At 48.5% G+C, this 140,526-nt stretch overlaps 6 protein-coding genes across 9 annotated transcripts in view; 3 read left to right on the top strand and 3 right to left on the bottom strand.

The window, feature by feature from the left end:
• The window catches only part of TMEM119 (transmembrane protein 119), an 8,850-nt gene extending 2,800 nt beyond the window's left edge, over nt 1-6,050 (top strand). For both annotated transcript variants that reach the window (XM_089490000.1, XM_089490001.1), the window contains exon 2: nt 1,635-6,050. In XM_089490000.1, the coding sequence (XP_089346126.1) occupies nt 1,663-2,571 (909 nt within the window). In that variant the 5' untranslated portion in view covers nt 1,635-1,662 and the 3' untranslated portion in view covers nt 2,572-6,050. The remainder of the gene's footprint in view (nt 1-1,634) is intronic.
• A 2,714-nt stretch (nt 6,051-8,764) lies between these two features.
• On the bottom strand, nt 8,765-11,836 carry ISCU (iron-sulfur cluster assembly enzyme). The gene is made up of 5 exons (XM_089489894.1): nt 11,681-11,836; nt 10,671-10,784; nt 10,435-10,545; nt 10,065-10,143; nt 8,765-9,646 (listed from the first exon to the last, which is right to left on the bottom strand). Exons 1-5 carry the CDS (start codon nt 11,786-11,788, stop codon nt 9,549-9,551), a joined length of 510 nt encoding a protein of 169 aa, XP_089346020.1. The 5' UTR covers nt 11,789-11,836; the 3' UTR covers nt 8,765-9,548.
• A 453-nt stretch (nt 11,837-12,289) lies between these two features.
• Nucleotides 12,290-28,456, top strand: SART3 (spliceosome associated factor 3, U4/U6 recycling protein). The gene is made up of 19 exons (XM_089490058.1): nt 12,290-12,469; nt 12,574-12,700; nt 14,815-14,919; nt 15,787-15,971; nt 16,782-16,887; nt 17,444-17,568; nt 17,991-18,146; nt 19,520-19,658; nt 20,233-20,340; nt 21,901-21,978; nt 22,770-22,828; nt 22,943-23,052; nt 23,931-24,043; nt 24,220-24,296; nt 24,730-24,871; nt 25,524-26,014; nt 26,464-26,616; nt 26,756-26,943; nt 27,324-28,456. Exons 1-19 carry the CDS (start codon nt 12,290-12,292, stop codon nt 27,502-27,504), a joined length of 2,823 nt encoding a protein of 940 aa, XP_089346184.1. The 3' UTR covers nt 27,505-28,456.
• An 800-nt stretch (nt 28,457-29,256) lies between these two features.
• FICD (FIC domain protein adenylyltransferase) lies at nt 29,257-34,721 on the bottom strand. The gene is made up of 2 exons (XM_089490059.1): nt 33,594-34,721; nt 29,257-32,161 (listed from the first exon to the last, which is right to left on the bottom strand). Exons 1-2 carry the CDS (start codon nt 34,045-34,047, stop codon nt 31,077-31,079), a joined length of 1,539 nt encoding a protein of 512 aa, XP_089346185.1. The 5' UTR covers nt 34,048-34,721; the 3' UTR covers nt 29,257-31,076.
• Nucleotides 34,722-77,723: 43,002 nt separating this feature from the next.
• CMKLR1 (chemerin chemokine-like receptor 1) lies at nt 77,724-79,051 on the top strand. The gene has a single exon (XM_089489981.1). It carries the CDS (start codon nt 77,724-77,726, stop codon nt 78,798-78,800), a length of 1,077 nt encoding a protein of 358 aa, XP_089346107.1. The 3' UTR covers nt 78,801-79,051.
• A 17,246-nt stretch (nt 79,052-96,297) lies between these two features.
• WSCD2 (WSC domain sialate O sulfotransferase 2) lies at nt 96,298-139,441 on the bottom strand. Of its 3 annotated transcripts, XM_089489821.1 has the most exons (9): nt 138,841-139,439; nt 123,982-125,013; nt 112,107-112,221; nt 110,106-110,290; nt 104,532-104,653; nt 101,250-101,424; nt 100,996-101,160; nt 98,108-98,308; nt 96,298-97,877 (listed from the first exon to the last, which is right to left on the bottom strand). In XM_089489821.1, the coding sequence occupies exons 2-9, from the start codon at nt 124,361-124,363 to the stop codon at nt 97,525-97,527; spliced, it is 1,698 nt and encodes a 565-aa protein (XP_089345947.1). In that variant the 5' UTR covers nt 124,364-125,013; nt 138,841-139,439; the 3' UTR covers nt 96,298-97,524. The 3 variants fall into 3 exon arrangements, with proteins under 3 accessions (XP_089345947.1, XP_089345949.1, XP_089345948.1); XM_089489823.1 differs by lacking the exons at nt 123,982-125,013; nt 138,841-139,439 and adding an exon at nt 123,515-123,972; XM_089489822.1 differs by lacking the exons at nt 110,106-110,290; nt 112,107-112,221 and having other exon boundaries at nt 138,841-139,441.
• Between the last annotated feature and the right edge of the window lie 1,085 nt (nt 139,442-140,526).

Raw genomic sequence — 140,526 nt, 5'->3', positions numbered from 1 at the left:
GCGCATGAGAAAGGCAGCCTGACTCACTTCCCTGTCTTGCTGATGGAAACAGTAGGCTTGGGTTCGATCCAGCGAGGTTGAGCGCTTGACAGTTTTAGACCGGCCAAGGCTTGGTCCAGACATCTCCGGCTGCTCCAGTTTCGGGGAAATCCAGATGTCAAACCACATCCTGGATTGGTATTTGTAGTTTTGCAGGAGCCATCAAGCATGAGCCCTGTTGCAAGCGTGAAAGAATTGCTGCAAATCTAGCCATTTGCAGCAAAAAAGACTGTTGAGTAAGCTTTGGAAAGAGGTACAAAGAAAATTCAGGAGGGACAGGTGGAGAATTCACATCTTTGTCTCCTGACTGGAGATGGCCCAGGTGCACTGGGAGACTCAGGCCCAGGCCAGTCAAGCTGGCAACGCTACTTTGAGGGCAGACGGTTGGACTTCGGAGAAGGCCTAAAAAAAGGGCTTCTTTGTTTCCTGAGGTATCAGTTGGATGCCTATTGTCCTCCAGCCAAAGGAAGAGCAGTCTCTTTTTGCTATCCAAGCAAACCAACAGTTGTCGAAAGTCAACTGTGAGCTGGATCAGCCGGGGTTGTGGGCTGGCGCCTGCCTTACTTTAGCTGAGGACATTTTCCCAGTCTCAACCTCAAAGCCTTGGAATTTCTCGGTCAGCCAGCTGGGTTGCTTCAGGACGGCATCTGGGTGCTGAAAACTAAGCAGCCCCAGCAGCTTGGAAACGTATGCAGCAAAGGCTCTGTGCCCTGAGAAATGGGGCCCTCGGGGTCTGCGGGGCCAAATTTGTTATGGCTTTTAGTCTGAAAAGGGACTGGAGATCAGCTCCTGCAGAAAGAAGTGTCTTCTGAGACCCGGACTTGGGGAATATTCCCTTTGGGGACTACAATACCCAGTTTTTTCCTCCTGCTGCTGGTGGAGAAAATGAATATTTTCATGCAGTGCTCATCTTGGAGAAGGATAAAGCAGAAGTGAGAATTGTGTGCACTGTTGGCCTGGCATATCCCCAAGTGTTTTGGGAAATTGTTAATTGTACCTTTTAATGTGTTTTATTGATGTTTTTATTATGACATTGTATTCTTGTGCAATTGTGTATTTTGCATATTGTAACCCGCCTTGATCTGTGGAAAGGCGGGCTATAAATAAAGATTTTATTATTTTATTATTATTATTAAATAATTCCACGCAGAAATGCATGAGGGTTTTTTTTTCATTTGCAGAAAATATATATGTCTCTGGAAACAGTGTTTTTTGCATGAGAATTTTGGCCCCATACAGACAGGCCAAAATAAAGATCACTTTGGAGTTATGCTGTTTAAATGATGCATGCGTACTAAGAGTCCGGAAGCCGCGCCAAAGCCACGATCCAATACTAAGGATTGGAGCGCAGCTTTGGTGCAACTTTTGGACTCTAAGTATGCATGAATCATTTAAACAGCATACCTCCAAAGTGACCCAAAGCAGCTTTATTTTGGCCTGTCTGTATGTCTATAGTTTTCCCATATAGAAACAGACATTTTGCAGCTGGGAAAGGAATAGGAACAAATATTGTTCCCATCCCGACGTTGCTGAGTTTGCTCCAAGTGCTGTAGACTGAAGAATAATAAGCCTGTGTCTGTTTTCTTTTTTCGCAGAGACCTCCTTGCACACCCAACTGGCAAAATGGCCACCACGACAAACATCTGCCTTTGGCTCCTCCTGATGGCTCCCTTGTGTGCCTTAATGTCCATTCAGAAACCAGTAATGGAAGACAACGGGGGCAGTGGGGAGAGTGAGGGGGCCTCCTCCATCCCACCCCCTGCAAGCGTGACTTTGGGCCCAAATCCCACTGAGGACGACCTCCTCGTGAGCTCTGTCAATGGCACGTCCACCTCCTTCAACATCCTGGATGGAATCATGGACTTCTTCCAGAAGTACATGCTGCTCATCATCGTCGTTGGCTCCTTGGTCTTCATCTTCCTCTTTATTGTGTGCGCCGCTGTCATTGTCCGCCAGAAACACAAGGCCTCGGCCTACTACCCATCCTCTTTCCCCAAAAAGAAGTACGTGGACCAGAACGACAAGTCGGGTGGTGGCAAATCCTTCAGCGAAGTCCCCGAGAAGCCCGCCGACACCAAACAAGAAGAACCTGTTGACTCCACCAAGCAGTTGCAGGCGGACATCTTAGCAGCTGCTCAGAACCTCAAGTCTCCCAACAAGGCTGTGATGGTGAATGGAGAGAATACCAAAGGAGAGGACAGGCCAACCACAGAGAAAGAGGAAGCAGTGAAGGCAAATGAGAGTAAGGAAAAGGAAGAGGAGGATGAGCTTCCTAAAGTACAGGATGGTCCACCAGAGGAGTCCGAGAAGCCTCCAGAGATATCTCCACAGAACTCAGGGCACGTTGAGATCAAAGGAGAAGAGGCATCATCTTCTATGGAAGGTCAACAAGTGGAGGAGACCAGTCCTCCTTCTCCAGAAGAGCCTGAGGGGTCACCAGGGACTGAGGAGTCCTCTGCACAGGTCTCGGAAACTGAGAAGGATGAGGGTTTTCTTCCACTGTCTCCTGAAGCTGGTGTGTCCGGTGAATGAAAGTTGACCTTGCTTGACTGACCCTCCTCTTGGCCCTTGGGTGGAAAGCTGACAATGTTTGAGCTGTGCTGGACATTTTTTCTTTTTTAAGCAGCGGAGGACACACTGGCCAGCGGAGAAGCCAAACTGCACACCTCCCCCATAAGGAAGCCCCCTTAGAAGTAGCGTGCCATGGTCTTACTTTTCAGGTCCTACATTGAAATTACTTCGCTCTTCTGCCAAACATCTCTTGGGAGAGGAGGATGACGTTGAAGGAGAGCGAGCATTGAGCATCCCATGAGGGGACTGAACACCTCTGAGGAGAATCCAAACCTGGCTTGGCTTGACACATGGGCCAAAACAATGTCCTCTCCTACTGACCTCTCTGGGCAAGCTTCTTTGGCAGTGCCATCCCCACCAGCCACAACCACTTTTCCCATGAACCCATGGCTGCATATGTATTTTAGAGGTGAGTTGGCTGTTTGGACACAAACACCCCATTGTCTCTCCAGCCCCATTCACCTCAGGGGCCCCAGTGGTGTCCCCAAAGCATGGGGCTGGCTGGCCCAAGCCTTGCATCCGTCCCCTTGCCACCTGGGACGCATGGCTCTGATGGCCCCCTTTTGGGGCTGCCATGAGTCAACCTGAGACTTGAAGGCACATACACACATATTACTCAGGGCATGGTCTTCCCACTCAGGAGAGGCCTTGTTATAAATAATAAGCCAGTGAGAATTTTGTGCCATATTCTCCCAGAACTCAAAAGTCCTGAAGTGTTGTGGAGGAATTCTTCTGCATCGAAAAGTGCATGGGCTGAGATTGTAGACCAGCTACTTAGTTATGTATACTTCACTAAGGCTGCATCCACACTGCAGAAATAATTTGGTCTGACCCCACTTTAACTGCCATGGCTCAGTGCTTATGGAATTCTGGGAATGGTAGTTTGTTGGGACACCAGAGCTCTACACTATGGAATATGTAGGGATCATAAATACAAATTGGTTATGACAAATTGGCCGAACTCCAGGTTACGTCTTCATAACTACGACTGAATTTCAGCCAGTGGTTTTCTGTGTATAAGACATCTGTTTTCCACACACAAAAAGGCGCAAGATACCTGGCTGCTGGCTGCAAACAGGAGACCTTTTTTCTCTGCAGAAAACAGGTTTCATGTTTTCGGCCAGCATACGGTTTGATTCTCTTTGCGTTCTTTCTCCCTTCAAGTGGTGGCACACTGAACGGAGGCAGAGTGCGCCATTTGGTCTGTGTGCACTCCCTGAGCACTCTTTGACTGAAGAATTTCATCCTCATTCTGCAACTTTGGACTGTTTGCTCTCAGCCTGTGGGCACCATCAGGAGTTGCGTTTCATATCTCTGAACATCCAGAACTTTGATGGGCTTCCAAGACTCTTTTTGTGCATGTACATGCACATGCATAGACGCACATCTCTTTCTGAATGCTGCCAAAACACAAGTCCTGAAATCTTTACTGAGGACCATACCAACAGTACTGTGGAAACAGAGCTTGGGAAAGTTTCTGGTTTGGACCACAGCTCCCAGAATTGGATCTTACCAGGCTGGCTTGGGGAGTGTGGGAACTGTAGTCCCCCAAAGGTGCTTTGCTCAGCGCTGTGAAGGGCTGCCCCTTGATCTTGCCTTGATATTTCTATTTGAAACCCAATTTTCCCGACAAACCTAACCAAAGAAACCCAATATGTGCCAACCCACATGTTGCCCAAATGTTCTCACACCCGAACTTTGTAACGGATCCCACTGCTAGCACCAGGCGCTAGTCTCCAGATCCCCAAAGGAAAGGATGAATTTATTTTTCTGGACTAGCTCTTGACAGACTCCAGCTTTGAATCCGCGGATGCCTTAGTAGATTGGAAGGCCTGAGAATACTGGGATCCATTTCTGCGGGAATGCACAGGATCTGGAGCTGTGGCACATTTCAAAATCCGGACCTATCCAGCCGTTTATGTTATTCCAAGAAAGTGTGCGTGTGAGTAAACCCTCGAGGACGATGATCTATGAAAGCAGCCTGCTAGGCCTGACCTTTTACATAGCTCAAAGCCCAAAGCCAAGGGAGCGTCTTCATCTGTCAAGATCCTTTGAATTTCCAGTCAATTTTTTTTTGGGGGGGGACACACACTGCTCTTTGGAACACTTGAATCATCTCCCAAATATGCTGACAATGTTCCCAGGACACGTTCTTGTCTTCATATAGGGAATTGGGAGGGAGAAGGGGACGCCCACTGTAAAACCTCATTTTTATACTTGGATGAAGGACTCTGGCAGTGCCTTATTCTAGTCTAGCCCCTGTGCTGCTCTGGGAGAATCCAGAAGGCCATGAATACGTTGGGAAGCCTGGGCAGCTGAACCAGGTCCTCTTCCTTTCTATGGGACAATAAATAATAATAATAATAATAATAATAATAATCCTTGAAGAAGCTGGAAGGGAGAGCTGGGAGGTGTCGGTGGTGGGGAAAAGGAGGCCTCTGCCATTTTGCCTGGCGTCTTCACCAAGGTCCTGTGAATATTTATGACGGTGGCCCTTTGCCATCAGCGCTGTTCTTCTGTGGCGCTGGCAGGAACAGAACCACTGGCAGTAGCCCTGAAGGACCCAAACGTTTCTTGACTCTACCTCCAACCTGGCACCCTCCAAAGGCATTGGACTACAACTCCTCGGGTCAGCCATGTTGTCTAGCCAGGGTGGTGGTGGTGGTAATCCAAACCACCTTGAGGGCACTGGGTTAAGGGAGGTTGTGCTTTATTGCGATCCATCCTTGGAGAATTATTTTGAGGTGGGCTCAGGTGATGCATCCCCTGGGCGAGAGGAACCCACTGTTCTCCCAGCCCACAAACACTCTCATGGGAAGAGGTACTCCCAAAGTTGTATTGAATTGTATTGAATTGTATTGTTCAATGCCCCATGGGTTTCTGGTGGCCACCTAGGGGTGAGAATCATGCAGCCCTCCAGATGTTGGTGGATTGCAACTCCTGCCATTCCTCACCACTGGCAATGCTAGTCAGGGCTACTGGGTGTTGCAGTTCAGCAGCATTTAGGAAAGCAAAAGGCCACAGCAATGTGTCGGTTTGGAAGATATGTGCCCAACTGAAATCAAAACCACTCCCTTGGATGCGCCTATGGAAAAATGGTGGCAAGTTCCATCAAAACCAGTTCAATTTCCAGGCAACCAGTGCAGAGGTCTGTGCGGCCGAGATCCCGTTGTCCAAAGTTGTGGCACAGGGAGGGGAAATGCCACCGGGAACCTTGCAGTCTTCCGAGACTGAAATCTCAGCCATTAATTAAAAATTTGCCCAAATGTTCCAAATGTAACTGCAGCCTGGAATCCTGTCTTTGGCTTTTGACCACTCCTGTTACCCTTCAGTTACTAATAAATATGTATATTTTTATTTCCTACAAAGGTGGCTGTTGTCTTCCCTGATTTTTAGTGCATCTGTGCATCCAAAGTTATTGGTTGTAGTTTTTTTTTAAAGGGAATTCTTAAAAAATGAATAAAATAAAAAAATAAATCTGGGACTGGAGGAGTTTGTTGCAACAAGTGACAACAAGAAAGTTCTTGTTGCTTTGTCTCCAGCGGCAAGGCCTTGGTGAGCGAGATGGGTCCCCTTGACCCACTTTCCTGGCTTTTCTCCCATCTGTGCCAAGGCTCGTGCTTCGGATTCTCCAAAATGGAAAGGCAGGGCCAGGGACACATTCTGTTCCTCCATTGCAAGGCCAGTGCTGAGCAAATAACAAGGGGGAGGGAAGGGATCCAGCTTGGTTGCTGCAACCATCAGGGTCAAGAATGATACTTGCTCAAGTCAGCTTTTCATTGTGAAGGGTGGTGGGAAACCTGAGGCCCTGGGTTTGAATCCGCCCTGTTCCCCCGGCTTCATCCCCATATCATATGTTTGGTGACTTTAACAGCTTTTGTAACCCCGCTGTCATTCCAAAAGGCTGAAAGGCCTCTCCTATGGCTTACTGACCATCATTCCATCCCGCTTCTTTTGCCTCCAGTCAGTAGATGTATGCACCAGGACCTTCTCAGTGGCTGCCTCTTGGCTCTGGAACTCCCTTCCTACAATGTGAAACTTAGGGCTAATGTGCACGGCAGAAATCATGCAGTTTGAAACCACTTTAACTGCCATTCTGGGATTTGTAGTTTGGTGAGTAAGTTAGCTTTCTCTGTCAGAGCGCTCTGGTGCCCCCACAAAGTACAGTTCCCGGAATTGTATTGCATGGCGCCATGGCAGTTAGAGTGGTGTCAAACTGCGTATTTCTGCAGTGCAGATGCAGCCTTAGGCCTGAGCCCTCTTGGTAGCCCCAAGTCCAGCAGACTCCCTGAATCCTATGCTGATCTACCCACCAGGCCACAAGGTGAACCAACGGATTCAAGTGACAAGAAAAGAGATTCCACCTAAACATTAAGGACTTTTCTCCTGTAAGAGCCATTTGACAGGAGGGAGGGTGGGCTCTCCATCTTGGGAGATCTTTAAAGGGAGGCCTGCTTTTGCTGTCAGTTCCTGCAGGGCAGAGGGCTGGACTCAGTGGCCCTTGAGACCCCTTCCAACTCTACGATTCCCAGACTGTTTCCAATCCTAAGCTTCCCTGCTCCCTTTATTTTTAAACATGTCTTAATCTCCTCCATTTGACAGCCCCCCCGTTTGGACACGGGAAGAGCTTTACAAGCAAGGGCCCACCTGCTGCTCAAATCAGTGGCAGTTGGAGGGCCATTTTGGATGGAAATCTGAGCTGCCCATAAATTATTTCAAGTACTCCCTTCCCAGGCTCCTCAGGATGGCAACTGTCCTTTGGCAGCAAGGCAAAAGGGTATGGGCTCCGCCAGTCTCACTGGAGGAAAACCTATTTCTCACTCGCCCTGGAGCAGATGAAGAGCTGAGCCGTCAGAGTATGGACTGGACATGGGCCGAATCTGACATAGCAGCCCCCTTGCCTCAGTCCGCACGACATGCCTTCAGCTGGACCTGCTCTCGCTTACAGCATCTCTCGCCGGCTTGCCTCTTGCATTATGCAGTCTGTAGAAAGCTCCTCTGGGAGGCTGGCAAAGACTCAGTCAAGCAATAAAGCATACCAGCACTGTATTGGATCCTGCCAAAAGGCCATTTGGTTTCTCACGAAGTTTGCCCTCCTCTGACAGGGCCTTAAACCACCCTTGCTGTTGTTGTTCCTATGGTACACTGCCCCTGGACAGAGAGGTACTGTTAAGTGGCCAGTGCTGTTACCAGGCTCTCCCCTTCCCCCAGAGCAGCCTGCCTTTTTCCCTTGCTGAACAGAGTGGGACGGGCTCCCAGTCTGCTGCCCCCCAATGTGGCTTGCAGCTTCCCTCAGACTCTGGAACATGGCTGGAAGCAAGCATTTTAAAGATCACAGCCACATCTGGCTAACAGATGGAGAAGTGGGTGAGCACGGCAGGAGAGGACTGCTCTGCATTCCAGGCCTAAGACCAAGAGGGCCACTTGCACCGAGAAGCCATTCCTTCCAAGGCAGGCACTCCTGTCTTTTCTTTCTCCTATTTTCCTCTTCCCCACTCTCCAAACCCACAGTCTGTCACAACCGTTGTCATCCCTATCCGCCCCCCAAATGGGGATTACCCATTGGGTTTAGGACAAGGGATTCCACATCCAGAAAACCCAATGACAGGGAAGTCAGAAACGACTTGTAGGCACACAATTGTCTTTCACCCTCTATCACTTCAATAAATTCCAAATTTGCTTTGCCACTGAGTGCGCTGTTGCTTCAAAAGCTCATTCTCCCTGCTAATCGGAGCTATAGAGAGCAAGAGTGGCATAGAAAAAAACCCAAAATTTTTCAAGCCTGGCTGCATCTTCTTCTTCTGAATTGCCTTTCCCTCCCCATTGGCAAGGAGTGACGGCAGTGGGTCCTTTCAAACAGACCCTCGGGAGGGAAGGACACTGAACTGTGCAGGCTGAGCATCACCTCCTGCCCTCTTGATCTAGAATTGTGGCTACAGTGTTTCATGTTTCTCAAACCTACGGAAAGAGCTCCTGAAGCACTGGGCTGGGAAGTCTGAAAGATACTGTAGAGACTTTTGTGGACCCAGTTGGGTGCACGTCCCTGTTGAGTTTGGGCAAGAATCCCATGGCACTGCTCTTGGCCAGTGGGTGAAGCAGTATCTCCCTCATTATAGTAAAAACCCAAATATCAAAATAAAGACAACTCAGACCATTGCAACATAATCATATATTATCTCTGTATATATTTATATAGCACACACTGTACATGAAACTAGTCTGAAACTTATGCATCAACAATCTGGTCAAGGCGCTCTTCTTTTAAACCCAAACTTGGAAAACAAAGAGGGAGAGAGTTGCTTATGTCTGGTGCCTGTGTGTGTGTGTGGGGGGGGGGGGGCTTGTTTTGCTTTTGGCTATGAGAAGCTGTCCTGGGGAAATACAGCAGCAAGTCAAGGCTGCTCATGCCAGGCTCTGTTTATTGCTTGGCCCTGAAGAGTCCTGGAGTGTGCTGTGTTTTCTGGGAGAGGACAAGAGGCACTGTACCTTCCTTCTCTCATACTAAAGATGTTGACACTTAAAGGGGTGGGGTGGGGTGGCAGCATTGCCCCTCACAACCCTGACTCTGCTTTAATTTCTCAAAGGCAACTAATCTCCAACAAACCCTCCCTCCACACCCCAGGCTTGAAATGATTACTTGCTAAGGATTACAGAGTAATTCTCACAGCAAAATCACAAGACGGGTTGCTCTTTTCATTCACGCACACAGAGACAAAAACGAGAGATAAAGTGGAAGCAAAAAGCTCAAGGTGTGACAAGCTGAGCCTGCCCTGTCAGACATAATAGAGTTCATGGTTGTGCGTGTTTAACTTGCATGTTTCCAAAATGCACTAAGGTGATGGGTTGGCTCCTTATGGCAAAAAGCACTGTTGAATCACAACTGGAACAAAAGGGGTGGGGTGGGAGAGCAGGCTTCCAGGTGTTGCCATGAAAGGCTTCTATGAACTGGCTGCATTTTTGTCTGGCTCCGTGCTCTTCGGTCCCTGTTTTAGTTTGTAATCTGCTAAGGCAGCCTTGATGGCGTCTTCTGCCAGCACTGCGTGGGGGAAAAAGATGAAATGTTAGACACATTGAACAGTGGAGGAGAAACAAGCAAAACATTTTGACCACCAGAAGGTCAAAGTACTATGGCAAGCACAGAGAATCCCTTTTAGCCCAGGGGATGAATTTGATTTCAGGGCAATTCTCAGGGTGGTCTTCCAGTGGTGGGCAGACACTGAAAGTACCAGGGGATTTTGGCTTAAAACTCCAATTGCCAGTCTGTTAGCTTTCAAAGAGGCATTTTGACTTCTTGGAATGAGGAAAAATCCCTGTACAAAAGCAGGGAAAACCAACAAATGAAGGCATAACAGGGGAGGGGATTTGGCCAGAGGGTTAGATGTGATCCCAGAGCAGATGTGATCCCAAAGACAGAAAGAAATGATCCAAAGCACGAGTCAAAAAACTTAACTTACTGGAGCAGTGCAGTTTTACTGGAGGGAGGCAGAGCTCCTTAGCAATGTCTGCGTTTCTGATCTTCAAGGCTTCATCAACCTGAAACATACCAAAGAGACGATTTAGTGCTTTATTTCCCAGCCAAGGTCTTCTGTAGTACCTTCCTCTAACCCTGCTGCAAGGACACAGCTCCATTTTATATTACCACATTCTCATGCCACATTCTCACTTGTAGGCCAAAATGCTGAACTACAAGCTGAAAAAAAAAAAGACAATGTTGTTCAAAAAAGAAAAAACAATGTTGTTCAAGTCCCTGAGATGGAGGGAAAACAGACTAAAGGTCCCTCCTCTTTAAATAAGGATCAAGAGCCATAAACGGGCCAGACTCACCGTCTTCCCCTTCACCCATTCGGTAGCCAAAGAACTTGAAGCGATTGCCGAGCCACAGCCAAACGTCTTAAACCGGGCATCAATGATTTTGCCATTTTCGTCCACTTGGACCTGAGGGCATTTGGATGACATTAATGATCAAACAGTGCATGAAGGGGGCTGGGAGAACATTCCTCATGACAGGCTGGAGGCCTTTTATGGCTTTGGAGCCCCTGGCGAAAGTTGCGTAAACTTACTTGCAGTTTCATGACGTCGCCACACGCCGGAGCACCCACAAGGCCAGTCCCCACGTTCTTGGCGCTTTTGTCCAGCGAGCCAACGTTCCTCGGGTTCTCGTAATGATCCACAACCTGGCAGGGAAAGAGCAAAGGCAAAGGGTTGGCACAGCCTTGACAAAGAGAAGAGTTCACTCTGCCCACAAGGGCAGAAGGCGGCCTGAAAAGTAACACCGATGGCCATTCTGGGCCTTTCTCATTTGTTGGGGCTGGACTCTGGGGTCATGGACATTTCTGCAATGGATGTTGGAATAGTAAACCCAACCTGGAGGTTTCCCACCGGCTTAGACTGCCTGGTTCCCCCCCCCCCCCCCAGAGACATCCATGAAAGAGCCGTCTGCTAAGAACTATCAGTAGCATTTTCCACAGGAACACAACCTTAAGGTCCTTCTCCAGAGGGACCCAAGAGGGAATGGCGTCAGACTATTCATATGGCACAGTCTATGGCTGCCCCCTGCCGGAGGCCATCCTTGGCTGAAAGATAGATAGATTGATAGATAGATACACATGCACACTGGAGCTGGAGCACTAGATTTCTCAAAGCACACAGGAATGGAATGGACGAGCTGTTTTCCAAAGCGCTTTCCAATGATAGGGTTCCTGACCGCTGAAGGCTGCTGTCCTTTGACCTCACAGCCCTCTCCCTGGCTGCTCAAAACGGCCTTTTGGGGGATCTGCTCCTCTCCGGGCCCACAACAAACTCCAACTCCCAGAATTCCAGGAGGCTGAATAGCGGTGCCAAACCGGGTTATTTCTCCCGTGTGGATGCAGCCACGGTCTGTAGACTCCGACCTCTTGGTGTGGGCACCACCAGATCTCTTCGCCTGGGTCTGCGCCTTGCAAGTCGCCCATATTTACTATTTCCATATACTGACATAGTAGCTGGGGATGCTGGGCCTTGCAGTCCGAGGTGGAGGCTGGGCAAGGCAGCTTCTCCGCCGGCCTACCGCCTCCTCCGGGGCGCCCCTTACCTTCTCGTGGTAGCCCGCGGCGAGGGCCGCCTCCTGCGGGGCCCGGCGAGGCCGCAAAAGGGCCGCCGCCGCTGCTCGCACACCTCCGAGCCGCAAAAGGGTCGCCATCTTGTCTGTTTTGAAAGGACGACGACGCCAGAGCCATCAGGGGGCGGGGAGGAGGCACCCTTGTGACGTCATTCTTGACGCGCCCAGGGAGGGCATGGCCACGCCCCCTCCCGCTCGCCTCGATCCTCCGTTAAGGGCGGGGCATCAGCCCTCTCCGTTCCCTCTGATTGGTCGCTGCGAGAAACCCTGTCCTTGGGGCCTTCTTTGAAGCCCACCCTCACTCCAGGGCTGTTTCAATGACCGCCTGTCTCGAAGAGACGAAACGGCCCAGCCCTCCCTTCAGCCAACGTCGCTTTCGGGCGAGGGTACTTTCGGGCAACCTTTCCAAAGAGGTGAAAGCAGTTTGGCTGTAGGGCAGAGCAGGGGGTAGCCGCCGTGGTCGGGTTTTTCGTCAGGCATTTGCTTAGACAGCCCGAAGGCTTGGCACGCGCGCGGGGGCCTTGCGGCGCGCGGGGCCGGGGGCTTTCCTGAGGCAAGCGAGCGAGCGAAGGAAGGAGGGCGATGGCGCAGGACAGCGGGGCCGAGGCGGCGGTGGCGGAGGGGGAGCTGTGGGGCGGGCGAGGCTCCGGCGACGAGGCCGAGGAGAGCGAAGGCGGCGAGGAGGAGCTGGAGTCGGAGGAGTCCTCCGCGGAGGACGAGGAGAAAGAGAACGAGGCCGAGATCCAGCGCCTGGAGGAGCAGGTGAGCCAGTCGGGGAGGAAGGAAGGCAGCGCACCAATGAAACCCAAACAGTGCGGGCTTCCATTCACTTCATAACTGAGCGCGCTTTTCTCCTTGCCTTGAAGCTGTCGATCAACGCCTTTGACTACAACTGCCACCTGGATCTCATCAAACTGTTGCACCAGGAGGGCGAACTGGTCAAGCTCCGAAGAGCCCGCCAGAAGATGAGCGAACTCTTTCCTCTCACCGAAGGTAGGCCAGGGCTGGGGCGCTTCTTCCCCAAATAGCCCTCCCTCCCGAAAAACCAGGTCCAGAGATGGTTGGTTGAACAGGGCCATAGGCATGAGAGGCGCCCCAACCCCACAACAAACTATGAATCCCAGGATTCAGTGGAATGGAGCCATGGCAGTGGAAGTGGGGTCAAACTGGATTATTTCTGCAGTGCAGATGCAGCCATAGAGTGTATGGTTGGCTTACCCCCTTGAGCTTCAGGGAATCAGTTCTCCATGGTGCTAGTCATCTTTGCTTAGCTTTTGGAAGTGCTGCCTGTTTTAAGTGTGCTATATACCTTATTTTGCTGTTCCCTTCTTGTTAGAAATTATGGCTCCATACAGACAGGCCAAAATAAAGCTACTTTAGGTCACTTTGGAGGTATGCTTTTGAAATGATGCATGCTGCAGACCTAAGGACTGGAGTGCAGCTTTGGCGCAGCTTCTGGCCTCTTCAGATGTGTGTGTCATTTAAACAGCTTACCTCCAAAGTGACCCAAAGCAGCTTTATTTTGGCTGTCTGTTTGGGCCCTATGCTTGCTTTCCTTCCATTTTCAATTAAGGTACACTTCTTACATTGATGCGTGGATAAGTCAACCCAAGTTTTTGGAGGTCAAGTTTTGACTAAAATTTCTAGACGTATACATGAGTATATACAGTAAGCATCAATTCTGCCTCTGGGGTGTTAGGTTGCCTCCAGCAGAGAGATATGGCCAATTTTTTGTTGGTGCTTGGTGGGCATGCAGTCGATGTTGGAGGTGCTTAACCACGCAGCAAAAGCAGCACTTGCACCTGCACTTGACAGGATCAAAATTCAAAATGACCAGAATAGACTTGAAAGCGAGGCCAAAGCTAACTAAATAAACTTCAACAAGGAGAAATGTAAGGTACTGCACTTAGGGCAGAAAAATTAAATGCACAGATAAAGGATTATGGGGGACACCTGGCTGAACGAGATTTATATGTGTGAAAGGGATCTGGGAGTCGAAGTAGACCACAAGTTGAACATGAGTCAACAGTGCGATGCAGCAGCTATCAAGGCCAATGTGATTTTAGGCTGCATCAATAGAAGTATAGTGTCTAGATTGAGGAAAGTAACAGTGCCACTTTATTCTGCTTTTGGTCAGGCCCCACCTGGAATACTGTGTCCTGTTCTGGGTACCACAATTCAAAAAGGACATTGAGAAACTGGAGCCATGTGTCCAAAGGAGGGCAACTAAAATGGTGAAGGGTCTGGAAACCATGCCCTATGAGGAATGACTCAGGGAGCTGGGGATGTTTAGCCTGGAGAAGAGAAGGTTAAGAGGTGATATGATAGCCCTGTTTAAATATTTGAAGGGATGTCATATTGAGGAGGGAGCAAGCTTGTTTTCTGCTGCTCCAGAGAACAGGACCCAATGGAGCAATGGATGCAAGCTACAGGAAAAGAGATTCCAGCTCAACATTAGGAGGAACTTCCTGACAGTAAAGGCTGTTTGACAGTGGAACACACTCCTCCCTCGGAGAGTGGTGGAGTCTCCCTCCTTGGAGGTCTTTAAACAGAGGCTGGATGGACATCTGTCAATGGGGATGCTTTGATAGGGAGTTCTTGTATGGCAGAATGGGGTTGGACTGGATGACCCCTGTGGTCTCTTCCAACTCTATGATTCACCTGTGTAGCACTTTGCCACCTTATGTCTGGCTTGCTGTTGGATGCTGTGAGTGTAAAAATGAAACAGAACTCTAGGGTGGCTTTCTGCCACTGTCTGAAGGTCTAGAAAGATACTTAAAATACCCTTATTTTCAGAAGGCTTTAGCTTCTCCTTGTGTAAGTGGAAAAACAGTCCAGTGGATGCGTCCTGGGAAGGAAATTAACTTAACCTCATTAAGCTTGGTAGTGCTTACCACAAGAGAAGTGTTTGTTGGCTTGCCCTGTTTGTTATGTTTTTTGTGTATTGCAATGTATATTACATGTTCTTCTTTTGACCTGAACATAAAGTAACCATCTGTTAAAATGCACACGTAATAAACAAATTAGACTCTGGTAACACTCTAAACATGCCGTAACATTGTAATTCTAGGAGGTTATACTATGTTGCCTGATGGTATGTTTTTCAGAGATCTGGCTAGACTGGCTGAAGGATGAGATTCGGATGGCTTCAGAAAACTCGGAGCGGGAACAGATCTATGACCTTTTTGAAAGAGCTGTGAAAGACTATATCTGTAAGTGTTTTTCAGCTCTCCTTCAAGTAGAACAAAACTTTGTAGGTTTGCATTCAATCTGGCTTTGCTGATGGAACACCAGCCAAGTCTTTTTGTTGCTTTGCTGGAAAATAGCAACGTTTTTCCCAGCTAAAACAACCTGAAGGTACTGGGAGATCTGCTCTAAAAGTATAGGATTCTGAAATGTTAAACTAGCCCAAGGTAGACAAAGTACAACCCAGGTGTGTGTGTGTGTGCATATGTAGGCTGCAGAATGCTTCCTCCCCCCCCCCCCAAATGCACTCTAGGGGCTTTGCAGGGCATTTCCATGTCATTTGGAGGCCTCCTGCTCCCCCTGAGATCAAAAACGTTTTATATATAAATCCAGGAGATTCTAGGAACACAGGTGAGAGAGAAGAGATGTTCTTTTTTTATGGAGTCCAGAAAGAGTTGTTGTCTCTTCTTTTCCATCCCAACATAATGATCATTTTAGGCCAAAAAAGACCACCTTGCAGATGAGTGTGATTTTTTAACTCTTACGTCTGTTCATGTTTTCCTGGATTGCTGTTTATCTTGAGCAGCAGAAGGCTTCACATGTAACAGGTTGTCAGCTCTTCTTCAAATAAAACTTTCTGTAGGGGTTACATGTGAACATATTAAATAAAAATACAATCCATTATTTAAAAATTAAAAAAGAAGAAGATAGGTGTAAACAGCATCAAACCCCATTGGCTTTCAGGTTCCTTAAGGAAACATCTTTTCTGGTAGGAATAGTAGATTCAGAGGTTCTCTAATGATTGTGCCTTGTAGAAATCTATAAGTGTAAATTTACAGCGCTTTATAAATAAAGGTTAATAATAATAATAATAACTTGGTGGTTTCTTTCAGGTCCTGAAATCTGGCTGGAGTATGCCCAGTACTCCATTGGTGGCATTGGTCAGGAGGGAGGCATTGAGAAAGTTCGTTCAGTATTTGAAAGGGCCCTGACTGCTGTTGGCTTGCATATGACAAAAGGAGCTGCTATTTGGGAGGCCTACCGGGAATTTGAAAACGCCATCCTGGAAACCCTGCAGGTAGTGCCATGGCATGCTTAGCTGCCTTCTTTTGTATTTGTGGGGTGGATTCCTAAGAGTTAGGTTGTATTATGCTGCAGTGGGAAGACAGCTTAACTATCTGGGCTGTTGGTCCTGGAAGCTGGAAGCTCTATGGACAGAAGTGTTGTTCCGAAGCAGACTACTAAGGCCCCATACAGACAGGCCAAAATAAAGCTGCTTCGGGTCACTTTGGAGGTATGCTGTTTAAATGATGCATGCGTCCTAAGAGTCCGGAAGCTGTGCTCCAGTTCTTAGGACTGGATCATGGCTTTGGCGCAGCTTCCGGACTCTTAGGACGCATGCATCATTTAAACAGCATACCTCCAAAGTGACCCGAAGCAGCTTTATTTTGGCCTGTCTGTATGGGGCCTAAGATACACAGCAGGTGGAGGATGAGTCTCCTGAGTGGAAGTTGAGGGAGGAAGACTTCAAAAGACGTGAGAGGGCTTTTTGAGAGGGGGTTCATGACATTATTTTCCCCCTTTCAAAGAGCAGCTCATGGAGCGCAATGCAGATTGCTGCAGTAGTGGGCTGTCTGTAAAACTTATGGTTGAGCTGGGCCTTGGAGTTATTTAAATTGTAGGTGCAGCTCTTTTGGGTGAGGTTGGCAGTGCTTGGGAACATTGCTGTTTTGGACTGTAGCCTGCACAGTCCCCCAGCCAACATGGATGGAGAACTCTGGAAGCTGCAGTCCAAAACAACACCTCAAAGCTCTGGCTTACAAGCTCCTTCTGCAGAAGGCAGCCTACTTGACTCCCATGGGTTTCCCCACCTTCTTTTTCTCTGTAGCCAGCAGCTGGTGGTGTGCCATCTCCTGAACAGAAGCAGGCTGTAAGTGCACAGCTTGAAAAGATCCACACACTCTTTCGGCGCCAGCTGGGAATCCCCCTGATGGGTAAGAACCAGTGGGCTTGGAGGGCTGCTGTCTGATGGTGTGGTGTTTGAACCAACCAGTTGCTCCTGCTAGCCCCAAGATAGGTTCACTTTCTCCTTTGGTTCTCAGCCCTGCTGGAAAGCAACCCTGCATGTGTAAATGCATTAGCTTGTGCTCCCTCGGAGTGTAGTGGAGTCTCCTTCTTTGGAGGTCTTTAAGCAGAGGCTGGATGGCCATCTGTCGGGGATGCTTTGATTTGGATTTCCTGCCTGGCAGGGTGTTGGACTGGATGGCCCTTGTGGTCTCTTCCAACTGTATGATTCCTCCATATTATAATACAGTCTCGGTTTAGTCTGTTTAGAAATAAGGCTGATTTCCAAATCATGACAAAAACAGAAGGTAGTGGTCTCTTGCCACTTATTAGAAAATGTTTCCTGGTTGGTTGCCATCAGAGCACCTCACTCAGCTCTGAACTGCCTCCTTCTCTTGGCTCTGAATTTCTCTGAATGTATGGAATTGAGTTCAGGTTCTGCTGCTGATTCTAATGTTTAAAGCAGTTTTAACTCTTCATGTCAAGATATGGAAACAACTTTTGCTGAATACGAAGAGTGGTCTGAGGAGCCAGTCCCAGAAGCAGTGATAAAAAACTACAGGAAAGCGTTGCAGCAGATGGAGAAATATAAACCCTATGAAGAGGCCCTGGTAAGTTGCTTCCCTTTGGAGTTGCATGTGGAGATTTTGTTTTTCCACTGCCAGGGGCCATCAGGTTCAACCAGCTCATAACATATCTGCTGCTAAAGTACCTCTGAGAGGTGGTCATTCAACCTCAGTTTAGAAACCACCGATGAAGAAGAGTCTCCCACATTCTGAAAAAGGCTGTTCCACTTTCAAATAGCTTTTACTGCCAGGAAGTTTTCCCTAGTGTTCAACAAAATCTGGAGGGCCGCACAAATCCTGCCCCATCCCATCCCAAAGAAGGCCCACTGGGTCATTGTTTAACTGCCCAAGTATATGGTACACCTCTTCCTGAAGCCACTGCCTTCTGGGATACTCAGAATCAGTTCAGATCAGTTAACTTTTGACATTTCTGAAAGTATTTCCTTCCTCTTCTGCTTTCATTCTAGCTGGTAGCTGAGACTCCCAAGTTGGCAGAATACCAAGGCTACATCGACTTTGAAACCAAGGCCGGGGATCCAGCTCGTATTCAGCTGACATACGAACGTGCCCTGGCTGACAATTGCCTTGTGCCAGACCTGTGGGCTCGCTACACTCAGTACCTGGTAAGGATTCTTAACAGGCATAGTTTTGAGCTCAAGGCCTCCTCAGGTGTTGCCTTTCTTGTGGCAAATTTTAACTAGGGCACTTTTCACACTACACTGTTGCAGCATTGTAATTCCACTTTAACTGCCATGGCCACATCTGCTGGAATCCTGGGTTTGTAGTTTAGTGAAGCACTAGAGCTCTCTCAAAAAGAATTTTAAATGACTCTGCCTAAACTACAAATTCCTGGATCCCATAGGATGTTGTCATGCGGTTAAAGTGGAATCATAGTGCTATAACTTAGAAGTGACCCACGTCTATGCCATTTTTTTGTTGAAAGAAATTTAAAATTCCACACTGCCAAGAGACCAAATCCTGTGACACATGGAAATAATGCAGTTTGTATAATTGGTCTTACTTGCCTGTACTGCAGCCATTCACTCAAAACCACAAGGTTGTGAGTTCAAGACCAGCAAAAGGGCCCAAGCTCGACTCAGGCTTGCATCCTTCCGAGGTCGCTAAAATGAGTACCCAGACTGTTTGGGCAAATTAGCTTACTTGCTAATTAGCTTACTTGCTGTTCACCGCTATGATCTTTGGAATAGCGGTATATAAATAAAACAAATTATTAATTATTATAATGGAGCCCTGGTGGCGCAGTGGTTAAATGCCTGTACTGCAGCCATTCACTCGAAACCACAAGGTTGCGAGTTCAAGACCAGCAAAAGGGCCCAAGCTCGACTCAGGCTTGCATCCTTCCGAGGTCACTAAAATGAGTACCCAGACTGTTGGGGGCAAATTAGCTTACTTGCTAATTAGCTTACTTGCTGTTCACCGCTATGATCTTTGGAATAGCGGTATATAAATAAAACAAATTATTATTATTATTATTATTATTATTATTATTATTACTTGATTCAAGTCTTGCTACTTGCAGGGAAGGCCCAAGGGCTTATCTGCATTGCTGCAGATATGCCACGACACACCTGGGCATCTTGTTTAGCTACTTCTCCTATCTTTTGAAACAGTGGCAGATGCTGTTTGCATTTGAGAATATCTTGTTTGTAAGGGCTTGGAACTTTAGGAGGGTTTGCCTTCTAGTGGTGAATCTCACAAATGCCACTGTGTGTGTGTGTGTGTGTGTATTCAAGTCAGCTGTCAACTTATGGCGAGCCCATTTCATAAGGTTTCCTTAGGCAAGGAAGACTCAGAGGTGTTTTTGCCCATTGCTTCCTCTGAAAAAAAGCTTCCAGCACCTAGGAAGTCTCCCTGCTTAGCTTTCAAGTTCAGATGGGATCTGGTGCCTTCGGGGAATTTAGGCCCTCCGCCACATGTATACTCCTGTGGAATTTAGTCCTGGTGCTGAACTTTGGCTTGTATGCTTATCTCCCAGGACAGGCAGCTAAAACTGAAAGAATTGGTGCTCTCTGCACATGAGCGAGCCATCAGGAATTGCCCTTGGACTGTCAAACTGTGGAACCAATATCTGCTGGCCATGGAGAGGCACCAAGTTGAGCATCAGCTTATTTCTGGTAAGGCCAAGATGCTGTAAGATGAAACAGACCTTTTGCTTCCTAGAGCTCAGAGGTGTCTATGTTGTGCTAGACATTCTACAAGCAGTGATGGCTTTGGTTCATTTTGCATTAGTTCCAGGGCTTAGGTAGGCAGCTCATGTTGCTGCATCCATCAGGCATGATGCTGAGTAATCACAGCCAGGACACCCCTGCCCTGTGCTTGGAAGGGGCATAGCTTCTGAGCTAACCTCTGAGCTTTGTGGTTCTTAAATTTAGGGAGTGAATGTGCAATCACATCATATCAATGTGAGATAAGAGGTGAGAGAAAGTTGGTGAATCATCTAAGCCAGTGATGGTGAACCTTTTAGAGGCTGAGTGCCCAAACTGTAACCCAAAACCCACTTATATAAATAAGTGTCATGCCATGTCCCTCTGGCTTTCTCGTAACAAACTCTGGCAAACTCTGTGCTGGGGCGACGGCACATGTGCTCACAGACAGGGCTCTGAGTGCCACCTTTGGCACGTGCGCCATAGGTTCGCTATCACTGATCTAAGCCTACTCAGCCCTGCTGTTTTCTCTCTCTCTTGTTAGAAACCTTTGAGAAAGCCCTGAATGCTGGCTTCATTCAGGCTACGGACTATGTGGAAATCTGGCAGGCGTACTTGGATTACCTGAGGAGACGGGTGGATTTTACTCAAGGTAATTGAGCAGATAGGGGTAAATGTGTTGGTGTTTGAACTACTCTCATCATCATTTGGGACAGCATGTTGCATTCCCAAGTTAACTAGTATAATGAATCTATGAATGAATAGTTAGGCCCGTTACACACGGGCCTAAAAGTACACGCTCTGCGCGTACTAGGGTTAGAAAGAGGCCCCCAACCCTAGCCAACCCTAGCCTGCGCGGAGCATGCACAAAATGACAGCGCCCTATGCACATGGGCGCCACCATTAAGACGTCATGAACGCGCCACCTCCAAACGAGGCAGCGCGGATGTGACATCGTCACGCCGCGCGAGGGTGCCTAGAGCGCCCTTTCTGCAGCACGAAAAGGAGCTCCGAAATGGAGCTCCTTTTGCAGTTTGCATCACTGGCGCAGCCTTCAGATGGCTATGCCAGGGACGCAAGGGAGAAAGGGGCCAAGCGGCCCCTTTCTCATCCTCCCTGCCGCCATTGGGTGTCCTTGGGGCTTGAAGCCCCAAGGACACTCCTTTCCAGGCCGCGGGGAAGTGGCTTTTTGCCGCTTCCCTGCGGCCTGGGAAGTGGCGGATCGGGGCCTCGGAGGCTGCCGTTCTGGCAGCTGAGGCCCCGATACAGCGGGGAAAGGGGCAGGTGCAGGCCGCCCCAAACGGGCGGTCTGTAACCCGCCTTAGTAAGTGAAGCTGTGTGGTTGGGTGGTCTCAAAATGTTTCCAGTATATGGCAGTCATAAGGTAATCCTGTCACAGGGTTTTCTTGAGAAGATTTATTATGTCTTGGCATTTCTCTGAGAGAGTGTGACTTGCCCAGGGTCACCCAGGGGATTTCATGGCTGAGGGGGGATTTTGAACCCTAGTTTCCTGGACTCATTTAGCCATTTAGTCATCATGCTGACCCTATAAAATGAATGTGACTAAATGGCAGACCGCTCCTCCTTTGTGGCCACCAGAGGGGTGTGTGTGTGTGTGTGTGTGTGAGAGAGAGAGAGAGAGAGATTTCTTGCACATAGAAAGCTAGCCTGTCTGACCCAGTATGCACATAGATGACAGAAAGGCAACATGTTTGCCACCTCTTTGGTTGAGTGAAAACAAGGTCCCAGAGTCACCACCTCAACTGTTTGCAGTATTGAGGGGTAGTCCTGAATGGGAGCCCCCTCAGTCCAAGATGGAGGAAAGCTGAGTTCTGTCTTCATTGTCCAATGATTAGTCTGTTGAAGCTCTCTGTTGTGGAGATAAGTGCTCAAAAGGTCAGCTTTCCTGACTTCTTCTATGGCTCTGCTTAATGTGCCATCTAGCATCATTGGGAGAAGGCCCTAGCCTGCCTAAAGTTGGAGAAGGGCAGGAGGGGAAGAGCAAGGGAAGACCTGGAGCTCTAGCAACCGCTATTCTATTCCTCTGCCTTTTCAAAGCCTGATCTTTCAGATAAACATTCTTGGTTCAGATTCTGTGCCTCCTCTTCAGTGACTTGTGTTAAAATGGGGCTCAGTGTGGTTGGGGCTTGATACAACAGCAAACGCCAAGAGAAAAATTCTCCCTGAAGGATGTCTCTCGTCTGTTTTTCAGACTCAAGCAAAGAACTGGAAGAACTTCGATCTGCCTTTGCCCAGGCAGTCGAGTACCTAAAACAAGAAGTGGAAGAGCGTATGTTGTGGGTTCTTTCTTTTGTGGGTGCATGGTGTTGAAAGCTTCGGTCAGGACAGTCAGACTCTTCTTACCGGAAAATGTCTCCTTCAGCTGAGAAAAATCCCTATTTGACTAAGCCTCTTGAATCTAGGTTTCAGTTTAACAAGAGCCCTCTTGGTCTCTGAGAGGCTGTCTCAGCCTTCCCCCCCAACTCGGGTCTTCCAAAGGTGGACTGTGGCTCCTGTCATCCCTGACCTTTGGCTGGGGTGGGTGGGAGTTGTATTCCAAAACACCTCTAGGGAGCCTGGCTAGCATCTGATTCTCAACAGCTGCACCCAGGTTAGTGATGTTGGAGAGGGGCCCACAGAACTGGAGACTGTCATCTCTTTCTGGATACTTCAAGCTATACTTCCTCTGAACTTGGAGGTTCCACTTAAACCAGTTGTATGTTGCCCCTGCTGCCCCATGCAAAGTGTGTACATGGGATGGGTGGGTAAAGGGAAACATGTGAACCGTGTAGAACTCTGGCATTTCAGCTGAACGCCCCTTGGTGAGAGGCGTTTCCCAGCTTCCCATCCTGCAGCCTCTGATGATTTTATTGCATTCTAGAAGATCTGAAAGTAGCCAGTTGCTGGTTTTTATAGCTTCTGCTCCAGTGTTTTGCTGCAGGTAGCTTCAGAGTCCCTGGCCCTTTCATCTGCCCCAAATCTGTCCACCTTGGATTTCTAGAGTTTTGAGCAGAGTTTGACTTTATCTCATGCTGTATCATAGAAACTCTTGACGAATCATTTGTTTGCCCTTGCCCTCAGGGTTTAGTGAGAGCGGGGACCCTTCCTGCATCATCATGCAGACCTGGGCAAGGATTGAGGTAATTTTGGCTCATTCCCCTGCGGTATCCTGTAATGCTCACCTCCATTAGAGAGTGGGGTGTGAGCCAAAGATCATAATGACACCACCTAAATATTGGTCACCTTCTTCTTAGGCTCGCCTGTGTAACAACATGCAGAAGGCAAGAGAGCTCTGGGACAGCATCATGACAAAGGGGAATGCCAAGTATGCCAACATGTGGCTGGAGTACTACAACTTGGAGCGGTGAGACGATGAGCAGTTTCCCCTTTGTCAAGGCTTAAATGAGGGGTTAAACTTAAACCAGGGCTGGGGATCCCATGTGCCCCCAGGCTGTTTCTCTGCTTCCCAGAGGCCTGGGGAACTGGTGCAGCCTGTGGAATGGTGGGGAATGGCCCCTAGATCTTGCAGAGTTGCCTGCCTGTGACTTAGCCCAAGGGTGGGCAACTGTTGGATGCTCGGGGCCTCATTAGTCCTCTAGGAGATTTGGGGTGGGGGATGTATCCTCTAACTGAAAACCCCCTCCCCTCCCACTGTTTGTCCTCAAATGCTCCTCAACCTCTGTAGGGGCATTGGGGCACATTTTCATCATGGCCCAGGAAGCACCAAAACTTGGCAGAAATACCTCTCACTCTTCATAGAAAACATTTTGAGTTCTTTTGGATTCCCCCCAACCCACTTGATACAGTGCGCCTCCGTCATCCACGGCTTTCAGCATACACTGAAAGCCGCAAGGGGAGAAGGGGCAGGGTGCCCCATAGGGACAAATGGGGCGCGCGCCTATGGCATTTAAATGGGGCTCGAGCGTAGGCGGTATTTGTTTTACGCGGGGGAGTCTGGAACGGATCCCCCACATAACGAAAGAGCGAACTGTACTTGGGGGCCCTGAGGGCTACAAAATGGCCCTATGGAGCATATACCAATCCCTGGATTAGACCCTGGTCCTGATCTCTGATTTTGGATCCATTTTGAATCAGAGCGAAATGATTTTGAAACCCTTTATGTCATGGGATTGGCTTTGGGGAAGAACAAGAGCCACCTAGAACAGAAAATGGGTGGTGTCTCCTTGATGTTTGTTACAACCCTAACACGTCGCCTTTTCTCACCTCTTTTGGGGGCTGTAGGGCACATGGCGATACCCAGCACTGTCGAAAGGCCTTGCACCGGGCTGTGCAGTGCACTAGCGACTACCCAGAGCATGTCTGTGAGGTGCTGCTCATGCTGGAAAGAATAGACGGTAAGTAGCTTTGGGTTTCTTTCTAGGATACAGAACTGCCTTTTGATGTCTGTCTGTCTGTCTGTCTGTCTTGTTCTTTATCTGTGGTTATGACACTCTTGGCAGCGTGTTGAGGCTTGAGAGAGGCATGGAGACATTGGGGGCAGAGCTTTTTAACATCTCCTGTTTTCTCATAGGCACTTTAGAAGATTGGGATGCAGCTGTGCAGAAAACAGAAAGCCGCCTTGCTCGAGTCAATGAGCAAAGAGTCAAGGTAAGTACTTGAGAAATAGGGTGGGGAACCCTTCGGCTGAAGCTAAACAGGGCTCCTTTTCCTTTGAAAGCCATGTTTTGGTCTTTCTGGTTAGGCTGCTCCATGAGAGTGTATGGGTGCAAGTTAGCTTTTTGAGTGGAATTTGGCCTTATGTGATTCTCTGCCTGCATTCTCCATAGTGACAGATTTTTGTTGTGGCCAGTTTTTTGGGTCCTGAACTGTATCTTTGCTGTTAGCAATGTTATGCTCCACACTCCGTCTTTCTCTTCTCTTGATTATAGTGGGATCAGGTTTAGAGGGTGCTGGCTTTGAATATAGAAGGCTTGTGACCTGCCATCAGTTGCTGCATTAGTAGGGCAAAAATCAATGTGCACAAGAGCTGTAGAAGATTGTGTTTGCTCTGAACATTCTCTCATGCTCTTTTGCTCTCTAGGCTGCTGAGAAGGAGGCTGCTGTCACTGAGCAGCGGAAGCAATCTCGAGCTGAGAAGCGAGCAGCCAAAAAGGGCAAGAAACCCAAGGCAGGAGACAAGCGCAAAGCAGACGCCGATGGTGAATGGGGGCAAGAGGAGGAAGGTACAGGGCCCCCTTGAACATTGTGCTCCTGGCCTAGGCAGAATAGCAGCACTCATTTTTGTGTTTCGTCCAGTCCTTCTGCTGTTTTAGTTGTAAGAAGCAAACTGGGCTTGAGGTGGATCCTGTGTGCCCTAAGAAGCTTGTATACAGGAGTTTCAGAATAGAATAGAATTGAATCTTTATTATGGTCATAGACCAGCACAAACTTGTACAGAGGAGTCTCAGAGCCTGGGAGCCGCCACTGGGAAGGCCCTCTCCTGGGTTCCTACCACATGTACCTGTTAGGGTGTTGAGATGGAGAGAAGGGCCTCTAAAGCTTTGGCAGGCTTGTATGGGAGAATGTAGTTCTTCAGATAACCTAGACCTGAACATTATAGGTCATAACCAGTACTTTGAGTTGTGCTGGAAAACCTACTGGCAAGGCAGTGGAGTTGTTTGCAACAAGGGAGTTGTGTGCTCCCTGTAGCCAGTCCCAGTTAACAGTAATCTGGCTGCACCTTTTTGGACCGGCTGAAGTTTCTGAGCAGTCTTCACAGGCAGCCCCATGTCAAGCTCATTACAGTAATCCAGACAGGAGGTATCTAAGCACATGTTGCTGATACTCCAGTGTTTTGAAGAAAAAGTCTGAGTTGTCTCCTGTTTCTTTGACCAGATGACCAGCCAATCAAGAGGCGCAAGGGGGATGGCAGTGGTGATACACTGGCAGAGGAACAGGAGGAGGAGGAAGAGGAGGAGGCTGAAGACATGGAGACAGAAACTGGGCTCTTTGGAAGAAACATGCCCCCAAAAGCAGATTCGAAAGCAAAGGAATCAGCAGCAGGAGCAGCCCCTTCCAAGTGGAAAGAGGCGCCCAAAGTCATCCATGACAGCGAGAAGGACAATGTCACAGTCTTTGTCAGCAACCTTTCCTATAGCATGACAGAGCCTGGGGCGATGCTGAAGGAGGTCTTCAGCACCTGTGGGGAGGTGGTTGAAGTCCGCCCCATCTTTAACAACAAAGGGAATTTCCGGGGCTACAGCTATGTGGAGTTTAAGGAGGAGAAGGCGGCCCTGGAGGCCCTCAAGCTTGATCGCCGAAATGTCGATGGGAGGCTGATGTTTGTTTCTCCATGTGTTGATAAGACCAAGCATCCGGGTTTCAAGGTACCCCTTTCCCTGGCGGCATTAGTATGTGGGGGATTGAGGGCCAGATGCTTCAGTTATGGTGTGCATTTGTAGTCCTGACAACTGATAACTAATCCTCAGAAGAGAGCCTGTGTCCTTAGGGAAACAGTCAAATTAGAACCCTACACTGCAGGGACCAAAACAGCCTAAAATAAGTTCACATTCATCATTGGGTACAGTATCTCACTTGGCCCATGCTGTGTAAAAAGTAGATACAGGGCAAGGCTGTTTGAAAACTTCAATCTTGTGTTAAAGGCTAGGCTGGGGAGTACCTCAATTGTGGAAGTCCCTCTCAAAGGAATTCAAGCTGTCTCCATCCTTGCTAAGCTTCTGGTGGGTGACTGAAACCATATCATTCTGTGTGGTTTGTGGTTTTTCAAATTACACTTTCACCTGTTCTTAATAGGGCTCCTCTCTTTTCCTTGCAGGTCTTCAGGTACAGCACTGCCCTGGAGAAACACAAACTCTTCATCGCTGGCTTGCCATTTTCTTATACGAAGGAGGAACTGGAGGAGCTATGCAAAGCCCATGGGAATGTGAAGGATGTCCGACTGGTTACAAACCGAGCTGGTAGATCCAAGGTATGCCTCTTGGACCCTTGGCTTCTCACTGAGTGGCTTTATTTGTGAATTTGTCAGGTACCTAACATGAGGTTTCTAAAAATGAACAGGGAACCGTGGCGTCCTCATAGGCTGAATGCACTTCTCTTTTTCCTCTCAGGGTATGGCTTACGTGGAGTTTGAGAATGAAGCACAGGCCTCTCAAGCAGTGCTGAAAATGGATGGCCTGGTGATCAATGATTACACCATTAAGGTGGCCATCAGCAACCCGCCAGCCCGAAAATCCGAGAAGGCCGAAGCTGCAGGGAGGGCATCTCAGCCCATGGTTCCGCGGCAGATCTATGGCGCGTGAGTATTTTGAGAAGGGGGTGATGTGACATGTCCATGGAGACCAGCAGGGAAGATGGTACAGCCTGTGCCCCGGAACACCACTCAGTTCTTCAGCACTTAGCCTCAGCTAAGCCCTGGGTTAGTGCTTGGAGTCCACCAAAGACTACTAGCTGTTGGAGGCTGTATTTCAGAGGAAAGTAGTGGCAGACCACCACTTCAGAGTACTCCTTGCCTAAGCAAACCTAGTGAAATTCAGGGAGTTGCCATAAGTCCACAGGTGATTTGAAGGCGCATATACACAACACATACCAGGCACAGAATTTTAATAGTCTTTTTTTGTCAATAGTGCATCCTTAGCAAACTCCTAACATTGGCCCTGTTCCTTTTCTTTCCCAAAGCCGGGGCAAAGGGAGAACTCAGCTTGCGATGGTCCCACGGGCTCTGCAGCGTCAGAGCAACTTGGCAGCCAAGGCTGAGAATGGAACAGCCCAGAATCCCCCAGCAGCACCAGCCCCAGCAACAGAGGAGCCCAAGAAGATGTCCAATGCTGATTTTGCCAGGTTGCTTTTGAACAAGTGAAGGGGTCACGATGCCCGGTGGGGTGGAGGGAGGGGGGCTGTAGTGCTGCCTTAAAAGCCCCAGCATGTCCTCATGGGCCAGCAAAACTGCTGGTGAGCTCCTCATTGGACTTCCACACTTATGGAGCTATACCCAGCAGGGAGATGTCAGGATGGAATGGGTTGCTTTGTTTTGTTTTGCCGCTGAGAATCCAAGAGGAAAGTTGTTGCATTTGGGGGTTTGGAGACCTGGCTAAAATGGGTTTAAATGCTCCCTCATATTGAGGGATAATGTGTTGAGAACTCACTTTTGGGGTTGGGGGCAACACAGCTTTATGGAGATTGTTTGTTCTGAAAACCTTGTCAACACATGATGTCAAACACAAAGGCTTTTCACTCTTAGATTGGTACAAATCCCACTGCAGGTATTTCCAGCTGGATGCGGGCAGCTTCTCTAACACACTGTACACTTATATATGCATGAGCCACATAATACACAAACCACCATTGGGATTTGTGTCACCTCCCCTCTCCTCTTGTATAAAGTTCTTGTAAACAGCAGATGCTGTTCGCTGTAATGGCCTATTTTAGTACTGGGGTGCAAGGGAGTGGTGTCAGCATTTCTATTGAACCTATATGGACAGTTTGGCTCAAGTTGGTCTTTTTTTTATATATCTATATTTGTGTATTTGTAAATGATATGCCAAACTATTATTTTTTAAGCTTTGTTTGACACAATACTAGAGCAATCACCTATGAAGGCTTGGATACATGATTTCTGTGGACCATTTGGCAGTTTTGTTTGCCAAAAACCTGTACCTGTTTATATTCTGACCCAGTTTAATTTCCCTGTATTGGGATTTTGTTTTGCTAAATTCAGAATTTTCTCTTTCTTTTTGGTTTTGTACATAGTGTGAAGCGTGAACTTGTTTTTCTTCTGGGTTCATTAAAGTGCATTTCTCAAAGTTGTAAAAGTGCAGAATGCTTTTGGCAGGAGAGACAATTTGGGTTAGTGGCAAGAAAAGGTCTGTAGCCCAGTATTGTTTGCCAGTGGGTTTTCTGTTGTGATGCAGTTTTCCCCAGACCTAGCTGGAGATGATGGGTAGGAAACCTGAGACGCTCTGCAGTAGCTGCTTGCTTTTGTACAAGTGCCCTAGAGCAAATTAAGCCTGAACACTCACTTGGACTCAGGCTTATCATGAGACAGAAAAGGTGATGATGCTATATAATGTTGGGGCAATAGGAAAACAGGGAGGCAACTGCCCTGAGTTGGCAAGACCAGAGCAGGGCTGTTGGTGACCCTGCTTGGAGGTTTTTCATTTGAAGATTTGCCATAAGCTGAAGCCAACTTGATGGCATATAAGAAACTCACTGTGGTTCAGCAAAGTGATTTGTGTCCATGCCTTCATTAAAATACTGCCTCCAACAAACATCAAAACTCTGCACTCCTGGTCCTTCTGATGGCCGTAGAACATGCACTACAGTGCTCAAACTACAACTCCTTATCTCTGACAAAGCTGGCTAGAGTTGACCATGCAGAGGACTACAGGATCCCTAGCCCCTAATAGTGATGTCCTCTAGTATTCAGATGAATAGTAGGATATTTAAGGGCTGAACATTCAGCCCCCTTAGAACAGATGTCAGAATCATATATAAATATGGGTTTAAAATAAGTGTTTGGCCTTTTGGAAGTAGTGCCTGCACCAAAGACCACAGTCTACCAGCGTAGAAAGAAACACACAATGTAAGCATCTGAAATTGATTTTATCAAGAATTTGTATTAAAAAAGACACCATCTTAGTTTTTTCTGTCATTAGTTCTTCACAAAGTGCATAAATTGTACACATTTTCATGTCAGACAAACATGCAACTTCAAATCTCCTTTTTCTGATAGCATGACCCATATGCCAAGGCATCACACCACTTTGCCATGCTGTGACAATGCAGGCAACACCAAGCCTGGAGTTTAAATGCTGAGGCCTCTCCCCTCCTACCCAGATGCAAAGCTTGCTCTCACCAAGTGAAGCTATGTAAAGTGCTATTTTCAAAACTTAATACCTTCTGAAATAATAGCAAGGGGAAATATCTCAGATTGTGAAGTCAGTTCAGCACAGGGGAGAGCCAGCATCCACAGAATGGCCATATGTGGGCGTATAGTACATGTCTGACTTCTGATCAATAGATGTTTCAGTATTGTAACATGACACTGGTCAAGGACTTGCATGTGCCCACAGCTCCATGTCCCACCACCTGGCAGCTGTCAAGCCCCAAGATGGTCTCTGGTTGCCATCACTTACCACTGGGGAAGGGAGAAAGGAGGCCATTCAGACCAAAGAGGCAGCTGGTCTCCGCTCATTTAGGGAGAAAAAATGAGGTTGCACACTCAGAAGGAGTGTATCCACTGCCTTCCCCTTCCTTCAGTAAGCAGCCCCTCTCAAAGCTTGATAGCTGCCAGACAGTGAGAGGTTTTTGGATGGAGTGCAAGGACAAGAGAAGATCTGCACCTGGTCCAAAAAGGGCCCTATCTCTTCATAAACTGTACAAACAAGTCGCTAACAGGATATCAGCCAGTTTCCTGTGCTTTTTTTAAACCCACATGAAAGCAGAATTAGTGGTGCCTTTCTTTTAGATGTGGGTGGAGATTTATGTATGCCTCTAGACAACTCAGAACCCCTGGCCTAGAAAATACACACCAGCCTTGAGATGCAGCAGTTGTCATTCTCCTTGGCTTCCCACCCAAACCAGAAGTGAACTTCCAGCCACTTCTTTTTTAAAAAGATAAAGCAAGGGGGGGTGCCCACATGTTTTAGATCTTAACCCAAGCTGAAACATCCCACAGGAGTGATTTTTGGAGGGAGGAAGGGGAAAAAAGGCAAAAATGCACAGTACAGTGGCAACAGGATTCGATCCCTGGTAAGGGGTTTGAATGCTTGCACAATGCCAATGTGTTTGGAATGCAACAGACACAGGGAAAAGCACAGCAGATTAGGAGGACTTCTTGGAGTGGACTGGGGTTATTGCCCATCACCTCCACCTAACATGGCTGGAGTTTGGACACTGGCATGCTTTGACTGGCAAAGCAACTGGTCTGGATGATGTTTTGTTACATAAGGAACTCCTTGACTTGTTTGGTAGCCAAACTAAAATCTCAAGCCATCTTGAGTTCCGTTTCTGGGGGGAAGGCAAAATACTAAAAAAAGGAAAGAATAACAATACATTTCTTGTCCAGTGAGTTTCTGCAAGAAGTTAATTGTGGACAGAACCACTTCAGCTCAAGTTGCTCCATTTGACTGTCAGCATGCCAATGGCCATATGGAAAAACACCGAATCCATCCCTTGACACTGCCTGTCCTAATCTCCTCCTTCCCTTTCATAATGAAACCAGTCAAACTTAAACCACAAATAATTTGCATTTGGCCTGACATTATGGGATAATAAATAGGATGAGATATTACTGCAGAAAAGACTTAACTTAAAACTTAAATAAATGAAATGTTTAAAAGAAAGTGCCTCTCTAGTTCTGTTCCCTGGAGATGCCCAGGAAGACAATGCCAATGAGTTCCTTCCCTCATGTGTATTATTTCACACTGGTATTCATGTTCTGGTTTTGACTGAGATGGTCTGCTTGCAGTCTGTGGTGGTGCCTCCATGCGCTTCAGGAAGGCCCACCGAGTACTCTGTGGTCGCAATGAGCAGCATGTCTAAAGTAGTCTCTGTACATTTGGCAATAAAACGGATGAACGGCCTGACATCCCCTTCATTTGCCACCTCCAAGACGTGGTAGTACTCCGCCCGCTGTTCCTTGCGGATGGTGATGGGAGGGTAGCCTGCCTGCATGAGGATGAGGTTCATCAAGAGGCGGGAAGTCCTCCCATTGCCGTCCACAAAGGGGTGGATGTAAACCAGTTTGTAATGGGCCAAGGCTGCAAATTCAACTGGGTGGAGACTCATGGCATCTTCGGAGTTGATCCACTGGACAAATTCCAGCACTTGCTTTTCCACGTCCCGGGGGTGGGGAGGGATATGGTGCCCCACAAACACCTGGGTAGTCCTAAATCTCCCAGCCTCTACTGGGTCTACATAGCCTAGCACCCTCCGGTGGATTTCTAAGACGTCACCAAGGGTCACGGACCCTATCCGGGAAACCAAGGTAGCGTTGACGTATTTCATAGCAGCGTGCATGCCAATGACCTCGTTCTGCTCCACCAAACTTTTCCCGGGGACAGCATACCGGGTCTCAATGATATGTCGTATTTCAGACAGTGTCAAAGTGTTCCCTTCAATGGCCACCGTGTGGTAAATGTGGTGGTAGTAGGACTCCTCCATTACCCTCCGCAGGGCAGAGTTGCCCTTGGGAATGGACATGACTTTCTGGACCTTACTATCAATGATGCTGAAGTACCTCTGGTCAATCTCTTCGACAAGGGGCAGCGTCCGGTCGCGACTGATCAGAGCCTTCTCATTACGGGGGGAGATGGTCAAGGCTTTGGAGTACAAGTAGTCAGCCTGAATGATGTCCTTCTCCTCTTCAGAGAAAAGGCCAAACTCAGTCAAGGCATCTACATAATCGGGGTCCATCTTGAGGGCGTGCAGAAAAAGCTTGTGAGCCTTCTCCCGTTTGCCTTGCCTTTTCATCTCCAGGGCCTGGTTCAGGGCAGCTTTGGCTTCTAACCTGACCTCTGAAACAAAGCAACCAGGGTTAGCATTGGAGAAAGGTTATGTCTCCAGCAAAGTACCTGTCACAGCAAGACCAAGCCAAGAAGAAAAATTGTTCTGGGCTACACAACTGCAACAGAGGCTTCTAAGCCATCACAGCCACACAGAAAAGCTTATATCCATCCCAAGGCCATCCCTAGTTGCCTTTTGTCACCCTGTTCTTTGGAAGAGGTGAAATAGTCTGAATACCTGAACTGAGAGGTGTCTATGGCATTGACCTGTGTGTTAACTTCCTCTTCAGCAATTAATTCAATGGGTCTACTCTAGTTGGATTCAGGCCTTAAGCGGCCTTAGTTGAACAGACCACCTTCTGCCACACAGTGACCTCCCTGGATAGAAGCTGCCTGGTTTTGGTTCTGTATGTTCTTCTCACCTCAAGATTAGAGTACGGCAAAGGGGATATGTCTGTGAAGAACATGGGGAAACCTCTGTGAGTTCAAAGTGCAGCTGTAGGCTGCTGGAACTGGTCATTTGGGAACAGACTGTGCTGAAACTTTTAATACCAGGGACAGCACCTTCAGTGAGTTCAAAGGCCTTGGGAGTTGCCAAAATTTAAAACCCCAAACCAAACTAACCTCTATTTTTGGGTTTGAAATTTTTAAACACCAACTAGATGTGCAGCTTATGCCTCCATGTGTCACCACCAGGATTCTCCCCTGAGTGTACATTATGTACTACAGGATCCTGGCTTTGGTATTCTCTCACTAGGGAAATTCACTTGCTGCCTCCTCTTTTTTAGCACTCGACAAAGCCTTCTTTATTTTCCCAAGCCTTTCATCTTTTGGGTAAATCTGTTTCATGCTGCAGCTCTGACTGCTTCCACTGTTACCGTACTTTGTTTTTATTTGCACATCTCCCGATTTTGGTGGTGGCATTATTTATTTGTATGCTGTTTAACTGCTGTTGGAATAATAACTTTGGATGTCAGGGTAAAAGAACAAACAAAAAAGATAAGAGAAATGAGAAAGCCAACAAGGAAAGAGACACAGACCTATATCCAACAGTTAGGTCCTGCTAAAGCCTTATGGACAGAACTTACATATACTAAATTCCCACTAATGCAATAGGTCTACTCCAGTTGGGCTAACAACTAGATTTAGGCCAATGAATCTAGCGTTCAAATACAGTGCGCCCTTGGCTTATGTGGGGGATCCATTCTGGACCCCCTGCGTAAGCCAAATACCGCGCATGCTCAAGTCCAATTCAAGTGAATGGGCTTGTGCATGCGGCGGCGCAGTGTGCACGTGCCATGGATGTGCACCCCATTCATCCGAATGGGACGTGGCGTCCTGCACAGCTTTGCACGTAAACTCAAAGCTGTGTATAACGTGGGCGCACTGTGGTTGAGCCTCACTGAAACAGCACAGAGACTTCCCTCTCTCTCTTTCTGCATACCTGGGGAGGCTTTTGGCTTCAGCACCAGCAGCTCCAAGCCCCCCGAGGTCACGCTGAGGCCGGTCGTCTGCCCGCCGTATTTGGTGATCCCCACATAGCCCAGTCCCAATTTCTTCCTGAGCAAGGCCAAGCCCTTGAAGATGGCGTGGCACTGCTCTTCCACAGAGTTCAGTGGGAGCAGCAGCATGAGCAGCCCGGCCAAGAGGACCACCAGCACGGCCGCCCAGCGCACGCGCAGCCACAGCAACAGCCACTTCAGCTCCGGCTCCACCACCGCCACCGCCATCGAGGCGAGGTTCATCTGGCCGCCGGATGGGGCAGGCGGCGGCACATCTCCTCTCGCCAAGGCCTCACCTGGGGACAGAAAGGGATTTGAGGGACGGGGTTCGAAAGATGCGCCAGCCCATTCTCTTGCAACCTCGGTCGCCATCCCCCTTTGGACTTTTGTTGCCATTTTATGCGAATGAACCTCAAGCCAAAGCGCTGGACCTGTGGCCTTGGGAGTGGGCTAGGCCTGGTCTCCTCTGAAGCACCCTTCCCCTCGAGGCCATCCCTTGCTGCGACAGGGCATCCTTAGCTGAGCTTGGGGATGCACTTTGGAGTTGAATGGCCCAGGCACAAAGCTGGACACCTGGTCGCCTGGAGGCAACCTGGGCTTGCCAAAAGCAACTGGGGAGAAAGGTCCATAATAAAATAATAATAATAATAACAACAACACTGATATTAATAATGATGATGAGAACACTCTTTTCACCAAAGGGCAGAACACAGACGTATAAAATCAAAAGCCAACCACAAGCCCACCCCCCTTGCAAGTGTTCAGCTCCTAAGGCCATGTCCGGAGAGCCCTCTCCCAAGGGCCCTCTTCCTTTCCCGCTGCTTTCCCAAGAGCCTTCCCGAAGCCAAGGCCAGGGGAAAGGCCCAAAGCGAGGGCACTCGCCCCCAGTCATCCCCCACGAGCCCCAGGACGCTTTTCTTCCCAGGGTTTGGGAAAGTGACCCCCCGGGGGAATTCTGGGAGTCGCCACAACAAGCAACGTTCCCCAAGTGCTGGGCTGCCAACTGGGGCTGAGGCATGCTGGGAAGTGTAGTTCGCGGGAGTTATTCCTCCCCCTCGGCGGCTCCTCTTCTCCCCAATGGACCCCGCTTCCCTCAAGGAGAGGGAAGCCCTTACCCCTTCCCTCTCCCCCAACTCGGCGGGACCCTCTTTCCCCTCCCTTTCTTTCCCCTCCCTCCCACAATGAGACGCCTCTCCCCACTCGCCTTTCTTACCCCTCGTCCTTCCTGCCTCCCTCTGTCTCTTCCCAGCCCCGGCTTCCCTTCTCCCCCCGCTAGAAAACACGCCTTTTGCTCCTCCCCCGCTTCTATTGGTCTGCCCTTCCGTCAATCTCCCTCGGCCCGCCTTCGCCGCGAAGGCCGCGTCCCTCTCCTCTCCTCCCATTGGCTAGGCCGCCATGCCCGTCTCTTTCCTCCCCGCCCCCTTTCCCTTTCTCCGGAGGGAGGACATCAACGCGGAAGGGACGAGACGCTCCGGCTGCGTGGACGGCGCCAATTGGCTAAGGCCGCTGTCTATCCGGAAAGCCGGTTGGGGCCAATGGGAAGTCCGGAGAGGCGGGGACGCAATGAATTGGGGAACGCCCAGGGGATAAAATGGCCACCGCGGTTGCTGAGGAAACGGGCGGAAGGTTTAAAGACCCAAGGCAGGGTTGAGAGGCCTAGGCCTCTGAGGAAGCCCACTGATGGGCGCAAAAGGCGTACACTTCTCCCTCCGTATCCGCTAGAGTTAGGGGCAAAGCATCCCCATGACTTTGGAAAAACAGCAAATACCGAAAACACCATGGTTTTACCTGAGAGGATGCCTCTCTAGGAATCTCTAGGTCCTCCAGCGCAACTCAGTGGTCAACATCCAACAGACACCGACCATAGAGTTGCACTAGAGGAGGTACAAAGGCCTAGTAGGGTAGTCTCACTAGGAAGCTCTAGGTCTTTCGGTGCAACCTTTAAAGTTGACCATAGAGTTGTACTGGAGGACCTAGGTATTCCTAGAGAGAACATAGTCCTCAAATTGTGAACAGTCTAAGCCACAAATATCCAAGCCGTAAACATGGAAGGATGAGTGTAAATTGTTTGCTCACTATTGCTCTGTTTGGCTAGAAGCAGCTTTTCCTAAAACAAAACCCCCAATGTGTATCAAAATGGGGCTCCCTAAGCTTCTCAGGAAAAGTTGTGCCACATGGATTTGTGCAAGTGCCAGTATTGGTTAGACAAGCGCACCTATTTCTTTATCTTTCTGTTTTAAACCTCCATAGACTTGACAGTTTGCCAGCCAAGCAGCAAGGGCAGGCTGGGCATCAGTTAGGGCAGCCTCCACACGGCATAAATGACTCAGTTTGACATCACTTGCCGTGGGATTCTGGGAAGTGTAGTTTGTTGCTGCAGAGCTGCCAGAGGAGAGAGGTGAGGTGTTCCTTGGCTGGTTCTCTGTTGTGGGTCCTGGCAATCCCCCCCCCCCCCCGGTTTGTGTGCCATGGCAGCACTGCAGCTGGAGTGAGAGTGGGTGCAAGGCCTTGCCCATTTCAGGCCAAGTTGGTTCCCAAACGCCTCATCTTGAGTGTCCACCTTGAGGTGGTCCCTGTATTGGGCCAGTCAAAAGACACCAGATCTGAAGTCAAAGGCTTTCAGAGCCGGCATCCATTGTTTTTCGGGCTATGTGTCTGTGTTCTAGAAGAGTTTATTCCTGACATTTTGCCAGCGTCTGCGGCTATGGAATTCTGGGAGGTGTCACTTGTTGCGGCACCAGCATTCCATAGCCGCAGACGCTGGCAAAACGTCAGGAATAAACTCTTCTAGAACATGGAGAGAGAGCCTGAAAAACCCACAAAGAACTATAGACACCAGATCCTTTGCTATCCTCCTCCTCCTCATCTAGCTGCCTTCAAGTCATTCCCGACTTATGGCTATCATGGGGTTTCCTTGGCACGTTTTCTCAGAAAGGGTTTCCCATTGCCTTCCTCTGAGGCTGAGAGAGTATGACTTGCCCAAGGCCACCCAGGGGGTTTCCATGGCCCAACTGGGATTCGAACCCTGGTCTCCCAGTGTCTTAGTCCAAGGCAGCTCCAAGACGCTGGTTCTCTATGGCCAAATAGCATGGCAGGAATGATGCTCTGGTCCCAATACCTCCATGTTTGTCTCTGAGGCATTACTTAGGCCGCGGCCAGTGGCCATACGCTGCCTGAGTACAAAAGCAGTCAAACGGAGGCAGGAAAGCTGGCCTTTCTATTGCATTCACCCATTCCTTCTTTGAGGGAGAGGCAATGGCTTTAGGTTTGCCATCTCTCCTTAGAGAAACCTGCCTTCTCAATTCAAGAAGGGGCAAGCTGCGAGGCCTTCGGTATCACATAAAGGGATTCAAAGCAACAACTCCCCATCCCAAGGTCCAAGGGGAGAAACATGGAACATATGTATGTGTATATACGTGTGTGTGTGTGTGTATGTATAAAAAACATTATATATATATATATATATATATATATATATATATATATATCTTTCCTTTTCCACCAGGAGATGGCAGCAAGCGACTGCCTGTTTCAGAAAACCTGTTCTTGTCTTTCAGTCTTACAGTTATCTCTGGACTGGACCTGCCAAAAGGCACCAAATACATCCTCATTCTTATTCATATGTTATTTTGTTCCTCCAGGTCAATTCAGATGGAGGGGAAGGAAAGCAATGGTGTTATTGTGGACGTACCATCTCCACTTTTTAATCAGAGGTGTTATGTAGAGACTGAGTATGGATGAAAGGTAAGACCCCCTCCAGCGTGAGCTGACTGGGAACAAAGGCAGTAAAAACTGAGCTGTATCTCTAAATGGCTTCACTTCATTCTGGGCTTTGAGTTCAAACTTAGGGTTCAAACCCCTCCCTAGATTTCCGCATAAACAGTCTATTGCAGCAGGCTTAAAACCAACAATGTGCCCCCATTGGTTATTGTTGTTGTTCACCTTCAAGTTGTTTCCAACTTATGCCAACCCTCAAGCGAACCCATCCTGGGATTTTCTTGCCAAGAGCCCTGGCCTTCCTCTGAGGCTGAGAGTGTGCAACTTGCCCAAGATCACCCAGTGGGTTTCCATGGCTGAGCCGGGATTCGAACCCTGGTCTCCAGGCACCAGTTCAGAAACGTGAAGCATTTTTTTTTCTGTCCATCAGTAGATGGCGGCAAGCCCTTGTCTATTTTTCATTGAAACAAATGACCAAGAAAATCTGTTCTGATCTTTTCCATCTTGCGAAGACTCTGTATTAGGCCTATCAAAAGGCACAAAATACAACATCATTGTGATCCTCTCTTGCATCTTATGTTTGTGGTTGTTATTTGCTGTCAAGTCCACTTCAACTCCAAAAGACCTACATCAGTATTAGTAGGAGAGTGTATTTTGGTTGTGTGTTTTGCCCTTCTTCTTGCACCTCAACGTCCGTGTCCAAGGGTATGACCATCTCCCTTGAGTCATTATGGCTTCTAGGAAGAGTCCAGGCTTAGTTTGCTCCTGGATCTGTTCCTTTGGCAGCGCCTGCACTGCAGACACAATCCAATTTGACACCACTTGAACTGCCATGGCTCCATTCTATGCAATTCTGAGAATGGTAGTTTGTTTGTGGCACCAGAGCTTTGCTAAAAAGGTCCCGGGAATAAACAGTATACGTAGTATAAAATGCGCTTTGCTCTGGTGCCACAACGAACTACCATTCCCAGAATTCCACAGCATGGAGCCATGGCAGTTCAAGGGGTGTCAAGATGGATTATTTCTGCAGCTTTTGTCTTCAAAACGATTGGATTCTTTTCCTGCCTGCTTTCTCCATTGTCCAGCTTTCACGTCCTTGCGTAGAAATCAGACATATTGCGGCATGGGTGACACTGATTTTGAGGCTACTGCTCTATCTCATATATTGCATTTGACTCAGAAAGAACTGTTCTCACCCCCCCAACAAAACCTAATGGAGAAACAAGAAAATTGTTTTATTTTTCTGTTTCCACCAGTGGATGGCAGCAAGGGACTACCTATTTCATGCCTGTTACAGACTGCCAAAATAAAGCTGCTTCGGGTCTCTTTGGAGATATGCTATTTAAATGATGCCTAGGTCCTAAGAGTCTGGAGGTCGCACCAAAGCCACACTCCATTCCTAAGCACTGGAGTGCAGCTTTGGTGCAGCTTCCAGATTCTTAGGACCCATGTGTCATTTAAATAGCATACCTCCAAAGAGACCCGAAGCAGCTTTATTTTGGCAGTCTGTAGCAGGCCATAGATTTGTAGAGTTGGAAGAGACCACAGGGGTCATCCAGTCCAACCCCATTCTGCCATGCAGGAAATCCAAATCAAAGTATCCCCGACAGATGTCCATCCAGCCTCTGTTTAAAGACCTCCAAGGAGGGAGACTCCACCACTCTCCGAGGGAGGAGTGTGTTCCACTGTCAAACAGCCCCTTACTGACAGGAAGTTCCTCCTAATGTTGAGCTGGAATCTCTTTTCCTGTAGCTTGCATCCATTGCCCCGGGTCCTGTTCTCTGGAGCAGCAGAAAACAAGCTTGCTCCCTCCTCAATATGACATCCCTTCAAATATTTAAATAGGGCTATCATATCACCTCTTAATCTTCTTTTCTCCAGGCTAAACATCCCCAGATCCCTAAGTCGTTCCTCATAGGACATGGTTTCCAGACCCTTCACCATTTTAGTCGCTCGCCTTTGGACACATGGCTCCAGTTTCTCAATGTTCTTTTTTATTTTGATGCCCAGAACTGGACACAATATTCCAGGTGGGGCCTGACCAAAGCAGAATATAGTGGCACTATTACTTCTCTTGATCTTTTATTGATGCAGCCTAAAATCGCATTGGCCTTTTTAGCTGCCGCATCGCACTGTTGACTCATGTTCAACCTGTGGTCTACTTGGGCCAACTGCAAGGTACAAAATGGAAAACCACACCAAGGTTTCGAAGCTCACAAATTTCCTCAGCATGCAACAATGCTCACATCCTTTTATAGCCTGCTAAGGGCTTCAAGACTACAATTACCTGCCCCCACTCCCAGAAATTTCCCCCTTTCTACCACTGGATGGCAGCAAGGGCCTGCCTATGTCACACCAAGGCTGCCTTCGCACTGCAGCAATAATCCAGTTTGACCCCACGTTAGCTGCCGTGGCTTAGTGCTGTGGAATTCTGGGAATGGTAGTTCATTGTATCCAGAGCTTTATATTCCATAGAAATATTAAACAAATAGAATAATCATACTAAACAGTTTAAAGTGCTTTTTGACTTTCAGTGACATTTTGTCATTTTACGTGTAGTCTTACATCATATTAATATTGTCAATAGATGTAATTCCATTTTTGTGTTCACTTTTTTGTATGTTTTTAGCTGCATTGTTTTTTTAGATTGTAAGCCGCCTGGAGTTGTAATTTTGGAAGAAAGGCAGGGTAACAACAACAACAACAACAACACTAATAGTAATAAAGAAAAGGCCAGATATAAATCAAATAAAAATGAGAAACACATACATTACGGAAAAGCCTCTCTTGCCCCAGTCTCTCATATACAGATGATCAAGAAGTTACATTTGGAAGCCTGTTTGCTGGGATCAGATGAACCATTTATTCCCGCATGTTCTCTAATCGGAAGAAGAGCTGAACTTGGCAGCAGAAAATAATGGGTTCTGTATGCCAAATTGGCTTCCCAGGGTTTTGAATGTAGCAATTTTTCTGCAAGGGAAAACATCACACAGGTGACAAAAACCACATTTCACTCTGGATTGTCCTCTTCCAAGTTCCTCCAACACATTATTATCATTTATTTATATCGGCGCCATCAGCGTACATGGCGCCTTACTTGAAATTGTCCAGACAGAGCAATAACTGAGTGTCTTCTCGCTTTCTAGCTGAGTCGCTGCAGAAGCTTGTCTTGCCTCTCTTAGCTGGAGGGACCATCCAGAAGGGATGGTGTGCCTGCAAAAGCTGCTTCTATAAACATTTCCACTGGTATCTGAGGACCCCTCCACACTGCAGAAACAATCCAGTTTGACACCACTTTAATTGCCACAGCACAATGCAATTCTGGGAAGTATAGTTTTTTGTGGTACCAGAGCTCAACCTCCACTGAGTTGTTTTGGCTTTGAGGGTGAGTTCAGCCTTGGGTGCTGAGCTGGGGGACCAAAAGCCATCCTGGGGGGCATCTTGAGAGGTCTCTCTCCCCTGGCTCTGTGATGATGATGATGATGATGATGATGATGATGATGATATTTATTTATATCCCGCCCTTTCCTCAAAACTGGGACTCAGGGTGACTTTCAATATTAAAAAAAACAGTTCATGATTGTGATTCATGCGCTGCTGGGCATGCCCTGAGCCCTTTGATCATTGCACTCCTTATGGACTGGGCTATCCACCAAGGAGCACATCCCTCAAGAATAATAGATCACCTTGGTGACACTTCCCAGAATTCCATAGCAGGGAGCCATGGCAGTTAAAGTGGTGTCAAACTGGATTATTTCTGTAGCGTGGATGCAGCCGTAGTGGGAAATTGAAGTCAGTCCCTGTTTCCATCAGAAAATCCAGGTGCGCGTTTCTGGGCCAAGATTTCAGCACCTTGGACGGGGAAGTTTGCCAACCCAACCTGGAGGCTTGCCAACCACTTTGGCTGGAGCTTTTGGCAGAGGGAGGATGGCATTTGAAAGGAGCCCATCTTTGCAAACCTCCCACTTTGCCTCTTGAGGAGGGAGGTTATTGCTTCCAGGAAAGATTTAAAACATCCCAATTTATGGAAGGAGCCAGTCATCCCTCGCCGGAGGTGTGCAGAACTTGATGCCCGGTTAAATCTGATGCATTCCCATATATTACCATTTGGTTGCGGAGGGAGGCCTTTGGAGATAAAGCAAAAGGACATTGCTCTCCTTGCCTTGTCTGATCCAACAACAGGCTTTCTTTCGAGGTTTCAGGCAAAGAAAAATCAATGAGGCTTCTCGGAAGCAAAAGCGCACTGCTTTGCTTCTTCTGCTGCTCTAAAACTTAGGGCTCTTTCTTTCCTATATGGGCTTGTAGTAGAGCTGCCGGGTGCCCATATCCTAGTTGTTGTTATTGTTATGTGCCTTCAAGTTGTTTCTGACTTAATAGCAACCCTAAGGCGAACCTATCCTGGAGTTTTCTTGGCAAGTTTCTTCAGAGAAGGTTTGCTATTGCTTGCCTCTGAGGCTGAGAGTGTGCACCCAGGGTCACCCAGTGGGTTTACACGGCTCAGTGGGGATTTGAACTCTGATCTCCAGAGTCCTAGGCCAATACTCAAACCCACTACACCATACTGGCTTATATCGTTGTTGTTGTTATTGTGTGCCTTCATGTTGTCTCCGCCTTATGGCAACCCTAAGGCAACCCTATCCTGGGCTTTTGTTGGCAAGATGGGTTCAGAGGAGGTTTTCCATGGCCTTCCCCTGAGGCTGAGAGAGTGTGACATGCCCAAGGTCACCAGTGGGTTTCACGGCCAAGCTGGGAAGCTATATCATAAGGGATGTCCCTTATTCAAGGACTGTAAAGCTTGTCTTTTGTACTGCTGGTGGGTGTCCCTTATTAAGTGCGGTCCCTCACTTGTGCCTTAGAAAGCCTTATTATTTATATAGACTTAACAAGATGCCACCCCATCTTTTGGGATTTGGGACCTTCCTCAAGAGAGAAATGTGCGCCGCATGGGAATTGATGAATGTTGCAGAGAAACACATGGCAAAGTGAACGGAAATCAATACTTCCATTTGGTATGTAGGGAGAATGCAAATGCTATCACAGCTCCCTTCCGCTTGTCAACCCAGCCAGCCACGAATGTCTACTTTTGCTGTCTTGAAAACCAGCCAACCTGCACTGGGAGCCCTGGGAGAAGCTGCAGCCTTTTGAAGAGCCATGGGGTGTCAGTGGTACCTGAAAGCTGGGCATGCAGTGGGGGGCATTTCTGGAATGGAGATTTGGGAAACAAATGAACTGGAGATGCTTGGTGCTTGCACGATGGCCAGAGGGAAGGTGGGCCCCTGGGTTGACTCAGGGATGGAGAATCTCAGCTCCTGGCCCAAAATCTGTCCCTCTTGCCTCCCGTTTGGCCCCACGGCACACTCGGGGGGGGGGTCCCCTTGTTTTTCACCATTCCCTCTCTTTGAAAAGGTTGAACTGCCTCTCATCCTAGAGTTGGAAGAGACCCCCAGGAGACATCCAATCCAACCCCCTTCTGCCTTGCAGGAAGACACAGGCCAAGCCCTCCCTGGTCCAGATGGCCACCCAGCCTCTGAATGCTTAGGTCCCCACAGTTAAGAGCTTTAAACCACAACAGAATGGTGTTCCTGGTCCTGCCTCTCTTGCCTTTGGCTCCAACCACTGGAACCTGGACCCCCCCCCCCCCCCCAAGACCATCTCTGAAATTGAACCCAGACCTCAGGTTGAAAGAAAGCCCTCAACCTCGGCTTGGATAGCAGTTTCATCTCATCCGGCATTTTGCTTCTCATGACGGCCACGGCTACTTCTGGGATGCCAAAACCAGGCTGCGAAGGCCTTTCCCAGCCATTGCAATGGGTATTCAGAGATAGGCTGCCTCTGAATACGGAAGCTCAATTGTTTCTCCTGCCTATGACCCCATGAAACTCTGAGAAACTGGGGAATAGTGGGCCTCTGAACCTCGCCTGTTAATATGCAACTGTATCCGGGCTGGGGATGCTCTATCATGCCATTTTGGGGGGAGAATGAAAATGTCACTTTCAGATGGAGGCAAAACTATGTGGAGTCATACTGTTCAAGGTTTCTTCTGAGTAGAGTCTCCTGAATAGAAATCTGTAAGAAAGATTTTGGCTGCATCCGGACTGCAGGAATCATCTGGTTTGAAACCACTTTAACTGCCAGGGGTCAGTGCTATGGAATTCTGGGAAGTGAAGTTTGTTGGGGCACCAGAGTGGAGAGAAACTCCCCTGGAAGATGGCGGACTCTCCTTTGTTGGAGTTTTTGAAATGGAGGTTGGATGGTCTACCTCTGAGAGATGCTGTGGATTGCTGTGTGGCTGGGCGTTGGACCCAATGACCCTTGCTGTACCTTCCCTGTCTATGATTTTGTGATCCTAGGAATGAACTGGAAATGGGCAGCGGAGCTTTGCAGGTGGACTTGTCATTGTGGGATGTTCCTAGACAGAGGGCCCTTCAGTAGTGGGTGTCCTATGTGGCCAGAGGGTCAAATTAGATGATCCTTGGGTCCCTTCCCACTCTGTGAATCTCTCTCTCTTCTTTCCTTCTTCCTTGTGGAATGAGGTCCAATTCTAGGTAGGGCTCCAATGTACTTAGACCTTCTGGTCGACCTAGAAAGGCCCGTCTGCCCGTCCAAGACTGACTGAGATTGCCACCATAAATTTCAGGCCTGGCACGAGATGGTTGGTCTTTGCTGGAGTGGCTGTTGACCTTGCGTAGTCCCACCAATGATGCTTGCTTGTTCCCTTGGCCCTTTGAGCTTGACTAGAACTAATTCATTCGATAGCTGGCATTGATTTTGCTTCACAAGCCTGGTCGGCAGCTGTGCTAGGGGAACCAGCCAAGGGGACTTTCTCTTGCAACCCACTCTCAGCAAAGATCTGGAGCAAAGCTCTGGTGCCGCAGCAAACGGCACTTCCCAGAGTGCCAGAGCATTGAGCCATGGCAGGAAAGTGGTGTCAAACTGGATTGTTCTTGCAGTGCGGATGCAGCCATAGCTGCTAAACTATCACCTGCTGCACTTCTGTACCACATCACCCATTCGTCGCCTTGAGCAGGCTCACCTTGGGAATCTTCCTTAATCTTGACTAATAACCTTTCGAGAATGTTCCAGCGTGGCGGATTTGGTCTCTCCACTCATGGAGCTGGGTGACCTTCAGGTCTCCCTTGTGAGCCTCCCAGGCCCCCAGCTTCTATAATTCAAGTGATGGTTTTGAAAACCCAAGCCTCTAAGTAGGAGATTACTTGGGCTCAGTGTAATTGAAACCAAGCAAGCAGCTGTTGACTGATAAGTCCCGCTCACTTGCTCCGGTTTCACGACATCTTTGCCAGGCGGTCCACCCTGGCAGGGCCCTAAGCAGAGAATATTACACTTTTAATCCGAGCGGCTTGTAAGGGATGCTGCGAGGATGCTGGGGGCGAAATGGTAGGGGTGTGAGCCATGCCTTGTGTTCCTTACTTCGAGGGATACCTTTCCAGGGAGGAGGAAGAAGGGCTGTTTTGGCAGACGCTTGCGTGCAACTGGTTTGCAAACCTGGCGGATGGAACAAAAGTCTGAATCCATCCCCCATTTTCCTTAGGAGCCTGCAGAATACAGTTAAGGGGATTTAAAAAGATCGAGTGAGAATCCAAGTCCCATGTGCAATTATGAATTTGGGCAAAATAGCCCAAAATCATAATCTCCGGAGGAGCCAAAAGGTGGAGCAAGGCCATGTCCCGTGTGCAGTTCCAAGTCCCATGTGCAATTTCAAATGCCATGTGAAATTCCAAGTCCCATGTGAAATTTCGTGTCCCATAGCCTGACTTCTGTCTTGTTTGTGTGTCTGTTTTGAAATAAAGGCCCATCTCTATCCAAAATGCAAGGAGGCTGAGCCAAGGTCCTTTCAGTCGTGTGGCCCACAGAGTGAGAGGAAAGCGTTGGTTGAACAAGAATGCCTCCCGGCATCCATTAATTAACAAATCAATTCGTCAACAGCACCCCTAATTTATCGATGATAAAACAGTCCCATTAATTAAACAAGCGTGCCGGGGATAATTTGCCTGGTGCGATGGTGCGTTTAACTAATAAATGACAGTTTCAACATGATGTCTTCCCTCCCCCCCAACTCCAGTCAAAACTTTGAGATACGAATGGTCTGCACGACTACTAGGAATGACCCTCCAAATCCCACAGTCCAGTAATTGAAAAAAAATGAAATTGAGCCAAATCCACTTCCTTCCCCCCCCCTTTCCGACTTCCTCCTCTGTTGTTCTTCGAAACATGGCCGGTGAATGTGACTCCAGACAGAGCCAGTGAAGCAGTTTGCAAAAAGAGAAAAAGAAATGCAGGCATTTTTAAAAGATACACCAAACTCTTGGCCTGGTGGGGTTCTGGAGTCACCTTCAAACCAAGGTGGAAGGAACGAAAGAGAGGAACCGGGATTCTGTTGTTCATCCCAACTAGAGTAGTCCCATTGAATTAATGGGATTTATCTATGTGTTGACTGAGCTTTCCACAACGGATTCATTGGGTCTATTTGAGTGGGTCTTAACCAAGAGAAGTCAGGCGAGAGACATACCCCTTTCATTCCAATTTGTCATGGCTCCATCCTATGAAATCCTGGGATTTGAAGTTTCGGAGAATTCTCTTCTGGAGAGGTTTAGTGCCTATTGACAGAGAATGTTAACTACAGATCACCAAACTACAGATCCTCAGATTCTGTAGGATGGAGCCATGAGAGTTAAACTAGTATGATACTTACCGAACTCTGGAGAGCGGATGCATCCAGGAAGAGATTTCACATGCAGCTGGGTTTTAAAGACGTTTTTCAAAGCCCACTTTTTCAGAGGTTCCTTTCCCCATTGTCCCCAAAGAATCTTTGCAAATGGTGGCCCCTGATCTTGTCATTGACAAGCAAAATTAAAGCAGTTTGACACCAGTTTAACAGCCCTGGCTTCACGCTACAGAATCCTGGGCTTCGGTAGTTTGGTGCAGCAACGGAACACTCTGACAGACATCCCAGGAATCTGGCATAAGAGCTGTGGCCGCTCAAGTGGTGTCAAACTGCTTTACTTCTGCAGTGTGGCTGCACCTCTTGTCAGGCCTTCGCCAGGAGCCAGGCCCAGGTGCTTTTGAGGCCAGTGAGCATGCCACATCTCTTGTGGAGCTCTCTGATTTTTTTTGTTTTACTCCAAGCCACCGGGGCCCTTGCCGGGGAGCAGGCGGGAATTTATGTGGCGTTCTGTCTGGGGTTTTCAATTTAGTGCTATTGATTTATAAGGTCTTTTCAATTACAGAATTCTTCTCGGCGGTGGCAGGTGGCAGAGTCGGAGGGACGTGCGCCTCATGCTTTATGGAGTCCCTCGTGCTCAAGGGAGGCAGGGGAGGCTTCTCTCGAGGATAGCAGGGCCCTCGACAGATGAGGAGCCAAATTGGGAGGCTTGTCCAGGCAGCGTTGATTAAAAGGAAAATCTGGAACTCATTACCGGAGAAGGACTTGAGAGAAAGAGCCGCGCCGGAGCAAGGGGAGTAGGCGAGAGGAAGCAAGCCTTTCCCCTCGTGAAAATAATATATGAAGCAATTTGCTTCAGGGGAAGGCAATTGGGGATCTTACGTTGGCTGGTTTTATGTGGCCTCTCCCCATCCCTCTCTTCGCAATGTGTAAGTATGGCTGGATGATTTCTGAAAGGAGCTGGATGTAATAAAAATAAGCACCACTGTGGAGATGGCGCTCTGCGTTGACCCCTGAGCGAGGCGGCTTTGCTCAGCTGGGATCCCAACTCCTCATCCGCACTGCAAAAATAATCTGGCCCCACTTTAACTGCCATGGCTGTGGACTTCTTGGGGTTGTAGTTTGTTGAGGCCCCAAAGCAGAGCCAGTGGCTATATCCAAAAGGGCTGGGACCTTTTCTGGATGAAACACACCATGGGAGTTTGCATATCACAATAAGCCACGGTTGTTGTTGTTGTGTGTGTTGAAGTCATGTCCAACTGATGGTGACTGTTACCAAGTTTGGTTTTATATAAATTTTGGGTGCCAAGCGATAAAAAATCATGACCCCTGACTGACCCCATCGCTAGCCACCATTATCCCAAAGGCGAGCTGACCACGTAGCCAGCAATCTTGCTAGGCATGGTCAAGGAAAAGGTAGAATTTAAAACCTTAAGCAAGCATTTTTGGGAGTTGCCCTACAAGTTTCACAAGCTACCCAAAGAAGAGAGGACAATAGAGGTAGCCTCCTTCTCAATGAGCGAGTGATTGTCTTAACAGCTCTGCCATCTAGATATTTGTCTTCCCCTGAAAAGTGCCAGACCTCTTCTTTGTGTATCCATTGTGTAAGTTTCAGCTTAGACAAAAGAGAATCATCAAGCCTTTGTTCGCCAGGTAGCCATAGCCTAAGGATATGTTCAGGGGTATAAAAGGACTCTTCTTCCAACCCTCCAGTGGGCTTGTGAGCTTTGAGTTCCAAACCTGATACCTTGCTTGTCGAGCAGCCTGCTCCAAGCTTGCGATCCTTGAGCCTTGGGCTCTGCTGAAATCACTTGAGCTAAGCCAAAAGCTTACTGTCTCTCGGGCCTCATGTTAGCTTTGCCCGCAGGAACTCAGCTCATAGCCACCACGGTTGCCGCTTTCTTTCCCCGTTCTTGCGGCCGTGTCTCACCTTCCCCACCATCACTCGCACCCGTCGCTTTGGAGAAGACTCCTAAGGTAATTATCCCAACGGTACCTCTATCCTTTCTCCTTTATTCCCAGACTCTCCCCCTCCCTTGCTTTAGCATTGTGTGATCCCCTTTGTTGTGTGGCTTTAATAAACGTTTTATATTTTTATTGCAACTCATTGGCATTTTGAGTCTCTGTTTCTTGGGGTTGGACTAGATGACCTCTGGTATATACATAGGGACACGATCCCATGCGTGTGTTGTTAGGCCATGCCTCTCGTAATATCTGAGCTAATTAAATTCCCCTAATTCGATCTTTCCTAACATGACCCTAAGGTGACCCTTCCATTGGGTTTTCTTGACTGGATTTGTTCAGAGGGGGTTTGCCATTGCCTTGAGGCTGAGAGCGTGTGACTTGCCCATTGTCACCCAGTAAGTTTCCATGGCCGAACAGAGATTTGAACCTTGGTCTCCAGAGTCATAGCCCAACACTCAAACTACTATGGCATGATGGCTAACAGAAAGGGCATTTGAGCAAAAAATTCCTTGTGTTTGCCTCCACAGAATCAGTCCTCTGCAGCTCTCCAATCCTGGGAGAAAACTGCCCCACATCTTCAACCGTTTTTGATTCTTCCATCCCAACAAAGTTTCCCGATGGTTGGGAGAAGCGATTTTCGACCTAGGAACGAATAATTGCAACGATTCTTTCCAGATTCTAGTTTGGTGGCTCATCCTCCAGGGCAGCTGCATGTCACTTTGCCACTAAGTTTTTGCATGGACGGCTTTGGTGTGGAAAACATTTTGAATATGTTGCATGGATGTTGGCCCAGCATTCAACCACATGGCCCCTTTGGATAATGCACCCAAGGGAGATATTTGGCTGGTGCAGTTCCTTGTGCCAACTGGTCCAGGAGTCCAGCTGCCTGCTAATGTATTTGGTGCCCTCCTTGTCCACAGCTGTGGCCTCGGGTAGCCTAGGGTGAGCCGTCTTGAACCTGATCCAGGCCGAAAATTGAGGAGGAATGGGCCATTTCACACTGTGTGTCTTCTTGCCGAAAAAAAATCATCTCTCCAGATCCTAATAATGATGATAATAGCAACTTACTGCAGGAGGGTATAAATCCTCCGTAACAAACCTTCGGAAGGAAGGTGGCGGGGGGAGAAAAAGCCGAATCCCTTGTCGATGCGCCTGCAAACTAGGTAATTTGACATTCTGTTGCCAGTCACCCTGTTGCAGTATTAATAATCTTTGGGTGTAAAATTACTGCATTTTAAAATTTCATTACATCTTTATGTCACGGGACATAAAGCAGAGGAAAAGCTAATTAAATTACTGAAAATGATGGCGGAAGCCGCTTGCCAGCGGACATGGCAAAGCACAATAGGGAATGGTGTGTGTATGTGTGTGTGTATGGGGGTGTCAGAGAAAGAGGCAGGGCAGTCTGTGTCGCCCTTGGATATGACAGTGGAAATGTGGCATTGTCGACCCAGTTACTGTTGGACTGTGTCAGGAGGGATGTGCCGATGGGAGACCTGCAGGTGAGGAGGAAGGTTTGGCCATTGGGGCTGCCCTTGATCTAGGCTTGAGGAAGGGTTTGGCCTGCACCCTGCTTGCTTTGAGGTGAAGGCGGATTTGAGTCCAAACTTGGAAGGCCCCAAAGAAGAAAGGAGCTTGGTTAGGGAAGCTTTAGTGAAGGAAAGGAGCACGAGGCTTTCTAGCCCTGGCTCTCTCATGATCCGTCCTTTGAGCATCACTCTTCTTCCACAAGGGAGCAATAATTTCCTCCATCTCCAAAGACGTCAAGCCCCGAGTGCTAATCTGTCGAGGCACCGTTGCTTCTCCTTTGCCCCGAGACCTTTCTAATGCAAGGCTGCTCATTGGAGGCGTTCCACTTCCAAGCCGCTGCAATGACTCCCCTTTTTTTCTGCGTGGGCCGTGAGGAGGTTGGGATGTGTCTCGGAAGTGCAGCAGGGAAATAAGCCCACAGGGATCGGAGGGAGTGTGCCACGCGTGACCTCATCTCCCCTCTTCTGGTCTTGAACTGGAGCCACCAGCTGGCACCTTTGCTCCTCCACTGCTATCTTGTAGCTAAAATGGGAATGCAGAGGTCCCTCCACATTTGCTGGGGTCTGGAGTGAAGGACTCCGTGAATGTGGAAAAAACGCAAATAAAAAAACACTATTCTTTTCACCTGAAACAACACCTCTCTAGGAATCTCCAGGTCCTCCAGTGCAACTCTGTGGTCAATGTCTGCCAGAGGTTGACCATAGAATCGTGCTCGAGGACCTACAAAGGCCTAGAGAAATGTTTTCTCTAGGAACATCTAGGTTCTCCAACACAACTGTATGGTCAGTTTCTGGCAGAGTCGCGTTGGAGGTCCTAGAGATGCCGAGAGAGAACATAGTAATCAAAACAGCAAAGAATCAAATCCACAAAAGTCAAAGCTGCAAACGTGGAGGGCCAGCTGTACACTGGGTTGGTCAGATGTGGTGGAACTTGAACTCAGGGCCTTTGGAGATTACAGCTCTCCTCTCTGTGCCACTGCATTAATTCTGCAGTGGAGATGCCGCCTTGGGAGTTCAACCCGGGAGGAGACCAGCTTTGTGGGAGGCTGTACTCTGAACCTCTGGACCTCCAGATATTTAGAACACCAAATCCCAGAACTCCCAGCCAGCATGATAAACCCTGGTGGATGCTGGGTGTTCAAAATATCGGGCAGGTCAGAGGCCCCCCATTGCAGAGGGATTGCCAAGATGTATTTCAATGCTGATTTCAATGCCTCTGCCTTTCCCTGTTTCACTTGGCATGGGAACCAAGCTGGCAAAAATGCCCAAGTGGGTGGGATTTATGCTAAGAAAATTCCTGTAACAAAGGAGGGGAGGGCATCGTATATTTAAAACCTCTCTGCATATTTATGGGAAGCTGATCAGGGGCTTTTCGCCACATTCATATTGCTGTCCCCTGGTGACAGAGGCATTAAAGATATTTGCCATTCATCACCAAGGCCTGGCAGGGCTGTCGGCTGGGGAATTGATATTAATGGTGGCTTTAAAAAAAAAAAAAAGGGGGGGGGATGCTGGTAAGGAAGGAACTGGGATCCCTTCTGCCAAAAGAGATTTTGTTTTACTTTCGCAGGACCACGTGAGGCAAGCTTCTATGGCATCAGGTTTTTCATTTTTTGGTATTGCCAACTCTGAAGGGCAGCACCCATGCTTTGCCAGGATTTCGGACTGGGTTCTTTCTCAGTGGTGATGCCCAGGGCCTTCTATGTGGGAACAGAGGAATCTACCCATATTTGGGGTCAGAATTGATCCACCTGCCTTAGTGCTTAGCTTCCAGAGACCAAGCAAGGTCAAACAGGCTGGTAGTCACTATGCATGTGGCAGGATAATAATAATAATAATAATTTGTTTTATTTATATACCGCTATTCCAAAGATCATAGCGGTGAACAGCAAGTAAGCTAATTAGCAAGTAAGCTAATTTGCCCCCAACAGTTTGGGTACTCATTTTAGCAACCTCGGAAGGATGCAAGCCTGAGTCGAGCTTGGGCCCTTTTGCTGGTCTTGAACTCGCAACCTTGTGGTTTTGAGTGAATGGCTGCAGTACAGGTATTTAACCACTGCGCCACCAGGATCATTTGAAAGCGCTGGTTGTGACCTTTAAAGCCCCACACGGTGTGGGTCCAGACTCTCTGAAAGATTATCTCTTGCTATACAAACCATCATGTGCTTTAAGAGCTGCTGATGTCCTCCATTCCCATGAGCCGCCTCCTCCTCCTCCTCCTCCTCTTCTTCTTTGTGTGCATTGTGTGCTTTTGAATCATTTCTGACTTATGGCGACCCTAAGGCAAACCTATCCTGGGGTTTTCTTGGCAAGATTTGTTCAGAGGTTGGCCATGGCTTTCCGCTGAGGCTGTGAGAGAGAGTGATGTGCCCAAGGTCACCCAGTGGGTTTCAGGGCTGAGGAGGAATTGAACCCTGGTCTCCAGAGTCTTAGTCCAACGCTCAAACCACTATACCACGCTGGCTGTTCTTTTTCTGTACTAGAACCTAAAGAAAGGGAAAGCAAGGGATTTGCATTTCATCCGGCTGACATTTCCCAAGCGGTTGCCGTTCGGTGCAATTGATGGTCTCCACCATGCTTGAACTTTAAAGCCAGCCGGGTGCTCATTCTTAACTTGGGAAAGTAGCAAGTTCACCTTATCTATCTCGTTCGGGGAGTGCATTAAAAAATGGCAGGCGAGTGAATCTCCTGGGGTGACACGGAGAAATAATTTATTCCAAAGCTGCTCCCAGAGCTCTCTTCTCCCGCCCAACTTCTCCTTTTCTTCTTTTCTTTTTTCAGCTGCCAGTGATGGATCAGCTGGGCCTGTAATACAGCTCACGGCTCTGCCACTTAAAACCTTCAAAATGGAACAAAAAAGCACACTGGGCAAATTGGAAATGATGTCCCCTGATGCTGGGGTGAACAGCAGCTCTCTCTAGGGGAAGGCCCAAGCTAGACATCACCTTGACCTGACATCTGCAATCTCTCCTTGAAAGCCTAGCTGGATTTCCTTGGCAACCAATGCAGGTTTGGCAGAGGAATCTAAATCCAGAAGGAACCCGGTGGTGCCAGCTTCCCAAGTAAGTGAAGTTAGGATGGCCACTTTCCCAGAACCAGGGAGTTAGAAAGGAACTTGGAAGTCACCTAAACTAACCTCCTGCTCAGTGCTAGAGGTGCAATGTTGCACCAGTGGTGTAGTGGAATCAGGGCTCACAGGGTCCAAGACCTAGGGCTTTTTGATGTACAGGGACTGTGGTACCATCTGTCCAGGTCTGAGCAGAGGGGATTTCAATCCTGGTTCCAAGAGTCTTAGTCCAACATTCATACCACACTGTCTTTCATAGGGGTTTCTTCTCAAGATATCTTCAGAAGAGTTTTACCATCATTGCTTTCCTCTGAGGTTAAGAGCGTGTGACTTGACCAAAGTGACCTAGTGGTTTTCCATGGCCAGGCCAGGATTCGAACCCTGGTATCCTAAAGTCTTAGCCCAACACTCAAACCACTACGCCATGCTGATTCTCATTCGTCCCTTCTAGAACCCAAAATATGTGTGGGTGGCTTGGTCATGAGCAGGCAAATAAGAAACATTAGCTCTAAAAAAGACCTGCTTTTGATGCTAGGATTTAAAAGGAAAAACATCTCAATCAACCCAGCATTTTGGGCCTCTCCTTGAGGGTGTCTCTATATCGATTGTCACCTTTAGGTCCTTTATTTGCACTTCTTCATTGTAGATAAAATAATTGGGAGCGAGGCGGGTGAAACCTTAAATAAATGTGCTCACAATCAATAGATGGTACCAATAGCATCATTTGATGAGAAAAATGAACAGGGGAATCCCTTCTTTGGAGCTGGATTCTAAAGAGAGGTAATCCAACCACCTCCTTTTTGGAGGCCTTTTTATTCTGGCTGCTTGAAATCTGGCTCTGTGGCCGGACTGGTCTAAAACTCCCTGCCAAGAGAGGTCCGTTGGATCTGCTTTCTTGACCCGACCCACTTCCTCCCAACGCCAGTCACATTTTGCTGGCACTCGGGTTTTCTTGATGGCATGCAGCCCCGGGGGCGGCCGGTGTGGCTGATTCAGCAAAGCACTCTCTTGAATCACCAATGAACTTGGACACTGTCGACAGGAGGGGGAAATGGAGAAGTGAATTCAGCTGCTGAAATGTGGGTTTCTCCCCGCTTTGTTTAAAAGAAGAAGAGATTTCCCCATTATCCCCTAAGCTCCTGATAATTTGGGTACAAATGGAGGCCTTTTCATGGGGCCTGCTCTCCTGTCAAGGCAGGCAAACCTAGGGTGTTTCCCCTGTTTCTCCTGCATTGAGTATTTGGGAGCTGAGTAGGGTTGTCAGATGCAAAAGTGGAGAAGGCACATATCCTTTTCTTTGTTGTACAGATGAGGGAATTTCAGCAGGCACTGCTTGTCATGCAAATCGGGACAGTCCCGATTATGCCTCTGCCATCCCACTTTTTCAGCTGTTCTTCAAATGTCCCGGTTTCTTTTCTCCTTCTCCTCCCACTTTCCTCCTTTGTCCTCAGCAAACTTCAATTGCTGCAAACTGATTTCAGAGTGGGGAAGCGGTTGTCTGTTTGTTCTCATTCATAACTTTGGCCATCTTGACTGGATTCTGAAGTTGCTTGGCCACACTTGTCCTGTTTTCTTTTATCTGCAAAATGTTGGAGGGTATGCAGCCAGGTAGAAGGCTAGCATGTTGTAGTGGTTTGAACATTGGACTACGACTCTGGAATTGAGGGTTCATTTCCCCCATTATGAGGCATGTGCCTCTCTCAAAGAGTAACTTGGAGATGAGAAGACTGAGAGCTGACATGACAACCATCTTCAAATATCTGTAGAAGATGGAGCAAGCTTTTTTTCTGATGTTCAGGAGACCCAAACATGAACCAATGGATTCAAATTACAAGAAAAAACATTCCATCTAAACATTAGGAAGAACTCCTTGCCTGTGTAAGAGCTTTTAGGAAGTGGAATATGGACTGCCTTGGAGGGTGATGGATGGTCCTTGTTTGGAGGTCTTTAAATAGAGGTTAAAATGGGCATCTTTCTGGAATGCTTTTGTTCTGTATCCCTGTTGAACTAGATAGCCCTTGGTTGTCCCATCCAACTCTAAGATCGAATGATTCCACGAATTGTGAGCCACCGCATGAAAAACTCCTTTATTTCCCCAGTCCTATGTGCCTTGAGGAAGTCCATGTTCCAGAAGAAGAGGCCATGTTTTTATTTGTGGCCAATGCTTCCACCTCCTCGTCTGTAGAAATGCAAACTCTGGAGGCGGGCTTACGATGAAGTCATCAAGATTTTCGACGGTGTGTTTTGACTTGATCCTTGATGTGTTTTGCTGGTTAGGCTTCTTTTTGTAGGTCAGCGATTGCAAAAGCTTTCTCTTCTTTCCTTCATATCCCCCACCCCCTCCCTTGCTCTGCGATCTTTGTAAAATCAGCAGAATGGCTTCTTCGGTTCTGGGAGGCGGAATATTTTTTCTCCAATGCTAATGCCTTCCACTTTGGCGGAGCCAATTCCCACAGCATGCTTTTTGGTGAGGCTGTATTTTCAACGTTGCCTTGGGAGGGGGGAATCGACATAGAGGTGGGCCAAATGTGGCCCTCAGGCTCCTGAAGCCCCCCCCCCCCCAGCCTCCTATTTTTAAAATGTTTCTCCTGTCATTTTTGGGGTGATATTTTAATCCCAAACCAGCCAACTCCACCTCAAAGTGGCTGCAAATGGGGTGGATTACCTCCCCACTCCATCCTTGCGTCCTGTACTGGAAGAAAGGTGGGATGCAAATAAAATAAATGCAGAAAGAAAATGTTGGGTCTGCATGTATGTACCCACCAGTTTTTCACAGATGAAAACCAGAATGTCTGCGTCCGAGCAATTTCCGGTGGCAAAAGTTATTAAGGAGGAACTCGTGAAACGGCAGCAGTTTGCTTTTTCCTGAGCCTCCTGAGAAGAGCAGGACTCCAGGCCCCCTTTCCTCTCCCATGCTGAGCTGTGTACAAACTGCATTTGCAGCAATGGAAGGAAGCTGAGGACAAAGGCAGGAGGAGGTGAGAGAAACCAGGACATTTTAAAAGCACCTGAGAAAACAGGATGGCAAAGGATCAGTCAGGGCTATCCCTGCCCAATTGTTGCAGCTGAATACACAAATCCCATTGTTGCACAGGGCCTCCTCTAATGTGAACTGACAGCCAGCACGGCGTAGTGATTTGAGTGTTGAATTAGGACTCTGGAGATCAAGATTTGAATCCCAACGCATATAAACCCCTGAGCAAGTCACACTCTCAGCCTCTGAGGAAAGCAGGGGCAAACCCCTTCTGAATAAATTTGCCAAGAAAACACCAGGATAGGTTGACCTTAAGATTGCCATATGTTGGAAATGATTTGAAGGCATGCAACAACAACAACAACAACAAAAGTGTGAACTAACAACAGGACAGAGGCCCGGATTCTAGGAGGTCTGCTGCCGTTCCTCTATTCCAGCAAAGGCTTTTTTTATTGTGAAGTCGAAGGCTTTCATAGCCGGCATCCATAGTTTTTAATAGGTTTTTCGGGCTATATGGCCATGTTCTAGAAGAGTTTATTCCTGACGTTTCTCTGAAAATGCCAGCCACAGATGCTGGTGAAACATCAGGAATAAGCCTTTTTTTATTTTTAAAGAAAATAGTTTGTTCATTTGGAGAGCAGATTCTTTTTTTTACAGATAGTGATTCAAAGGATATTGCTGCTTCCAACCCAAACAGCTGTTTCTGACCTCACTGAAAGCGTGGATGTAAGAGCTGAAATGTTTCCTGGGCTTGAGGTACAGGTCTGTTGTGTTTCTTTTTGTCTGGTGCCATGGCTACCCGGTTATTTAGGTATCAAAAAAATGGGATGATCAAGTCATCCTTTCCCATTGGCCTTGCTTACCTTGCTGTTCCTGTTCTGGATGGCAACCTATGCATCTTGGCGGTACGTCCTTCTGGGTTTGTGTGGCTTGGAGGCACTTGGTTTCTAGAGTCAACTCATCCACCTCCTGAGTTTTCCTTTGAATGTATGGAACAATTTGGTACGAAATGTTTCCCATCAGTTCATTTGATGCTCAAAAGGCTGCAATTTGGTAGTTTTTCGGATGTTTGTAACAGCAATTAGTTCATAAAATGTGTGTGTGTGTGTGTTTTGACTTTCTTGGGGGAAACAGAATAGGGAAATTTAGCTTTTTTGGACTACAGTGGCTGGAGAAGTCTAGGAATAACAACAACAACAACAACAACAACAACAACAACAACAACAACAACAACAACAATAGAACTTAATGCCAAGATGTGAACCTTAGGCTGCATCTCCACTGGAGAAATCAAGCAGTGTGACACTGCTTTAACTGCCATGGCTCAATGCTGTGGAATTCTGGGATGTGTAGTTTGAGGAGATCTCTAGCTCCTCTGTCAGAGTGTGCTGGTGCCGCAGCAAACTACACATCCCAGGATTCCATAACATTAAGCCCTGGCAGTTAAAGTGGTGCCAAACATTGCATTATTTCCGCAGTGTGGATGCAGCCTTTCCCCCTCGGCCCTGCCTAGCTCTTGGACGATAGTTCTCATTGCCCACAGATGGCACTGCCCGTGGGACGTATAATCCAAAGCGTCACGTTCCCCCAGCCCTCCCTGCCAAATATCCATTGGAGTAATTTGTATACAGAACCTTTTGCTCAGGGAAAGCTGCACCCTAAGAGAAATGCCATCCTTTGGCCGGCTGGCTTGCCATCTTCCCTTTTTAACTCTCTCCCTGCTCTCTGCTTCCCGCCCAAAACTGCTGGGCAAAGTCCTTGTTGTGTTACCTGAGGTGACGGATCCGCCCGGGCCACCCTAATGCAATGTGATGGAAGCAGCAGACCTTTAAATGTCAACCCTAGCGTGGTACAGCTTTCCAAATAACCGGGTTTCTGGGGGAGAAATCCAAGCGAGAGTTGTCTGTTCACAATGCAACAGAGCATGCCCCTTCTCTTGTTGTTGCTGGCTGGAGATTTCCCTGCTAGATTTGAGGCATGTGTGTTTTGGTGTTTGGGGGCTGACCCACAATTGCATATATATATATTCCAGACAGTGGCGTCCAGGTAGCTGGAATGGGGACTCTGTTCCGGATTGTAGTTGGAATTGGGCTCTCCCAAGCGGTGAGCCTCTTTTGGCTGAGAGAATTCAGCCTGCTCTGCTGGAATGGCTTTGCTTTCCTATAAATGGCTGAAGCAAACTCCATCAAAATACTTTTCCTCCTAAGGACTGAATACAAGTGGCACTTGTTTGGATCAAATTTTCCGCCTTTTTCCCCTTAAGAGGTGGGTGGAAGTACATCGCCCAACTCTCTGCAAAATATTTGGCCAGCTGGGCTATTAAATGAGCATTTATTTTGTACTTGGACTGGGAGAGAATTCAGAAATCTGCCAACGTGAACCCTCCCTAGCTCTGGCCTTGCCCTTTGCAAGTGTTGGACACCTTGACATTGAGCTACTCAGTGCCTTTCAAGCTCACAGACATTCTTTTGCAGAGCTCACAGCAGTGGGGCTGCCATTAAAATACCCCTTTCTGGTGCTGTGCAACCGGGAGATGGGACTGGATGTAAAGTTCAAAAGCAGTTGCCTAAATCCATCAATTGGTGTGGAGAGGTTTCTCCCTGGCTCAGTTTGGTTGCAGACATCGATTTCTCCAACAAAGGCAATGATAAGTTTTGAAATTGAGCCTGTAGGTGGGTCGGCTGGACTCCTGGATGGGAGTACTTAACATGGAAATGGCAGAAATTGCAACACCCATTGGCCACAGCTGCCCCCAAAACTCCCATTACAAGCCTGAGGGCTGTGGCATTTCCACAACACCCTCATATATCACTTGCAGTAATGCCAGGGTCCTTCCCTAGATCCCACAGGAAGAGTTTGTCTTCCCCTCTTTCTTCTCCTTCTTCTTGACCGCCTCCACTTTCTTTGTCTGTACACCTCTTCTGGAGCTATATACCTCTTTACCCAAAGAGGGGCCTTTCCCACTTCTTCTCTGAGGTTCTTTCAACTGGAGATGCCAGCAGGGTACAAGATGTGATCTCCTGCATGCAAAGGTCCACGAATGAGAGACGGTAACTTTTCTCATTGCCTTCTGATTTAATTAGTTTCAATAACCGGCCTTTCCACCAAGGAGCTAAAGTCCCTCCATCACCTTCCACACAAAAAACAACTTTGTGATGTAGGCCAGCTTAAAAGAGAGGGACCGACCTGAGGCCTGCTGTTCTTAACTGCCTGTTACATTGCATAAGGAACCCTTCACTGAATTGTGAAGATGCATAATGGGATACTGCTAGAGTGCTCAATATGCATTGGTGCCCAATGTACATTGGGCTGATGTGATGCACATTGGGACTGGTCTGCAACGGTCTTGTGGTCCATTGGGTGCCAATGCACCTTGGGCACTTTGCTGGCTCTGCCATATACCAATGAAGCAGCAGCTCTCTACTGGAGATAAACAGGGTTGCAAATGTGCAATTCCAATTCCTGCAGAGGTAAGTCCACTTCTGAAGATGTAAGTCCCCAATGGGATCTTGGCCCATTTCATCATCTATTTTTAACCATTTTTAAGAGGCATGGTAAGGTCTTTGGGTATACAGTGGAGGTCTAGGAGTTGCATTAAATGCCCCAAAGGATTGTATCATGGGTCCATTGGCACCATGTTTCCCACCCATCATAAAGAATACATTCTATTAATAGTAGTAGTAGTACTATTAGTGTTATTTTTAAATAATTACATTTTTATCCAGCCTGATGGGCCACTGAGGAATCCCAAAGCAGAATGAAATTATGCATATACAAATGTGTCGGCGGCAGATTTTGCAAATAGGTCAGACTGCTGGTTAAGGGAGCAAAACAAGGATGCAGCATATTCTGCAATATCATCCTGCATCCTTTGCCCATTTGTGGGGAACATTGGTTTTCAGAGGATGACTTCCCAAATTCCCCAGCCAACATGGCCCCGGGACAGAATCCCAAACTCACACCCCGGTGTGCACTCACTCGCCTCCCATTCAACAAAAGCATCACATTGCACAAACAGTGTGCAACTCCACAAGCAGAGATGTACGCTGTGCCGCCCCAAACGGAGCATCTTGGAAAAATCACCAATGCCTTACTTCTTTCTTTATTTTTAGCAGTGGCAGCAATTGTGAAGGCGCAGGTGGCCAGGTTGTTGTGCGGGCGGATTTGGTTAATGCTGGGCACATTGGAATAGGAGGAGGTGTAAGGAATCATGAGCAAACCCAGGCGTCACTCTAAGGGCAGGTCTCGCAAGGGTGCATTTTGTCGTTGCTAATGAACTTCTCTGTGTTTTTTTATTCTCCTCCTTATCTTGATCTCTTGCAACATTCACGTTCTGCTTTGCATGCACCCCGGGATAGGGACTTCTCAGGGACGTAGCCAGGATTTTAGGAAGGGGAGGGGTCCAGACTAAGTGCCACCATTATAATGGGACTTGGGTGCGGCGGTGGAGCAGCACGCACCATTCATTTTTCTAATGGAAGGGGTGGGTCCAGACCCCAAGAATCCCCCCCTTGCTACGTCCCTGGACTTCTCCCACAGGAATATGGGGCAAAAGAGAAGAGAGGGAAATTGGTGAGCTGAGGTAGAGGCAAACTATTGCCTAAATTTCAAAGACCGTGATTTTGTGGGCATGTTGGCCTTTGCAATGTGGGCAAAACCCTGAGTAGAACTTCCATTACTTTCAATGAGGCTTACATAGGTGAATGTGACTAATGGTTTGTAGTTTGGCTGCTAGGCTTCTGTTTTGTTGAACATTGCAGGAGGTAAAATCCATCACCTGAAGGGACTGGCAGCTATCCGTCTGTGTGTCTGTGGACCTTACCACACAGGGCACAGAAGTAGGGTCAGTTCGCATTGGTCGATGCGTATTTGCATCATATCGCATCGTTCATTCACACTCGCGCTCTCTGAATACGCTTTGCCGATTCGTATTCGCGTCATATTGCATCATTCATTCACACCTGGGTGGCCTTCCGCATCGAGGTTTTGCGAATCGGCCAATGCATATTCAGGCAAAGTGAGGCAAGTGCAGATTGGATAACCACACCAGCCCAATACAATGTGTATTGGCCGATGCGCATCGGCAGCTTTGCGCATGCTCTGTGGGGCTCTGAACGGGGGCAACATTTTTAACTTCTGGGGGTGAAGAATGAGGTCACTGTTTAGCACGTAATATCGCGCGAATTACTGCCTTTAGCCACTTACGAAAGGGGTATGCACCATCTGTATATGTGTGTGTGTGTGTGTGTGTGTGTGTGTGTGTATATATGCACACACTTAAATACATATATATATATATATATATATATATATACATACTTATATATATACACATAGTGGTACAGCCAAAAGTGAGATGCCTTTTTTTATGTGTACACACACATTTGTCTGTATGAGTGTTTATATATATATATATATATATATATATATACACACACACACACACACACATATACACACACACACACAAACACACACACACACACACACACACACACACACACACACATATATATACAAAAACACACTTGCCACAGCCAAAAGTGTGATGCCGTATTTATATGTGTACACACACATCTGTCTGCTTGAGTGTTTATATATGTGTGTGTGTGTGTGTGTGTGTGTGTGTATATATATATATATACACACATACATATACATATACACACACACGCATATATACACACACACACACACACACACACTGTGGAGCAGCCGAAAGTGTAATGCTGCATGTATATGCTTACACACACATCTTTGTGTGTGTGTGTATACATACATACATACACATATATACACACATATACATATACATTCCCCCCCCCCAACACAAAAGGTTTCTGCTTTATCTCGTTCAGTGGAAAAAATCGCTCCCCAGCCCTGGTGGTTGTCCTGAAAGGGGAAAGGGCCAACGGAAGGAGAAGAGGGAAATTCCAGCGCAGCATCATGGGAAATTTGTAACCCAGTGGTCTTCAGGAGAACCAGCGGATTGGATGTACACACCAGCCAAAGCAGCAGAGGTTTCGCACTGGCCATCAATACGGATCCCGCCGATCCACTAATTTTGCGCACTCGTAAAACGGAGGAGCCGGCTGCCTTCAGTTCGGAACCCCGCCGTGAATACGCATTGGCCAAAGCGTATTCACGTTATATCGCATTGGTCAATACGTATTCTGAGCTCACAGGTGTGGAACACCAATGCAATATAACGCGAATATGCATCGACCAATGCGAACTGACCCTACTTCCGCGCTCAAAAAATCCCTGTGTGGAAAGGTCCTGTGTCTCCATCGCTTGATCTATCTATCTATTTATTTTCCTGCCATTCAAGATTTAAAAACTTTACTTTGGGAATTTTTGACACAAAAATGCGTCACTGGCACTGAGGATGTCAAGAATACATGCCAGTTTCCTAGTTCTCCAGGAGAAAAAGTGTCACAACTCCTGGCGAAGAAGCCGTGAAGCTTTGAAAGCTTGCATGTATTTTGTATTTTGTTGTATTTTGAAACCCACTGAGATGCTTTTTCAGGAAAACAGTCAGCAGCCATGAGTTGTGGTTTTTTTTAAACCCCACTTTGGGGCATTTTGAGGAAAAATCTATGCGCGCATAAAAAGTTCAGTTTTGCCAATAATATTTTTGAGCAGACGAACATTGGTTCAACACCTCGGGTGCATCTCCACTGTAGAAATAATGCAGCCTGGCACCACTTTAAGGGCTGTAGCACCATCCTATGGGACTGGTAGTTTTACATGGTCTTCTTGGGCCTTCTCTGCCAAAGAGGGTTGGTGCCTCACAAAAACTACAAATCCCAGGATTTGGTCATATGGAGCCATGGCAAGGGGCATCAAACTGCAACGTTTCTGCAGTGCAGATGCACCCTGGGGTTGCACTGTTACTTTTGTGCGGAGGCACCTTTAACCTCCACTGTTGGTCCCATCCTCTGCTTATCTCTCCTTTCAGATGGGCCTGTCCAGAGCTGCCTTTTGAACCCTTGTCCGACAGACACGCTCTTTTCCAAGGTTCCCTTTCCTCTGAATTTCCCCCCTTGGATGCCCCCTCCAGCAAGATTCCCAGCATTTCCCCCCCATCGAATGAAGCAACTGCTTATTAGCCATTCCACCTTGGCTCACCCAGAAGGTTTGAGCCAGTTTTCCTAGGTCATGGAGTTACACCCTCCTCTCCTCCAGCTGCTGATTTAAAAGCCAAATTCCCCGGCCAAATTTCTCATCCTGAAATTCTGGTGTGGCTTGTTTCCTTCCACCCCCCACCCCCCTTCGCTTTCTTCCTTTTCTCCTCTCCTCCTTTCCAAGTCAATGAAATGCACACTCTCGGTACATGTGTCTTGACTGTCTCTCTCTTTGCCCTCAAGGAAGGCATTACGAGGTCCATCCCAAGATGAAGAGGAGATCCAAAGGCCCTCTGACCATGTGCACAGAGTGCTGGATCTGCTAAACGATTTCCACTGCAGGGCTTCTTTGAACCAGCCTTCAAGTAGCCTCTCCTGCATACAACCTGCATTTGGAGCGGACTCTCTGGATCACTTTTTCTTCTCCTGGGGAAAAGAAGGCGCAAGTCTCAAGGCAGAAGAGACGAGGATCTGCCAATCTACAGGTATTTCCTCCCTCTTGAAAAACCTGTTTTGCTTTGCGCTTGTAAGCACCATATTGAGACCTTAAGAAGCTTTGCTGAACCTGAGTCGCTCAGGGCAAAAGAAAGCACTCTGCAAGACCTCAACTGTCCTGTTGGCTGTGTTTGTTCAGTCTACGTTTGAGGAATGGGAGATTTAGCCTGACATGCCTTCTTGATGTAGATCTTACAATCCTCCACCCTGAGTTGAACACTTGACTCAAAATGGGATATTGCTTTTCCCTCCTGATTGATTGATTGGTTGAATGATTGATTGATAAACTGAATGAACCAATGAATGAGCGAAGCTGCTGCAAAGCACAAATCTGACTTCAAGGTGACTTGAATACTGGTCAACACTTTGTAAGACTGCATCCGCACTACAGACGTAATGTGGTCTGACACCACTTTAAATGCCCTGGCTCAGTGCTATGGTATTCTGGGAATTGTAGATTATTATTATTATTATTATTATTATTATTATTATTAAGCTTTATTTATATAGCGCTGTAAATTTACACAGCGTTGTACATACAATTAAAATAGATAAAATTCATAGCACTAAGCTAGGGCAGTGAAAGTGGTATCAAACCAGTTTATTTCTGCAGTGTGGATGAGGCGGAAGACTCAAACATCCTTGAGTACCAGGTGCAGATATTGGAGAGAACATCAACGTAGAAAAAGATTTGCCATGGGCCTTGGCAGAGGAGGTCAGATCTATGGTCAGCCTTGGGCAGCCACCACTTTGCCACTCGCCCCCCTTGCCACATATTCTGGTGAAAGAGTCCTTGGCCCAAGGCGCATGCAGAGTACCCACTGAATGTTGCAAGAGATCAAGATAAGATTCCACCTAAAAGTTAGGAAGAACTTCCCAACGGCAAGAGATGTTCGATAGTGGCATGGACTCAGTCAGTCAGAGGACAGTTGAGTCTCCCTTGTTGGAGGTTTTTAAACAGAGGTTGGGTGACCATATTTCGGGAATGCTTTTGAAGCTGCATTAAAAATGCCTGCAAAGCTACTTCAAAAAGGAATTTATACATTTCCCAGATCCAGCCCTGGTCAGCCTCCTGGAAGCAACATTTTGGACTTACTGAACTTTCTGAACAGTTTCCAAAGGCAGCTCTGTATAGAGTGAGTGCATTGTTGTTATTGTGTGCCTCCAAGTCGCTTCTGACTTATGGCGATCGTAGGACCTTATCACTGTGTTTTCTTGGCGAGATTTGTTCAGAGAGGGTTTGCCTTCACCTCCCTCTGAAGCTGAGAGTGACATGCCCAGGGTCCCCCAGTGGGTTTCATAGATGAGCTGGGATTCGAACCTCGATCTCCAGGGTCCTAGTCCAACACTCAAACCATTGCACCCCATTAGCTTTCTAGAGTGTGTTACAATAGTCCAAACAGGATGAAATCGAGGCATGTGTCACTGTAGCCAGGTTAGACTAGATGAGCTTTCCATTCTTCTTCCACCTCTTTGACTCTCTGATGCTGTGTTTCTGAGCTTGGGATCCATCTGTTCATGTTGGCAAGAGCATCTGTCCCACTTCCCCTTCTTGCTCCTGCTTTCCCAGAGCTGAGCTCCAAATCCCGAGCCAAGTGAGCACATTTCCTCCTGTGCCGAAGCTCGAGCTGGTGGTGAAATCATCCGCTGGGCAAGTGAACAATATAAAAGGGAGGAATGGGATGCATATGGCCAAGAGTGTTGGACTCCAACATCCCGGCCAACGTCTCACAGATGGAAACTGGGACAGGTGCGGCCAATTTGGAGGGTGGTCAGGATGACCAAAGTTATGAATGGGGGAGAACAGACAAGCTAGGAGAGGCTGCAGCAGTTTGCTTTTGAGCGAGTCTTCAGGGAAGGGCAAGTCTCTGCCGAGTTCCTTTTTGTTTCGGCTGAAAGGCCTTTTAATAGAGTGGGCCTGTATCTTTTTAAAATAATGTTACATTTAAAATGTGTTTTAAGTAGTTGCTACTTTGTGCTTTTAACAGAATTCCTTACCTAGTTGTTTTGAAAGACATTTAAAAAGATGTTTCAAGATTTGGGCCATACAAAATCTTTGACAGGGCTGTTTCTGTTTTGTGAACTGGTAAGGCACCATGTAGATTAAGGATGGATTTAAGGTGCTTAGGGTCTTGTGTCAGGAGAAAGGCAGATATAAATAAAAGTGAATCCTTTTTAAAACAGTTGAGCCTAACCAACAGGAATCTGGCCAGAGGATCTTATTTAAATAAAGGGCTGAGAAAGGAACTATGGATGGAGATGCCCCTGAGCACAACTGATTTTTCCTGCTTTTCTCCAGTTTTGTGCTGTCACTTGACTTTCTTTGCCAGCCCTGCAGCTTTGTTTCAACCGCAGCTGCCTTGGTGGCATGCCACAGCTGGCATGGTGGTCGAAGCGGAGACCACATTGGCCATCTCTGCTGCCCCAAGGAGCCACCACCCTACATGACTCAAGTTGAGATGACTGGCTAGCTGGTTTCTATTCCTGGATGCCTCTGGTGTGCCAAAGAAATTCATTTCTTTGGTGCAAGAGGAGTAGATCTTGCTTGGACCTGGTTCCTTTTCTGAACACCAGTGAGTAAGAGTAAACACTGGAAGTCACTTCATCCTGGGTCAGACTACTGGCTTAGGTTCAGTCTATCAGATTGATTGGATCTCCCCAGATGACCCTGCCCGGCCCCTGAGATCCACAGGAGAGCCAAGAAGGCCCTGTCTCGTGTTCCCACCAACCATAGCAATGAAAGTGGTGGAAGTGAGAGGATCCACTCTGGAGGACCTGGGCAGGCTCATAGGAGAGATATGGTCCCATCACCTGGACTGAAACCACATAGGGCTTTATAGGTCATCCCCAGAATTTGTGTTTTGCCAAAAAGATGCTGAGGAGGGCCTTTTTTGTGGCACCAGGGGCCTCTTCCCTGGGCGATGCTGCCTGGTGCTGAGTCTGCAGGAGCCGTCGCGTAACCAAGGATGGGGAAGTGGCCACTGTTTCCGATCTGAGAGCCACTTCCTCACCCATAAGCAAAGGTTGCTTTTTGCTGGATGTTCCACAGCCTAGGAGACAAATCCTTTCATTGATCATTGCTCTCTTTTGAGGAAAGGAACATCGGTCTAACAGTCAGGCCTGCTGAGAGCCAGGCGGAGGATCCGAGAGGTTCCTTGGCACCAGATCATGAAGGTCTGCTTCTGCAGACATTTTATAACCTGCTGATCTCTTCCCAACAGAGTCCACTGACTCTGAGGGGCTACCCATCGAAGCCTGAAACGGTTCCTCTGCAAGGTGGACCCAGCCTCCAGGTATTTCCTACGTTGATCCCCCGACTCTCAAAGTCTTGTAAGTTTTTTGCACCAATTATGGCACAACAGTTTCTGTCTATGTGTAAATGTCTTTGGGATGTGGGTGTGTATGGATGGAAGCAGAAGGTTTCATCTCTTATCTACACAGGGGTCTAGCAGTGGGGGAGGGATGAGGGCTTTGCAACCCTAGATAAGAGTTATGAAATGAATTTTTCCTTCAGTCTCCAAATTTCTAGCCTTGCTCTCAGCCTCAGGGGAAGGCCATGGAAAACCTCCTCTGAACAAACCTTGCCAAGAAAACCCCATGATAGGTTTGCCTTAGAGTCACCATAAGTCAGAAGTGACTTGAAGGCACACAACAACAATGTAACCTACATGCGTCTAGCCCAAAGCTGGATGCAAAGCAGAGTGCAGAGTGAGCCCTGGCACTGCAAGTGCTGGCAAGGAAGGTGGAAGCTGACTACGACTTCTGAAAGAGTGTTTGCAAGTTGCAGCAACCAATTCATTAAGCCTTGCAAAATGGTAGCAAACCGCTGCTCTACTTGGAGCACTGGAGATTTGCATCCAGTCCTTACCACTTGCCTGGAGCAGTGTCCTTTAGAACTGGAGGATTTGCCCCATGTCTCCTGCCTAGAGATGACCCATGGAAACTGGTGACTCAGGGTCAGGCCCTGAGGTCTAGCAACTTTTGATGCCACGGCAGTTAAAGTGGCATTGTTGTGCCATAAGTGTGTCATGGGAAAGGTGCCCGGTCCCAGGGCAAGTGAGCCTCTGTTATACAGGATCAAAGGTTCCCCAATTTTGACCGGCAGAGTCAGGGAGGACAGAGTGATGCAAGAGAGGGGAGCAAGGGAACTTTGTGCCTGAGGGGATTTTCTTCTGAAGAAGTGAAAATTGTGTTTGCCAATGTGCGAGGGCAGGAACAGTGAGAGCAGCGAAGGAAATGCTGAGACTCAGGGAAGCCTTGGCTGCGACAACCATTTCCTTTCTCTCCTCATTTGTGTCGTTAAAATGACATCTGTTGGTCATTCCTACTTCAACGGATTCCCCGGAGCGTGTTTGCATCAGGGCTTTGGCACGGTGGAAAACAAGCCTTCCCTCCTTTCACGCAAACATGTAGCACTCAGATTTCAGGCCTGCCACATTGGGGGATTTAGACACGCATGAGAGAAAAGCGGGGGAACCCGGAGCATCTTGCTTTCCTCTTCAGCTGTATGGGTTTTTTTTTAAAAAGAGTTTGGCAAGGCAGGGGCATGCTTGTGCAAAAGACAAGGGTCGTGTTCAATCCGGAGGGTTGTACATGGGGTTGGAAGAGGGATTGTCGAGTGTAGTGAGAATGCGCAACTGGTTTTTGCACCAGGGTGAATAGGTCCGGCAGGCTTTTGCTCATTTCCAAAGCTGACAGCACCTCTTGGACCAGAAAAGACCGGGTAGAAGGAGAGAAATGTGTTTGGTATACGTGGAAGTTAGAGTCCAGAAGACCTGGAGGGAGACCGTTTCCTTACTCCTGCTGAAAAAGATTCCAGGGAGAGAAGGGCATGCTAGGTCATTGGAAGTGTGGGAGAGTTGTGGAGGGAACTGGATTTCTGTTCCAAAGGGCAGCCTGTCCAAAGCAGCTGTGAAGCCCCCATTCCAGCTGTTGGTGAATTGGGAGCGACTTCCCTCCTCCAAGGAATTCTTCTTGGCTCCCCGGGTTTCCTTGGATGGAGTCCAGAGTACTTTTCTACCCCAGGGTTTGGCAAAGAACGTGCTCTGGATGTGCACAGCTTTTGTGTTGACTGCATTCTGTTTGTGTACCTCTTTCTGGGTTTTATGGGGCCAACGATAAGTGAGTGTCGCAAACACAATTGCACTTTAAATCCCAATAGATAGGCCAGAATACTCTTGGGGAGCCATGTCTTTGTAACTGGACTTACGTTGGCAGGACTTAGAATTGGGCAGTTCTGCAATGTCCATATCCTGTAGAGCGATGATTCCTCAACTTTGATCCTCCAGATGTTTTGGACTTCAGACTGGAGCATGCCATGGAGATCATCAGATGAAACCCTCCCTGCCTGGGTGGTTTGGCTCTTCTCAAAGGTCGTCCTCTCCTCATCCTGTCCTTTGCATGGAGGGCTTCCGTCCAGAGAGACTGACTTGGGATTCCAAGGGCTGGGCTTGAAAAACGCCCATGATCCAGTTTCCCATTTTGGAGGAGTGGGATACCAGCTGGCCGAAGAAAGGGTATTGCCTCAGGATAGATGAAGAACCCAAGAAGGGCTCCCTTTGATGGAGAACAAAGGAGAGAACTGAAGGAAACACAAGGCCCTCAAACTCACGAAACTTTTGGGGCAATTTTGTACCCCCAAGGCAGAGAAAACCACCCAAAGTCATGGGCAGATATAGTCGTATGGCTCCCTCCCAAACAACTCACCCTCAAACCAGTTACTTTTCACTCCCAAAAGATGCCAGATGTGATGGGACAACACTCCAGGTGTGGCCCACGGAGGGAATGGGGGGAAAATGGGCCCCCTTCCCTCAGGCAGGCGCACAGCTCTGAGTGGCATGGCGGCATGGCAGGGTCATGTTTTCCTGCCTGTCTTTTCCAGTCCCAGGCCCCTTGGGAGGGGTCAGACCGCCTCTCCTTGAAGGCGCCTGGTGGGGCACATGCTCCCTATTAAAATGTGTGAGCTGTCAGCCCTGAGCGCAGAGCTGGCCTGAGGAGATCAGCAGCGGAGGACTTTAATTAATGGTCGGTTCAAATATTTATCGAGAAGGAAATAGCCCCATCCAGCCCGTTGTGCGCTCCCAAGGGCTGCTGAATCAAGATTTAAGTGTGGTTAGCAATTCAGGGCAGGTGCAGCCTGGCTTTGGGCAGGCTGGAGTGTCTCCTTCGGAAAAGATTGGCCCTAGTTCTGGCTAGCCAAAAGCTTCCCTCTGGGACTTCTCGGCTCTTTGTAATCAGGACTCAAGCCGCTCTTGCTGTTTGGCTTTTGGAGCAGAAAATGGCCTGCCATGTGGATGGGGGAATCTGGGCACTGTAGTTTCCGCAAGGAACTTTGCCCAGGGTCTGGGAAAAGGAACTTGCTTTGGCCCTCTGTTGGCTGGGGTTGGCCAATGGGCAGCTGAGCATGGAAGAGCGGAGCCCAAGTGGTGGGCACAATGAGGGCCAGCGTTGGATGTATCACTAAAATAGATCCTATATTTGGAGGAAGGGACCATGATGAGCTTGGAGCAATGCCAGAAAGCCAACCCAAGGGAGCCTGGGATCAGGTAAAGACAGAAAGACAGAGAAGCAGAAGGGAAGGCTGGTAGAGTGAGAGATGACCTGGTTGAGGAAGAGCTATGGTCAAAGACAGAGGTGCCTGAAGCAAGGTGAGAAGGGCACACGGGTATCCCATCACTGGGGTTGGCATGCTATGTGAGAACATGTGACAGGGCCTTCTCTGCTATGGCTCTCCAGCTCTGAAATGCCCTTTGAAGCCACAACTGGCATCATTCTGGCACCCAGTTAAAAATGGCCTTTCCCCAAAGAGACCTGTCAAAGACCTAGCAAAGCCTTTGAGAAATTTAAATCAGCGTAGGTTGTGGTAGCTGTGTGCCTTCCACTCATTACTGGCTTATGGTGACCCTGTTACAGCATTTTCTTGGCAAGTTTTGTTCAGAGGGGTTTGCCTTTGCCTCCCTCTGAAGCGGAGAGAGAGTGACTTGCCCAAGGATGGTGGCAGAGTGGGGGTTTCAACCCTAGTGTCCCAAAGTCCCCTCCAATAGTCAAACCGTTCAGAATGGGAGAATATTCCTTGCAAAAGGAAGATCCACAGATGGGGCTTGGTGCACCATTTGGGCAGCTTTTCCATGACTCCCCGCATCCTAGTTTTCCTCCCTGCTTTGTATCTCATTCTTCTTCCGTTCCAAAATGCCAGCTCTCCCTTGGGAGTGAGGCTGAGTACACAAAAGCAGCTTCCACCCCCAATCCTTCCTGTACCAACTTTGCACACATCCTTATCACTCTTCTGGAGACTTTGGAAACCAAACAGAGAGAAGCGTAGGATGGATCAGGGAATATAAATAGGCTTTCAGGCTAGGAGGGCCTCTCTCGAATGCTTTTCCCTGGTGGGGCAGTGGGATGGAAGAGGCTTTAAGTTTGAAGAGGTTTTAAGTGGTGTTTTTCCCTGGTTTGGCGATTCCTTTTGATTGTTCTGTTTTGGCATGTATGTCAACCAGAGAGGTCCAGCTATGGGGCAACTAATAATCGGAAGGGAATGAATGACAAAAATGTAGGAGAGAAGAGCACAAGAGAAGGTCAACAATAAATTACAGGGTCTACTAAATCCTTTGTCTTCCCAGTTTCTCATCTGCTTTCCAAATGTCCTGGTTTCTCTCTCCCTCCCCCCGTTTCCCTCCTTTGTCCTTGACTTACTTCAATTGCTGCAGACTGAGCTCAGTGATCAATCCTCTGCCATGCCACCTTCTCAGTTGCTTTTAAAATGTCCCGGTTTCTCTCTCCTGTTCCTTTTCCTCCTCCCATTGTCTACTCCTCTGCCATCCCACTTTCTCAACTGTCGTTCATATTTCTCTCTCTCACCCCACTTTCCCCCTTTGTCCTCAGCTTGCTTCCAACTGAGTTCATTTCCTTAGCTGGAAGGAGAGGAGAAGAAGGGGCAAAATCTGGCCTTCCCAGGAGGCTCAGTCCAAAGCAAACTGTGCCCCCCTCTCCTCACTTGTGTCTTCTTCATCCATCGCTTTTGCCATTTTGGCCGGACTCTGAGATTGCTTGGCCACGTGCCCTGTGTTTTTTATCTGTGACATGTTGGAAGGGATGCTGTCTCAGCTTTTTTCCCCAAGGCAAAGGCAGGAGTGCTTGATGGAGTCAGGGAGGGATTATGGTAACACAACTGGGTCGACAAGGAGTGAGGGCCAGGAGGGCCAGATGGAAGGAAGGGAATGGGAATGTTCATCCCCAGCAGTCTATTTGGGGGAAACAGCATGCTCTTCTTGCAGTCATGTGGGCCTCTCCTTCCTCCCACACACCGGGGCTATGGGCTTTTCCTGCTCTGCTCATCATTTTGTGCATGGAAGGAGGCCTCCTACTTCATTCATTTGAACCTGCGGCCAATTCTCCCAGGATTTCCTTTGAGACTACAGCAGAGAATAGGACCTGCAGGACCTTTGCATCTCAACAGCATTGTCATTTGTATCCTTGCGGGTTCCAAATCTGCTCTGCGCTTTGGTCTGAACTTGGAAGAGGGGATCCAAGATGCTCAAGGATAGCTCTGATAAAGTTGTGAGTAAAAGCTGGGTGTTTTCGACACCCCACCATTGGAGGGGCTGCTGGTTTTCACTGATAAGAAAGACGTCTAAGGTGAGAATGGGGCTTGCTTGTGTCTTTTTGGGGAGGGCATCTCTGGTTCCCTTGTCATCTTTAGAAGCTCAGAGTGGGAAATGTTGCATCAGAGCTGACATGGTCTTTTCCAGCTGCACTTCCAAGAAGGTGTGCCCCATGAAATTGGTGCTGGCATAGACCACCAGAAATGTCTTACTTTCATAGTCTTTCAGATGCTGCCAAGTTCTTTGGGCGGATGCCCTTTGAGTTGCCTTTACCTTCAGATCAGCTCATAAGTCTCCACTCCCCAGCTACGTCAGTGGAGCTGAACCAGAGCCCTTCTGGCAAGGAAAGGGTTGGCTGGATAGCCACCCAGAAGCACCAGTCTTTCCTCGGTAATTCCTCGCCTGAGGCTTTTTGACCTTGGATCTTGCATCACTTTTGGACTTCGACTTCTAGAAGCCTCTGGCAGCAGGGCCAACCATGGTGGTCTCTGGGAGCTGAAGTCCAAAAAAGCAAAGGTTATGAATTATTGCCACCACAAACTATAAATCCCAGGATTCCATCGCCTTGATCCAGGCAGCTGAAGCAGTCTCAAACTGCATTATTCTGACAGTGCAGATTAGATTTAAGTCCCCACTGAGCCAGGAAATTCATTGGATGCATCTTGGACCAGTCCACTTCAGATTCTGTCTCTCTCTACCTGATCTCCCATGCAGGTCTGTTGTGAGGACAAAATAGGAAAGCAAATCCCAAAGTCCAAACCCCGAGCTTTTTAAATACAGCTCTTTGGACCCACCCACCCCGGTCATTCTCTTGCTGCTGGAATAAAAACCACAGTCTAATAACAAAGGTCATATGTGCCTTTCTGGGATCCTCCAGGCTTCAGCCTGCAAAGGCCAGTATAAATATTGGGATGGGTATGGTTTTTCTTTTCCCTCCCAAGGAGCTCGCACAAAGGCTCCTTCATGAAGCAGGGTGAGGTCACGGTTGGAGAGGGGGTGTCTCTGTGCATTTCAGTCCAAATATGAAACTGAAGGCGGAAAGTCTGAAGGCCGATGGGTGGGAATCAAAGACAGAACAGAAGGCAGCCTTTGGGAATGGAAGCCTCCCCTTGGCACTCTCAGGAGGACCGGAGCGTGGCTGGTAGGAGCTTCAGAGCCAGATGTTCCTTCCACATCTGCTTGTGATTTCCATTGCGAGACTGCCCGCCTCAGAGCCAGATGCCAAGAAAAAGCCCCATTGGCATGCAAAATGGAGGCAGCGACTTTCAGGTTCGGACAGGGGCATGGTCTCGTCCCATCCATCCAAAGTCAAAGATCTTGGCCGGATCACCGGCAGGGGAGGAACACATCTACGCAAGTTTGTGCAGTGTCTACTTATTATAATAAAAAAGAATCGTAGCAGTGCAATGTGAGAGCCAGCACAAAGGAGTGCTTTGAAGGCTGGATTCGGTCTTCTTTAGGGACCAGAGTTTGAATCCCTGCTCAGCCCTGGAAACCCACTGAATTCCTTGCCTTGTTCCTAGGAGGAGATAGTTCTGACTCTCTAAGGCAGGGGTAGGCAACCTTTTTGAGCCGGGGGCCAGGTTGGTGTCTCCCAGACAACCGGGGGGGGGGGAAGCCAAAAAATAAACAATTAAATAATTAAATAATATAGGACAACATTTTCAAATGTAGGACATATTTTTTAAAATGGAGGACATGCGAAAAAATTTGATGGTTTTTTAAAAATGTTAATATAAATGCATGTTTCTTAGGCATGATCAAAATGGAGGACATTTGGGCATTATTCCTAGACAGATGACAGAAATGGACTTCCCTTTCTGGCCAAACACCACCCCCCATACACACACACACAATTCCAAAACACACACTAAGCACATTTGGGCATTTCACGTGGCTTTACTTAACATGGCAATCTCTTGCATATTTAATCAGAGGCTTATTGCAGAACCAAACTCTTTGGGTTTCACACTGAACATGGTTTAACATGGCTATGCATATATTGAACATGTCCAGGTGGTTTCACAAGAAGTGGATTTGCTGTTTCAGGTTTCTTGCACCAACTATACTTCTCAAAAGTATGTACTTGGTCAAGGGGCTTTGGTTTTTCTTCACTGCGCATGAGTTTGTAAAAATCATAGCAATTTACACTGGCCATGCCTCAGAACCAAAAACACACAGAAAAGGCACTTTGGAAAGTCACACTCTCTCAGCTTCTGAAACAGTGCCTGCATGCCTCTCAAGCTGACTCATATCATCATCATCATCATCATCATCATCATCATCATTGTCAAAACAAGGGAGACTTGTTAGCATTAAAAGCACCCCCCCAAAAAAACCCTTGAGGCCTCTCTGGCCACTCACCTCCTCCTCCTCCTCCAGTTCCCTCCTCCTCCCCCTCCTCTCCTGCTCCTCCTCCCCCCTCCCTTCCTTCTTCTCCTCCCCCTGGGGGCGGGGTGGAGGAGCAGAGGAGGCGGGGCAATGCTCTGAGGGCGGGGAGGGGAAAGGGGAGGCCGCGTGTGGCCTGCCCTTTCCCCTCTCCGCCCCAGGCCCCAGCGCCCTGCTCTTCCTCCTCCGCGAGGGGGAGGAGGCAGCGTGGGGGTGTGCTGAGAGGGCGGGGGAGGGCGGAGAGAGCGGCGCATGGCCTCCCTCTCTGCCCCCTCCGCCTTCAGAGCGGCCCAAGCACCGCCTCCTCTTCCTCTTCTGTGAGGGGGAGGAGGAGGAGGCAGCGCGGGGGCGCGCTGAGAGGGCGGGGGAGGGCGGAGAAGGCGGCACACGGCCTCCCTCTCCGCCCCCTCCGCCCTCAGAGCGGTCAACCCAGCTGCAGCGGGGACAGCGGCAGGACCAGGCAGGGGCCGGTCCCAAGGCCTTGGTGGGCCGGATGCGGCCCGTCTGCCGTAGTTTGCCGACCCCTGCTCTAAGGGAGCAGGAGGCACTGAGAAGAGAGGGGTTTTGAAAAAGACGTGTGTTGACATGTGTGGAACAGAGGGACTGCTGTTTTCCAGGTTGTAAATCGGCTCCATTTGGAGATTGCATCCTTTAGTGCTTTCTCCTGAGGGTCCTTGTACCTGTACACAACAAGGGCTTCTTGTCTCTGCTTGTCCATGTCTATCTTGCCATGAACTTTGGGGACCATTAAAAGATGCTTAGGAGTCAGACTGCTAAAAATCTGTGGCATGAAAAGGCCCAGAGAAGACAGCACAAAAGGGAGGGAGGTTTGGAGAAAGCTCTGGTATGGAAGGCCAGAATGGAGGGAAGTCCAAAGACAAGACATTTTTCATACAGTGCCTTGGAAACCCTTCATTCTTTTCCTGCAAGATTAAAAGCCACATTCTAGTAATAAAGATATAACATTGTATCTGCATTTCCATGATTGTTGGGTCTCAGGACTTGGATATTTCTGCAAAGGCCAGTAAAAAAAGAGAGAGATGCATTTTTTTTCTTTTAAAGAAATTTTAAATGTTGTTTCCGACAACAAGAAATGCTGTTTTGCACAAAAATACTAGGCGTGAATCTTGTGCAGAATCACTCCCAAATTACAACAACAACAACAACAATAATAATAATAATTAATAATAATAATATAGCGCTGTAGATTTGCACAGTGCTGTACATAAAACAATAAGTATATAAGAGAAAGCCTGCCAATGGTGTACAATCTAAGAGATAATAGGATAATACATATAAAATACATAGCGCTACAGGAAATGGTTCAATAAAACAGGGAACAAAAGAACACATAACAAATGATAGTCATGCAATGCCTGGGAACGCGTCTCTGAACAGGATGGTCTTCAACTCTGTTTTGAAGCTGGTTAATGAAGTGATGGCCCTTGCTCGCGGGGGGAAGAAGGTTCCAGGAGTGAGGGGCAGCAAGTGAAAAGGGGCGAATCCGAGAAGGGGCAGAGGAAATCCTGGGCAGGGATAGCCGACCTTGACTACCAGAACGGAGGGCCCTGGTGGGAAGGTGAGGAGAAATAAGGTCTGATAACTAAGGAGGGGCCAGTCCATGGAGGGCTTTAAATGTGGACAGCAGGAGCTTATACTGAATGCGGAAAGGGAGGGGGAGCCAGTGAAGGGATGCCAACACAAGAGAGATATGGTCAGAGCGGTGGGCGGATGACCGGATGTGATAATGCATGCAGCTGAATGCTGGACAGAAATTAAAGGACGGAGGTGAGAAAAAGGAAGCCCAGCCAGGAGGACGTTACAATAATCAAGTCGTGAGATCACTAGGGCATTTGAAAACTGTGCAATTTTCATGACTTCTTACAAGAGGAAGAATACTCTTAACATTACTCCTGTTTTTATTCCCTGTCGTGATTTGGCCGTGGCAGACCAGTTTATCCACTGCTGCCCTACTTTCTCAGCTGCTTTGAAAATGTCCTGGTTACTCCCACCTCATCCCCCTTTATCCTCTGCTTATAGCATTTGCTGCAAACTGAGTTGAAAATGCAAAAGAAGTTGGCAGTCAGCTAATACCGCAAGGGGGAGAGGAGAGGACAGAACGTTTCCCCTTCCCTGTAGACTCTGGCAAAAGCAAAGTGCTGCAGCCTCTCTGAGCTGGTGTGTTCTTCCTTATTCATAACTTCTGCCATCTTGACCACACTCTGACGGTGCTTGGTTAGCCATGTGTGTCCTGATTTTCCTCTGTGAAATGTTGGAGATTATAGTATGTTGTCATACTGTATATCTGGAAAATCCCTGGAGGGATTGGTCCTAGGGCCTGAGGCGTCTAACCCCCCATGTTTTATGTTAATTTTTTGCTGGGATGTTCCAGTGGTTTGAGTGGGAACGTGGCTGTCCTAGAAAGCCTTTGTGCATCTCATGTTCACAAGAACATCGTAGTTTGACCCAGGACTTCCGTTTTAGCCAAAAATGCAGCCGAAAATCAGAAGCAAAGTGCTGTTCTGACACTAAACCTGAACTCTATCTGGCTCGTACCTCCAGGAACCTTTGTGGCTTTAGGTTGAGTTAAAACATAAATTTTATATTAACAGCTGTATTGTCTTTGACATCAGTTTTGAGTATTGTAAGTAATGGTTAGTTATCACCATTAAAATTTCAAACCTCACCAGGGCCTTTATGTCAGCGGAGGTGGGGGGGGGGGGAAGCGGTTCGTCTTCTATTTATTACGTGTTGAATTATTTACAGTGATGCACTTTGCCTGCCAGAGTATTTTTTACCCACTTTGTTAAATGGCAACTGGAGAAAGAAAGTAAAAAAAGAAGATGATCACGTTTCAAACACCCTTTTATCTGAGGCGGTACCATACCAGCCAACATATCGCAGATGGAAACCAGGCCATGTGTGGCCAAGCAACCTTTGAGTGTGGTCAAGATGGCCAAAGTGATTAATAAGGAAAGACAGGAGGAGTTAGGAGAGGCTGCAGCAGTTTGCTTTTGCTCTAGTCTACTGGGAAGGGCAAGAATAGCACATGAACTTGCTTTTGCCTGAGTCTATGGACAAGACACTGCTCGCTCTTTCTGCTGACTTAGCTGAGTGCTAACTTTGAACTCAGTTTGCAGCAATTGAAGAAAGGTGAGGACAAATGGGCCCACGTTTCCCAACCTTGTTATAGAACATTAGAAGAGTGAGGCACATGGGTTTGTCACGTTCTTTCAACCTGAATCTGTCTCCCTCTTTCCTACTCTCCCAGGACATTAGTTCAGCTCAGTTTGGTTCTTTTCTCCATCTCAAGGAAGATGGCGCAGTCAGTTGGCAAGGCCTAGAAGACTGGCTGCCCAATGCTCTCTTCTTTATCCATTGGTCTCAATAATGATAGTCTTATTTGGCTTATAGAGGCGGTGAGTTTGTCTACTTAACCATATTCTTCCTGGGTTTCTGACCCTTGCATACTGTAAATTTGTGTTGGCATTACATTCATTTATTTCCCCCAATCTGTGTTCCAACAGGTCATGGAGGTTGCGGATAACTATTCAGATGATTACTTCGACTACTATGACTGGAATCACAGTTTTACCACTGAGGAAGCCCATCGAGAGGAATCAGCCAGGGACTTCAAGTCCACTGTTCAAATCCTTGCCGTTCTCATCTACAGCATCACTTGCCTCCTGGGCTTAGTGGGCAATGGATTGGTTATTGCGATGATCATGTTCAAGATGAAGAAGTCGGTCAGCATCATTTGGTTCCTCAACTTGGCTGCCGCAGACTTTCTGTTCAACGTCTTCCTGCCCTTAAACATTGCCTACACAGCCATGAACTATCACTGGGTCTTTGGAAGAGGCATGTGTAAAGTCAACTCCTTGCTTCTCAATCTCAATCTGTACACCAGCGTCTTCCTTCTGACCACCATCAGCTTTGATCGCTGCATGTTGGTGGTTTGTCCAGTCTGGTCTCAAAACCACCGGAACGCTAAGAGCGCATGGTTGCTGTGCGCGCTCATCTGGACTCTTGGTTTCTTCATGAGTTCGCCTTCCCTGGTTTTTCGAGACACTGCGACGGTTCAAGGCAGCGTCATTTGTTTTAACAACTTCTCCTTATCCAGGTCTCCATTTGACCACTCTCTGGGTGAACTGAGACATACAACGGTGACAATAGCTCGGTTCCTTGTGGGTTTCATCGTACCACTGACTGTGATCACCGTGTGTTACATCATTATTATCGTCCGGCTGAAAAGGAACCGCCTCGCCAAGTCCAAAAAGCCCATGAGGATCATTATTGCCATCATTGTGACCTTTTTCTTATGTTGGTGTCCCTACCACGTGTTCTACCTCCTGGAAACGCAACACCATTCCGTTCCAAGGTCTGTCCTGGAGTTTGGGGTCCCTATTGTCACTGCGATTGCTGTTTCCAACAGTTGCATGAACCCAGTCCTTTATGTTTTTTTGGGCCAAGATTTCAAGAAATTTAAGATGACTGTTCTCTCCAGGCTGGCCAACGCACTGAGTGAGGACACTGTTCACTCAACGCTCCCCCGGCGGAGTTCCACAAAACCCTGGTCGATGACTGAAAAAGAAACAATTTTATCCTGAGCTCCAGACCGCACTGACAGATCATGAGTGACTGGTTTGTCCACAGAGACAGATAAGGGGCAGAGTGATGTGGAGTGATGTCCAACTGGGATCCAGTGCTCCCAGCAAGAGCCTTCTTGTCTTCTTCTCAATGGTTTCAAAATGAGTATGAATTTGTCTCAGTGAATTTGTTTACTTGTGATCAGGAGATTTGCTGCGATTCCTGTTGTTATGCATCATATCTGTAAATACCCACAAAATAGCTTTATAAATTCTGTGCCATAAGCTCTGGTCCTTTATCTAGATAAGCAAGTTTTGGGTCTGATTTGGGTCTGAGTCTTGTAGCCTCTGTACTGCCTCTTCCCAGTTCTCAACAGGGCTGTGGAGTTGGTAGCTTTGACTCCGACTCTTCTGTTTTGCAACTGTGCAGCTCTGACTTTGACTCTGACTCCTTCATGAATGGCAAATGTTTATTAATTGGCCACCAAATGTACTGCAATAAAATGGGAGCACAAGGCATTTCCTCACCACTGCAGGAATCATCAGCCCTGTTTCTTGGCAATTATGCACCATGAGAAGTTATGATGGAGGAAAGAAGCAAGTATCTATGCAGGCCATGCCTGCTGGTTCCAAAATTAGATCAGTGGCTTTGTCAGTTTGTTATCAGCAGACAGTTCCACTGAACCACATGCGAATGGTGTCAGGTGTAGGAAACAAAAAACAACCCTTTATGCTAAAACAACAACACGCCCCTCAACTGTATTTTTAGACTTAAAATCTGTGCACAATGTAGGGTGCAGTTGGACATTTTTTTTTGGTGCGGGATTTGCATCCCCACTTTGAGGCTGCAGAAGTGGCGCGATGCATGTGTCGCAACTGGGCATGGTTGCCCATTGATGTGCAGTGCATATTTGATTGGGCAACAGCGCAATTTTCTAACAAGGTGTTGTTGCACAACTGCCACTCCAGGAGTATAAAGTTATGCTGTGTCTCATTGACGGAGGCTCTGGGCCAATGGTGTAACCACCAGATAGCCCACTGTGACTGGCCCCAGAGCAAGGACCATAGGCACCGAGGGAGCGCCACTCTTCAGAACAAGTGTGACTTACCTCACCATGTTACCATGTGGAAGGTTCCCCCACCCAGCCCATTGACTAAACCCACTGAGTCTGACCTCCTTCAAACCTTCAGCCAGAAACTCAAACTGAACCTTTTGCTCATACTCAGAAAATTCTGGAATGATTCATATTTTTTTTAAAGAGCTGTGATTTTCGGGTTTCTAAGCCAGTTGTTAGATTGTACCGCATTCCCACATGGGCAGACAGATAGCAGACAACCAGCCCTTGGTCTTCTAACACATATTCCTAAGCAGCCAATTTTTACTAATGGTTGCTCTAGTGAATCTATGAAAAGGTTGCATCTGTCGCTATGTATGCATAGACCTGTGCATTTCCACACCATAAATCATGCTCCAGGGATTCGTTGTTTCCTATAGCCTGTCAGGTAACTTTCTTGCTCTTCTTGTTGTCTTTTCTGGGAGATTTCATAGTCCATTAATAAATCTTTTCTATAAAAGGTGGGCTGAGCCGTTCTGTCAATCCAATTTCACGCACAGTTAATTTGAGAGATAATTCACGATTTCCCCCCCACTGACTGGATGGCCGTGGTGATCGGATGTCGGCATTGGGCTTACATATCGGTGGGCCAATTTCACCAACACAAGATCCAACAAAACCACCTTGAAGGATGCAGGCAAAGTAAAAGAAATGTAAGAGAAAGAGAGTCAAGGGACCCTGGGCAATGCCACTGGGTGCCCCTCGCCCACAGTCATGGTGGACCTCCATGTTCTACATTAGCTTAATCGCCTGAAAAAAATTCCAGACTAGAGGCTCAGGTCATCTCCTTTCTGTTTCTTACTCAGTTTAATTTGACCTCAGAAAAAGTACTCTGGGGTAAGTATTTCACCATAAAGTATTCGGAGAACATATTTCAGGTGAAAGTAACACAAGTACATGAATGTCTACTTCTGTTCCTTCCCACCAGGGCTGTCAGCTCAAGACTGAGATTCAGGACCAAAACTTGATTTGTAGGTTTATGAAGCACCAGCATTCAGTCAGAGAAGGCCAAAGACCCCCGGGATTTCATAGAACGGAGCTCCAGCCTTTAAAGTAGTGTCAAACTGCATTATTTCTACAGTGTGGATGCACCCCAAGACAACCAAAGCTCTGGAAACCACCAAGCCTGCGAATAATGGCTTGGGTAGTTGGGTATGCTTAGTTTGGAGATGCCAAAAATGGTAGAAGCAGCATCCATTCTGCAAAACAGTAACAACTCCTATAATAAGATGGATGTGACAAATTATGTAGACTCCTCCTTTGGGTGCCGGGGTTTCTGCCGCAGGCGTCTCATATCTTAAACCCAAACTTGTTCCAGTTGCCAGCTGACCAGAAAAGGCACCTTCTCCTGTTCCTGTGCATCTAGCAGCTGCTGCACGACAGAAATCAGGTAAGATGTGTGGATTTCAATTGTGTTTTTAAAATATATATACTATTCTTTCAGGACCAAATGTTCCCAGCCTGGCAATGAGCAGCATTGCTTGCTACTCTCTTTCTGTTGCAAGAGGGCAGAGGGGCGAAGGCCAGCGTGCAAGGTTTGCAAACGTTGCGTTGGCAGGTTGCATGCCCTTCTTGCAGTCCCATAATACCTTGCCTGATCCGTGGGCATTAAGGACTAAGCTGCTCAAGGACTCGGGGAGGTTGTCCTGGGGCTCTTCTGTCTCTCCCTCTCTCTGGATATTAATGCATTGATTATCTTCTCCTTTGAAATCCAGTCCACCTGTTTGGAAACAGCAGGCGGGCGGGCGACTTCCCTCACTCTTCATTTGGCAATGAGCGGGAGTCTTTGTTTGCTCTCTTTCTACTGTACATAATATTTAATTAAGTGCTAAAAGGTACGGTCCCAGAATCCAATTAACTCAACATGTGTAGAGGTCAAAAGCTTGTCTAAACCATGCTGAAAGAACAGAAGGGTTTTATCGCTTGCAGGAGAGAAAGCTGTCCTCTATACCTACCCATGGCTGAAAGAAATGTCACTCAGAAATACGCTTGTCCTCTCTCTGGAAAATGCCAAGCAGGCAGCATGGAAAAGCATCAGCAAGAGAGCTGTCTGACTCTCTTAAGAGTGCTGGGCTAAAAAAGCAACCCCATGCCGTCTGACAAGAAGGGCAGCAACTAAAGCAAGGCACATGAACGCAATGAGAATGGAGGGGAGACAAAACCAAGGAAAGTGGTACCACAAACAAAAAAAGGATCAGAAGCATGAAAGAATGGCCTCAGTCCTTTTGGTGTCTCTCACACAGGCATTAAGAATGCCCATGGAAGGACTCTGACCTGATTCAGTCCAAGGTTGTAGGAGGGGAGCTCTGCATGCCACGGTCTTGTGTATGGATGTGCGCATGGACACTGTCCACAGTGGTGCATCAATGCACAATGTACATTGCGCACGAGCATTCAATGAATGGCTGTATTGGGTTCAGAGTTGCAGAAGTGGGGTTCCACCTGCCACGCTCTTGAGCATGGGTGTGTGCATCCACATTGTGCATGGCCGTGTATTGATGGTTGGTTTTGTTTCCCGCACATTCTCATTGCATTCACGTGCCTTGGTTTTTGTCTGTCAGCCACCTTGGGTCCCTTCTGGGAGAAAGGCAGCATACATGTGATGTAAATAAGTAAAATAAATAATGTGCAGTGTGCACGAACACTTTGTTGGCTAGTATTCCCTTCCTCCTGCACAGTTCCCACACCGCAGTGTATTGAAACGTCCATGAAACTGTCCCTCATGGCCATCTCATGCTTTGCAGAGAGCAGGCAGGACTGGAAAAAGCATCTGACTCTATCCTCTTAGCCAGAGGCAAAATGGTGAAACCAGCACTGAGATCCTGGGGGATGCACTCCAGGATTTTGTTGGGAGTTTTGGCCTCTGCCTCACACCTTTGACTCATGTTTAGCTTGTGGTCGACTAAGGCCCTGAGATCCTTTCCACACAGACTGCTTTCCAGCCAGATGTTGCCCAGGTTGTAGTCCTGGAAGGCACCAGGGTTGGGGAAGGGTTACAGGAACACAAGAATAACTGATACCATGCATCCAAGGCGTGTCTGAATAGAAAGATTGTCATAGACTGCTTGAAAGTGGGAAAAGGAGGAGAGAGACCAGCTTTTCCAGGGCAGAAAGTTTGGGAATGGCGTGTCACCACAGAGAAAGCCCTGTCTCTAGCGTCTTACCTGCAGCACAGATGAATCAGACAGGAGAGCAAAGCCTTTATAATAATAAATAATAATAATAAATAAAAATTTTATTTATATACCGCCCTTCCATTGATCAGGGCGGTGAACAACATAATAAAACAATACATACAATATACATATTAAAAACATCTTAAAAACCCCGGTCAGCCATCCATCTTGCTGACAACATAGGGAGGAAGGCCATCTGGGACTTCACTCGGGGAATGCAGTTCGAAATAGAAGGGTTTTTAAGTCCCTTCTAAACTGAGCCAGGGAGGTAGCCGAGCGGAGCTCTGTGGGCAGCGTGTTCCAAAGGGTCGGGGCAACGATGGAGTACGTCCTCCTCGTTGTAGAGGAGAGTTTGGCCCCTGGAACCCTGAGTAATTGCTGCCCAGAAATTCTGAGGGTGCGGGGCAGAATGTATGGGGAGAGGCGGTCCTTCAGGTATCCTGGGCCCAAGCCATGTAGGGCTTTATAGGTAATCACCAACACCTTGTACTGTGCCCGGAAGTGAATAGGCAGCCAGTGCATGTCTTTAAGCACAGGTGTAATATGGCTGGTCCTGGAAGTACCAGTGACCAGCCTGGCCGCCATATTCTGTACCAGCTGTAGCTTCCGGATATGATACAAGGGTTGCCCCATGTAGAGCGCATTGCAGAAGTCCAATCTAGAGGTTACCAGAGCGTGTACCACCGTTTCAAGGTCCCTCTGGGCCAGGTATGGGCGCAGCTGGCGAATAAGCCGAAGCTGATAGCAGGTGTTCTTGACCGTCGCATTCACCTGAGATGTAAGGTGGAGCGACGAATCAAGAAGCACCCCCAGACTGCACACGGAGTCCTTCACAGGAAGCGTGAGCCCGTTCAGGACAGGTGGAACCACCGCCATTCCTGGACCAGGGGAACCTATCACAAGTACCTCCGTTTTCTCTGGATTCAGACTGAGTCGGTTTTTCCTCATCCAGCCCATTACTGACTCCAGACAGGCCACGAGAGGAAAGACGCCATCCTCAGTCACTGCATCAGTCGGAGACATAGAGAAGACTATTTGGGTGTCATCAGCGTACTGATAACCCCGCGCCCCATGTCTCCGGATGATCTCTCCCAGCGGTTTCATGTAAATGTTAAATAGCATGGGAGACAGAATGGCTCCTTGAGGGACCCCAGTTGTAAGGGCCCTCTTATTGGAGCACACGTCTCCCAGCTGCACCATCTGGAACCTCCCAGAGAGGTAGGACCGGAACCACTGGAGCGCAGTGCCCCCGATTCCCACCTCAGCCAGGCATTCCAGAAGGATACCATGGTCTATGGTATCGAAAGCCGCTGAGATGTCCAAGAGCACCAACAGGGACACGCTTCCCCTGTCGATGCCCAGACGGAGATCATCGACCAAGGCGACCATGGCCGTCTCAACCCCGTAACCCGCCCGAAAGCCAGTTTGAAATGGGTCCAGATAATCCATTTCATCCAAGACCGACTGAAGCTGGATTGCAACCACTCTCTCGATCACCTTCCCCAGAAATGGCAGCAGCGAGACTGGCCGATAATTATTGTATACCAGGGGGTCGAGGGAGGGCTTTTTTAATAAAGGTTTTACGATGGCCAATTTTAAATCAGATGGAAATTGCCCTTCCCTCAAGGATGTGTTAATAATCTGGCGTAACAGTAAAGTTACTGCCGGTCCCCCCTGTGCCGCTAACCATGAGGGACAAGGGTCGAGAGAGCAGGTTGTCTTCCGAACACTTCCGAGGATCTTGTCCACATCATCGGTACTTACCAACTCAAACTGATCCAGTTTAATAGAGTCCACGGAGGCTCTGGATGCCTCTACCCTAGGTTCTGCTCTAATGCCGGCGTTAAGACCCTCGCTTAACCGAGAGGTTTTATCCGCGAAGAAGTTGTTAAATTGGTCACAGCAGGCCTTAGAAGGTTCAAGGATCTGGTTCGGGGCGGGAGGGAGCTGAGTTAGCTCCCTGACCACCCTGAACAACTCTGCTGGACGCGACTCCGCGGACGCGACACGAGCACCATAGAACGAGTTCTTAGCTGCTCGTATCGCCTCTCCGTAGTCCTCCAAAAGGCGGTCTAGGAGAGCCTTGTCGGCTAAGCGTAGGTGTTTCCGCCAGCGGTGCTCTAGCCGTCGCAGGACCCGCTTCCTTGCCCGGAGATCTTCCGTATACCAGGGCTTACGTTTGGAAGCGGGCCTGAGAGACCGGTATTCCAGATGCCAGTCAGGGCATCAACAGAGTCGCCGTCACTTCCAACCATATATCCCTCTAAGGCTTCCTGGAACCTTTTGGGTTCCATCAGCCTTTGAGGGTGGACCATCCTAATAGGTCCACCACCCCCGGGAGGGATCTGGGTAGAGGCCTTGATTTTTGCCTCCACGAGGAAATGATCCGTCCATGACAGGGGGGAAATATTAGTTATTTCCGCCCACGGATTTTCCGCATCTGAACAAAAGACCATATCAAGTGTGTTACCCACAAAATGCGTTGGACCCGAAATCAGCTGGCACAGGCCCATGGCCGCCATGGTATCCATGAATTCCCGAGCCGCACCGGGTGGAACATAGCTGGCCGTGAGGGCGATGTTGAAGTCACCCAGGACAAGTAGCCTGGGCGTCTCCAGCATCAGCTCCGCGACCAGCTGTGTCAGCTCGTTAAGGGAGTCCGCTAGTGCACAGGGTGGCCGATACACTAGCAGAATCCCTAGACTGTCCTTAGCCTTTAGGGTCAGGTAAATACACTCGATAAAGGACGTCTGTCGGATGTGGTTCCTGGTGAGAGACAAGGTGTTCCTATGTATCAAGGCCACACACACACCCCGCCCACCTAACCTGGGCTGGTCCTTCACCGAGAACCCAGCAGGAAGGGCCTGTGCCCACACAGCATCCCCCTCAGGCCCAAGCCAGGTCTCGGTAATGCAAGCCAGGTCGCAATTAGTGTCCTCCAACAGATCATGGAGGATGTGGGACTTGTTGTTAATCGACCTGGCATTGCACAGGAGCAGCGACAGGGTTTGTGGCACGGTTGGAGTGACCCTCAGGTCCCTTTGGTTGGGAGGGGGACAGGAAGGAGAGATAGATATGACGCATTGATCCCACCTTCCTCTGTAATGCAAGTTTGAAGCTGATCTTCAAACTCAGGTTCCTACTGGCAGATCTTGGGAAAGTTACAGTTTGAGCTCTATCCGCAATGGTTTTGGGGAGCAGTGGTCCAAGAAGAAGGAACCTTTCCAAGCTCTCACCTGGGCGAAGGTATTCTTGGATTCCAGTCTGTAAAAGACTTCAATGGCGACACTTCAAGAATGGGCCCAAGAAGGAAGAAGCCATCCATATGGGACTAGAAGAAAGATCGCTGATGGGGTCAATGTGTTAGTTTCATGCTGGAGAATCCCCCATCCATCAAGGATGGTATAGGATCAGGCTCTTGAATCTTTTTCACCCCAAGGGGCTCATTCCATTCCAGAGATGTCCCCAAGGGCCAAATGTTAGCAGGGAGCTGGATGGAGACAAAAGTTCTGGGAGCAAAAATATCCACATATTTTAGGCTAAAGCTCTTGCAGGCCGTCTTAAGAGAGGCGTTTCAAGACTTGAGATGGGAAAAACCTGCCACAAACCTGGAAGCTACCACCCCAAGGTGTCCTGAGGAAGGTGGTGATGCCATCCCAACATGGCCAGATTCACCCCAGGTCCTAGCGGTCCAAATAAATTTTAGGTGGCGTCACCAATATGGTGAATTGTTTAGATCCAAGGGCTTGCCCCTGTTCACTTTCCTTTTTCAACACGTGGAAGTCGGAGGGATCTTTGCCAAGGTGCAGAGCCGGGAGAGAAGCTGACGCTCTGTGCAAAGATGCCCAAGGGATCCACTTGAAAGTGCCATCCAGCCAAGATGGGAAGATCGTCCTCCAGAGTCGGATGACGCCAAACGAGATGTAAATTGCTCCAAAGCAGATAGCAGTCTTGTCCCTGTTGTTAATAATTCTCTCTCAAATAAGCATAACAGACGATTTGCTAGATCGTATCTGAGGGTGAACACATCACGCTGACACAAATACAGAGGCAGATATGGTTGGCCACTTGTTGGGAGATTAAAGGAACTGGGGGGAACAGAACTGCCGGAATGAGGAGGAGAAGGGGTGCTGCCACACAGCATTCCTTCACAAGACGTCAAAGGAATCCTCTTGTTAGACTTGACTAAAGTAGGCCTATTGGATCAATGGGCTTTCCTTACACGCTGACACGTCGTTCGACAAATAATTCAGTGGGTCTTCTCTAATTGGGACAGGTGGAGACCCTCCGGATCTTGGGGTTCTTCAGATGGCAATGCCACCTTCCCCAAGACACACTGGGGTGGTTTCCAGGTCACAACGTTCAAAAAAGTTTGTATTTTTGTGCATTTTGCCCTACTCAGTCCATGGGGATTCAGGGAGTCAAAGTAACTCTTGCAAAGTAAACAGAAGGGTCATTTTTCAGAGCTGAAACTATCCAGAGCTGTAGAACTGCAGGTCCTCCGCCCAAAAAAGTGGGGAAAAGGCAGCAGGGTGGCCCTGAATGTATCTCACTGAGGGCCCCTTTTAAGCTGACATCAGATGCATCTACACTGTAGGAATAATGTGGTTTCACACCACTTTTTTTTAACTGCCATGGCTCCATCCTACAGCATCCTGGGATTTGTGGTTTTTGTGAGCCACCAGCACTCTTTGGCAGAGCAGGCTAAAGACTTTGTGAAACTACAGACCCCAGCATTCCATAACATGGAGGTACAGCACTTAAAGTGGTGTCAAACTGCTATTTTTACAGCATAGATGCACTCCACAACTCTGTTTGTGCCAGTTTCTATGAGGAATCTGACTATAGCTGAGCATTCCTTTATCTATTCTTCCCGTTTAGGATGCTACAAATGAAGAGGTCTCCCGCAAAGATTTTGGGTCCATATTACGGTGGGCAGCAAAGACAGAGGTAGCAAGGACTTGGGAACAACCAGCAAGGCTTAGCAACCCAGCTTGGCACAATTTGGACCCGTGCGTGACTGGACATTGAAAGAGCACCTTGCGAGAGGCAAAGTAGTTGAAGATACCTTTGACCAGTGGCAGCTGGCAGGTCCCATGCGGTAAGTCAGTGTTTATTTCAGGCATAAAGGCAGTTTTCTAATGTACGAAGCCCGTTGTTGTTGTTGTTGTTGTTGTTGTTGTTGTTGTTGTGTGCCTTCAAGTTGTTTCTGGGAGGTTTGCCATGGCTTTCCCCTGAGGCTGAGAGAGTGTGACCTTCCCAAGTGGGTTTCATGGCTGAGCGGAGAAGCAAGCTCTGGCCTCCAGAGTCATAGCCCAGCATTCAAACCGCTATGCCAAATTGGCTCTCACGCTAAACCCTATCCCTCAATTTTAAAAATTAATAAAATTAAAAATGACATAAAATGCTTCTTGCGCAGCGAATCGCCGATTCCTGTGCCAGAAACACCCACAAGGTTTTGCAGAATAAGTCTCAAACTCCAAAACTGTTCAAAAATGGTGCTTTTTGGAGGGCTCTCATGCAGCAGGAAGGAAACGGATGCAAATATTCCTCCCTGCCCATTAGACACATTCATGAAGATTTATATTCTTAGGCCCCAGGGGCACACCTTGTGCCCCCTTGTGCTACCGGATTGTGCCAAGAGGCCTCAAGTGTGCCTGCCTCACCATGATGGGAGAAAGCGCCATGCTCTCTCTGGCAACCATCAGCCCAGGAAGGGAGAGCCCTTGCGCCAAGACGCCCTCTCCTCTGGGTAAGCAGCAACAGCTGAGTCTAGGCCTATTTGTATGTGGCAGAGGGTTGTGTTTTATTAAATAGGCAAACAAGAAGGGAAGAGGGAAATCAAATATTAGCTTTCCCAAGCGGTCTTTTGCGCCGGTGGTTTAACCTGGGGGTTATGTACCACTCATCAGTTGGGGAAAGCTGTTTGCGGGGAAGATTGGGGAAAGAAGGCAATGGTCTGGGGGAAGGATCAAGAAGGGAAGGACAGGCTGTGGCTACAGTGCAACCAGAGAAAGCACTGCAGCCTTAGGGAGGCAAGGATGTTGCACCCGCATCCAAAACCTCTGCATTCACTACCAGTGAGTCGCCCGGCTCAATTTGACATGCTTGTTCCATGTGCAGGTATTTACTCTATTCTTGGATTGAGGCTTTGGTTGCACAATATTGCAATTCACTAACAAAAGGTCTTGACTCCCAGTGCCCAACTCCATGAGCATAAAGTTGCACAGTCCCCTCCATCTGCCTGCTGTTTCTTCAAACTGTATTCTGCTCATTTCTTTGGTTCATTCTTTCTTTCGGCTTTTCCCTCCTCCTTGACTCATTTCTCTGTCGGAGCAAGCTTGAGAAGTCGGCCGCTGGGAAGGCCAAACTGACCTGACCAGCAAAGCAAGACTTGGATGAACTGCCACAGAGCAGGAGGTCTCCTGTCCGGACTGCATTAAGCATGGTGCCACCAGCCCGACCTCGAATCGGCGGTTTCCATTTATCTCCGCATCATGGCGAGTCTCCAGATTTCATTCCCAAGGTGGCTGTTTCTGGGGATGAATCCCAGCCTTGCATAAATCATGTCACGCAGGTTAATGAAACTGGAGCAGAACTTGAAGCACAAATCGTAAACAAGTGTGCCAGGCTCGAGGCATCTCTTCCGATCATTGCCAGGACGTGCAAGCGAAGTTGGAGAGCTCATCTCCATTGGAAATGAGCCACTGTGGGCCTTGCGCTCTTGGCAAAGCGTCTCGCTGGATCGACCCACCAGTGGCCCATCTGGTGTCGACAGCTGATGTCAGGTTCCGGCCTGAGAAATGAGAGAGACAAAATAGGTAAAGGGATGTCAGGGGAGCAACATCTGTTTCGGTCAGGTGTCAACGGCTTTTCCTCGGAGGATGGCAGAAAGCAACAGTCAAACCTCTTTTGCTTTGGAGATGCAACTCGCCAGCTGTCAGGACAATTCTCTCGGGTTTGAGGAGATGCACTTTGAACAAGGGGGTTTTCTTTGCCATTTGGCAGAGGCTGATGCACCAGCAACATTCGTGTCTTTTAGCAGGAAATCCATTTCTTGAATTTCTTGGGCTGCATCCACACTGGAGAAATAACCTGGTTTGGCACCGCTTTAAGTGCCCTGGCTCAAGGCTATGGAATTCTAGGAGTTGGAGTCTGTTGTGGGGCCCAAAGCGGAGCTCAGCTCTGGGCCCCACAACAGACTCCAACTCCCAGAATCCCACAGCCTTCAGCCAGTGCACTTAAAGCGGTGCCAAACCAGGTTATTTCTCCAGTGTGCATGCAGCCTTACCCAACACAGCAGAGGTGCTTTGGGATGGCGCATGCTTGGAGTTGGTGTCCAAAACAGGTACTTTTCCTAAGCTCAAAATTGGAAGCATGGGACAACTGTGCAATTGCTCACCTGTGCTCTAGGCAACTGATGCGCGGAACTCCATTTCCCAGCATTCCCCTAGGGCAGGGTTTGCTTCTCCCTCGGTAGCCTTCCGGATATTCCTACGCTTTGCATCGTGGTTGTCTATCCTGTACTTTGCGCTGTGGTTGTGTGCCATGCTTTGTGCATTGACATGCGTTGTGCAACGTTGCCATTCTGTGAGAGGGTTGTGCAGTGCAGCTGTGGCATATGTCTGCATCTGAATATTTGCAATATTTTAAGAGGGCGTCGGGGCCATTATGTCCCTGAGCATTTAAAGACGGCCATTTTAAGAAACCAAATCTTTCTTTCCCTTTTCTGTTGCTGCCTTGGAGTGCTGGCTTTGTGGCTGTCCTCCCCAGCTGTCATGTTCAGGCCCGGGTCTGTTGTGGTTCTGCCTTGTTGCACAATCACACACCATTCTCCCTCTCCTTTGCGACATCCTTATCTCCTTCCAATTTCAGATCATTGCCAACATTTGGTGAGATTATTCCGGATGACACCAGTCCGGTTTTTGGGTTGAGCGTGCTCCTTTCCATAATTGCTGGGTGGTGCGTGCGTTTGTGCGCCAGTGTCCAAGTGAGCTGACAGCCTCCTGAAATAAAGCTGTGTGTCTTTCCTCCGATAAATCACCCCCTTTTGTTTGCCAAAACAGGGATGCGGGCTTTAGAAATAGGAAGACATATTGGAGCCCTGCTCTCTTTCCTTGCTGCTGCAGTCCTTGCTTAGGATGCCATTTAAATTGTTGCCCCGGTTTTCTGGCAGGTTGCGGACTGTAAATTTTACGTAAAATAGTAAAAGTGATAAATAAACATGTTTCCTTTGTTGGGAGAATGAATGGGAAGCGCTTGTCGGATTTATCGCTCTCATCTCCCCACACGTTTTATTGCTTTTCTGTGAGTGGAGGGGTCTCTAGATATCAATTCTTCCATACAGCCCCCCCTCCAATTCTCATTAAAACAACAGCCAGAATTGGCTGGAGATTTCACGGAGGGGGGGCAGGGACGTAGCCAGGATTTTAGGAAGGGGGGGTCCAGACTAAGTGCCACCATTATATTGGGCTTGGGTGCGGCGTCGCAGCAGCACACACCATTCATTTTTCTAACGGAAGGGGGGGGTCTGGACCCCAAGAACCCCCCATTGGCTACATCCGGGGGGGGGGGGAGAAATCCCATTTTTGTATGTCTGCACCATCAGTTAGAAAGCAAACCACTTTGGCTTGACAACTGAGGCTATTTGCTTTAGTCTTAGACCCCCTCAACAATTTTATCCGCTCCCCCTTTCCCCTGATTGCAGCAAACCTCTGAAAAACCACAAAATGCAAAGCCACCGTGCGCAGGATGCTCCCTTTGGCTTTCCTCAGAGGTCATGCATGTTCCTCCTGGGGAGTACTTTTTGGCAGGATTTCTTCCATTTTCAGTCTGGGATGTGGCATGTTTCTTTTTAAAGTCTCCAAATGCCATCAGGCTTAAAGAGTGTCCTCCTTCAAAGCTGAGAGGGCCAATAGGTGCTTGCACTGAATTTACTTCTGATCCTGCCATTGACAGGGGCTGCATCTGTACTGCAGAAATAAAGCAGTTTGCTACCACTTTAACTGTGATGGCTCAATGCTATGGAATCCTGGGGGTTGTAGTTTTGTGAGATATTCGCCTTCTCTCTCGGAGAGCTCTGGCGCAATGGTGGACCTCCTCTGAAGAAATCTGGCCAAGAAAACCTTCGGAGAAGGCCACCATATTTTGTGAGCCGGTGTTGGATTGGGACTCGGGGAGATCAGGGTTCAAATCTCCTCCAGCCATACTGGGTAACCTTGGACAAGTCACACTCTCTCAGCCTCAGAGGAAGGTAAAGGAGAATCTCCTTCTGAACACCTTTTTCTGAGAAGGATAGATGTTCCATCAGCTGGAAGCAACCGGAAGGCATGCCAATACCATCAACATGGTTTTTAGCTGCTTAGGCTGTCTCTGCCATTTTAACTTACAACGAATCAGCCCCAGTCCTATACAACCAAAGGAGTCTAGGGACCGCTCTCGAACATCCGCATGGCAACTCTAGAACCGAGAGCCTAGAACAGTGATGGCGAACCTATGGCACACGTGCCAGAGGTGGCACTCAGAGCCCTCTCTGTGGGCACACATGCTGTCGCCCTAGCACAGAGTTTGGCAGAGTTTCTTACTAGAAAGCCAGAGGGATGTGGCACTTTGCAATAAATAAGTGGGGTCTGGGTTGCAGTTTGGGCACTCGGTCTGTAAAAGGTTCACCATCACTGGCCTAGAACCAAGCCTCCTTGAGTCTCCATACAGCTCCCCCATGTGGCAAGGCACCAGTACTACACTTTGGAGCATCCCTAGCAGCAGCGGAATTGCTCCAGACCTTGGCTGGGCCCTGGACAGGAAGAGCTTAGGAAGACTTCCTGATTGGGCTGGAAGTTTGCCGGAGTGACAGCAAAGCCGGGGGCGCTCAGGAACCCTGTCTCCCTTTCTATCAGCCAAAACGGCAGATGTCGCCGCGTGCCGAGCCAACACATCCCCACCTTTTGTGGCTCTGTTTCTGAGTCATTCCTCTCCGTCTTCCGAAAGAGTCGCCCACCCAGAAGTATTTTTAACCTTCCCAGGGTTAGAAATTGGAAGGAATGTTGCTACAGCAACTGTGCAAGATGGGAGACCGACTTGGTCTGCTTTGGGCTTTGGACTCTCGGGGAGGAGGACGGTCTGAGAATAAGAAAAGAAAAATGAAGAGGAGGTCACAATAACTAAAGAAGGCCGGTTTGCCATGCAGGAAAGGCAACAACGGTTGCATCCACATGGCAGAATTAACACACTTGACACCTGGCCCCATGCGACAGAATTCGGGGAACAACCTCCTCTGAAGAAATCTTGCCAACAAAGCCCTTTAGGGTCTCCATCTTTAAGGCACATAACAACAACAGCGATGATGATGATGATGATGATGTAGTAGTAGTGGAGCAGCATATTAGCCTAGACCTGAGATGGAGAACTCCTCTGGGAATGGAGGAGATGGCTGGGGGATTATGGGAGTTGTCCTCTAAAAAGAAGAGAACCTTTCCCCCTCTCTGGCCTTTTTGCCATCACTTGCTGCCGCTTCGCCCTCCCCGCCGGGTCGGTCTCCATTCTGATTCCTCCCATTCTGGGGCTGTTCAGCTCCACTAACTTAATGACAGGAGCGGATAATGATGTGGTCCTATAAATCTGTCGGAGAGACACTGCCTGATCTTAATGACATTACTTCGAATAAAAAGACAGACTAAATATGCTTCCAACATGGTTTTTGGAAAGCACTGCCAAACAACAAACGGGAAGCAACCAGATAATTTGACAGCCGCTCTTGCTAAGCGCAGGCGGCACATGTCTTCCTCGGACCAGAAGGCCTCCCCGGCTTTCCTTCCAGAGTCTCTCTTCATTTGGTTAGAGCAGAGGACCTCCAGAAGACCTCAGAAACTCTGGTCACCTCAAGTACGGTCGCATTCTTTTGGATTTTCCCTACAAAACATGCAGGCTGGAGTCCTCTTTCCTGACTGCGTAGTAACACGACAGCAGCCCTTTACTGGATACAGATGTTACGGAACGGCCTGATTCTAATTCCCGGAGGCATACTTCCACTTGCAAAAATCTAAGTCCCCAACAGGATTCTAGTTGCATTTTCAAACCTAAAGCATCCAGTTCTGCACCCTGGGGATCCTAAAATTCATAATTTTGACTGTTACACGGTTATAATTGTGTATCCTTTTGCGAAATTCACAGAAAGCAGAGACAGCGCAGCAAAACAGTACTCTCGTCTCTGAATGTGTGTGAGGAGTGTGAATGGTGGAACAAAATGAAGATGCAGACCAAAGGAATACTTGCGGGGCTTTCTCAGTGATGGCCCCTTGGCTCTGACGTTCTCTTGGAGCAGGAATCCAGGTCTGGCTTTTCTGTCCTCCTTGTGTCCTTCCCTCTCAAGGACCAGGTTCAAACATATCTTTTTGTACCATCTTTCAGATAAAAAGCAAGGGTTTGATTTGTCTTTTGCTGCTACCATCAGGATGCTTGGTTGTGTTTTAGAAGACATTTCCATGTTTGTTCTTTGAATTTTTTGAGTTTATGAACCAGGTAAAAAAGGGGGGACTTGTTAGCAAAAGGCCTGAAAATCCAAAGTCGAAGGGAGTTTGGTATATTTAGCTTGGAGAAGAGAAGGCCAAGAGGTGAAGTCCCTTTAAACACATGAAGGGATGGGCATACAGAAAGTGGAATGGGCTTGTTTTCCTCTGCTCCAGAGACTAGAATTAGAACCCATTGGTTGAAATTACAAGAAGAGAGATTTTACCTAAACATGAGGAATTGAAGAACTGTTTGACAGGGGAGCAGACTGTCTGGGGAGGATGGACTTTCCTTCCTTGGAGGGCTTTAAACAGAGGTTGGCTGGACATCTTTTGGGGGTACTTTAGTTGTGACTTCCTGCATTAAAGGGGGTTGGATTAGATGGCCTTTGGGGGTACCCTCCAGCTGTATGTTTGCATGATTCTGTCGTTGTCATTGTCACCACCATCACCACCACCATCATCATCGATGAAGGGCTGAGGAAAAAGGGACACCTCTGGGAGACCTAGTATGAACACTGGATGTGACCGTGAAGGTAATTTATTTCTCCGGCCTTTACTCCCACAACCCCTTCCTCCCCTCTGCTCTCCCTCCTCCAGCTCCTCATGGTTCCTATCATCATCATCATCATCATCATCATCATCATCATCATCATCATCATCATCTTAGTAGCCCTTGGAATTACGTTTTGCCACATGGCTAATATTTCATAAGCGTGTTCTCCGGTGAATTCTGGCTCGCCATAAATAGTGGAAGCAGAGAGGACTGGCCAGGGCCGGAGCATGCTGCCTGTGGGCCCGCCTGCAAGAGCCAAGGCAACCTATTTCCCTGCTCCATGGTTTCTGGGAAGTATGCTGGTCACATCCTTTGCGCCTGAACCAAACCGCCCAAGATGGGAAGTCTCAGGAGAGACCAAGCTGGCAGCAGCTCGATTTGGTATTCAGCACCATGGTCAGCACAGGAGGAAAAAGACAGAAAACTCTAGGAAGCGAGGGGAGATGGAAATGGAAGAAGGATCCAGGGACAAGTGGAGGCCTTTTGAACTGAAAAAGCAGGCCACATCTTCCCTGGCTCAAGCAACACCCAGAGAAACAGGGGGTCTAGCTTTGGGCCCACATCTTGGAGAAACCAAAGAGGGTCACATTTCATCAGCTGCTTCAGCAGTTTGGTGGCGAGGGAGAAAGCATGCAACCTGTCTTCCTCCCCTCCCCAAAAAACCACACAACGCCACCATAGAAATATTAAGAAAACATTGGTTTAATGAGCAGCATTTGACCTGAGGATTGTTCAGACAGAGTCCAGCAGTTTTGGGGGACGACCCCAGAGATGGAGAGGGAAAGGCAGAAACCAGAGCTGACTTGCACTAAGGATGGTTTGGTCTCCGAGAGGCAAACAAAACGGATGTGGCTTTTGCTAAACCGAGGCTCAAAACAAAGTAGTCCTCCCCATCCCATAAAATGGTTGCTGTCACTGCCCCTTCCCAAATACATTCAGGAGCAGAAAAGTCACCTTGGAGCCTTTGGGACTCATTGTGGGGGGAGCAAAGAAGAAGAAAATACGCATGCTGTCGACATACCCCAAAGCCCCAAGTGATGTGAACAGTCCATTCGAGAATGGTCTGATTGTTTCCCCTTTCTCCAAAATGCAGGGGGGAAAATTAGATGTCTTCGTGGTGGCCAAAATCTCTTTGCTTTCCTCAGACCCAGAGAAAGACGGAAGGGGAAAGAGAGACACACATCTCCAAGACTTAACTGAAGATGCAAAAGAAGCCAGCGACAAGTGGTGGGCATCGCTGGGATTCTCATCCTATGGGGAGAGCAGTCATATCGGAGGACGGATTAAAAGCCCTGGTCATCTCCAAAGCTCTCCAACATTCCCCAAAAGACATATGTACAATTCTCCACGGGTCCTATTTGCAAAGTGAAGGGAGGATGAATGCTTTGAGAAGTTCTCAACCAGGGATGGGCCACAACCTTCCACGTCTCATTGGCTTGCAACACCCAGGATACTTCCCCATTGACTGTGTTGGCTAAGGCTGATGGGAGTTGTATGCCAACAGCGTCTGGAAGGCCATGCGGCCCCCTGCCTGCTCTGAACGGACTAAGGACAGCAGTCTTGAGGTGTCCAAAGTTGATCTTTTTGTTGTTATATTCAGGGAGCTGTGTGGTTCTTTGAAAAGGGTGGGATTCAAAACAACTACCTCCTTGAGCAGCAAGAGCTCAGAGACCAATTACTTTGGGAGCGGGGAGGACTCCAACTCCCAACATTCCCCAGCCGACAGGTTGGTTGGGAGATTCTGGGAGCTGAAGTCCCCCCAAAGGAACTGGTCCAAGCTCTGAGATGGCACATCCTTTGGGAGTCCACTACCTCATTGTGCTCCATGGATGAGTCCTACCTAGGAGCATCATGTCTAGGTGTGCCTCAAGGCCTACGTGTTCAGAAATGGAGACCCCCACCCTGCGTGCCATCCGGACCTTCCTGAGAAACCTAGTAAACACCAAAGGCCATCCCAAATGACCACTGGCTTTTTCTGCCAGGGCTAGGAAGATGCCTAGCATGATGGCCCTCAAAGCATGAGAGTGTTGCAACCTGCCAGAAAAGATGGGAAACGGTCTGCGTTCTTGGGGCCAGGGTCCAAAGGAAGCAAAGGTTTTCTGGTGCAGTAGCAGCAAAGGCCGAGTTCTGTTCTGTAGCGCAGTGCCTGACAAACATAAGAGTGGGGTGGGTGAATGGGTTTGCCAAGGTGTCCTCTATCGACAACGGTGGGGGACGACTGCACTTTGCTCATGCAAGGGAATTCATTAACAGCAAGCAGCGGGTGAGCGCCAAAAGGAAAACCACCCACTGGGTGGAAATAGTTCCTGGCTGGGGGGCAGGAGACCAGGCCGCCCCTTCCTGGGCCCAGTCGGGGCCTCCCAGTCAAAAACACATCCCCCTCTGCCACGACCATCATCTCGGGTAGTAGTCCTCTGGGACCCCTGTCAGATTTCTGAGTTTCAGGGCCGTGTCCACGGTTTTGATGTAGCCATTGATCATTTTTCTCATCTCTGGGGTGTAAGGGTCATACTCCAGTTTGCGCAGGCCAGAGCGCTTGAAGTTGCCATCCTTCTGGCCCTCTACGCACAAGAGCCGGTCCTCCAAGACGGTGATGTCCAAGAGGCTGACCATCCGCTTGAGCTGGATGAAGAGGTCATGCTTCAAGTCCTCGAAGTGGACCACGAGGACGCTCTTGCCGTACTTCAGCCAGTCGAGGGTGTGCGTCGCCCACCAAGGGGCATAGTTCTTGACAAATTCGGGCCACTCTGGAAGAAGAGAGGGAGACAGTCCAATGCATTAGTCAGCAAGGGGTGGGTGGGAAAGGTTACCTGTTTCAGATTGGGACTCCCAGAATCCCTCAGACAGCACGGCCATGCTGCATGGGGGAGCCTGGGAACTGTAGTCCAAAGCAGCCTCAGAGGTGGCATCATCCTAAACAGACTGAGCATTCAATTCCAGGGGACTAATGAAATCTCAGACAGGTTCTTGAATGTACCTTTTCCTTTCCAGTGGGCATGAGAAGCAAATCCAATGTGGCCGCCGTATTTCCGGTTGAATTCTGCCATGAGGGCCTTGTACGGGTTGCGGATCAGCAAGATGGCCGCGTCAAAGGCCTCAATTTCCTTTTGCCCGCTCTCATGAGTCTTGATGCAAATCGTCCGCCCACTTCGCCAGTGGTCGCGCTCGCCTTTGAACCCTTTCCGGAAAAGCAGAGGGGAAGGAAAAGGGGAATGTGAAGCATGGGTTTGAGAAGCAGAGAAAGAAAGGGATGTTGAAGAAGGCAAAGGGAGGTAAAGAAAACTCCAGAGAAAAAGGCCTGGAATAGGGAGACAGCATATTTGCCCAGCTCAGGGATAGATCAGGTTTTGCCATGGGACCTCTGTGGGGCACACTCATGTGTCCAGAGTCATAGTCCAATGCTCAAACCATTACACCATGGGGATGCCATAAATCAAAATCGACTTGACGGCAGTTATTACCCACCCAGCCCTGATTCTTTCTAGTAAATCCCAACCGCCTTCTCAAAGAACGGTGAAAATGAAGCAAGAACAGAAACAGACCCGTTGCCTTCAGCTTCTCTATTGGGATGTTAAACTGGAGGCTTTGCTCCCCTCCCCAGAGTCTCTGGCCTCTCTTCTCCACAGGATCAGGAGTTTACTTCTCGGGCTGCATCCACACTGCAGAAATGATCTGATTTGGCACCACTTTCACGGCCATGGCTCCATGCGATGGAATTCTGGGCACTGTAGTTGTACAATGCCTACAGTTCCATTGCATGGAGCCATGGCCATGACAGTGATGCAAAACCAGATCATTTCTGCAGTGGGGATGGGCTCTCAGTCTGTGTGCCTCTCTGTTTGTCAGTTCTGCTCTGTGCTCTTGCTAGTTGGCTAGAGGACTAGGAGGCTTGCTAGTCACAGCCAGGCACCTGCATCCTTCCCTTGCTGAATCCTTAAACCTTAGCCCACTCCTCATCTCCCCAAGCTGGGTTCCTCCTAGCAGGTCTTGCTAGGAGGAGGGCTGTCCATCTTTCTCGCCTGTGGATATTTTGAATCTCTCAAGATGCCAGTCTTCCAAGGAAGCCCCAGGTTTGGTCTCCAGGCAACCAGTCAGAAGTCTCATAAACTAGGGATGCATGTGTCTCTCTGTGCCAAGTCAGCCTGCTTGCATGCTAGTTCTGAGACCTGAGAGCGAGAGCGAGGAGCCGAGAGAGCGATCCCAGGAAGGCTGAGGCCTTAGCCAGATTTGGCGATCTGACCTCCCAGATTGGGGGCAGTTGGAGGGCTCAGCATACTATGCGGATAGAGGGGGATTTCCCCTCGGACAGGTCTTGCATCCCAGGCCTTGAGCTTACTGGACCACTTCTTGAATTTTGCAGTTTTGCATCCACTTTCAGCCACGGTGAATGATCTGCAGACTGATGGAGGTTTTCTAGGCACTGAACTAGTGAATGTTAAGCTCCCCTGGAAAGGACAGGTTGGCAGGGTCTGCATCCACAGTGCAGAAATAATCCAGTCTGACACCACTTTAACTGCCATGGCTAAGTGCTACGGAATTCTGGGTAGCAGTTTTGGGAGACATTTAACCTTCTCTGTCTGAGAGCTTGGGTGCCACAACAAACTCCAACTTCCAGGATTCCATAGCATTGAACCAGGGCAGTTAAAGTGGGGGCTATTTCTGGCGTGTGAATGCAGCCTAAGTTACAGGTACTTTGCATGCCGTTTCCCTCTGCCTTGCTGCCCATTCTTGTTTGGGGTTGTTCTGTGCCCTTGCCTGTTGACTATGCCAGGCAGGCACCTCCTGCCTCCCGCTGGGCCTCTGGCTTTGCCTCCTTCCTGCCTGTTTCTTCCGCCTGATTGTAGCTGCTCCCTGCTGGCTCCTCCGACCACCTCCTTGGACGTGACCTGGATTCTGCTTTGCTAATTGCAAATCTCAACAGGGGTCGCCTTGGCTTCAGAGGCTCTCCGCAGGCCCTCCAGCCAATTAACTAATTAATTAATTAATAACAAACTGAGGTGGCAAATCCAAAGATTTCCCTGCATCTGAGGGGGGTTGGAGTCTCTCTTTCCCATTGGGTTCACTTGTTCATTCCTAACGTCCTGCTGTTCTGTTTCTGTCTATGTATGTTTCTCTGTGTGTGTGTTTGGATGACAACCTGTGCGCAACTGTGGTTGCAATCTAGTGTGTAACACCTCCGGTTTTGACCCAGAAACCTCAGGGACAATTCTGAACCAACAGCCCTCCTCTGAACTCAAGCAGAGCTGATGAAATGATAAAGTTAGGCACTAGAGCTCTCGGATGGAGGTGGCAAAATGTCTCCCAAAACAACAGTTCCTAGAATTCCCTAGCATTGGAGTTTATCACACTGGGGCTAATTTCAGCATGAAAGAGAAATTAAAGCGCATTTAAAGCATGCTGCAAATGAAGTTAAATGGTGAGTACTTGCACAAATGATTATCACATGCAATTACGCAAATAAAGGGATATTGGAAATGCACTGGCCCTGAAATCCCAAAAGTAAAAAGATGCACGTCAACGCTTCTTTGTCACCACTTTCATGCCGGGTTTTGTGCGACGTCGTGTGAAATCATTTCGCGTAATTACACGATTTTTCCAGGATATTCATGGGATAAACTCCCAATCTCCTTTGTGTGATCAATTCCATTGAGCCAGGGCAGCTAAAGCAGTCTCAAACTGGATTATTTAGGCAGTGTGTTTGAGATCTTAGGAAATATTTTCGATTCTTTACCACAGCCCCGTATTACCCAAATGCATTCCTGTTGAAGGCAAAGGCTCTCCCTTGGCATTCTTCACACAGACACCCTCAAACAGTTGACCACTGGCTGCCAGTTTCAACCCCTCCAAAAGAAACGTTGCCCTCACCTTTGTTATAGAGCGAACCATCGAAGTAGTAGCTGCCAGTGTAGTAGCCTGTGGCGAGTTCAATGAGGTGCCGGGCCCAGGTGTTGCCTGCTCCTGGAAAGCTGGCCAGGGCAACAAACTGCTTGGCCCGAGTTGTTAGAAATCGCCGGTCCATACATCGGTTGTCTGTGAACAGATTTTAAGACGTGATGTGCTGGCTAGGCCTATGGATGTGTTGGCAAGGCCTCCTCCAACCCCCGGGCATCCCTTCTTACCTTGCACTTGAGTCTGGTACACGATGAAATACTTGGTGGTGCCACAGCTTTCAAACTCCTCTCCGCTGCATTTCTGGGCACAAAGCTGCTCGTCCTCCCGTTCGTGCAAAGTGAAGAGGGTGGTAGGGAAACCACAGTGGCATGCGTCACCAGCCAGGGCAGCAAGCGGGTATTCCTGGGAGGAGAGAGCAAGAGAGGAAACCCACTCACACCATGCCATGGGGCAGCGATGCACAGAAAACGTCTGGTGGAATGCACTCTCCAAATAAATCCCAACTAAGAAAGCGCCTCAGAAGACTTTGGGTACCTCACTGTCTCACTCTGACCTCCCTTACAGGGTTGTTGTGCACATAAAGTGAGGCAGTGCATGCGCTGTTTGGTGCTCCTTGAAAGGTAAGTTACGAAGGTGAGGACTAAGGCATATGAGGTGATAGGTTCAGCCCATAAACTCCAGCCAGGGCATTTTGGGCCAGAGCACAGCAAAGATCCTTTTTTGGACTAGGACTCGCAGTATTCCCCAGGCAACCTACTTGGGAAAGATCTTTTTTGGACTACAACTCCCACTGTTCCCCCCAGGCAGTCTGCTTAGGAAAGATCCTTTTTAAACGCGTTTCCAGTATCCCCCTCAGCAGCCTGCGTAGGAAAGGTCCTTTTGTACTACAACTCCCAGCATCCATCCCAGGCAGAATGCTTGAGAAAGGTCATTTTTGGATAATAATTTGCCAAATCTGGAAGTATTTATAGTACAAAATGGGCCTATTCCAAGCTCTAGCCTTTCAGTTTGCTTTCAGGAGAATGGATGGGATTCTGAATGTTTCCAGCCAGCAAGAGCACCCAGGAAAACACGGCGGGTGCTTGCCACAGCCGCAATTTCGCACACACACACACACACACACACACACGCATGCACACCCAGCCTTGTAATTGGGCCGACAGGTTTCTTGGCTAAAGGGCAAGATTTCAATCTCCTTTGGAGACACTGCAAGTCATTTCGGAGAGACAGCAAACCCTGCAGGGAATAGTTTCTGCCTTTGTTTCTGAGAAGGTGCTATATTTGTGTCTGTGGTTTAAAAAATGAGGCCTCCTCATTCCAGCGCTCTGGACACATTGGGGGCCATGCGCTGGGTTGAGTGACAGGTGTGCATCAGCCACCCCGTGGAGATTGGTATGCCCACTCCAATACCTTGGACCATGCCCTTTAAAATCTGGACTAAAACCCAAATCAGATTCCTTGCCCCACTAGTGTCACCATTGACAGCTTCCACCACATCTGGCCCTCCAGGCTGCAAACCCTCTCAATCCTAGCCAGCCAAGTCAATGGTGAGGCATGGCGATGTGCACCCAAAGTACCTGGCATCCCCCCAAAGTGCCCAATGCATATCCAGACTCCTTGATACACCTTGGCATCCTCTTGCCAGTGCCAAGATGCATGTTATTTGCAATTCACCAACAGGATTTTATTGCATTGGATCTGTAAAGTTACCAAATGCAGACTAGACCAACGCATTGATCTCAGCATTGTTGTTGTACTTTTGGAGGGACATAAACTTTAACACTGCCTTCAACTTCACTAACACTGTTGCCCCTTGTCTCCTTTCTCCCAATAATTGGTTACAGATCATGCTTGTTCCATGGATGAATTCTTTCCAAGCTCTCTTTCTTAGGGCCAGATGAATCCAGTTCCTTGCCCAGAAACCCTCAGGCCCCAAACTGTTGAGGTAAGGTGGGCACCGATTCATGGGGGCGAGGGAGAGGGCTCGCTTTCTCCTCTCTTCCATGCTTGCACCTGGATGGCCTCTGTCTGGTATGGAAATTGTGGCTGTGCCAGCAAGGAGTTATTTACTAGCGTGGGGGGGGGGGGTATGCAGCCCAGCGTACAATGGGGCTTTCAAAAATCATAGCCCAATGGTGCTTACCTAATGGGGGAGTTTGTCACCTGGAGAAAGGCCGCTAAAAGCCCATGGCGCATTTCATCCATGCCCTCATTTGAGGCTCCAAGTGGAGACTTATGGAGGCCCTGGCAAAGCCTGACAGGCAAATTAATCCCAGGGATGCCAGGCAGCAAAGAGCTTGCATATCTTACCTTGGAAAACTAGGTGACAAGGGCACAGGGAGGTCTACGGCAGACCTGAAAAACTGTCCCCCTTTCCCCTGACAGATCAAAAATATCATCCGAGAGCCTAGATTGGCTATGTAGTTCACTGGCAGGGGGATTCTGAGAACCCCAAAAAGTAACTTTTTCAAGCTTTGGTCTCCTGGCGTGAGCCTCCCATCCTACCTTAATAGTTACCAGCCCCAAGTCCCATCCTTTGCATCCACTACAGTGCCCCCCCCGAACTTGGTGCCCTCCAGAGAGATCAGATCCCCGACCTCCCCCACAAAGCATGGCCATGTAGTCTGTGAGTGATGGGAGTTGTAGTCCAACTTGTCCAGGAGGCAAGGAGAGTGAAACAAGGACAGAGGCACTGAAAACCAACCGATACCAGCAGGGACACTTGGGCCTCAAAGTGTCCATGTGTTTATGAAACAGCTCCCACAATGTTCCAGTAGAGACTATTTTCACCTCGTCTGGAACAAACTGACAAAATGTCTAGGCGCTCTGTAATGTCTTTTAGGAAAGCCCAGATGAAGGACTATGTGTTCTCTGGCAAAGGAACATTGCTTTCCGAAACGTGCTGGGCAACTCTGAACAAATAAGAGACACATCTGGAGAGCCCCAGAGACTAAAACATGGATGGCAACAGTGCAGTCCTCCAGATACTGTTGTGCGGCATTGCCCATCCTTCCTTACCATTGCCTCTGCTGGCTGGGGCTGCTAGGAGCTGCAGTTCAACAGTATTTAGAGTGCTGCATAATTCCCACCCGTGAGTGAAAGCCAGGGTTCATCTTATGTACTTTCAACCATTGAAATCAATGGGAGATGGACAAGTTGTAACCCGCCAGCTGCAGGCATTTTGTGAGGCTTCCTCTAAGTCGGACTAATGCTGAACTGAGGCTGCATCTGCACTTCAGCATTCATGCAGTTTGACACCACTTTAACTGTCATGGCTCCGTCCTATGGAACCCTTAGATTTGTAGTTTGCTGTGGCACCAGAGCTCCCTGGCAGAGAAGGCCAAAGATCTCACAGAACTACAAATCCTGGAATTCCACAGCATTGAGCCATGGCGGTTAAAGTGGTGTCAAGTGGCATTCATTCTGCTGTGCAGGCGCAACCTGAGCTTCAGGCTGGAGAAGGATGGATGCGTGGAATTTATGGTCAGAACTTTGTCGTCTCCTCTTACCTTTTCTGTACAGAAGTCAACGCAGCGGTCCACTGACATGTTTTTCATCACTCGGCTTGCTGGCAAAGCCAACGACGCATTCTCTGGACGGTGGAAGCATCCGCGAAAGATGGCACTACCATCTGAGAAGAAGGGAGACCAAAGGAAGAAATCAATGGCGACTCTGTTCAAGTCTGGCATGGTTTGGGCATGGTTTAAAGAAGGAAGGTGCACCTTTACTCTCAGAGGAAACCTGGGCATTGTCCTCCAAAGAAAGCACCTTTTCCATGTGTTTCCCAGAAATGAATGATTGATTGATTGATTGAATTTATATCCCGCTGTTCTCCTAGCCCAGGATCCAAGACCACACACAATATTTTCAAAACACAATGCAATAAAAATAAACTCTCAATACGAAAAGTGAAAACATAACTCAGCTACATTTCTCTTTTTTAAAAACGCACATTTCCAAAAGAAAAATTCAAAACAGCATCAAACGATGCTTCAAAGCATAGTAAAATAAAAGTCGTCATCCTCTACCAGGTACCCGCACAGGGTGGCACCAATGCCAGGGGTGCCACTGCTGAACCGGCAAGCCCTAACTCCAAGGAGAGGACTGCACCCCTCTTCCAAGGCTACTTCCACACTGCAGCAACGATCCAGTTTGACCCCACTTTCACTGCTATGGCTCAATGTTATAGCATCCTGGGAATTCTGGTTTTGTGAGACATTTCGCCTTCTCAGTCAGTGAGCTCTGGAGCCCCAACAAACTACAAACCTCAGGATTCCATAGCACTGAGCCATGGCAGTTAAAGCAGTGTTGAACTGGATTATTTCTCCAAAGCGGATGCAGCCCAAGAGTGGAGTGACAGCGATATAGCAAGCCTAAAGAGAGAAAGGAATGCTTGGCTCCAAACCAAAGGTCTGTCTCTTTAAGGCCTCCCACTTTGTGGGAAGTGGGTGGAGCCTGGGGGAGGAGCCTTTGCCTGGAGCATATAAAAGGCCCCAGTGGGACAGTAGACCTTTCTTCTTGGAGCAACCTGGCTGCATCCTGGGACCTCTAGTATGGACTGGAAAACTCCTGATCTTCATAGAGCTACCTTCCTCCATTGGGTTTGTTTTCCAGATGTGTCGAATGACACCTCTCACCAACAAGCTGTCTGTGAATGATGGGAATGATAGTCTGACCTTTTAGAAGTGTGCCATGCTGGGGACGGCAATGGTCACAACCTCTTCACTTGTATTTTTTTTTAACCCCCTGCACCAAATACTGTGTTCTACTGCAGTTGTCATTGTGTGCCTTCAAGTTGCCTCCAACCTCTGGAGATCCTAAGGCAGTGGTTCCCAAACTTGGGGCCTCCAGATGTTTTGGACTTCAACTCCCAGAATGCCTGCCCATTGGCCAACTTGGCTAGTGTTTCTGGAAGTTGAAGTCCAAAACACCTAAGAGGACCAAAGTTTGGGAACCGCTGCTCTAAGGCAACCCTATCGTCGGCAAGATTTGTTCCAAGGGGGTTTTCCAGGTCCTTCTCCTGAGTTTGAGAGAGTGTGACTTGCCCATGGTCACCCTGTGGGTTTCCATGGCCAAGCAAGGATTTGAACCCTGGTCTCCAGAGCTGTAGTCCAACATTCAAGCCACTACACCACGCTGTCTCAGAAGATACTGATCTGGAAAAGATTGCTTGAACGTTTCTTTGTACAGACATCTCATTCTCGCTGTTGTTAATACACCAACAGTCAATGCCATTCTTTGGGGCCCATTTCATTAACCCATCCCAATGTTATAATAATTCAGGAAGCCATGGGTTCTCTTATTAATGTCAGTCGAAAAACAGTATCAATCACTAGCATCTGGAATATATATATATATATATATATATATGCGCACATGCTGCCATGGGTTACTGTTTCACTGGTCTTCTGCCAAACTGCAGTTCCCTCCTATTGATCTCTCTCTTAGATCTCCTGCTCCCTAGTTCTCTCTGTCAAGCAAGGCACTGGAGCCCGTTTTGTATTTTACAGTTCTCGGGAAACTGTGGACAGATCAGAAGCAAAAATTAATTGCCTGCGGTCACTTGTAACTTGAGCTTCCATCCAACATACATTAGTGTCTTGGTTCCACAGCCGACCGGGGGTTACCAACTGGCATGTTGGACCATCAGTGACTCAGATCCTCTCCAAGAATCTAGGAGTCGGTGAGATCTTGTCGGAGGACGGGGTTGAGATCTGCCACGGAACTTGGAAAGAGCATGAAGTTCTTTCCTGGAGACACTGGCAGCCAGTTGGGGGGCATTTTGGTCAAGTGACGGAGCTCTACCCGGATGAAATCGGGCAACCGTTGGCGGAAACAGTACTGGGCACCACCTTACAAAGCTCTGGCACCCCAATAAATTACACTTTCCAGAATTCCATAGCATGGAACCTTGGCAGTTGAAGCTGGATCAAGCTGGATTGTTTGTGCAGTGCGGATGCAGCTCATGAGTGATTTTCTTCCCTCAAATAGGCCAGGTTACCTACAAGATTGCTTCTTTCTGTAGAATCCACCCTGTACCCTCAGATCATCTGGGGCACATTTACTTCAACCAGCCAGAACCAGACTGGCAATGGTCACCCAGAGGACTGTGAAATGGCCTGCTGGGAAGGATTCGACAGCTAAACACGCGGTCTGAATTTAAAATTGTATTAAAGATCTGTCTCTTCCAACAGGCCTACCTAGTCGAGTTTAAACTGTAAATAATAAATTGGTATATTTTTAATGTTCTGCTGGATGATTTAAATGTGGCCTATGCTTATGCGTTTTAACTTAATGTGCTTAAATGGTGTTAGGTGTTGTGCCCTGCCTGGAGCTTTGGGGAGAAGTGGGTAAGATGATTGAGGATGATGATGACGACGATGGCCATGCGGATGTATCACTTCTCATTCCAGATGTGGGTCAAAACATGCCCACTTTGTCACTCTTGGGGGGTGAGCCACCATGTTTTACCCAAGGGGACCGCCATTTTGTGTGTATGTCAATATGGGCATTTTCCATGGTTTTTTGGTCTTCTGGGGATAAATCTTTTTTTTTTTTAATAAATGGGTGCTTTGGATGTCTGTGGGCCACAAAACAGGGTCTGTGAGGCACACTTTCCCCATCCCTATTCACTGCACTCACCAAGAGGATTCTGGGCAGTAGCTGCCGGGCTCCTTTTTACGAGTGCCATCTTTGCCAGGTCAGCTGGACTGCCAGGCAGGGGGTGGAGGGTGGTGGCAGCAGCAAAAAGAGATGTGGGAGAGGGGCATTTGCTGCTGAAGGGTGCCCCATTGGAGGATGAACCCCAATGCAAGCTTGGCACCAGTCCTGGGGCAGCTTTGCCAGGGCTCTGGAGTTTGAAACCTCCCTTTGCCTTGGCCCCTGGCACACATACAACTGTGCAATTTGTAGGCCTCTGGACCTCTCAGGCGGTTGTTCCTGCAGGAGAGTCCGCCGACCCTTCCTGCCTCCCTCCCTGGGAAGACCACCGTTCCCCCGTTTGGTGAGCTTCTCCACTCTGCCTTTGACGTTTAAGTACCAGTGAATGAGCCAGACTGACCCAGCATCTTAACTATGGAAGCCGGTGAGGAACGCAGGGAATGCAAAATGAGCAACAGAATGCAGGAAACCTTGGAGAGTTGGGGAGAGATCAAAAACCCACTTGGAACCCATTAGCAGAGCTCAAGTGCCCATGCCTTCCTTTCATCTGCCCGGCTATGCCTTCCCTCCTGTAGGTTGCGTTTCCCATCATCTGCCAGCCCAGGGTGCTCTGCAGTGGTTTGTTTCCCCCTGCCATCCAAAGGCTGCCACATCTTACAAAACCACTGAGAAAAGACATAAAATGGCCAAAAACTAGCCAAAATGGCAGCCTTAAGCGACGCTGTGTCACTTCAAGTGCAACAAAATGCACCAGTGCAGCCCACCATGTAGGCCCAAGGAGGTAAAGTGCCCCCTGCCCCTGTGCAGTTACCCACCCCTGCCCTGAAGGAAAACTTCAAGCGGAGTGAGGCTCCCACGGCTGTCCAGATACTGTTGTTTTGCATGCCTTCAAGTCGTTTTCGACTTATGGCAACCCTAAGGCAAACCTCTCTGGGGGTTTTCTTGGTAGGTTTCTTCAGCGTGGGTTTGCTATGGCCATCCTCTGAGGCCAAGAGTGTGTGACTTACCGAAAGTCACCTAGAGGGTTTACATGGCCAAGGCAGAATTTGAACCCTTGGTTGCCAGAGTCCTAGTCCAATGTTCAAACCACTCTGCCACCCTGGCTCCCAGGAATATCTCAGCCCAGATATTGCTGGACTCCAACACCCAGCCAGCCGAGCCAATGGGGCAGAATGCTGGGAGGTGCAGTCCAACAGCATCCAAAGGGCCCAATGATTCCCAGCTTTGTCTCGGACAAAGAACCCATCATCCCCATCCTGCTATTCTGAGCATCAAGGTTCAACACGGGGATCTGTGACACCTTTCCTTTTCTCAAAGTGATTTACGGAGGAGGTTTGCAGAACCTTCACTTGAGAAAGCTTAAGATGATGCATTCATCCCCTCAAAACCCTCTTTCCATTTGCAGTGAGCAGTGCGTTTCTTTTACCAATATAAATGTGTGTGTGTCTTAAATATAGATTTTAATAACCCAGTGTTATGAAAGCCTTCGGCAGAAGGCAGGATATTAAATTTCTATAGTAAGAACCAGCCGGTGTGTGGTAATGGTTAGAGTGTCGGACAATGCGTGCATCTGCACTGTAGCAACAAGGCAGTTGTCAGAACCAGTTAAGATAAAGTATAATATCAGACATATCCAGTTATTTAATATTCACTTCATGTATTCAGCTCATATATGATCACTGTTGTATGTTATATATATATATATATATATATATATATATTGATCTAGATAGTTCTGTGTGTTGAGACATTGCATAGTGTTGGGGGTTGGGAAAATAAGGTGAAATATTAAGGGTGAGGTTTGGCTTGTGGATGGGGCCCTGCCAAGGGGTTTGGAATGTGGGATCGAAGGTAATGGTTCTTCAACTGTAAGGTGGCTGGTTGCCGTGGGGATTGAGTCCTGGGTGGGGTTTTAAAGTGGGAACTTTTCCTTGTGCCTTCAGATTCTGCAAAGACAGGCTTCTGGTTACTTCTGCTGTGCATCTTACAATAAACTTTCTTGTTCTACATTAAGTTGGTTGTGGATCATTAGCCTGAGGTTCTCAATTCTCACAGCAGTCTGACACCACTTGAACTGCCCTGGTGCCATCCTGCAGAATCCTGGGATTTGTAGGCACTCCCCAGCACTTTTGAGCAGAGAAGGTTCGAAACCTTGTAGAACTACAAATCCTAGGCTTCTATAGGATGGAGCTGCAGAACTTAAAATGGTATCAAATGGAATTCTTTCTACAGAGTAGATGCAACTTTAGACTCTGGAGACCTGGGTTCAAATCCTGAGAAGGGCAGGTGATAACAAGGGGTCTTAAAGGCCTCTCATTCAGAGGGCCACCATAAGTCCAGGCTGATTTGAAAGCAATGAGCAACCAAGTGCAAAAAAGGAACATTTCCAAGTGGGGATGCTTCCTTGTGGAAGCCTTACTTACACCTCCTTGCAGACTCCTGGGCCAATTCGAGGCGGTAGATGGAAAGTCGGTTGATCCCTCCGCAGATGTTGCTCTTCTCTCCCTTACACTCCATGTTGCATTCGGAATTGCTGACGTTTACCGCCTGGATCTTGTGCCCGCAGTAACATTCAGCCCCAAACTCCAGCCCCGCATAGAGGTAACCCCTGGCAAGGCAGAGAGCAGCACATGAAGGAGGGTATGTGCAGGTGGTCAGGGCGTATGGGCAGCTTCAACTACTGGACTTTTCTCCCTTTGCTGAGTTATGTGGGGCCAGTGGGTGGGGGATTCTGGGAGTTGCAATCCCCCGAAAAACAACTTTTCAAAGCCTTGAGCGAGACTCGGGATAGGAAGACTCTTGGAAAATATTCCGAAGATGGGTTTTTTGAGTGTCAAGAAGTTCTAAGGAGAAGAACCTGGGACTGCTGCAAATCTTCGCAGTTGAAGACTTATTCTATGCAAAATTTGCTCGTGATGGCTTTGTGCAGAAAACAGCATTCATCTGCACAGAAAAGAGCATTTCTGCCTGGAAAGCAGATTTTTTTTCTTGGCAGAAACTATTTTTGAGCCTCTGCACAGAAATATCATTTTCTTCATGCCATCTTGCATTTTTCTGTGCATTTTCTTTGACACAGAAGAGGCAGTCTATTTCTGCACAGAAAATGCTGCTTTCTGCGCCAAACAACCGTCCCTGATTTTGGTTGTGCCGAATCAGTCTCAAACTGCCAGAAGTTTGAGGTCAGAACAACAATGTCCACTGTTTGGTGAAGTTTCTTTTTCAGACTGCAACTCCCAGAATCTGCCAGCCCTGTGGTCAACATGAATGTCTGCTAGACCGAAAAGCAGAGTCTGGAGGAAGGCCTGTTTTGGACGACGGCTCCCAGAACCTGCCAGCTGCACAATTGTGCCGGCTGGGAGAGTCTGGGAGATGTAGTCCAGAAAAGTAGCATTCCCAAGCTCTGGCTGTAGCCCATCTTTGGAGGCCTATATCAAGGTGTGCGCCAAGGGAGACGCCAGCCAGTGTGTGTTTCAACCAATGTCAACCCTTGAGGAATGAGTTATGCCAGACTGGCGGGAAGAAGCATCACTTCTCTGTAGAAAAGATCTCCAGGCATGTTATAGATCATAGAGCAAGAGATGGGCACATTATTTAAAGGCTAGACAAGGAGCGGGAGAGCGGGCATGATGGGTCTTTGGCAGGCACAGCGAGAAGAGCCAGGCCTCCAAAAGGGGGGGGGGATCTCTCTTTTGGAAAACCAGAAGGAGAAAGATGCCAGAGCAGAGCCAGGGGCACCCGGTGGCTTCAAGATAGTGGGTCTGTCCTGGATTTTAGTACAAACTTTAAAGGATCGAGGTGCTGAAGTCATTTGGTGGAGCAGAGGCAGGGGCTGCAGGTAGAACCTTTACAGTTCAGACTTAAACCCAGAGCAGGCACAGCCAGAATCCACCAGCTCATGGCATTCTCTGCCTTGTGGAAAGAAGGTTGGGCACTGCTGGCACCCATTGCCAAACTCCACCACTCTCTGAGGCAGCCTCTTCCAATGTTGAACGGCTCTTACCGTTGGATTGGCTGGCCTCCAGATCGCATGTACCCAAACTCTGAGAGATCCCAACGGTTTGGGCAGTGCTTTTACAAGAGCGGCCAGCGTTTCAGCAATGGGCCCAGGTCCTTGGAGGGTGTCAAAGGGCCACAGAACCTCCCCCTTGAGATAGCCCCCCCTTTATGGCCTGGCGCATAATACCACAATATCTGAGCCTGCCTTTTCATGTCCAGCCTGGGATGGAAGGCCATTTCCATGCAAAGGAGCCCCTGTCCCAGGCCAGGGCTGAAAAACGGGTTCTTTCCAAATTTGGGGCCTGAGCAGAAGAAGGCCGAAAACCAACCACAGGTGGAAGGTGCCTCCCCCTGAGCTGCCAGGAGAGAAAGAGACTCAATGCCTTGGAATTAATGATGAAGCCCCCATCGTGGCTTTGCCACCCTACCGTTCGGCACAGTTGTCCTGGCAACGGAAGAGTGTCATTTTTTTGTAGTCAAAGAAAGACACCCCGCGCAGGGCTCTCCGGTGGGTGTTGTCCACGTAACAGCCAATGTACTTTGCTGGGAAAGGGAGGAAAAAGGAAAGGATTAAAAGCAGGGATCTCCATATCTATCCCTCCACCAAGCAATTGCTCCCATACTCCCCAGTGATGCTGGAAGGTTGGGGAGCACAAGCACCACCCTGGCACAGGCCTTGCATTGGCATCCCACTAGCGTGTGGTCCTTTCCCCCATGCACATTTCAGTTTCACAACAACCCTGTGAGGGAGAGAAAGCTATGAGGACTAGTAGGTTCATAGCCTGGGAAGGATTTGAACTCAAGTGTCCCTGGTTCTCAGACCTCCTAAACTAGCATCTTTGGATTGTTGGCTTAAAGAACCCTTAAGGCTTTTACAAAGCTGGGAGTGGACTTCTCGTCGCTTCTGGCCTTCTCTTTTGGGGTTGGTTAGGTCTGCAAATACACTTGTCCCTCCACATTTGTGGCTTTGACTTTTGTGGATTTGATTACTCACGGATTTTATTGATCTGTTCTCTCTAGCAATATCTAGGTGCTCCGGCGCAACTTGACCCAAAAGTCGCACTGAAGGCCCTAGAGATTCCCAGAGAGAACACTAGGCATTTGTAGCTCCTCTGTCGCAATTTGATGGTCAATGTCTGGCAGATGTGAACCACCGAGTTGCACTGGAGGACTTAGAGATTCCTAGAGAGGTGTTCCCGTGGATGAAAGCATGGTGTTTTTGTTATTTGCAGTTTTTCCACATTCACGTACCCCTAGCCCTAGCGAACGTGGGGGGCCGAGTGTGTTTTTTCAGTCCCTCCTTTTGGTCCTAAATACCCCAGTTCTCTGTCTCCCAGGAAATGTTGCAGCTTGGTTGCCAACCCAGTCCATGCGGAGTGCTGTCTCGGTGCCAAGCCACCTGCAAGCTTGAAAGTGTCGAGTTTAACCCACCTCTGTGACCTCGACCGCTTCCTCCGTTCTGCTTGGTGCCGCCTGGCCTGTGGGAGCTGAACCCACACCAGGCCTCCGACTGCAGACACAAGACTGTCTCCACAGCAGGAACTGTCTCACTTGCTCCCCGGCAAAGTCACAGGGAAGACGGCGCTAAACGGATTACGCGGAAAGCCCCGGTCCTAGGCACAAGCCCCCAGCGCCCGAGAAGAGCTCAAGCTTTGCCTAGGCCTGCCATTCCCCAGCTTTTTTTATTTTATTCTTTTTACAAGAATCCTTGTAAGGCCTTTGGGGAATGAAATCCTCCATTGTTTGGTACAACTTGCCCACCGGCAGACATCTGTTACACTATGATGCCGCCTTCTCTTTCAGGGGAATTGTGGCATGCGATCTGCTTGGGTTGCCGACATGTCTGTCACAGAGCAACCATCTTATTAAAGTGATAGCTGACGTAATCAGTTTTTAGTCTTTGAAATGATGCCTTTTAATGGCTGTTGTTTATTTTTAATTTATCTTATTGTGTGCCACCCTGAGATATAAGACGAAGGAAGGAAGGGAGGGAGGGAGGGAGGGAGGATAGAGCAGGTCAGAAGGAGAGAGAAGGGAAGACTCCAGGGCACCCCCAGGAGATTTTCGGCTGATCTTAAATCCCAGGTAAGTTGGTCTGTTGTTGTGTGCCTTCAAGCCACTCCTGACTTATGGCAGCCCTAAAACCTATCTTGGGGTTTGCTTGGCAAGACTTCAGAGGGCGTTTGCCATTGCCATCCTCTGAACCTGAGAGAGTGTGACTTGCCCAAGGTCACCCAGTGGGTTTAAACGGCCAAGTTGGGATTCAAGTCCCGGCTCCAGAGTCTTAGTCCAACACTCAAACCACTACACTGCCTTGGCTCTCAGGTAAGTTAGCACTGGGGATAGAACAGGTTGGTAAGCCTACAAAAAAGTGTGCCTCCCTGCCCTGCTGGGGAACCAACTCTATAGACCCATGGAAGGGCTGGGAATAAGCGGGCAGGCCACTGTGTCAGCCTTTTTGCCCAGCAGCAGACGTTTGAGACAATCCTCCTCTTGTGTTTCCTCAGCATTGCCCTCTCCCTGCCCTGACTCCATAAAGAACGCAATGGGGGTCGGTTGCAAGAGAACCTGGGCTCTGCACGTTGCCAGGGCTGTTTGTTCAGTGAACTGTAGCTGCTGCCATTTCTTCCGCCTATTAATGCTGGCGGGGCAGATCCCCTCCCTGGGCCGGGCAGGGAGTCCGCTCTTCTGGAATCCATTAACGCCCGGCATATTAATATGGGCTGACAAGGGGCCTGCCGCTTTTCTGATTAGGACAGAAATTGCCCAAGGCAGGTAGCTGTGAACATATTGCCCATTGCACGGCTCGGTTTGCAAGAGTTCCTTTGCCAGGGATTTTCTCTTCCAGCCCCAGAGGCAGCCTTACTAAGGAGTCTATATGGTATCACATGGAAGGAGGTCAGTGGGATGGGTGGCACCAGGGGTTCCTGCACTGGGTGACGCCAACCCAAGTGACCCCGCTGGCACATCCTAGCTGGGCACAACAGGACCCAATGTGCAACTAGACTGAGGTGCATCAGTCATCATTGTGCATCAGTCTCAATGCACATCGGTTACTTTGCTGGCTTTCCTGGGTAGTAATGGATCCTCTACAGATTTTTTGGAACCACCGGGTTCTCATTCTTGCAGATGTAAGTCCCTTTAGGAAGACCTCAGTCCCCAATAGGATTCCAGCCATGAAACATAATATGAAGAAGAGCACAGAGAAGGACAGGGGAATAGAAGCAGGGCAAACACAGCAAATAAATATTAATGATGTAAATGTCTAATGTTTTCACTTTATCAATGGTTTAATTACTTTTTAAATAACTCTTATGTTGTTGCTGTGTGCCTTCGAGTCATTTCCGACTTAAGGCAATCCTAAGGCATCCCTGTCATGGGATTTTCTTGGCAAGTTTTGTTCAGAAAGGGATTGCCATTGCCTCCCTTTGGGGCAGAGAGAGTGTGACTAGCCCAAAGTCACCCAGTGGGTTTCCATGGCAGAATAGGGATTCGAACCCTGGTCTCCAGAGTCTAACACTCAAACCACTACCCCATGCTGTTATCTCTAATTAACACTTATATATTTATACTTTTATTAATGACTTTGTATAGTTTTAACCTGTATTGGTTTTAAATATGGTGTTAGCTGGCTTGAGCCCCGTTATTAAGAGATAAGCAGGATATAAATAAATAAAATAATAATCATAATCAGGATATTCAGAAAATGGGCTGGAGTTTGTGATCACAGGTATCTAGACTTTTGCATTTGTAACTGATTCGTAACGGGTATCTGCTAGGGTTTGATTCCAGGATCCCCCATGGATACCAAAATCCGTAGATGCTCACGTCCTATTGAATAGAGTGGCATAGTAAAATGGCATCCCTTATATAAAATAGCAAAATCAAGGTTTGCTTTATGGTTATTGCATTATTTTGGAATATTTTCACGCCACGGACAATTGAATCCATGGATATGGACGACAGAGTGCAGTCACAATCTCTAGGGTATTCAATAGTGTACGGGATACATAAAGATCATGAAACCCTCCCAGTCCTGTTTTACTGGGCAGCAGCCACTGTGCATAAGAGAGGTCTGTTCTCCTGTTGACCAAGGCATGCCAGACTGCTGTTTCCGCCTGTCTTTCACCCATGATCTCTGGTGCAACAGTCAGAAGAGGTAGCCCTGTCGCAATTCTTCCTCATATCCCAGATCGCTGGTGGCGGAAGGGGGGCAACATCGACCCCCGTCACTCACAGCAGCTGATCCTTAGTAAGTCAGGCTTGGGAGGGTCGGACCAGGAGACGCTGCTTAGTGGGGCACACTTAACTGAGAAGCTGATCCGGCCTCTCGGCCACGGTCTGCTTAATAGGCTTGTGGCACTGTGAGAGCAGAGGGAGGGCTTTTTCGGAATGGTATTTGGCCATGCTCATTAGTTTAATTTGAACTGACACTTGGAGCATCACAACCAGATGGCAAGTGAGAATCAACTGTCGGTTGCTGCCGAGGTGGCAGTGGCAGTCCCAGCCATATGCAAGGCATCCACAACAATTAACCTCTGAGAGGACGGCTGCTAATGCCTCCTGACGGGGAGGGGACTTGCCAGAGGAGATTGGCATAGGGCTATTCCACACAACTGAGGGGGTGGTGGGTGTCTGTCGGTGACACGCTCCCTGCCTTCCACTGACTCTCTCTGCAAAGGTGGGCAGAAGAGATGGAGGGACCTTCCCTGCCCCAGGAATCGTAGAATCTCAGAGTTGGAAGAGGGCCATCCCATCCAACCCCATTCTGCCATGCAAGAAGATATCTATTTTATTGTTTGTATATACAGCACTGTGCAAATCTACAGCGCTATATAAATAAAGCATAATAATAATAATAATAATAATAATAATAATAATAATAATAATGACATTGCCCAAGCCCTCCCTGGGACAGGTGGCCATCCAGCCTCTGTTGAAAAACCTCCAAAGAAGGAGACGCCACCAGACTCCAATCTTGCCCTTCCCAGGAGGCTTGGGCAAAAGCAAATTGATGCCTTTTCAGCCTGTTCAGAAGCCAAACTCTGGGACCCAGACAGTAGCAGTCCTTGGCTATATTCTTTTTTAAAGTGACTTGTTGCTGTGGCTTATTCCAATGTTTACAGCAGAGGGGAGAAGCTTGCAGCCCCTGGAAGGGTTTTTAAAAACCTACAATCCTCAATTGGCCCCAAAATTGGGAACGGGTTTACTTTACAAATCAGGCCCACAACCCCAGAGGGTATAAGCATCGGCACCACTAAGGGGGTGCCGACTGCACTGGGTGACACCTCTGAGGAGCTTTCACCCAGAGGGATGGCACACCCAGAGGGACTGGCATGACTGCGGAGTCAGCAAGAAAAGGCATCACCTCCCTTTCCCACTCACCTAGGGTTGCCATAGTGCCGGACCTCGAAACCGGGAAAAATGTAGGACAAAATTTTCAAATGTAGGACACACAAAAAAATGTGTCCTACATTTGAAAATTCTGTCCTACATTTTACTGCGATCGCAGCGGAGGCCAAGCGGCAAGGGAAAGCCTCCACTTAAGGAGGCTTTCCCTCCCCGCCTGGGCCCCGCCACGATCGGAGGCCAGGATCGGGGCCTCGCCTCGTTCCTGGGACCCTCAGGGACCAGGAAGGAGGCGAGGAGGCCGGCGGCGATCGCCCCGATCCTCGCCTCCTTCTTGGCCCCCGCGGAGGCCAGGAAGGAGGCGAGGAGGCCGGCGGCGATCGCCCCGGCCTCGCCTCCTTCTTGGCCCCCGCAGGGACCAGGAGGGAGGCGAGGAGGCCGGCGGCGATCGCCCCGATCCTCGCCTCCTTCTTGGCCCCCGCGGAGGCCAGGAAGGAGGCGAGGAAGCCGGCGGCGATCGCCCCGGCCTCGCCTCCTTCTTGGCCCCCGCGGAGGCCAGGAAGGAGGCGAGGAAGCCGGCGGCGATCGCCCCGATCCTCGCCTCCTTCTTGGCCCCCGCGGAGGCCAGGAAGGAGGCGAGGAAGCCGGCGGCGATCGCCCCGGCCTCGCCTCCTTCTTGGCCCCCGCGGAGGCCAGGAAGGAGGCGAGGAAGCCGGCGGCGATCGCCCCGATCCTCGCCTCCATCTTGGCCCCCGCGGAGGCCAGGAAGGAGGCGAGGAAGCCGGCGGCGATCGCCCCGGCCTCGCCTCCTTCTTGGCCCCCGCAGGGACCAGGAAGGAGGCGAGGAGGCCGGCGGCGATCGCCCCGATCCTCGCCTCCTTCTTGGCCCCCGCGGAGGCCAGGAAGGAGGCGAGGAAGCCGGCGGCGATCGCCCCGATCCTCGCCTCCATCTTGGCCCCCGCGGAGGCCAGGAAGGAGGCGAGGAGGCCAGCGGCGATCGCCCCGATCCTCGCCTCCATCTTGGCCCCCGCGGAGGCCAGGAAGGAGGCGAGGAAGCCGGCGGCGATCGCCCCGATCCTCGCCTCCTTCTTGGCCCCCGCGGAGGCCAGGAAGGAGGCGAGGAAGCCGGCGGCGATCGCCCCGGCCTCGCCTCCTTCTTGGCCCCCGCAGGGACCAGGAAGGAGGCGAGGAGGCCGGCGGCGATCGCCCCGGCCTCGCCTCCTTCTTGGCCCCCGCAGGGACCAGGAAGGAGGCGAGGAGGCTGCAGGGAGGCGGGGAGGTTGGCGCGGCTGCGCCCAAGAGGCGCCGCCTCCCTGCAGCCTCCTCCGCCTCAGGCCTCGCTGCCCTCCTTTTCTGTCCCAGGCCTCAGAAAGGCCTTGGAGCCGCGGCGGCGGCGGAGGTGGCCGCGGTGGGCGGGGCCGTCCCGGTTTGGGCGCCAAACCGGACCGGGACCGGGATGGCACCGCCCAAACCGGGATTGTCCCGCCGGGGGGCGGGATATGGCAACCCTACACTCACCCAGCAGCCACACAGGACCTTTAACATTAGTCCTTCAGTAGTGATGGCTGCTGGGGGGGGGGGCTCTAAGGCCTTTCTGGGGAGCATGCCTTGAGGGTCCAGAGGCCACAATGTTGCCACCCCCCAGCAGTGGTCTAGGCATGAGGGTGGGTGGCCGAGGGGGGAGGGCAAGGCCATGCACAGTATTCTGGAAGGCAAAAGGGCTGGAGAAGATAGTCAAACTGACAGAGAGGGAACAAGACAAACAGTGCACGGACCCAACAGTGGGAAGAAAAAGAACTTGCACAGTCAGCAAGTAAAGGGAACACATGGTCTTAGATGTCTCTACACTAATGCACAGAGCATGGGAAATAAGCAAGATGAACTTCAACTCCTAGCACAACAAAGCAAATATGATATAATAGGCCTCACTGAAACCTGTTGGGATGAGTCTCATGATTGGAATGTAGAAATAGAGGGATATAACCTTTTAAAGAGAAATAGGCCAAACAGGAAAGGAGGAGGAATAGCCTTATATGTCAGGGACATTTACATCAGTGAAGAGATTCAGGACATCAATCCTGGAAGCCCGGTGGAGAGCATCTGGATAAAAATTAAAGGGCAGGGAAACAACAAGGATGTTATGGTGGGAGTCTACTACAGACCCCCAAGTCAGACTGAGGAATTGGATGATGTCTTTCAAGAACAGATGACCACACATTCAGAAAGGAGAGATGTAGTAGTGATGGGCGACTTCAACCATCCTGATATTTGCTGGAAGTCAAACTCAGCCAAATCCTCAAGGTCTAGCAAATTCCTCACTTGCCTTGGAGACAATTTCATGGTCCAAAAGGTGGAAGAGGCAACAAGGGGGTCAGCTATTTTGGATCTGATCCTAACCAATAGGGATGACCTAGTTAATGGAGTGCAAGTGGTGGGATCCTTAGGTGGAAGTGACCATGTTCTCCTGGAGTTTGTTATACAATGGAAAGGAGAAGTCAGGCAGAGTCAGACACGCGTTCTAGACTTTAGGAAAGCCGATTTTAGTAAACTTAAAGAAATACTGGGTGTGATCCCATGGTCAACAATACTAAAAGAGAAGGGAGCTCAAGATGGATGGGAGTTTCTTAAAAGGGAGATTCTGAAGGCACAATTTCAAACAGGTCCAACGAGGAAGAAAAATGGGAGATGTCTCAAGAAACCAGGATGGATGACTAAAGAACTTTCAACTGAGCTAAGATTAAAAAGGGACATGTATAAGAAATGGAAAAATGGGGAAATTACCACAGAGGAATTCAAACAAATAGCAAGCCTGTGTAGAGATAAAGTCAGAAAAGCCAAAGCACAGAATGAACTCAGGCTTGCTAGAGAGGTTAAGAACAACAAAAAGGGCTTTTTTGGATATGTCCGCAGCAAAAGGAAGAAGAAGGAAACGGAAGAGCCACTGCGTGCAGAAGATGGCAAAATGCTAACAGAGGACAGAGAAAAGGCAGAATTACTCAACACCTTCTTTGCCTCAGTCTTCTCAGAAAATGCAAAGGGAACTCAACCTGAGGATAATGGAGCAGAGGACAGAATAGGGGAATTTCAGCACAGAATAAGCAAAGAGATAGTACAGGAATACCTGTTTAACCTAAACGAATATAAGTCTCGAGGACCAGATGAACTACATCCAAGGGTATTAAAAGAACTGGCAAATGTAATATCGGAGCCATTGCCAATAATCTTTGAGAAGTCCTGGAGAACAGGAGAAGTGCCAGCAGACTGGAGGAGGGCAAACGTTGTCCCCATCTTCAAAAAGGGGAAAAAAGAGGATCCCAACAATTATCGTCCAGTTAGTCTGACATCGATACCAGGAAAGATTCTAGAGCAGATCATTAAACAAAGAGTCTGTGAACATCTAGAAAGCAATGCCATAATCACAAAAAGTCAACATGGATTTCAGAGAAAGAAGTCGTGCCAGACAAACCTGTTCTCTTTTTTTGATAAAATTACCAGCTTGGTAGATGAAGGGAATGCTGTGGATATAGTATATCTTGATTTCAGTAAGGCCTTTGACAAAGTTCTCCATGATATTCTTGCAAACAAGCTTGTAAAATGTGGGCTAGACAAGGCAACTGTTACATGGATTTGTAACTGGTTGACTGGCCGAAGCCAAAGGGTGCTCAACAATGGCTCCTTTTCATCCTGGACAGAAGTGCCCAGTGGGGTCCCACAAGGCTCTGTCCTTGGGCCAGTTCTATTCAACATCTTTATCAATGACTTGGAGGACAAAATTGGGGGCATACTTATCAAATTTGCAGATGACACCAAAATAGGAGGAATAGCTAATACTCCAGAGGACAGGATCAAGATTCAAAATGACCTGAACAGACTAGAAAACTGGGCCACAGCTAACAAAATGAACTTCAACAGGGAGAAATGTAAGGTACTGCACTTAAGGCAGAAAAATAAAATGCACAGATATAGGATGGAGGACACCTGGCTGAATGAAACTATGCGTGAAAGGGATCTAGGAGTCCAAGTAGACCATAAGTTGAACATGAGTCAACAATGCGACGCGGCAGCTAACAAGGCCAATGCGATTTTAGGCTGCATCAATAGAAGTATAGTGTCTAGATCAAGGGAAGTCATAGTGCACTATATTCTGCTCTGGTCAGGCCCCACCTGGAATATTTTGTCCAGTTCTGGGCACCACAATTTAAAAAGGATGTTGAGAAACTGGAGCCATGTGTCCAAAGGAGGGTGACTAAAATGGTGAAGGGTCTGGAAACCATGCCCTATGAGGAATGACTTAGGGATCTGGGGATGTTTAGCCTGGAGAAGAGAAGGTTAAGAGGTGATATGATAGCCCTGTTTAAATATTTGAAGGGATGTCATATTGAGGAGGAAGCAAGCTTATTTTCTGCTGCTCCAGAGACTAGAACACGGAACAATGGATGCAAACTGCAGGAAAAGAGATTCCACCTCAACATTAGGAGGAACCTCCTGAGAGTAAGGGCTGTTCGACAGTGGAACACACTCCTTCCTCAGAGTGTAGTGGAGTCTCCTTCCTTGGAGGTCTTCAAGCAGAGGCTGGATGGCCATCTGTCGGGGATGCTTTGATTGTGATTTCCTGCATGGCAGAGGGTTGGACTGGATGGCCTTTGTGGTCTCTTCCAACTCTACGATTCTGTGATTCTGTGTTCACTCCACCACTATGACTCAGTTTATGATGTTGTACCTTCCCAGCAGGATGCTGGATGCCATTGCGCATGCACCCGCACATGAGGTTGACCATTTGAGGGACTGTTCAGTTATCCAACGTTGCCAAAATTATGTCACACAGTCAAAGTGTCACTTCGCACACAGAGCTTTGCCCTCTGCAACCCCAATGGGGACTGTGGCCAGTCTCTCCCCCTCCCCAGACCCTCTGATCATGTCCCAATTTCTGCCCATTGGCAGGTCGCTGGCCTCTTTCCCCTTTCCCGACTGCCCTCTAAATGTTGTCCTTCATTGCGACATGGAGTAATTTTGGGGACTTCGGAAAGTCGTCGCCCGACCTGTGCTGCCGTGCAAATCAGGACTAATGCGAACATCGGCGTTGGGATGGCAGAAAGAGCTGCCCAATAATAAATGAAGCTGCACCGCCCGCAATGAGATCGTCTCTTTTCCAGAAAAGAGTGTCCTGTCAGGTGCAGTAAATGAGGCCTTCAGAGATGCTAAGCGTTCCAGCGACAGGCCCCATAAGTCACCAGTCAAAAGATGCTATCAGCCGAACAAATTGAAGAGGAGATTAGAACGACTAGGTTTGCGGCTCCTGGGAAGACCTGAACCAAAGGGGGGTGGGGAAATGACACATCTCTCAGCGCCCACCACCTGCATCACAACCACTGGGATCTTCATCCCTTTCACTCAGAAAGGGTTACCTGGGTGAGTTTTGGCCCTGGCTTGCTACATTTCTGCATGCGGGGAGTTTGGGATGGGTGTGTCATGATCCTCCTCGGAGCTTGCAACTGTTGCAGGGCCTGCCGGCATGAAAGCCCCTCCATACCATCTAACCTGAGTACAAACAACCACAATATAGTGACAAAATGCAGGCCTATGACTAGCAATGAATTTCTTTCCCCTGGATGATTTTTAACAACTGAAGTAGTTAGGGGAGCTTCGAAAGTTTGCATCCATGTGTTTTGTGCAATTCTGCTTGGTCCGATAAAGGGATCCCTGTTTTGTGGATTTTGGATGTTATTGTACTCTGTTACCTGAAATGGTTTTAACTGGAGATGTCAAGGTATGAACCCAAGAGTCTCTGAGTGCAAAAGTCCACCTATGGGCCCTTTTCAAAGATTTGTCTTTATTTCCTCTCTTCTCTTCTCATCATGATGACTAGGAATTTGGACTAGGACTCTGGAGATCAGGGTTTGGATCCCAGTTTGGCCACGTGAACCCACTGGGCGACCTTGAGCAAGTCACACTCTCTCGGCCTCAGAAGATGGCAATGGCAACCCCACTCTGAAGAAACTTGCCAAGAAAACCCCATGACAGGGTCACTGTACGTCGGAGGCTATTTGAAGGCACACAACAACAAAGTCATGTATTTCTCTTTGAAATATTCCATTAGAGAATCAGGTGAGGGTGAGTTAAAGGGACAGGGTTTACTCTGACTTGTAATAGGGCTGGGCCTGTGGATTATATTAAACTATGGCTTGGGGAAGTGAATTTTGAGACTGTAGTGCCCAGAATTTTCCAAGAGCATGACCAGTGACTGGATAGAGGACTCTGGAACTGGTGGTCCTAAAAGACAACTGCTTTAACCAATGAGTGTTGGCCCTCTCTGGCCAGTGTTGTGATGCGCTGGAGGAGCAATCAATGTGCTTGGTGTGCATTGGTCCCGATGCACAAAGGGCACTTTGCTGGCTCTCCTATGTAATAACATCACAGCAACCCCTTGCTAAATATGGACATTGGGCAACAGCTCCGTTCTATTCCGCACAGACATAGGTCTACTTACATAGACACATTGTGAATTCCAGCCAACTATTCTGGGCCCTGGTTCGGATCCAGCAAGGCAGCTCTGGTAACCACCATTTTGTTTCCACCTGATTTTATCCCTTTCTTCCCATACCAATATAGTTGGAGTAGCTGGGATTGACTCAGAGTGCACCTACACTGTAGAAATAACGTGGTTTGATGCCACGTTAAGCAATTTAAGCTCCATCCTCTGGAATCCTGGGATTTGTAGTTTCACAAGGTCTTTAGCCTTCCTTGCCAAAAAGTGCTGGTGCCTCACCAAATCCCAAGATGCTGTCAAATGGAGGCAGGGCAGTTAAAGTGGTACTGAAGTGCATTATTTGTATAGTGTAGATGCACCCAGAGAGACATAAGAGACCTTGGCTTGGAGGCTTCCCCATCTAGCATTCCCCAAATCATTCAAATTACATTTTTCTCTTCCAGCACAGCACTCCAAGGAAAAGTTACCTCGGTCTTCCTCCTTCTCACGAATGTTCCTTCCTTTGAGGGCTCTACTCCACGTCCCGCCATAGTCCCCTACTTTGTTTCTCCCTGGCAAGTCTTTGGCAGGACTCTTAAACCAAGAGCCGTACCTGTGGGCTGTTGTCAAAGTGTCCGGCGTTTCTTTCAGTTCCCTGGCAAGTGGGACCGTCCCCAAATGCTGGACGTCCGTCCCAACCCCGGCCCGATCATTGGGGCTGGGGTCATTCTCAGGGACGCGGGTCTGTCCCGTGAAGCTGGCATGGAGGAAGACCAGACTCCCAGCTGTCAAGTAGAGAGCGATCAGCATGAAGAAACGGATTGGTTTCCGCCGAAAATACCGTTGGAATTTCAGCAAGAGCTTGGCCATGCCCGTTTCATTCCGTTCTCGGACAAGTGTGCAAACCCGCAGTGCCAAAAGGGGTGACTCCCCACTGGAAGACCAATTTCCAAGCCAGGGAATGCAAGAAGAGTGGGTACCAACGACAACATCCAAGACAGACAATGCTTAGTTGTTGCAACCTCTGAGACGGAGTTCCGGGAATCAAATACACCACGGTCTGGAATGAGAGACACTTCACGGTTCTTCTGATGGTCCCAAAGGCCTAAACGCTGGGAAAGGAAGGTGCATTCTCTTCTTTGCGACGTCGGACTGTCTCTGAAGAAAAGTGGCCCCTTCTCCGACCATCTTAGTTTGGGCCCGTTTCCCTGTTGTCTCCTCTCAACATGCCGCAAGAGAGGGACCAAGAGACGCCGCAGGTAGAGGGATCATGTTTGAGAAAGCGAGGGGCTTCAAAAGAGGTTTGAAAACCGATCGGCCGACGTGGGTTCCCTTGCCAGCTTTTCATATGATGGAGCGGGTCGTTCCTGAATGGAATGGAAGATGCTGGGTCGCCTTCTTTTTCTGCCAGAGAATGGAAAGGTACCCAGGGACCTTCCAGTGGAAGAAAGGCAATGACTGGGGACTTTGTTCAACAAACTGCCATTCAGTGCCACAGCTTCAGAACAAGAAAACTCGGCCTAGAATCAAAGGGGAAAAAAGGAAAACGGTAAGGAAATGTGAAGGAGGTCTGAGGCCTAGCAACCAAAGAATTCATGATTTCAGCCTCATCTGTTATTTCAAATGGCAGTCTGCCTCTGCTACGGAGGGCCTGAGGCAACTCTCCTCTCATCTCCGAACTCTCAGTCTCTCTCTGGTTTTCTACCCCTCGCCGGGCCAATTCAGATGGCTGCTTTGACCCTTCCACCTGTCTGCCCTGACCCCATAGTCAAGGTGGTAGTGTTCAGTGGTGGGATTAGACTGATAAAGTCTCACCATAGGACCCCCAAAGAGCATCTAGAAGGTCCCCACATTTGGGGGCAGTGGTGGGACCGGTGGACGACCATCACCACTGCCAGCACAGATTTATTTGGGGAGACGGAGCTCAACACCTTGGACAGCTCCTTCCACATGTTTCCTAATGAACTGAAATCATAGAATCATAGAGTTGGAAGAGACCCTGCCACACTCAGAGGGGACCCATTGGCTACCAAGGCCCTAAGTCTTGGTTTACGCTTTGGATGGCCAGAAGCACAAACTTTTCAGCTTCTCAAGGACTGGAAAACTCAAGAGCACAAGAGGAAAGCTCCTCCTAGAGAAGACATGCAAGGGTCTCAGGAAGGCATTTGGGAAAGTATGGCACCATGGGTCTTGCAAGCACCCGTCGCTTTGAAAACTAGCTCCTCGTTCAAGACATAATGCAGTCAGATCACAGCTCTGGACAAGAAATATCTTTGGCAACGGTGCAAGTGGAGCAACCCAGTGTGAATTGCTTTGGTCTCAAGAAGCCTTAATAAAGGTTTCAGGAGCTTAGAAAAGGTCTGTCTTGTAAGTAATGCAAAGGAGGAGACAGATTTCATGGATCTTGTTCCGGCATATGGACACCAGCCTATTCAGAACAAAGCTGGACAACATCCACTTTTTGGACTGCGGCACCGAGAATCCCTTTGCCAAAATCTGGGGCAAGGGGTCTGGGATACCCTGGTAGTTGTAGTCCAAAGAGTAACATTCTGAAGTTTTCATATTTCAGGTTGAAGGCTGGAAACTTTGCCCTCACTCCAAAACAGGCTTTCTTGGATTGTAAGAGGAGTCTAGCTTTCTTGTAAAGAGTTTTTCTAAGTCCCTTCCTAAATGATAAATCCCAGGATGCCATAGGATGGAGCCCCACTTCTGGGAACAGCTATGGAATTCTGGGATGTGTAGTTTTGTGAAAGATTTTGCCTTCTCTGCCAGAGAACTCTGGTGTCGCAAGAAACTCCAAATCTCCGGATTTCATAAAATGGCAATTAAAGAGGTGTCAAAGGGCATTAATAAATAATATTATTGATTATATTATGCAATGTGCATTATAAAATGTCACAGCAGCCCAAACTCAACCAAGGGGCTAGACCACTTGGCCTTTGCAAAATCATTTGGTGATGTTGCGTGCAAATGTTCAGTGGGACAATTTTCGGTCTTGACGTTCCTTTCGGCTCTAGGTAATGCCGCTTTCCCTCAAGAATCAGATGAATTTAATACATAATAATAATAATAATACAGTAATAATAATAATCAGTTACCTTTAGGTTAACCATACTCCCAAACCAGACTTCTTGTTGTTATTTTGCCTTTGATTTTCTGCATCAGAAGAATGCAAAGGTGATTTGGTTCTGAGCTGATAAGCCCGAAAGGTTTAGCAAATGGAAAATGCAAATCTTTGGGGTTGTTAAAAAAAAAATACGAAGAATGGCGGCTTTCAGGAAAAAAAGAGCTTTTTTTGGGTTGCTTTTAACAGCTCCAAGAGCTGTTTAACTGACGGTGATTGGAGAGGGCCAGAGAGGAATAGAAAGGCCTGTTTGTTTGGCTCCATCCCTTCAGCTTTTCCTTTTATGAAGCAAAGTAATGCTCCGACCCATAAATTGAAAATTGCCCTGTCCCAGAATTGAAACGACAAAATCATTAGATGCGGCGGATCACCCAGAAGAGAAGAAACAGTCACATGAAATGAGTTGCTCTCATTCCCTCCAACGTTTCACCCATGAAAACGAGGAAACATGAGGCTGAGCCGTATCAGTCTGTGGGCAAAAGTTAAAAATGCGAAAGAAGGCACAACCCGGGAGACGCCGCAGCAGTCTGCTTTTGCCTGAGTCTGCGGGGAAGGGCAAGGAGATTCGTGGCTGTCTTCCATGGTCTCTGTTTTCAAGATTCGTGGTTGTTTTTCATGGTGGTTTTTCCGTTGGAACCCTCCGACTGTTTGGATTTGGAAGGGTCAGTCTCAATGAATCCATTCATTCCCACTTTTTCCAGCTACTTCTAAAAAGTCCCGGTTTCTCTCTCCTGCTGAATCAGTTCAGTGCAAACATCTTTTGGCCTTTGAACTCACTTTGCAACCATTTGCAGTAAGCTGAGGATGAAGGGGGAAGAGGAGAGAGAAACCGGGACTTTTTCAAAGCAGCTGGAAAAGTGGGAATGCAGAGGGTTTGTTGGGCATGATCTGACCAAATCTGAACAGTTGGAGGGTGTGCGATGTTTCCAGCGGAAAAACAACCATGAAACATGACAGGAACATTGGCATTTCCCAATCTCCCTGAAGAAACTTGCCAAGAAAAGCCCATGATAGGGTTGATGTAGGGTCACCATAAGTCAGAAATAAAGAGCAATCTGTAATGTTAAAACCCTTTAAAATTCTTTAAAGGACAATACAGTGGGCCCTTGGTATCCTTCGGGGTTTGGTTCCAAGACCCCCGTGGATACTGAAATGCATGCAATGGCATAGGGAAATGGTTTGGCACCGCTTTAACTGCCATGGCTACATGCTGTGCCATTCTGGGAACTGTAGTTTGTTGTACCACCACCACCACTACCCACAGCCCTGCTTGCACCTTGTACTGCCCCTCAAAACTTCCATTTTCCTCTGCAGTCCCTCCCAAAATGAAGGTAGGAGGGAAGGTGATTCCAATTCTGGGTGCCATTTTGAGAGGGACGAAAGAGGAAAACAGACATATTTGGATTTGCTATGGGCTGCCTGGGAGGGAGGAATCGGCCCGATCCCCCTTCACTCTTGTTGTTGCTCTTTTGCCACAAGTCCGAAGCATTTTTGGGAAAGTGTTAAAACCCCAACAGAAAACGTGACGTGTCGCTATGAATGCCACGTTCTCCCACTCCCCGTGGCCATTGGAAACGGAGGCCGCCGAGGTGACTCTCTCCGTCGCACAACGCCTTTGCCACTCACATCGGCTGATTTATTTTCCCCTCGCCTCCCCATCTCCCAGCAAAGACTCAAACAATGACAAAAGTCCCCAAAATAACTCCGAAGAAAATAAATGGGAGACACGGAATGCTATTAGTTTAATGGGCCCTCATGTTCCACCATCTGTCCTGAGATGATTAAGTAAAAAATATTGTGAGGGCAGACAGCGTGGCATATAAATAAACGTTTTAATTTTGCTTCCACGTCATCATTCACACACGTCCGGCGCCCCAAAGTGTAAAGTTTATGGCAAAACACTTGGGGAGGGGGACCTATTTTTTCCCAAGTGGAAGGGCAGCTAGCAGGGGGCACATCGGCTGGCATTTTTGAACACATCCCCTGCTTGGCAAGAGCAAAGCGGGCCAATTTTGACCAGGCCCGAGTGCCTTTGGTGGCGGTGTGAGACTGGCAGAAATTCCACGGAAGGCTGGGGTGGTATGGGTGCAGAGGCTGTTGAACCTCCCAAAGATTTAGGAAATTCTTGTGAGGTTAACTTATTTTCTCTCTTCCTTAAGTACCTCACTGGCTGCATCCCCACTGCTGAAATAACCTGGTTTGATACCACTTCCATTGCCATGGCTCAGTGCTAGGTAATTCTGGGAATGGGACTTTGCTGGGGCACCAGAGGACTGACCCTACCAGTCAACAACTGCCTTGGACATCAGATGGCAGGGGATGGCAGCGTAGTCTAGGGGAGGATGCAGAAGTGTGTGTGCTACCAGATCTTTCTCAGAGCTCAGAAAAACAATTTGTTCAGACTGTATCTCCCAGACTCCTGCAGGGATGCTAGGAGTTGCAGTCACTTTCCCAAAGACTGCACCTCTTAGCCCAGGGTGGGCAAGGGCATGAGGACAGGAGCCATTCCCCCCTTGACGCTCTCTGGAGATCCCCTTGGCAAACCCAGATACCTCCATTTTCCTCTGGAGTCCCTCGCAAAATGGTGTTAGGAATGGACATGGCAGCCACCATTTTGAGAAGGTCCACAGAGGCAAACAGAAGTCTTTGGTGGGGGGACATACCAGGTTCTGGGTGCTTGTGGAGGTACAATGGAGCTCATTTTGAATCTTTCCAGACATTTGGGGAGCATGTGCTATTTCACTAGTGTTGAAATAAGATTTAGGGGGTCATTTTGGACCAGGGTGGGAATATCACCATGTCCACCTCGGGCACCCAAATGTCTTGGCTCAGCCCCCCAGAAGCCCACAAAATATGACAAGGAGTGAACCCTCTGTGCACCACTCTCTCTCTCACACACACACATGTGCGTCAGTGTCTGCCATTTGTAACCTTCGCCGGGGAAGCAAGCGCCAAAGCGACGCGGCATGCATTCTTGCTTCAGGACAATTAGCTGAAGTATTAATGGCAGATATGCAAATCTGCCGTAATTGACCAGAGACTCTCCGCAGTTCATGATGGGGAAAGATGAGTTCCAGATGGCTTGATAAAAGTAATTTAAGGCCTCGCTTTGGAAGGGGCTTGGAGGAGGAAGAACCAAGTGCCAAGAAGCCAGGCTGTGAAAGAGAGGGAACCAAACAGCATCCCTGGCCATAAAGCATCAAGGGAGGGGGGGGGTTAGAGAGGGGCTCAATCCAGAATGGGGCTGGCTGCGGCCTGAGACCTCTTCTGAAAGTTCTCCAGTTTCAGCTGCTTGAGGGACTTGAACAGTGCCAACATTTCCCAAACTTTGGGTGCATCTACAGTGTAGAAAGAATGTTGTTTGACACCACTTTCAGTGTTGCAACTCCATCCTACGGAATCCAGGGATTTTTCATTTTACAAGCTCTTGAGCTGCCTCTGCCAACAAGTGCTGGTGCCTCACCAAACTACACATCCCAGGATTCTGTATTATGGAGCCATCCCTGCGGTCAAAGTGGTGTCAAACGCCATTCTTTCTAGTGTTAGCGCACCCTTTGGCTCACCAGAGCAGGGTTTATTTCTCCTTGTGATTGTACCTTGCACACTGCATGTTGTGGTTGTGCCTTGCGCATTGCAAGTTTCCACTGGGCACTGTGGTTGTGGCACCCTATAGGTTGCCCTGTGGTTGTGTAACACCTATGGCACATTGTGCAACGGTGCCTAGTCATTGACCAGTTGACAATGTTGCTCTCCTGCAGGGAGGATTTGCGTATCGTGATGATATTTGTGCGACACGGAGGAGATGGCCCCAATGTGTGCGTGCGGCCATTCCCATAGCTATAAAAATAACAGGGAATTTTCATAATGAACCTAAGGAAGGGGGGGGATGTCATCCCTCTTTACTTTGCATTGCATTCTTTTATTATACTACTCTTCTGCTCTACAGCACAAGACCGCAGGGGAGCAGATCAGTCCAAATCAATACAAACAAAGCAAAGCTACGTTGCAGGAACGCAATGAAACCTTGTTAGGGAATTGGGAAGATCGGAATCTCGACACTGGCGAGAGTGCTCTTCCATGGCATAGCCACAACCCTGAAGTCCTCACCTATGGCCAGACCTTTGCCAAGTTCTGAGTCCGGTGCAGTATACCGAGGTGCCTCAGTTTCTCTTCCCCTATTTGTACTTGGCAGAGGTTGGCCTTTTTCTAACGGAAAGTATGTCATGAAGTGGACCTCAAGGCCCAGATCTTGGCTGCTTGGGAAGGCAGGGAACAAGAAGAACAGACAGTGAATTCAAGAAGACCAACCGCCAGACAAGGGGCCCTCAGTCCAAAGGACACTGACCTTTCTCCCTCCCTCTCTTCTTCTTCTTCTTCTAAGAAAGAGCCAGTTCCAAGACACACCTTGAAATGCTAAGCCACCAGAAAAGGCCTTGTTTGCATTGGCAGAGCTTTGGAATCTTGTCGGTTACACCTCAGGATTTAATATAGGCTCACCCAGGCTCCCTACGGTGGTCAGCCTGATGCCTCCAGAGATGGGGAAAAGTCCACAAGTGAGAGATGAAGGCCTTATCTCTCTCTCCTGCCATGGATCCATCCATGAGCTCCCTCAGGACAATGAGTTTGTATCCTGCTATTGGCTCCAACTTCAATACCGGAGTGTGCTTGCCATCATCTTTCCAATGTCTATGTATGATTGTCATACCCTGACTGTGAAGAATCTGAGAGGAAGAGAATCAACTCACTGAATCCTATGGAATCATAGAATTCATTAGACAGACAGAGGCAACTGCATTGAGTGCCAATTCCGTTGTGGTATGCAGAAAATAAAAGCCATACATGCCACATGGCTGACCCTACACACCCCTAGCTGCCATATCAGAATGCATCAGGTGCGCTATGACAAATAATTTGTCCTGCATTGGTATTGTGACTTGCGCATGCAAATCTCAAGAACAGAACACCAGCTACCATTTTGCTACAATGGTTTCTGCCATGGCCATGATGTAAGTGGTGGAAAGCAGAGGAGATCAGAGAAAAATGCCTGGCTATATTGCTAAAGTCGGATGCAGACTGAAGACATCCTCCACTGGGATCCTCCGAAAGTTGCAGCAGAACATGTTATTGCTCTATGTCTGGCTACAGGAACTATAGCTATAACAGCACACCAGTGATTCCTGAGGTGGTGGCTTGGGATGTTGCGGTGGGAGGAAGAGAAGACCTACCTCCTCAAAGACCCCCAAATAGACACAAAATAATATATACAAGAAAAGATATGCAAAATACTTTCAAGGATCTCCAACTTACCCAAATATATTTCCCTCCCTGGGCATGACTGGTTCCACCTAAGAGGCTGCTATTTTCGACACAAATAAAAAGAAAAGGCCTTGGCACTGGCAATCCTGGGGCAACATTCGTCAAGGTTTGGGCAGGCAAAGGAGGCCCCATCCAGGACCTTTGAGAACAAAGCACCAGAGAAGGGCAGAGGGAAACCTTTTCCTCACTTGCTTCATTCATCCACTCTGCTGGCCCCCTGGGGCCCCAGAAAGCCAGGTCTTGAGTTACTTCAAGGGGTGCCAGTTTCAGGGTGTAATAACATCTCCCCAAGGTGCTTCAGAAAAGCCACATTCTTCCCTTTGCAAGGTGATATCCGCGCAGAATGAAATGGCCAGAGGAAGGGAGTGTTACAGCTCCAACAGAAGTGCCTCAGTTCATAAGTTCCATGTGTTGCCGGTACCTTACTGTCCCTGTGTCCCGTTTTGAATCCATGGCACTGTTGTAGAGGCCAGGGCAGGGAGAAGATGGTACAACTGGATTGAGGGTAATAATAATAATTAATAATTTGTTTTATTTATATACCGCTATTCCAAAGATCATAGCGGTGAACAGCAAGTAAGCTAATTAGCAAGCTAATTTGCCCCCAACAGTCTGGGTACTCATTTTAGCAACCTCGGAAGGATGCAAGCCTGAGTCGAGCTTGGGCTCTTTTGCTGGTCTTGAACTCGCAACCTTGTGGTTTTGAGTGAATGGCTGCAGTACAGGCATTTAACCACTGCGCCACCAGGGTAGATCTCCAAATGGTCTGCAAGAGAGTGGGAGGGGGTCTGATTCCTCATTTTTCTTGTTGCGATGTGCTGCCAAGTCAACTCCGACTCAAAGCAGCCCTCTCCTAGGGTTTTCTTGGCAAGCTTTATCTGGATGAGATCTGCCAGCTGCTGCCCTGCTCTGAGGCTGAGAGAGTGCGACTTGTCCAAGGTTACCCAGTGGGTTTTCCAGGGCTCCCCAGCCCATATGCAGAGCCCATATGGAACCAGTTACCCTGGTCTCCAGAGGGCAAACCACAGGCTTGCAAAATGGACTTAAGGCTACTGGATGAGGCCTGGGGCAAAAGCTATACCCTTGGCATGAAAGAAGCCAGAGCCTGGGAATTCAGTTTCATCTGAAGTCTTCAGACCCTTAGGGGAAGACTTTCTCTCATTCCCACCATCCTTCATTCAGTTGTATTTGAACAAATCCCTTTTTGTCTGTATTTAATTTAAAATTTGGAAAGATGCCCCAAGTCCCAGTTTTGGGGGAAGGTGGGATATACAATAATAATAATGATGATGATAAAATAATAATAATAATAATAATAATAATAATACCAATAGTCACAATAATGGTGTTTCAGACATAAGGTTTGGAGCTGCCAGTTTTCACGGCCGCCCTGCAATCTACAACCACTGAGATCTTGGTGCCTTAAAAACTATTGAGCTGCCTAAGAAGCTCATGAAATGTGCAGCTCATACCCAGCCTCTGTGCTTTTGTCCTGCCAGCGACACATTGGATGTCAGCAGCCATGCATTTAATCTATTTATTTTCATCTCCCTTGTTTTGTTCGGACAGTTTTGTGAGTTTGCTGAGCCAGCAAAATCATCCCTCTTGTGCGATGGGCATGCCATTGCGTCTTGGAAGAGTTGCCGGGTCCACTAAATGGAAGTCCCTGGGGAGATTCCCTCCCCTCCCTATTCACTGAATGCAGTAAGGCATAAGATCCCGTCCGATCTTGGAAGCTAAGCAGGGTCAGCCCTGGTTAGTGCTTGTATGGGACACTGCCAACAAACCCCAGGTGCTGTCGACTCTATTACAGAGGAAGGAATTGGCAAAATCACCTCTGAGAACTCCTTGCCTAAGCAAACCCTAGGAAATCCATGCTCATTGGTTCCCAACCTTTGCTCCTCCAAATGTCCTGGACTTCAGCTCCCATAATTCCTGACTGTTGGTCAAGTTGGCTGGGGCTTCTGGGATGTGAAGTCAAAAACAAATGGAGAACCCAAGCTTGGGAGCCCCTGCCCTAAGTCAATAGTTGAATCCAGCTATTCACAATATTAAAACAATTTAAAATGTACCTTTCAAAGGACAGAAAAGCAGTTTTCGGCAGCTCAAGAAAAGCCAGACAGCCTTGCTGCTACTGAATGATTGGCAGCCACTCTGCACATGCTCAGAGACACAATATCAAAATGGCTCAGCTGAACCAAACCAGCCTGGAGGTGTCTTAAGTCCTCAACATCCAATCTCAAGCCCTGAAGGTGTTGTTTTCTGTGCAAAAATACCACGTGCAAGTTTTGGGCAGAACCAGTCTCGAAATGCCAGCCACCCTCGAAAAATGGCACGCTTTCCCAAGACATGCTTGGAACGAGAAGAAAAGAGATAAAAAGTGGATGGGGAAAACGCCTGGGGAGCGCTGTCTCCGTCTTGCTTCCTCCCAGGATGTGGGCCTTAATTGACCCCAGCTTTCGGACAGACACAAAGAGGGACCGTCTCCCCAGACCATATGCGGAGCCCATATGGAACCAGCTACCCAGACTGGTGGGAACCAGACTCTTGCAAGAAGGCAAGAGAAGCCAGCCGTATTGCAGGCGCCTGGTTTGCATGCTGCTCCCAGGTTCCAGCCATGGCTTCAGTTGCCTAAATCCGAGGTGGGCTGCTCCAGAGAAGACAGAAAAGGCCACACACGCCTGTGGGCCACACTGTCCCTCCTGGCATGACTGGAAGCTCCCTGGCATTGCATCCCGTTTGGGGGAGTCTGCCTAGAATTGGCCAATTTTCACAGTCTTTCTGCCCAGACAGCCCTATTTTGTGACAGTTTTGAGAACCCCAAATTTAGTGGGTGTTTCTTTTTTTAAAGGAAAAAAGAGGGGGTCTTTGGGTGTGGGATACTCTAAAACGGGGTTCTTGGGAACTTGTGGGACCCACAGGCGGCCCTTTCCCTACTCCTGGCCTAGATAGATGCCAGTGTGGTTTTGCACTGCAATGGCGCAGCCTGGTGTAGTGCTTGAGCGTTCGACTATGGCTCTGGAAGCCAGAGTTTGGATCCTTGCTTGGCCCTGAAATCCATTGGTCGATCTTGGGCAAGTCACACTCTCTCGGCCTCAGAGGAAGGCACAGGCCAATGCCCTCGGAACAAGTCTTGCCAAGAAAACCCTATGATAAAGTTACCTTCGGGTTGCCGTAATTCCAAAATGGCAGACAACTATTATTATTATCATTATTATTGATCACATGGATCTGAAAGAACCATGTAATTTAGTGCCACGTTTGAGCATCTTTTTTCTCCACTGGCAGGAAGGGATGCACTTTCCAAAATTAACTAGAAGTGGAGGGGGAAAGAGAGGAGCGTGAAGGGCCTCCTACTGTTGCGCATTTGCCAGCTCCTGAGCCAAAGCCAGCTGGAAAGAGGCATGTGGCCTCCATGGATTATTCACTCTGGAAATTGGAATCCATCACAGAATGATAAGCGGCCAGGTTCCCTCCCAGCCGACAGCTGCTCTCCAAGGTTCCCTGTGACTCCCAGATACACCGGGTGACAAGAGCGGATCTCCTCCAGAATCCAATCCCCATCCGAGGCACTCCATAATAGTGATGCAAAGACTATTCGTACTGATTCATTCCCAGGTTGGAAAAAGCTGGGAAAAATAATAAGCCAGGGAGCAATCGATAACAATTTTCTCCTGGGAGCTGACATCCCAAGGTATCGCAGATGAACTATTCTGTTGGGGAAAACCATGTTTTTACTTGTGCAAAAAAAGGAGAAAATTAAATAAACGTCCAAAACATGGGTTTTGGGAGCAGAGAACACTGATTCCTGTTTTCTGCACAGAAAAGGGAGTTTTTGAACAAACAGATGAAAACAACCATGAGTTTTATCCTTCAGAATAACTTCTCCCCAAAACTTCAGGATGGTTGAACAGGGGGAGAATATGGCAGAGGAAAACAACTTTTCTCCTGCATTGCAGGAAAAAAAACCCCTACGATAATCATTTTGTCTTTGCAAGTGAGGATTAAATAACCAAAGATTTGCATCCCTACTCTGCACCTTTGGGAGGACCGGACTTCTTGGTACATGCGGTTTTGAATGCCGTAGGACTACAACTCCCATCGTCCCAGCCAGGTCATGGGGGAATACACAACTAAGGGTGCATCTACACTGTGCCACTCACAGCTGCCTGTGCAAATGTGCCAAGTGCAATGGCACTGCATATGCCAATGCCTCTTCCACAACCATGCACTGAATGCAGACGTTGTGCATTGAACAAGAATGCCCAACTCTTTACACGCGGGTAAGACGCCAACGGGGTTACAGCCAGAGACTTCCAGACCATGATTTTTAAAGTTGCTTAACTCCACCTCCAACTCTCAAAGGGACTCTTCTGTTAGTTGTGCTCAAAACTGAGTTATTATGGGTAGTAGCTACATCATGGATGGGAAACATGTGGCCCTCCAGATGTTGTTGAGCCACAGCTTCCAGCATTCCGAGCCATTGACTATGTTGGTCCAGGCTGCTGGGAGTTGCAATCTCACATTATTATTGGTCCCTCATATAAGTGTTCATCTTTTCGTGAGCCTCTTCCCGCTGTGGGTCGCAAGGGTTGCCCCAACTCTTAGGCACCACTCTTGCTTTGCTGAGATGCCTCCTTTCAAGCTGGACCAGCAGTTTGGACCCAAAGCATCCTTTCTGGGGGCTTCCACTCTCCTGAGCTCTTGCCTCATTTCGTCTCAGGATCAGCTCCACACCAGGAGATGCAAAGACTTTGTATGTTCCTATCCTCATCAGCAAATCAGATGTGGTTTTGAGATTATGAGAGGCGATTCTTTGGGAAGCAAACCAACAGACCAAGGCAGTCTGGGATGAAAAAGGAGTGAAGCAACGGGAAAGGAAGACCAACTGGGATTCCAAATGCCAAGAAGCTATCCAAATCTCAGCCTCAAAAACAGAGACCATCTTGCCGCTGTTGACAAAATGTCTCACTGCAAGGAGGAAAAGTGGAATCTTCTGGTCTAACATGTCAGGAGGAATCAACGCTGTTGAATGCCCATGAATGTCCGTTGTCCCCCACTGATGACCAAGCCACCACCACCCAAAATCACACAGCAAGCTTGGGTACATAAGAAGGGCAGGAGGACCCAAGGCTGCCCAACACCCAGGTCCACAAAACTTCACAGCCATGAGACCACGCAAGTCCCCTCTTCCACTCTGGCTCCCTTCCCATTTCTCCCATTCCCATTTCTCCAGTTCCAAGTGACCTTGAGGACATGCCTCTTTCTATGCCTCCTGGAGCTTGGCTGGCTTACCAAAGTCCCCTCTTGCCCTTTAGGTGCCCACTTTGTGTATCCATATCCTCGACGGAGAACCCCGGGGGGTGGTTCTCCAAAGCAAGAGCTCTTTCCATGTTGGCTCCCATCAACTTGCTCTTCGACGCCTGGCACGGTGTTGCACCAGGGACATAGCCAAGGGGGGGTTGTTGGGGTCCGGACCACCACCCCCCTTCCATTAGAAAAATGAATGGTGTGTGCTGCTGCGCCGCCGCACCCAAGCCCCATTATAATGGTGGCACTTAGTCTGGACCCCCCCCCTTCCTAAAATCCTAGCTACGTCCCTGGTTGCATGGTGGGGCATTGGGGCTTGATGCTCAAAAGTATGGCCCCAGATTTGGAAAGCGTGCCCCAGACAACTTTCCTCTTTGCATCTGAGCACCAGGAAGCAGGCAGCGGGGCAAGGGGACCCAACGGTGGCAGCAGACGGCTACCGTCTCACTAGCTCAATGTGCTACAGGCAAAATTGGGATTGTGTCGGAACGAACTGCAAAGCGGGGAGGGGAGCACTCAGCTCCAGTGGAGGGGAAAAACCTGGCATTCATTTGGCATCCAAGGCCCATGCAAGTATCTCACGGGGTACCTTTCCCCTCTCTGGGCATGCCCCAGCTTGAATCTTCCCTCTGTGCCCAATGGGCAACTTTTGCCCAATCTCGCCTGAAACAAACCCAATCTTTGACTTATTGGTGGTTGTGTGTGTGTGTGTTTTAAATATTTCCCTAACTTCCCTTTCTGCTCATCTAGATATATTCTCGCCCATGGCTTGTTGATACACTTTCCCAGGAGTTTAAGACAGGCCTCTTGGGATCGCTGAATAAATTTCACCTTCTGTTATAAACCCGTTGGAACATCTCCATCTCACCTGTAAACAGATCCTGACAACCACACGAACCACAATGTTCACCTTCATGATCCCGGTTTAAAGGTCATGATGGAGTTGTGCATCTGTGCTGGGTTACCATGAGCACACCTTGAACATACCCAGAGATGATGAACCTTCTGGTAAGTTCCCTGCGTAGGGGCGGCATTGCAAAAGTTCACCTGAAAGGCGCTCTTGCGTTCCCATCATCCCCAGCACAGAGAGTGCAATGGTTCTCCTTATCCCAAGTCACAAGCCTGTCCTTGCAATGGGAATCTGTATGCGTTCATGGACTCTTTCCTTCATCACCTTGCCCACAAAACTATCCCCAATTTTAGGGCAACCACACTTCAAGATCCCATCATTTTTACTTTCCAGGAGCTGCCAGAGGATGAAAGAAGACTCTTACGGCTTTTCCATCTTGGTCTCCTTTCGTACCATCTACCAAAAGGGTGGGCGCGAAAAAGAAAGAGACAGATCTGTTCCCTGTATTGACCCCCACCAATAATTTCATATTAAAAATGTCACAAGCCTCAAGGCAAGACTGGAGGGGAAAATGCAACTACGATGAGATCTGGCATGAAACTTTCTCTGCCAGTCCTGGGCCCCCGGTGAGTCCCCCATCTCCTCCACTTTTCTCCAAAAGCATCCAAGGGTCAAAGGCCATTGGAGTCAGCCTTCTGGGGCCTGGTGCAAGGCTGTCAGCCCTCCTCCCCAGCTAGCCCTTCTTACCTGGTTGCCCCCGTAGTCTTCCTGAGGTTGGCCCCGAGCCGTCTCTTCCACTGGAGAGTGTCCATTGGGGCATCTCTGCCAGGCTCCCTCAGGTTCGAGGATGGGAAAAGGAGAGGCGCCGAGCTCTGCATCAGTGTTTCCATCCAACTTACGCCATCCTGGATTGTATCTGTTTGCACCTGGATCCAGAAAGCTCTGCCTTGGTGGTCTGGCAGATGGAGAGGAGGCTGTCAGCAGGCAGTGCCCCCCATCAGATGCAGCGCCTCTTGATGCCCAAGGGCTCTGGGCTGGACAGCAACATTGAAAACCCCAGTCACACTGCAGGGTCCCTCTCATTCATTGCAGCCACAGACCGGTTTCTTCTTCCTCGTGAGGATCCAGAGGCTCCTCGCCTTCCCAAATGATGCCCATGCTCTTCAGCCTTGGCTCCCGAACCCAGCCAAGGAAGGTGAGGAAGCCTGGCCTGAAAATGCGGTTCCAAACTGCTGGGAGGTTGTTTTCCGGGCTTCCTTACTTAACATCTCTATCTGGCTGGCGCTCTCTCCCTCCCTCTGTAGCTGCTGCTGCTGCCGTAGCTCCACCACTGAGCAAATGTGCGATTCGCAGGCCTCTAGCACTGCCTACTGCTTAACTCCTTGAGTGCCATCTTTGCCCCTTTGCCCAGGGAGGTGCAACTGGCTCCGTCCGAGGGTTCTTTTGCACAACCCACCAAGAGGAATGCCAGGGACTGATCTGCTGCTGACCAATTGGCCCCAAAGTGCAAACGGCAACTGTAAAAAAAAAATAGCCACGGTCTCAAAGGTGGGAAGGAAAGGCCATGTTGAACCACGGTTGCAACCTGCTTGGTGGTTTTGTGCATCCTGATCATCAGGGGAAGACGCAAACCTGGAAAGGTCCCTCCCCTGAGAGCATACAGTTCAATATGGAGGGGAAGGTGGAATAAAGAGTATTTGCATCAGTCCTTGGCAGGAGGCCTATGACCAAGGGGTTCTCTCTAGAAGGGGAGTATGTAGAGTATGAGCGCCTTGTTAGATGACTTCTGAAAAGAATCTCAGGGTCTTGATAGACCACAAGCTAAACAGGAGCCGACAGGGTGATACAGCAGCAAAAATCGCCAATGCAATTTGGGCTCCATCAACAGAACTATGATGTCCTGTTTGAGGGAAGTCATGATCCTAGACCACTTTGGCCATGCTTACCAAATAGGTGAAAGGAGCGCATTCAGCATCTTGAGAAACTTAGATTGTGTGTGTGTGTGTGTGTGAGTGTGTGTGTGTGTGTGTGTGTGTGTGTGCATTTAAAAGAACAAAAAGGCCAGTCCCGGTGCCTGCAAAGTCAGGCTGTAAAACGCAGGATTAATGCCAACTGTAAAATCTCCAAAGCTTTTTTTTAATGCATAAAATAAAAGTAATTTATAATAACCACTGGGGGAGATGATCAAGTCTGCAACATTCGCCAGACGAAAAGGCAGGGAAGAAACTAAGCAGAATGTCCAAAGATGAAAATAAAACCGTGGCTACCCATGGGATCACTTCCACATCCCAGAGACCCCTGTTGAAAATCCACTGCGGTTGGCCACAAGGGTTGCCATAATTGTCCACTTTTACGTGCAGTCTGAAAGAAGGGACTTTCCCCAGTATGACCATTATGGAGCTCACGCCTTCTGTCTGAACAGCCGCCCAAGTC

The sequence above is a fragment of the Sceloporus occidentalis genome, unplaced genomic scaffold (assembly GCF_023333645.1).
Source record: "Sceloporus occidentalis isolate IW3139 unplaced genomic scaffold, rSceOcc1.0.p SCAF_41, whole genome shotgun sequence".
NCBI lineage: Eukaryota > Metazoa > Chordata > Lepidosauria > Squamata > Phrynosomatidae > Sceloporus > Sceloporus occidentalis.
Note: the sequence above shows the minus strand (reverse complement) of the source record. Positions and strands in the feature narration are given on the sequence as shown.

Coding starts and splice junctions, on each gene's coding strand:
- ISCU (XM_089489894.1), bottom strand. CDS start 11,788: ATGGCGACCCTTTTGCGGCTCGGAGGTGTGCGAGCAGCGGCGGCGGCC. Junction 10,546..10,670: donor GCGACGTCATGAAACTGCAA/GTAAGTTTACGC, acceptor AAATGCCCTCAG/GTCCAAGTGGACGAAAATGG. Junction 9,647..10,064: donor AGTAAAACTGCACTGCTCCA/GTAAGTTAAGTT, acceptor TCCCCCACGCAG/TGCTGGCAGAAGACGCCATC.
- SART3 (XM_089490058.1), top strand. CDS start 12,290: ATGGCGCAGGACAGCGGGGCCGAGGCGGCGGTGGCGGAGGGGGAGCTG. Junction 26,015..26,463: donor CCAAGCATCCGGGTTTCAAG/GTACCCCTTTCC, acceptor TTTTCCTTGCAG/GTCTTCAGGTACAGCACTGC. Junction 26,944..27,323: donor CCGCGGCAGATCTATGGCGC/GTGAGTATTTTG, acceptor TCTTTCCCAAAG/CCGGGGCAAAGGGAGAACTC.
- FICD (XM_089490059.1), bottom strand. CDS start 34,047: ATGGCAACAAAAGTCCAAAGGGGGATGGCGACCGAGGTTGCAAGAGAA. Junction 32,162..33,593: donor GAAGCCAAAAGCCTCCCCAG/GTATGCAGAAAG, acceptor GCTTTGTTTCAG/AGGTCAGGTTAGAAGCCAAA.
- CMKLR1 (XM_089489981.1), top strand. CDS start 77,724: ATGGAGGTTGCGGATAACTATTCAGATGATTACTTCGACTACTATGAC.
- WSCD2 (XM_089489821.1), bottom strand. CDS start 124,363: ATGGCCAAGCTCTTGCTGAAATTCCAACGGTATTTTCGGCGGAAACCA. Junction 110,291..112,106: donor CAGGACAACTGTGCCGAACG/GTAGGGTGGCAA, acceptor CTGCCTTGCCAG/GGGTTACCTCTATGCGGGGC. Junction 104,654..110,105: donor CCAGGAGTCTGCAAGGAGGT/GTAAGTAAGGCT, acceptor CCTTCTTCTCAG/ATGGTAGTGCCATCTTTCGC.